The 135659-nt window shown below is 41.0% G+C and overlaps 1 protein-coding gene and 2 pseudogenes across 5 annotated transcripts; 2 read left to right on the top strand and 1 right to left on the bottom strand.

Moving 5' to 3' along the window:
• Positions 1–22481: 22481 nt before the first annotated feature.
• DCAF5 (DDB1 and CUL4 associated factor 5) lies at positions 22482–131383 on the top strand. Of its 5 annotated transcripts, none has more exons than XM_007987100.3 (9): positions 22482–22914; positions 55481–55624; positions 58872–58908; positions 60125–60261; positions 61883–62012; positions 86548–86761; positions 102982–103048; positions 119317–119444; positions 126671–131383. In XM_007987100.3, the coding sequence occupies exons 1-9, from the start codon at positions 22701–22703 to the stop codon at positions 128423–128425; spliced, it is 2826 nt and encodes a 941-aa protein (XP_007985291.2). In that variant the 5' UTR covers positions 22482–22700; the 3' UTR covers positions 128426–131383. The 5 variants fall into 5 exon arrangements, with proteins under 5 accessions (XP_007985291.2, XP_007985289.2, XP_007985294.1 ...); XM_007987098.3 differs by having other exon boundaries at positions 22547–22914; positions 60122–60261; XM_007987101.3 differs by having other exon boundaries at positions 22643–22735; positions 60122–60261; positions 126671–129764.
• LOC140710098 (protein SET pseudogene) lies at positions 29411–30480 on the top strand (annotated as a pseudogene).
• Positions 93063–95166, bottom strand: LOC103229240 (ATP-dependent RNA helicase DDX18 pseudogene; annotated as a pseudogene).
• Positions 131384–135659: the final 4276 nt, after the last annotated feature.

Below are 135659 nucleotides of genomic sequence, written 5' to 3'. Positions count from 1 at the left end.
CAGCCCAGGACAGTTTTGCAGTCATATTTATACCCACTTTCTTTTTTTCTTTTCTTTTTTTTTTTTGAGAGAGAGAGAGAGCCTCACTCTGTCACCCAGGCTGGAGTGCAGTGGTTCAAGCTCGACTCACTGCAACCTCCACCTTCCAGGTTCAAGTGATTCTCCTGCCTCAGCCTCCCGAGTAGCTGGGATTATAGGCACCCGCCACCACACCTGGCTAATTTTTGTATTTTTACAAAATTTAAAGAGACAGGGTTTTGCCATGTTGGCCAGGCTGGTCTTGAACTCCTGACCTTAGATGATCTGCCCACCTCAGCCTCCCAAAGTGCTGGGATTATGGCGCCCGGCCTATACCTACTTTTAATTGCATGCAGATTAAGGGGAGGTTTATGTAGAAATTTCTAGGGGAGGGGTAGTAATTTTCGTGTCATTGGGTCATTGCCATGGAAAAGAGTGGTAATGCCAGGGTGTTGCCATGGCAACAGTAAATTGACATGGCATACTGGTGGATGTGTCTGATTGAAAACTGCTTTCACCCTAGCCCCATTTCAGCTAGTCCTCAATCTGGCCCAGTGTCTAAGCCTTATCTCTGGAATTGAGTCCCGCCCCCTGCCTCAGAGAGACCTGGTTGGAGTCCTCAGCTCATGGCTTCCATGATCCTTGTGAAGCAGATGGGGAGGTCAAGGCTAAGAGCAAGGGCTTGGGTAGTATGCTCAATTTCTGAGGGTTTAGAAAATATGTTATGGTCCTATTAACAAAATTACTTTATGTAATCCTTGCTCAGTTCCATGAGGTGTCATTATCTCTACTTTAGAATATTATTCTACTCTACAATGTAAAAACAGAAGCACAATGATTACACAATTTGTATACGACTACTGAGCTGATGAATGATGGAGCCATTTTAGAAAGTTCTAACCCAGGCCTCTCTGACTTCAATTTACCAACCTCATTTAGGCCTCATGTTCCTCCATAATGAAGTATAAATAGTCCAGTGGCCCCGTTTTCTAACACAAGGGTCCCACAGCAGAGTGGGATGGGCATGTCCAGGGTATGCATGATGATCCATTAGGGCATTGGAAGGCAATGTTAGATTTCTATTTATAGTTTTTAAATCTAAAAGAAGTTCAGCTTTGCTAGTATTTAATATGCAGATAGATGCTGGCATCCTTATTTGGTCTGGATGCCAGCTGGTTATGAGTCATTTCGATACTTGAGAGAGACACAGGAGTTCCACAGCACAGATGGAATGATAGTAGTGCTTCCCCATATTATATTTTTTTGTGCCTAAGGGATGACATCAATATGTTAACTTTTGTAGAAATAAGACTTTTACATAGCAGAATCTTTATAATACAGTAGTCTATGATGAAATGGTGATTGATGATGAAGATGTTTGACTTCACTCAGAGGTTTGCTTGGTCTTTCTTGTCAAGAGTATTAAAAATAGAATCTATAAATAACTTGCACTTTTCTTTGACAAAAAGACAAGCATTCAAACTGTGTTGCCTTTTTCGATGATACTAAGGTGGCTGTCAGTAGTATGCTATTTATAGATACTAATAAGTAATATTTTAAAATTCCATTTCTTTAAGGTAGGGTTGATATTTTCACAAGTGGGGAAACAACTGCTTTTGGGAAAGCTATTGCAAAATTTTTCAAAATATATATTTGGAAACGTGTATTTGGAAATGTTTCCATTTTGGTGTGACTTTTTTTGCTAAAAAGTATATAAGTATGTAACTTATAGCAATGCTCATATATAAAAATATAGTGTTTTCTGATTAATCGCAAAGGCAGCTGACTATCATGGAAAATAAAAATTAGCTGAATTTCAGTAAAATTCATCACAAATTGGTGAATGAAATTGAAAAACTAATTCCATTATTGAGTAAGCCCAGACAATAATTCATCCATTTAGAGTTCATATTTTTGTCAGGTTTTATTTCCATCAAAACCAAGTAATAAGCTAAACAGATCATAGAAACAAGCCTTTGAAATTATTATTATCATCATCATCATCATCATTGAGATTGAGTCTCACTCTGTTGTCCAGGCTGGAGTGCAGTTGTGCAATCTCAGCTCATTGCAACCTCCACCTCCCTGGTTCAAGCAATTCTCCTGCCTCAGCTTCATGCGTAGCTGGGATTACAGGTGCATGCCATCACACCCAGCTAATTTTTTGTATTTTCAGTAGAGATGGGGTTTCACCATGTTGCCCAGGCTGGTCTTGAGCTCCTAACCTCAAGTGATCCGCCTGCCTTGGTCTCCCAAATTGCTGGGATTATAGGCATGAACCACTGTGCCCGGCCTCAAATTATAATATTGTAATGTGCTAAACCACAATATCAGAAATAAAGCAGGGTCAATAAAGTTGCTCTTAAAAATAAATTAGTTACAGCAAAAAAAAAAAAAAAAGGCTTTTTTTGGTTGGGCAGGTGGCTCACGCCTGTAATCCCAGCACTTTGGGAAGCTGAGGTAGGCAGATCACCTGAGGTTAGGAGTTCAAGATCAACCTGGGCAACATGGTGAAACCCCCGTCTGTACTAAAAATACAAAAAGGAGTTGGGCATCTTGGCACACACCTGTAATCCCAGTTACTCAGGGGACTGAGGCAGGAGAATTGCTTGAATCCGTTAGACGGAGGTTACAGTGAGTTGAGACCATGCCACTGCACTCCAGCCTGGGCAACAGAATGAGACTCTGTCTCAAAAAAAGAGGGTTTTTTTTGTACAGATAATAAACATAATTTTTATATGCATACATAAATGTGTATATTTTAAGTATAGAAACAGGTAACATAAATATATGTATCAACATAGAAATAAAAATTAGAATATGGATGATTTTACATACAATGTTGTAGCACTGTCTGCCAGTCTGTGGTGGTGGTTCTTCACACAGGCAAGAAGGAAACATATATATGTGTGTGTGTGTGTTTCACACATACATCTATCTATATATTCACACACACAAATATATATACTATACAATTACATATATGTGTATATAAAATAATATACATAAATATAAATATATGTATAAAATATAGCCAGGCAGGGTGGCTGGCACCTGTAATACCAGCTACTCAGGAGGCTGAGATGGAAGAATCACTTGAGGCCAGGAGTTCTGCAACAGCCTGAGCAACATAGCAAGACTCTGTCTCTTAAAAAATAGATAAGTAAATAAAATAAACATAATGCAACACACACACACACCAACACACATGCAGATGCACTTACATTTATACTAGGGGCTCTCTTGCCACATACTGGCAGGGAAGGGGAACAAAATGGCCATAGGAGTCTTCCTCTGTCAGTTCCATGTGACCCCACGCTGCTAGCAAACACGAGGCCACCGCCTTTTAACCAGAACCAGCCCAGGTGGCATCACCCTCCAGTGGGAAAGCGGTTCACTTCTCTCAGATCTGACAGTCAGTACAGGTGGTCTTCTTTGGAACGCTTCAGGTGGGGTCCATACAATGGTGTCGCAATTTGGGTGGGTAGAGAAGAGGCTTTCTGTACAGAGGAAGGAAGGCTAGGCCTGAGCCCTCAGAATGTACTGGGAGCAGAGTGAGTGTGGGTGGGGTAAAATGGTACCAGGCTGGAGAGACAGTCAGGCCAGGGTTTGACTGCCCTGACAGCCACTGGAGGATTTTGGGGGCCAGGAAAATGAACCTCTGACACTGAAGGCTACATAGTCCTTAGTAAGCCTGTTCTGGCCAGTTCCAGCTGGATCTAGAGGACTCTCCAGGGCTTCAGCAGGGCCAAAGAATACCTGGATTACAGAAACCTGAGGAGATAGGTGCCTGAGGCCTCTTCCATAAGTTTGAGAAGCACAGAAAACAGGTATTTGGCTTGACAAACACCTGTGGACTTCAAAGTAGGTGTCAGACAAAGAAAACTAGTTAGAGGCTGACCACTGGGCCCTGCCACCCCTAGTCAATGGATGACACCTGTTCCCAAAGTAGGGCCTGGCTTGTAGGGCAAGATAGGGCCATCACAAACAAAATGTTATATTTTAAAATGCTGTGTTTATTTCGGCATCATCATCATTTTGTCCTTTAACTTTAAAACATTTTTGTCATTTTAAAAGGCATACAGGCCGGGCGCGGTGGCTCAAGCCTGTAATCCCAGCACTTTGGGAGGCCGAGACGGGCGGATCACAAGGTCAGGAGATCGAGACCATCCTGGCTAACACGGTGAAACCCCGTCTCTACTAAAAAGTACAAAAAACTAGCCGGGCGAGGTGGCGGGCGCCTGTAGTCCCAGCTACTCCGGAGGCTGAGGCAGGAGAATGGCGTAAACCCGGGAGGAGGAGCTTGCGGTGAGCAGAGATCCGGCCACTGCACTCCAGCCTGGGTGACAGAGCCAGACTCCGTCTCAAAAAAAAAAAAAAAAAAAAAAAAAAAAAGGCATACAACATATTAGGACTGTATTACATGCTTCTAATGTATGAATAACTTAGGGTGCATGTTGAAAAATATTTAAAGGAAAGTTTGTGATTCAATAATGTAGAGATCATTATTCAAATGCAGGGTTTCTCAGCCTGGGCACGATGTACACTTTGGGCTGGAGAATCTTTTCTTGTGAGGAGTTTTCCAGTGCATTGTAAGATATTTAGTAGCATCTTAGGCCTCAACCCACTAGATGCCAGTAGCAGCACCCCCTCCTCTACAGTTTTGACAACCAAAAATGTCTCCAGACACTGACAAATGTTCCCTTAGGTTAGGAATGCCAGATTTAACAAAATGAAAAAGTGAAACCAAAAAATCAGAACACATTTACAAAAAATTCTTTTTTTTTTTTTAATTGAGACTGAGTCTCACCCTCTATTACCCAGGCTGGAGTGCAGTGGCGTGATCGCAGCTCACTGCAACCTCCGCCTCCTGGGTTTTAAGCAATCCTCTCTGTCTCAGCCTCCCAAGTAGTTGGGATTATAGGTGCTCACCACCACACCGGGCTAATTTTTGTATTTATAGTAGAGACGGGTTTTTCCCATGTTGGCCAGGCTGGTCTTGAACTCCTGACCTCAGGTGATCCACCTGCCCTGGCCTCCCAAAGTGCTGGGATTACAGGTGTGAGCCACCACACCTGGCCAAAAACTTCTTTATTCCAATGTAACCGGTTGGTTTATGCCTTATCTGACAACCTTAAAGGAGAGGGGAAGAGGGGCAACATCCTTCCCCAATTGAGAAGCATCATTCTTTTTTCTTTTCTTTCTTTCTTTCTTTTTTTTTTTTTGAGACAGAGTCATGCTCTGTCGCCCAGGCTGGAGTGCAGTGGCACAATCTTGGCTCACTGCAACCTCAGCCTCCCGGGTGCAAGTGATTTTCCTGCCTCAGCCTCCTGAGTAGCTGGGATTACAGGTGTGTGCCACCACACCCAGCTAATTTTTGTATTTTTAGTAGAGATGTGGTTTTACCACGTTGGCCAGGCTGGTCTCGAACTCCTGACCTCAAGTGATCCACCCACCTCAGCCTCCCAAAGTGCTAGGATTACAGGCGTAAGCCACTGCACCCAGCCTCTTTTTTCTTTTTTTAAAGCGATGAAGTCTCACTACGTTGCCCAGGTTGAAATGCAATGACTATTCACAGGTGTGGTTATAATGCATTGCAGTCTTGAACTCCTGGGCTCACACAGTTCTCCTGCCTCAGCCTCCCTAGTAGCTGGAGCTACAGGTGTGTACCACATCTGGCTCAAGAACTGCCATCTGAATGAATTATTATGCCTATAATATTCCCTACATTACTCCTCTCCCAGCCTCATCCTACGTTCCCTTCCTTCCCCTTCCAAATTCTTCCACTGTGTTCTCTGGAACTAATGATCCATAACCTGCAAAAGTCCCTGCCATTCTCAAGCATTTCCCCCAATTTCTTATCTTTATTAAAATCTGGTGCTCTCTTAAAGATATTTTCCCTTTTGCTCACCTAAATGGTAGCTTTTTGTGCTCTCAATTTTCACATACCTCAAAGATGAGAAGTGTAAGGAAATTTGGAATAAGCAAAAATGTAACTAGTATTTCCAGTGATAAACTATACATTCTTTAGAGCACACCTTTCCAAGGCACCTGATTCTACCCTTTTATTGCTTGTGAGGTATTGTACAACTCTGTAAATTGTAAATAACTGACAGCAGTGCAAGATAATTCTTAACTTTAGACATGCAAGTAAATTCTGTCCAGTGGCAGTTGAATTGACTTGCCTCTCCTACAGTGGGATGAAGCCAGTTTTACCTATATTTTCCAGTTCATTTCTGTATGCCTGATCTATAAATGTGGATTCACCTTGGACATTTAACTGTTTCTCTCATTAATAATGAGTTAACTAAAACTTTTAACACATTTCATTTTATATCTTAATGGGAGTCATAATTTTACCTTAAAAAAAGTTTTTCCTTTAACAGTAGTGGGGTTGTTATTCATTTGCTTCCCATTCCTATTTCCAGACTACTATTCTCTCCGTACTCTAAAAGGAATAGCCAACTTCTCTGAGGTCTGTGCCGCTCACCTGCCCCTCTCTCTTCCTCATCTCATTGCTTTCATCTACTGCCCTTCCTGTAACTCCCTGCTCAGTCAGGCAAAGACGGCGGCCTATGATTCCACTCCACCACAAGCCCTGCCATTATCCTGGGTGACTTCAACAATCAAAAGGATGATCCATCCACCAAGGCCCTTGAGGCTCATTCCCTTGATCTCCTCAACATCCTTCTTATTAACTCCACCTGAGCAGCCCACGCCTTTTCATCATCCTTGGACCTTGTCATCATCTGTAACCATGCCACTTCCAGAATCTCTAATTCAAGCATCTTTTTTGACCACAAACTCCTCTCCCTCCAACTTGTCTGTGATGGGGTTCAGGACGCACTACCCCAAAATATGGCACCATGGCATATTGAATATTTTAAGCTGAAGGAGTTTGAGAAAATGGCAGAAGCAGGAAAGTCACTCTCACTCCCCTACTACCCCTTCTCCCCATGAGGCAAGTAGGCCTTAAAACCTAGAAAGGGGCCAGGCACAGTGGCTTACTCCTGTAATCCCCGCACTTTGGGAGGCCATGGCGGGTGGATCATGAGGTAAGGAGATCAAGACCATCCTGGCTAACACAGTGAAGCCCCATCTCTACTAAAAATACAAAAAAAATTAGCGGGGCATGCTGGTAGGTGCCTGTAGTCCCAGCTACTTGGGAGGCTGTGGCAGGAGAATGGCATGAACCCAGGAGGTGGAGCTTGCAGTGAGCTGAGATCACGCCACTGCACTCCAGCCTGGGTGACAGAGCTAGACTCCGTCTCAAAAATAAAAATAAAAATAAAAACCTAGAAAGGATTTTCTGACCATCCCTCAAGGCAGGTCATAAGATCTTCATTGAAAGGTACCCTAACCTGGAGGAAAGGAGCATTTTTATCTCCAAAGATACAGGGTCTGAGAGAAGAATCTGAACAAACAGGCCTTTCTAAGTCCTGTTCTAGTTTATTACCATTAAATAATACTTCCTTTTTCCAATTATATTTCTCTGTGACTATTGTTCATCAAATTTAGCATAAAAATACACCAGTTTAGCCGGGCATGGTGGCTCACGCCTATAATCCCAGCACTTTGGGAGGCCGAGGCGGGCAGATCACGAGGTCAGGAGATCGAGACCATCCTGGCTAACACGGTGAAACCCTGTCTCTACTAAAAATACAAAAAATTAGCTGGGCATGGTGGTGCGTGCCTGTAGTCCCAGCTACTCGGGAGGCTGAGGCAGGAGAATGGCGTGAACCCAGGAGGTGGAGCTTGCAGTGAGCCGAGATGGTGCCACTGCACTCCAGCCTGGGTGACAAAGCGAGACTCCATTTCAAAAAACAAAAAAACAACAAAACAAAACAAAACAATACACCAGTTTAACTGTCTTCATTTCCTTATGTGTGTTTTTCTCTTGCTAATCTGTCTTTTGTTATAGGAGCCTCAGCCACGAACCTAGGATGGGTGAGGGAAATATACTTTTTCCTTCCCTACATTTGTTAACTACTCCTAAAACTTCCTTTGACCTCATTGGGACCCTCATTCATTGACCTTCATCAGTTCTTTCTATTCCTTTCTTATTTTCTCCCCTGATCTAGCTTAGATTCTGTTGTCTATAATTTCACTATTTTGCCAAGACCCTAAATTCTATTGTTCCTCAATTGTTTTTCCATTTAATCCACCTGAAAACTCCCAAACTCTAATGAACCTAATTATCTGCTTTCTATATGACCCTGGTTTTGTGCACTGTTCTAAATCATACATAGAACAGGGCAGATTGGTTCCAGGGAAACTCCAAATGAGCCCTTAAATCACCCAAGCTGGGTCACCTCACTCCCCCAGTTTTCACTGTTTATTCAAACCTTCCTTCTCTCACCAACTGTGGTTCCCCCTTCTCATCCCACACCCTCAATAGAGTATCTTGCCTTCCTTCTTCACAGACACACACACACACGGCAGGCTTCATGCTCTTAATACCTTACCATTACCTGCCCCATCCTGTCCTCCTTCCCTCCTGTTTTTTGTTTCGTTTTTTGTTTTGAGATGGAGTCTCACTGTCACCGAGGCTGGAGGGCAATGGTGCCATCTCGGCTCACTGCAATCTCTGCCTCCCAGGTTCAAGTGATTTTCCTGCCTCAGCCTCTTCAGTAGCTGGGACTACAGGCACCTGCCACCACACCCAGCTAATTTTTTGTGTTTTTAGTAGAGGCAGGGTTTCCCCATGTTGCCCAGGCTGGTTTTGAACTCCTGACCTCAAGTGATCCACCTGCCTTGGCCTCCCAAAGTGCTGGGATTACAGGCCTGAGCCACCACGCCCGGCTCCCATGTTCTTAATGCCTTTACCTGAGTCATTCTGTCCTCCTTCCCTCCTGTTTTAATGGGGGAGCTGCCCTTCCTCCTAACTGGGGCCAAATTATTTTCCTGTGCTTCAGATCCCATCTTCTTTGTCTTCTCAGAACTCCTCCCTGTAGATGACAGTCATCCTTCAGTATCTGTGGGGGACCAATTCCAAGACCCCCTCAAATAAGTCCCTTATATAGCATGGCATGGTATTTGTATATTATGTACACACATCTCCCTACATACTTTAAATCATTTTTAGATTATTTATAATAGCTAATATAATACAAATGCTATGTAAATAGTTGTAATACTGTGTTTTTTAGGGAATAATGACAAGAAAAAATACTTTGTACATGTTCAGTACAGATAAAAGCATCCTTTTTTTTTCTTTCAAGTATTTCTGATCCACAGTTGATTAAATACACAAATGTGGAACCCATGGATATGGAGGGCCAAGTGTATATGATTTGGTTTCATCTATGTATTTTCAACTTTTCCCTCTGAATGAGGTCCTTCTCAATGGTTTTAAAATAGTCTCATTTTCTTCTATTAAACAAAACCCTTCTTGGATCCTACATCCCCTTCAATTTCCTATCCTTCTACTCACTGTTCAGCCAACTCTCCCTGGGGGTCCTGCCCTATCACACTCCTGAAGGAGCTTTGGTTGATATCACTGGTATCTCACTGGTGAGATTTTGGTATAACAAATTCAATATTTTTCAGTCATCTTATTTAACTTGTCAGCAACAATTGACACACTCAACCATTCCCTCTTTCTTGAAATGCTCATTTGTCCCAGCTTCTGGGACACAAGGCTCTCCCAGTTTTTTCTTATACTTCTGGTCACTCCTTCTGACTCCTTGGTAAGTTATCTTCCTGTACCCAAGCATCAACCCTAAGCATCCCTGAAAGCTCAGTCCTAGGCCCTCTTTTTTTTTTCACTTGAGATTTTCCCTGAATATTCTCATCCATGCCTGAGGCCTCACCAACCACCTCTCTATCAACAACTGAAATGCAAGTCTCAATCTTGATTGAGACTTTATATTTGATTGAGAATTTATATTTATATTTTCTGTACCCATAAAATATAAATTTACCTATGTACAAATTTATCTCAGTACCATAGTCTTCCTACTTCTCCTTGGTCATATTTTACTTTAGAGAGGGACATTGCCCAATTTTATTATTTTAGTAGTGTTTAACACACAGAAGATGCTCAATAAATATTATATATCCATGGGACCATATCTGGAAAAGAAATCTTTGGTAAATGACTACACACCTGGTACAATAACCAATACTTTTTTTTTAACAGTTCCTTGTGCCATTCACCAGGGGTTATATGTGGAGTCCTAAAATTAAAAATAAATAAAAATAGCTGGGCACAGTGTATGCTCCTGCAGTCCTAGCTTCTTGGGAGGCTGAGGCAGGAGGATTGCTTGGAACCCAGGAGTTCAAGGTTGTAGTGCATGACCATCATGCCTGTGAATAGCAAGTGTACTCTCTAACCTGGGCAACATAGTGAGATCCCATCTCTAAAATAAAACAAATACAATTTTTAAAAGCTGGCTCATGATGATTTTGACAAGAAAACTCCAAGTATACCAAATCCAGATGGTTGGCATAGAATAGTATAAGTAAATATTGAATAAGTATCAAATGTGTAATCCTAATCGAGAATTTCTGTCCACTTTCACTCCAAAAAGATAAGTAGATTTCTTCATTCATCATGAAGAAACATGCATGACAAACTGAAACCAAATGTTTGCAAAGTAAGTTGGAATGTGATTAGACAATTCTAGTAATTAATAACTTTCTGACCTTAATAACTGAATCCAACTACTTCACAGCTTGGAAATGTACTTTAAGACTTGTGAAAAATGCCTGCTTTAAAAACTAATTAGAAATCATCAACAGAGGAAATGTGAGAAGTTCACAAACAAGAAAATCAATACACTCTTAAATAACCAAAGGGCAAAGGAAAAAAAATCACAAGGAAGATTAGCAAATACTTTGAGATGAGTGAAAACAAACACATAATATACAAAAGCTATTTGGATGCAGTTAAAACAGTGCTTATGAAGAAATTAATGGCCATGAACAGCTATTTTTTACATTTTTAATTTTTGTGGGTACACAGTAGGTATATATATATTTACAAGGTACATGAGATGTTTTTGATACAGGCATGCAATGTGAAATAATCACATAATGGAGAATGGGGTATCCATCCCCTTAACCATTTATCCTTTGTGTTATAAACAATGTAATTTTTGTATTAACTCTTTTAGTATTTTATTTTATTTTATCTTATCTTATCTTATTTTATTTTATTTTGATAGAGTCTCACTCTATAACACAGCTAGAGTGCAGTGGCGTGATCTTGGCTCACTGCCAACTTATACCTCCTGGGTTCAAGCAGTTCTCCTGCCTCACCCTCCTAGGTAGCTGGGATTACAGTCATGCGCCACCACGTCCAGCTAATTTTTATTTTTTGTTTGTTTTTGAGACCGAGTCTCACTCTGCTGTCCAGGCTGGAGTGCAGTGGCGTGCGTGATCTTGGCTCACTGCAACCTCTGCCTCCTGGGTTCAAGTGAACCCATCCTTGCATCCCAGGGATAAATCCCACTTGGTCATGATGAATGATCTTTCTAATGTATTGTTGAATTCAGTTTGCTAGTATTTTGTTGAGAATTTTTGCATCAGTATTCATCAGTGATACTGCTCTGTAGTTTTCCTTTTTTAATGTGTCTTTGTCTGGTGTTGGTATCAGGGCAATACTGGCCCTGTAGAATGAATTTGGAAGTATTCCCTCCTCCTCTATTTTTTGGAATAGTTTAAGTGGGATTGGTAATAGTTCTTCTTGAAATGTTTGGTAGAATTCAGCAGTGAAGCCATTGGGTCCTGGGCTTTTCTTTATTGGGATACTTTTTATTATGACTTTAATCTCATTACTTGTTATTGGTCTGTTTAGGTTTTGGATTTCATCATGGTTCAGACTTGGTAGGTTGTGTGTGTATAGGAATCTGTCCATTTCTTCTAGATTTTCCAATTTATTGGCATATAGTTGCTCATAGTAGCCATTAATGATCCTTTGAATTTCTGCAGCATCATTTGTAATGTCTCCTTTTTCATTTTTGAATTTATATCTTGTCTCTTTTTTTCTTGGTGTGGGTAAAGGTTTGTCAATTTTGTTCAACTTTTCAAAAAAACAATTCTTTTTCATTATCTTTTGAAATGTTTTCTTCCATTCAATTTCATTTATTTCTGTTCTGACTTTTATTATTTTTCTTCTACTAATTTTGGGTTTGGTTTGCTCTTGCCTTTCTAGTTCTTTAAGATGCATCGTTAGATTGTTTACGTTTATCCTCTTCTTTGATGTAGGAACTTATAGCTACTAACTTCCCTCTTAGTACTGTTTTTACTGTATCCCATAGGTTTTGGTATGTTGTGTTTCCATTATCGTTTGTTTCAAGAATTTTTTATATTTTATTTTTTTGAGACAGGGTCTCACTCCAATACCCAGGCTACAGTGTAGTGGCTTGATCTTGGCTCACTGCAACCTCCGCCTCCCAGGTTCAAGCAATTCTCCTGCCTCAGCCTCCCGAGTAGCTGGGATTACAGGTGCCTGCCACCATGCCTGGCTAATTTTTGTATTTTTAGTAGAGATTGGTTTTCACCATGTTGGCCAGGCTGATCTTGAACTTCTTACCTCAAGTGATCTGCTTGCCTTGGCCTCTCAAAATGCTGGGATTACAGGCCTGAACCACCATGCCCAATCCAGTTTCAAGAACTTTTTAAATTTCCTTCTTAATTTCCTCATTGACCCACAGTAATTTGGGAGCATGTTGTTTAATTTCTATGTATTTGTGTAGTTTCCAAAATTCCTCTTGTTACTAATTTCTGGTTTTATTCCAATGTGGTCAGGGAAGATGTTTGATCTTATTTCAGTTTTTCTGAATGTTTTAAGACTTGTTTTGTGATCTAACATATGGTCTATCTTTAAGAATAATACATGTGCTAAGGAAAAGAATGTGTATTCTGAAGATGTGGGATGAAATGTTCTGTAAATATCTATTAGATTTGGTTTATAGTACAGATTAAGTCCAATATTTCTCTGTTGATGTTCTGTCTGGAAGATGTGTCCAAAGCCAAAAGTGGGGTGTTGAAGTCTCCAGTTATTATTGTATTGGGGTTTATCTCTCTCTTTAGCTCTAATAATATTTATGTATATATCTGGGCACTCCAGTGTTGGGTTCATCTATATTTAAATTTGTTACATCCTCAAGCTGAATCAATCCCTTTGTCATTATATAGTGACCTTCTTTGTCTCTTCTTATAGTTTTTGTCTTGAAATCTATTTTGCCTGAGATAAGTTTGACTACTCCTGCTCTTTTCTGGTTTCTGTTGGCATGGAATATCTTTTTCCATCCCCTTAGTGTATCTTTATAGGTGAAGTGTGTTTCTTTTTTTTTTTTTTTTTTTTGAGACGGAGTCTCACTCTGTCACCCAGGCTGGAGTGCAGTGGCCGGATCTCAGCCCACTGCAAGCTCCGCCTCCCAGGTTTACGCCATTCTCCTGCCTCAGCCTCCCGAGTAGCTGGGACTACAGGCGCCCGCCACCTCGCCCGGCTATTTTTTTGTATTTTTTAGTAGAGATGGGGTTTCACCGTGTTAGCCAGGATGGTCTCGATCTCCTGACCTCGTGATCCGCCCGTCTCGGCCTCCCAAAGTGCTGGGATTACAGGCTTGAGCCACCGCGCCCGGCGAAGTGTGTTTCTTGTAGGCAACAGAACAATGGGTCTTGTTTTTTCATCCATTCAGCCACTCTGTGTCTTTTGATTGGAAAGTTTACTCCATTTACATTCAAAGTTGTCATTGATGAGTAAGGAAATACTCCTGCCATTTTGGTATTTGCTTTCTAGTTGTTTTTATTTTTTGTGTGTATGCACTGCATGTTTTTTGGTTTGAGATCACCATGAGACTTGCAAATACTATCTTATAACCCATTATTTTAACATGATAACAACTTAACACTGTTTGCATAAGCAAACAAGCAAAAAGAAAACTACTGAAAATTCTATGCCTTAACTTCATCCCCGTTTTTTAGCTTTTTGTTGTTTCTACTTATATCTTATTATACTATGAATGTCTCAAAAAGTTATTGTAGTTATTATTTTTATTGGTTCATTGTTTAATCTTTGTACTTAGGATAAGGGTAGTTTATACAACACAGTTACAGTGTTAAAATACTCTGTATTTTTCTGTGTACTTACCATTACTAGTGAGTTTTCTACCTTCAGGTGATTACTTGTTGCTAATTATCATCCTTTTCTCTCTGTGTTAAGTAACTCCTTTAGCATTTCTTTGGTTTTTATTTTTGTTTGTTTGTTTGTTTGAGACTGAATCTTGCTCTATCGCCCAGGCTGGAATGCAGGGGCATGATCTCAGCTCACTGCAACATCCATCTCCTGGGTTCAAGCAATTCTCCTACCTCAGCCTCCTGAATACCTGGGATTACAGGTGCCTGCCATCATGCCCAGCTAATTTTTGCAATTTTAGTAGAAATGGGGTTTCACCACGTTGGCCAGGCTGGTCTCCAACTCCTGACCTCAGGCAATCCGCCCACCTTGGCCTCCCAAAGTGCTGGGATTACAGGATGAGCCACCGCACCCAGCCCCCTTTAGCATTTCTTGTAGGATAGGTCTGGTGTTGATGAAATCCCTCAGCTTTTGTTTGCCTGGGAAAGTATTTCTCCTTCATGTTTGAAGGATATTTTCCATGGTTATACCACTCTAGGGTAAACATAATATTCCAATTTAAGTAATTAGAGAAAGAAGACTAAAACCAAAGCAAGGAGGAGGAAGGAAATAGTGAAGGCCAGAGCAGAAACAAATGAAATAGAGAAAAACAATAGAATCAATAAAACCAAAAGTAAGTTCTTTCAAAATATCTACAAAATTGACAAACCTTTAGCTAGACTGACCAAGAAAAGACAGAAGACTCAAATTACTAAAATTAAGAATAAAAGAGATGACACCACCACTAACCTTACAGAAATAAAAGGAATTATAAGGGAACACTGTGAACATGATAACAAATTAGATAATCTGGATAAAACGGACAAATTCCTAGAAACACACGAACTACCAAAACAGAATAAAAATAAATAAAAAATCTGAACAGAAGTATAACAAGAGATTGAATCAACTTTCCCACAAACAAAAGCCCAGGGCAGATAGTTTCCTTTGTGAATTTTACCAAATGTTTAAAAAAGAATTAACATTAATCCTTCACGAACTCATGCAAAAAATAGAGGATGGACTTCCCAACTCATTCTATGAGGCCAGTATTACCCTAATACCAAAACCACACAAAGACATCACAAGAAACAGACACTATAGACCAAAATTCCTTATAAATATAGTCACAAAAAGTCCTCAACAAAATACTAGCAAAGTGAATCCAGCAACATACAAAAAGGATTATACACCATGATCAAATAGAGTTATTTCAGGAATGAAAAATTAATATATGAAAATCAATCCACATAATATACTATATTAATAGAATAAAGGATAAAACCATATGATAATTTCATTTCAATACACAAAAACACTTGACAAAATTCAACACCGTTGCATGATAAAAATAATTCTATAGGGATTGAAGAAAACTTCTGCAACCTAATAAATGGTATCTATGTAAAATCAAAAGCTAACATAATATTTAATCGTAACTAGAAGACTAAAACTTTTCTCCTTAATATCAGAAACAAGGCAAGATGTTTGCTCTTGATACTTCTGTCCAACATTGTGCTGGAGTTTCTAGCCAAGCCAATTAGGTAAGAAAAAGAAGTAGAAGACATCCAGATCGAAAATGAAGTAAAACTGTTTCTATTAACAGATGACATGATCTAGTATATAGGAAATTTAAGGAATTCATAAAAAAATTAAAATTAATAAATGAGTTAAGCAAGTTTAAGGGTACAAGATCGATATACAAAAATTTGTTGTATTTCTATACATTTAGCAGTTCAATGGAGTAAAGAATCATCTTCTAAACAAGTGGTGCTGGGATGGCTGGGTGTCCACATGCAAAATAATGAAGTTGGACCTCTACCTCACACCATATTCAAAATTAACTGAATCATAGACATAACTGTAAGAGCTAAAAAGTATAAAACTCGTAGAAGAAATATATAAGTAAGTATTTGTAACCTTGGATTAGGCAGTGGTTTCTTCTTTAAAAAATTGACCATGGATTAGGCATATGATACCACAAGCACAAGTGACAAAATAAAACAACAGATAACTAGAGCTTATCAAAATTAAAAACTTTTGTGCTTCAATGAATACAATCAACAAAGTGAAAAGACAACCCAAAGAAGGGGAAAAAAGTATTTGCAAATCAATTATCTGATAAAGGACTTACATCTAGAATATGTAAAAAACTCTTACAACTCAGCAATAAAAAGACAATTCAATTTTTAACGTGGGCAAAAGGTCTAAAGAGACACTTCTCCAAAGAAGATACACAAATGGCAATAAGGCTGGGCTTGGTGGCTCACACCTGTAATCCAGCACTCTGGGAAGCCAAGGCAAGTGGATCACTTGAGCTTAAGAGTTCAAAACCAGCCTGGGCAATATAGTGAAACCCCATCTCTACTAAAAATATAAAAAATAGCCGAGTGTGGTGGAACACACCTATAATTCCAACTACTTGGGAGGCTGAGGCACAAGAATCTCTTGAACCTAGGAGATGGAGGTTGCAGCAAGCCGAGATTGCACCACTGTACTCCAGCCTGGGTGACACAGCGAGACTCTGACTCAAACAAACAAACAAAAACAAATGGCCAATAAGCATGAGAAAAGATGCTCAACATCAATAGACATCAGGGAATTGCAAATCAAAACAATAATAAGAAACTACTTCACCTACTAGTATGGTTATAATTTTAAAAGTTGGGCAATAACAATAATTGGCAACAATGTAAAAACACTAGAACCCTAGGCCAGGCATGGTAGCTCACGCCTATACTCCCAACACTTTGAGAGGCTGAAGCAGGGGGATCACAAGGTCAGGAGTTCAAGATCAGCCTGACCGACATGGTGAAACCCCGTCTCTACTAAAAATATAAAAATTAGCCGGACGTGGTGGCATGCACCTGTAATCCCAGCCACTCAGGAGGCTGAGGCAGGAGGATTGCTTGAACCCAGGAGGCGGAGGTTGCAGTGAGCCAAGATTGCACCACTGCACTCTAGCCTAGGGCAACAGGGTGAGACTCTGTCTCAAAAAAAAAAAAAAATTAGAACCCTCATACAACCTGTGGAATGTAAAATGGTCAGCTGATATGCAAAATAGTTTGGCACTTCCTCACAAAGTTAAACATAAAGTTACCATATAACCCCAAAATTGTCCTACTACATAAAATACCCAAGAGAAATAAAAACATATGCCCACAAAAAAGTTGTACACACGTTAATAGTTGTATTATTATTCATAATAGCCAAAAATTGGAAGCAGCCAAAAAGCCCATCAACTAATGAACAGATAAACAAAATGTGGTATATCCATATAGTGGAATACTATTTGGTGTAAAAAAATAATGGAGTACCTTGAAAATATTATGCAGGCTGGGCTCGGTGGCTCAAGCCTGTAATCCCAGCACTTTGGGAGGCCAAGACGGGCGGATCACGAGGTCAGGAGATTGAGACCATCCTGGCTAACATGGTGAAACCCCATCTCTACTAAAAAATACAAAAAAACCCCCAAAAAACTAGCTGGGTGAGATGGCGGGCGCCTGTAGTCCCAGCTACTCAGGAGGCTGAGGCAGGAGAATGGCGTAAACCCAGGAGGCGGAGCTTGCAGTGGGCTGAGATCCGGCCACTGCACTCCAGCCCAGGCTACAGAGCGAGACTCCGTCTCAAAAAAAAAAAAAAAGAAAAAAAAAAGAAAATATTATGCTAAGTGAAAGAAGCCAGATACAAAGACCACATATATTGTATGATTTCACTCCTATGAAATATGCAGAATATGCCAGGCATGGTGGCCCATGCCTGTAATCCCAGCACTTTGGGAGGCTGAGGCAAGTAGATCACTTGAGGTCAGGAGTTTGAGACTACCCTAACCAATGTGGTGAAACCCCATTTCTACCAAAAATATAAAAAAATTAGCTGGGTGTCAGTGCACGTCTGTAATCCCAGCTACTGGGGGAGGCCGAGGCAGGAGAATTGCTTGAACCTGGGAGGCGGAGGTTGCACTGAGCTGAGAGCATGCCACTGCACTCCAGCCTGGGCTACAGAGCCAGACTCTGTCTCAAAAAAAAAAAAAAAAAGAAAAAAAAAGAAAAGCAGAATAGGCAAATCCATCAAGATAGCAATTAGATTAGAGGTTGTCAGCAGCTGAGGGGAGGGAGGAATGGTGAGCGACTGCTAACGTATATGGGGTTTCTTTTTTGGAGCGGTGAAATGTTCTGGAATTAGATGGTGACGGTTATACCACTTTGTGCATACATTAACAACCACTGAATTGTACACTTTAAAAGCATGAATTTTATGATATGTCAATTGTATCTCAATAAAGTTATTAAAAAATAAAAAGATATATGTCCTATGGATCTTGTTGGAAGAATACGAATTTAAGTACATCAGTTTCTTTTCTCCCCAACATTAAAAGTGACCGTTGTCTATTTGAGATGATCAATAAATAATTTACCTTTTAAAATTTAAATGTTGGCAGGCCGAGGTGGCTCATGCCTATAGTCACAGCACTTTGGGAGGACAAGGAGGATAGCTTGAAGCCAGGAGTTCAAGATCAGCCTGGGCGACAAAATGGTAAAACATTTTTTAAAAAATTAGCCAGGCATGCTGGCATAAACGTGTAGTACCAACTACTCAGGAGGCTGAGGTGGGAGGATCACTTGAGTCCAGGAGTTCCATGCTGCTGTGAGCTATGATTGCACCACTGTACTGCAGTCTAGGCAACAGAGAGACTGTGTCTTTAAAAAGTTAAAAATAAATGTTACAGTTAAATTATATGTATATTTGAGGCATTGATCTCTGCATGAATTAACATCTCGTATTACGAATAGTTATTTTAAAGTTGAAAATATTTTGAATAAAAAATTTCTGAGCATATTAGTGTCCATATGTAGTACTTAACATGCTAAGATTTAATAAAAGTTTCAGAAGGGCTTAGTATTTTCTCAGTTAAAAAAAACAAAACAAACAAAAAAACAGCCAGGCTAGGTGGCTCATGCCTATAATCCCCATACTTTGGTAAGTGAAGGCTGGAGGATCATTTGAGCCCAGGAGTTTGAGAGCAGCCTGGGCAACATGGAGAAACCCCATCTACAAAAAATACAGAAATTAGCTGAGTGTGGCGGTGTGAGCCTGTGGTTCCAGCTACTCAGGAGGCTGAGGTAGGAGAATCACTGGAGCCTGGGAGGTCAAGGCTGCACTGAGCAAAGATCATACCACTGCACTCCAGCCTGGGTGACAGAGCCACACCCTGTTTCTAAATAAATATTAAAAACACAGTTTCTAATGTTTGAGCATTTCCTTAGCATTCAATCAGTTTTTAAAGATTCCTTACTCTTTCTTCAGCAATATTGGAGTCAAACAAAATAGAAGTCAAAGAGTAAATACATTTCTGGGAATTCTACATTTGACCAGTATTCAACCCATGGTGAAGCAATTAAGAGTTCTTGGGTTAAGCAATTTCCATATCTTTGTTTTTCCAGAATGAATTTCCAAATCAGTGTTTCAAGGCTTCCTGAGTATGAACATTAATACACATAAGTTTCTGGGTTTAGGTAAGAAAAATATGAGTTTTTCACTCTTCTCCCTCTTCCTTCACACATTCTCTGCAGTGGTTCAATTTACTCAGAAGTAATTTCATTTGCTATTTTAAAGCTAAGTACGCTGGCCTTTTCACAATAAATGCCTATATGAAAAGACAAAGCTCATGTGGTCATCAAAGATGATTAAATGTTTGTGGTATTGCAGTTTTGTTACAGGTGTGGTGGAAAAAAAAAGTTTGTGGTATGTAGTTATGTACAATATTATTAGTTTGCAATAAATGACACAAGGGACTATGTTAAATTCTTAATAAAAGCAAATTGATATCATGGAGTTCCATCTTTTGAAGTTGGTTATAAGTAGGTGGCCAGATTGAGCAAATAAAAAATTCAGGATGCCCAATTCGAGTTTCAAATAAACAATAATTAGTATATCTCAAATATTTCATGGGGTATACTTAAACATTCATTGTTTATCTGAAATTCACACCAAATTGGGTATCCTCCATTTTATCCGACAACTCTAATTACAGGAACAGGAAGATATTTCACTCAAGCTTATAAAAAGCTGGCCAGACTAGCAGTAGGATATAAACAGACTAGGTGGTCCTACCTTTCTGTCACGGTTGGTCACCCAACAGTTAAGGAAGTTTCCAGCAAAGTCCTAGATTTGGGCTGGCATGTGACCAGACACTGGTCTATTTTTATGCTGAGGTAAATGGGACAATTTTTCCAGGAATTCAGTAAAAACTGTAGAGAAGGGGGTATGTGCTTAAGAAGGCAGAGAAGGGTACATATTATATACTGCCACAGTAAAGGCCACTTCAAACAAATCTCCCCCACCCCAGGCAACTAGTGTAGGTATAAATGATGGCCTATTAACTGGAAGAAGTCAGAGAGGGTTTTGAATGTGTGGACTGAGGATGCCAAGCAAAGGAACAGTGAGCAGGGAAACTGGCCTTGGAACGAGTGGATCCCACTGGAATGAAACAAGTCAAACTCAACATATCCAAACCCGAAAGCACGACCTTTCCCTCCAAACTCTTCCCCACTCCCTAAGTTCATTCATGAATTCAGCAAGTATTAAAGTGGCCACTAGTGCCAGCAAGTGCTGGCTCCAGGCATACACCCTTGAGCAGACGTGGTCCCTGTTCCCGGAGAACTTATAGCAGAGTGGAGGAGACTCACATCGTCACAAAAATAAATGATTAATTACACATTTTGACATTTCTATGACAAAAGGATGTTTGGTGCTATACATCTTTAATAAAGCTGGTATACTGCTACTAATTTTCAGGTGGTTATTATAATGAATAAACATAAAGGATTATTAGAAGGCATCCTACATAGTTTCCTATTTAGGGGAACAATATTCCGTTAAAATTCACATTTTAGGAATTTGATTTTTCTTTAAAAATTTTTTTTTCCCTTTTCCACAAATTCTGATGGAATTTGGTTTCTGTTTAGTAATGCTTGCTAGAATATGTACTTTTATATGAAACACTTGCATATTTGTTATTAGTACGATTAATCTTATTGTCACTGAACAAAAAGTAGAAGTTAATTTTGCTTGACGGGTAAACCTCTTCCATGTTCAGCCGATCCTTTTTTTTTTTTTTTTTTTTTAATTATTATCATCTTCCCCAGATCAGAGATGTACAGCCCATCGTTCAATGATGATTCTATTCAACTGCTCCTGTGCCACCTCTGGTCCAGAGGATGTAATTCCTGCTAACTTGAAAGGGCAAAACTGACAAGTGCCTATTTCAGTAGCTTATTACCACTTAATGACAGAGGATAGCTTCCAGGAAAAGTACTATAATACATCGAAAAGGGGACTTTTAACTGTATCTGGTAGAATTCCAAAGCACTTAACACCCACTAGGGTCAACGCGGTGACTCCCATCCCACTGAAGTGCAGCCACTTCTGGCCTGGAGCGCAGCTGCTGGTTAACAGCTGTCCAACCTCAGCGCTCCCGACTCGAGACCTTTAAGAGGAGCTCACCGCACCCAATTAAATAACATATATCGTTAGTTTCAAATCACGCTTCTTGTGTCCTGCAAGTTTATCTGGAACGGAGAGAAGTACCTCGTGCTTCTCGGGACTTCAACAACTCGGTTTTGGCAATTTTCTTCCCACTTCTTTATCCCTTTCTCTCTTTCTCTTTCCCCCCATGTACCACTCTATTTAATCTGCCAGACGGAACAATTTAGCCTTTTTCAACTGAAGGACCGGAGGAAGAGAGAGTTAGAGAACTGGACTTGGGGAGGAGCGGTGGTGTTAAACATTCACCGGGAGAGGGGAAGGGCCGGGTGCGCGAACAAAACCCCCTGGCAACCTTCCTCCAAGTGTGCGGCCCTAACTCCCGGTTCCCCCGCCTCGGGCAGGGCCGGACTGCCCAAGGCAGAGGCCAGCAGACGAAGGAGGACCGGAGCCCCCATTCGCACCTTCCCCCACTCCAGCCGCATTTCCCCCGAACTCGCACGGGCGCTGGCCTCCGGGCAGCAGCCGGCCCGCGGATTCCCGCGGGAGGAGGGCGAGCCGAAGGCCGGCGGCCACCCGGATTGTTACGCGCATTCAACTCCGCGGAGTGCGAGGCGCTGGGCTGCAGCGGTGTCTCTGCCCGGCGCCACCCGGATCCCCGCGTGGGAAGCGGCTCAACGGCGAAAGCAGCAGGCGCCCGTGGTCTCCCGGCCGGCAGCCCGCGTTCTTCCGGCCAGCCCCCCGCAAGGGGGAGGGGCGCCAACGCCGCGTTCTCTGGGCCCCGCGGCCGGCGGAAGGGCCGCGCATCGCGGAAGCGCGGCAGCAGCTGAAGATCAGCTGCTGGAGGAGGCGGAGAAGCAGAGGGAGGAGCCTCGGGGGGAAGGAGAGGGAGGGGACCGTCAGGAAGCCGCGAACGCCGCCGAGTGTCTGCACACCTCGCTCTGCCTGCCATGGCTGGTTAAAGAACCATCCGGATCGCAGCGCGGGGGGAGGGCCGGGTGGGGGGAGCGGCGGCCGCGCGTGAGGCCGAGGGAGGGGCGGCGGCGCGAGCGGCGGCGGCGGCGGTTCCAGCATGAAGAGGAGAACTGGCCTGGGGGGCAGCATGAGGTCAGTGGTGGGCTTCTTGTCCCAGCGGGGCTTGCATGGGGACCCCCTGCTCACTCAGGACTTTCAGAGGAGACGCCTGCGGGGCTGCAGAAACCTCTACAAGAAGGACCTCCTCGGCCACTTCGGCTGTGTCAATGCCATTGAATTCTCCAACAATGGAGGCCAGTGGCTGGTCTCAGGTAAATCAACCCCCTTCCCCTCCCCGCACCCTCCCAGCCTCCCCCTCTCGCTCTCCCCCGTCACCCTCCTCCTGCCCTCTGTCCCCACCCCCTCCTTTCTCAACCCCCTTCTGCGGTAGGAAGGTTTGGTGTCAAATTAAAACCATTGCAGGGGGAGGGGAAGGAGAGGATGTCTTCTATAAAAAAGACCTAAAATGGTTGACAGCTCCTTAATTCGCTTTATCCCAAGTGCAAAGTGATCTCTCCTGATGCCTGCCCCGAAAGTGTGGGTCGGGGAGGGGGGCGAGGTTACCGCTCGACAAAGTTTGACGGCAAACTCTTCCTCCGCGTACTTTAAAAGGTGCTGGGGGCATTTTGGGGATGTGGAGGGGGAGGAGGCCGAGGAGCGCCGGAGGCAAGGGGGAGCTGCAGCTCCCGTCGCCGGCGTCAAGGAAAAGGGGTCTTGGGGCTGGGAGGCGGGCGGTGACAGACCCGGACGCCGAGGGGCCGGGGGCTGCGACCCGGGGGCTGGCGGGGTCTGCAGAGGGGAGGTGACTGGCGACGGTAGGGCCGAGGTGGGCCGCCCCCCTTGACGCTCTTAGGGGCCCAGCACCATCGCCTTTCGTTCGGTTGTGGCCTCTTCTGCCTCTTGTTTTTAATACGGTTTGGAGAGTGGCGAGGGCTGTGGAGGCTAAAGGGCACCAGCCTGAACTTGAATGCGCAACTTGTGAGGCAGGGGTAAGGGGGGTCTCCGGGAGACTTGTTGGCGGGAGCCCGGCGCCCCGCACCCTGTTTCCCGCGGCCGCTGTTGCAAGTGGTCTCTGCTTCTCCTCCCTGTCGCCCAGACCGGCCTGGTTGCCCCCGGGCTCTCCCTCTGGTTTGGGGAAAGTGGCGAAATCGAGGCCGGGGCTCCGGCCGGGCGGTGTAGGCCTCGCTCTCCCGGGGCTCCTAGCGACAGGCAGCTGAATCGATAGCCTATTGCTCCCGGGGAGGCCCGGGCCCCGCGGGCCGCGGCGACAGCTGCCCCCGGGGAGGTGCGCCTGCTGCCGGTGGGGGCGCTCGCCGCCGTTGTCTCCTCCTCCCTGGGGTCGCGGGCCCAGGGCAGGGGCGGGTAGGAACGGGCCTACGTGAGGGCTAGGGGGCGGCTCCCCGAAACCTGGCTCAGGGGAGGGGGGTGAAGACGACTTACTGGGCGTTCCTGCTTGGCTGCTGCCCTCTTCTGTCCCTTTTCCTATATTGGGAGGGATGAAGGGGGAGCCCAGCCCTGGACGTGGCGCTTAGCTTCACCCAGGTCGGTCCCCGAGTGGCTTTCTAATTTATGTCAGCATCTCGCCAGAAACTTCTGGGATCATGGCAAAGCATCCGTCTTCGCGAGTAACCGTCGGAAGTGACACGGGGCGTACAGTCCAATTTGGGGGTAGCAAAGAGAAAGATCTTCTGTGATCATTTTATGATAAACCTTCTGGGGTCTGTCCAGAACTGACGTGACTTTTGTACCCCAGATCGTTTTCTCCTTTACTAAGTAGATTTTGGCCCTAGATCATCTGCTGAAGAAATCTGATCTTTCAGACGAAAGCTTCCTTCCCCCACACCACTATGTAAAATTTTATCAAATAAATTTCAAGAGCAAAAGTGAGGGAAGACTTCTTCTTTAAAGACCTAGCTCCCAGTTTCCCCGCTACTGTTTTTTATGTATTCATAAAACTCCTGATGTATTCCAACAGAGAAGTTCCCAGACATAAGTAAACTTTACCTACTGAGTGAGGGAATTTAGGGGTACTCTTTTGGAGACAACTGAACTAATCATGTTAACGGAATTGTGAGTAGTCACAGGTTGCCCAGCTTGACACGCCTTTATTTATGTATTTATTTGAGACAGGGTCTCACTCTGTTGGCCAGGGTGGAGTGCAGTAGGCTATCACTGCTCACTGCAGCATTGACCTTCCAGGCTCAAGCTAACCTCCCACCTCAGCCTCCCAAGTAGCTGGGACTACAGGCAGGTGCCATCATGCCCGGCTAATTTTTAAATTTTTTTTTTTTGTAAAGGTGGAGTCTCCCTATGTTGCCCAGGCTAGTCTTGAACTCTTGGCCTCAAGTAATCCTCCTGTCTCACCCCATGAAGTGCTGAGATTACAAGCGTGAGCCACCATGCCTAGCTCAAACTTTTAAAAAAGTAACAAATTTATTGAGATGATTTCCCTGCCATATAATTTATCTATTTGAAGTTACATTTTGAAAAGCACTAAAAAGTTCCCTCCATTCGCTACCAGTTATTACTCCTTTTATCCTTGGGCAGGACGCTCCCCTATATCTTAAATGAACTCTATTTTCTCTAGTCTTGGCCAGGTCATTTCCTTTATCTTAATTTTAGCTTGTAAAAGAAGAGAGTCCTTTCCACAAGGGAGGCTCTGGCAGACCTTTCGATTCTGGGTATTTATTTCCTTACTTTTCTAGGCTTGTGGTGCCCATCTCCATCAGTACTTCCTGGGTTCCAGCCTTCTTTGCCCCTTGCTCCTCCTCCTTCCCCTCATACTCCCACTAGCTCAGTTCTTCCTGTTTCCTCTTTATCTACTCCTGTTCCTGTTCTTAATCCTATCAGCAGGCTATTCCACCACTCCTCCAGTTTGGCTGATACACCTAGCTTTTCCTATTTGTTCCTTGAACATAGAGTTTTTGTTTAAAGCCTTTTTAGCTATTTACCTTCCATTATGAGTATACAGCTGTGTTAACAGAAAGTTCCTCCTGTTTGCTTCAGATAAGGAAGCCCCCTTTGGGAGTCCTAATATACCTTAACTTGTTAAAGCTAATTACATTTTGTTCTGGGAAGTCCTTCGATAATTTTCCCAAGTTTAAAACTAGTGTCATGTTTATATTTTTTTTCTTATCTATCTTTGTCTCTCATTAGCAGTCAACACCTGAGTGGGGGAGCACAGTATTCTGAGGCTAATGCTATGTATCCCCAATGTTGTAATGTGGTGGGATGCCAGACTCTGGGATGGTAATGAGATTACTTTTATGCATTTTGTTGTTCTTGTGTCTTGTCTGGATTGGAAAGCCCTTAGAGAGCTGTGATTAAAATGATAGATTGTTCATTGTTTTCATTTCATAATTGTTTGGGCAGGCTCACATTTCTGGTAACTGACACATACTACTTGATAGAATTAACTTAGACCCAGAGCAGAAATAATATTTGCATGATTCCTGTGGCTGGGTAAAGTATTATTAGTTAATAATACGTCACTTTTCTGTTCCAACAGTATCCCCTTTTCCAGGGCACAGTGAGGCCAGCAGATATTGAGTAAACCAGAGAAAATCAGGAAGAAGAAAAGGTGCTGTGTTTGGAAGTGAAATTATGACAGCAACAAGTGGAGAAATGGTTATTTGACACTTTAAGATATTTTAACCTAAAAAGTACTTGATTTTTCTTGTTGATGACCAGAAAAAGGCATCGCTGTGATACTGTGTTAGGCAGTGTGGTATAGCAGACGTGTGGCTAACATCATCGCTGTGTCATTTGTTTATTCTGTGACCTTAGTCAAGTTTCTGAGCCTCTCTGAATGTGTTTTCTGAGGTATACAGTTGGAATATCGGCACCTACCTGAGGGGCTTGTGAGAACTGTGTTAGTCAAGGTGTAGGTTGGGTGCTGAACAGAGTACCAGGCCTATCAGAGAAAATACTGAGTTTGTTTTGTTTCCCTTTTGTATTTGTAACACGTGGTGTCATTAATAACAGATATTTGTTCTTACAGTATTGGTAATAGACCAGTGCAGATTAGGCAGACAGGATAGTTTTGTGACTTTTTGATGTGGAATGAGGAGGCGCAATGTGGTGTGGAAAGTGCTTGGGATTTGATGTCATGTGATTTGAGTTGGAGGCTCCACCAGTCACAAAGTGTTTGAATTTAGGTAAGCCCCTTCACTACTCATCTGTAAAATGAGGATAACGATTGCCCTCAAACTGGTAGATGAATGGGGATAGTGAATGGTCAATGAAATGTTATATGTGAAGGTGCTTTATGAACTTGGTTTTGAGTGAACATTACTTTTTTTTTTCTTTTTGAGATGGAGTCTTGCTGTGTCGCCCAGGCTGGAGTGCAGTGGCACGATCTTGGCTCACTACAACCTCCGCCTCCTGGGTTCAAGCAGTTCTCCTGCCTCAGCCTCCCGAGTAGCTGGGATTATAGATGCGTGCCACCACACCCGGCTAATTTTTGTATTTTTAGTAGAGACGGGGTTTCACCATATTGACCAGGCTGGTCTCAAACTCCTGACCTCGTGATTCACCTACCTAGGCCTCCCAAAGTGCTGGGATTACAGGTGTGAGCCACCCTACCCAGCCCGTGAACATTACTTTTTATAAAGACTAGCTTATACTTGATGATTGTAGTCTCTTCTTAGAATATTTATGTGTGTTAGTCCTTTGAGGGATGGAGAACAACATTGTATGTTGAAGCGACACTTACAAGAGATCCTAACAACATCAATGAGGTTACAGTAGTACACATATTTAGGGTATATCTCGGGTTTACCTTTTAGGTCTTTGGTTGCATCTAGTACTCTAAATTGCTCTCATTGCCTCCTCTTATGCTTTTCCTTTTTCCTAGAATGGGATCCTTTATATGTTTGTTTAAAGTTTTTTTTTTTTTTTTTTGCGTGAAGAAAATGAACATCTTTTAGAGCTCTAATTAGATGACCAATCAGAATGTATCTCTATGTGCATTCGACTTGGATTGTTTCTCCGCCTTTTTATATGTTGTAAAGGGTTTGTGCAGATCATCTTAGCAGTAAACAAAAACAAAGATTTGGCTCTTTGGAATGAGAGTGGCTATAATATTATTTCCCCTGAATCAAGATTTAAGGCATTGGAACTTGTAGAACCAGCAGAATAACCCGTAAGTATGAAGTTTTGAGTTATAGTGACTAAATACAGGAAAAGTGCCTTCAGAAGTTTTTCAAATAGCATGAGCAACTATGATGTTTCAAGGTATTAATTATGTAGGAGTTGTGAATGGGGAGAGGCATTTAGTTGCTTGGTCATAATACTTATAAATGGGGATAACTATTTAGCCTATTTCTAGTTCAAATGGGTTTCTGACCATATTGATCATTTTAAGGATCCATAATATATAGAGAGAGATTTTGGAGTGTGAACCCTGAAGTCAGACTGCCTGGGGTGAATACCAACCCAGCAACTTGGTCACTTATCCTCTCTTGTCTGTTTCCTCACCCATGTAATAAGGATAATAATACCCTACAAGGTTGTAGTAAGGATTGAATGAAATAACGTTTGTAAAGTTCTTAGCACAAGGGCCTAACCCATGCTGTTGCTGCTGCTGCTGCAACTGTTGTTTCCCTTGAATGTCAGGAAAGGCTTTTAGGAGATTGATACTTTCATCATCTAACATATACTGCGCATGGCACAGTACACCATGAAAAATTGAGAAAGATCTCCATGAGGTGAACTGTTCAAAATACTTTGTGAATAAGCTTAACCAGTACTGTCATCAAAGAGTATTTTTAAGCATTGAATAATAGCTATGATTATACCTATATGCTTAATTTGAACCTGTTAATTAATGGTCATTTCCTGTTTCCCAATCACTAGTTTATATCATGTTTTATGAAATCAGTTTTTTGTAAATAAATTAGTCTAAAAGCACATTATCTGCAGGTAAGGTGTTTGGCTTTAGCCAGTTAAATAAAGCCTGACTTTATTAAAGCTGTTCATTTAATTAGAATGAATTTCTTGGTTCTGTGGTTACATATCAGGAGAAATATGGCCAGTGGTAGAGCAGGTTTCTGACTTTGAAAAGCTTTCATAGTATAGACATTTTAACAAGGTAATTGAGGAATCAGTTTTCACATTTTCTTCTGGCCTTTTCTATTTACTGATAATTCATTGCTGTGAAGGTATTAAATTTTATTATTTGGTCTATTTATTAGTTCAACAAATAGTTTTTGAGTGCATACTATTTGTAAGACAGGAGCTCTGAGAGCAGGCATGATGAATCAGATATAAATTATGTTTTCAAAAAGCTGGCTTTTTAGGAGTGTTCAGTTCTCATTTGTAACCTTTCATGACCTTTTAAAATGTATCCCCTCTTCCTTATTATACTTTAATAGACATTTGTTTTTTCTCTGGTTTGCTATACTTAATACAGCAAAAATGCCCATGCCTGTGAGATTTGATGGGAAAGAAAGAAGGCCTGTGGAGATGGCCCTGAGGAACTTTGCTATGAAAAATTGTAAGGATCATGTCATAAGGATAAAGTAATGTGAATATTTATAGATACACATTATTAGTCCTACTTGTTCTTTAGTCAGCTAGTTGATACCTATCAAAGGTTGGCAAATTTAGATTTATGCCAGGGTTTGTTACTTCTGCTTTAAAATAACCTAGTAAGGTTTAGCTGATGATCATTAGTCACATTAGACATTATTATTAACACATCAAAAAGTTGTCCTTGTGTTCAGTATTGTTCAAAGGATCATTTTTAATTTGATTTATGCCAATGTGTTTTTGATCGCTAAGATTTCCTAAAGACTCAATATTCAGCCTGCTTCCGGACGGGCGAGGAGACTCGTGGTCTGGTTCTTGGACTTCCCTAACAGCATGGCCCCTAAACGCCAGTCTCCACTCCTGCCTCAAAAGAAGAAACCAAGACCACCACGTGCTCTGGGACCGGAGGAGACATCGGCCTCTGCAGGCTTGCCGAAGAAGGGAGAAATAGAACAGCAAGAGCAATTGAACACATTGATGAAGTACAAAATGAAATAGACTTAATGAACAAGCCAGTGAGGAGATTTTGAAAGTAGAACAGAAATATAACAAACTCCGCCAACCATTTTTTCAAAAGAGGTCAGAGTTGATCGCCAAAATCTTAAATTTTTGGGTAACATTTGTCAACCATCCACAAGTGTCTGCACTGCTTGGGGAGGAACACGAAGAGGCACTGCATTATTTGACCAGAGTTGAAGTGACAGAATTTGAAGATATTAAATCAGGTTACAGAACAGATTTTTATTTTGACGAAAATCCTTACTTTGAAAATAAATTTCTCTCTAAAGAATTTCATCTGAATGAGAGTGGTGGTCCATCTTCAAAGTCCACCGAAATCAAATGGAAATCTGGAAAGGATTTGACGAAATGTTCAAGTCAAATGCAGAATAAAGTCAGCAGGAAGAGGCAGCATGAGGAACCAGAGAGCTTCTTTACCTGGTTTACTGACCATTTTGATGCAGGTGCTGATGAGTTAGGAGAGGTCATCAAAGATGATATTTGGCCCAACTCATTACAGTACTACTTGGTTCCTGATATGGATGATGAAGAAGGAGAAGGAGAAGAAGAAGATGATGATGATGATGATGAAGAGGAGGAAGGATTAGAAGATATTGAAGAAGAGGATGAGGATGAAGGTGAAGGAGATGAAGATGATGATGAAGGGGAGGAAGGAGACGAGGATGAAGGAGAAGATGACTAATAGAACACTGATGGATTCCAACCTTCCTTTTTTTAAATTTTCTCCAGTCCCTGGGAGCAAGTTGCAGTCTTTTCTTTTTTTTTTGCCTCTTGTGCTCAGTCGCCCTGTTCTTGAGGTCTCTTTTCTGTACTCCATGGTTCTCAACTTATTTGGGGGGAAATACCTTGAGCAGAATACAATGGGAAAAGAGTCTCTACCTCTTTCTGTTCGAAGTTCATTTTTTCCCTTCCTGTCTGAACAAAAACTGTATGGAATCAACACCACTGAGCTCTGTGGGAAGAAAGAAAACCCTGCTCCCTTTGCTCTGCTGGAAGCTGGAGGGTGCTAGGCCCCTGTGTAGTAGTGCATAGAATTCTAGCTTTTTGGCCGGGCGCGGTGGCTCACGCCTGTAATCCCAGCACTTTGGGAGGCCGAGGCAAGCGGATCACAAGGTCAGGAGATCGAGACCATCCTGGCGAACACGGTGAAACCCTGTTTCTACTAAAAATACAAATAATTAGCCAGGCGTGGTGATGGGCCCCTGTAGTCCCAGCTACTCGAGAGGCTGAGGCAGGAGAATGGTGTGAACCTGGGAGGTGGAGGTTGCAGCGAGCTGAGATCGCGCCACTGCACTCCAGCTTGGGCGACAGAGCCAGACTTTGTCTCAAAAAAAAAAAAAAAAAAAAGAATTCTAGCTTTTTTCCTCCTTCTCTGTATGTTGGGCTCAGAGAGTACACTGTGTCTCGATATGAATGTGGACAGTTAGCATTTACCAACATGTATGTGTCTACTTTCTCTTGTTTAAAAAAAGAAAAAAAACTTTAAAAAATGGGGTTATAGAAGGTCAGCAAAGGGTGGATTTGAGATGTTTGGGTGGGTTAAGTGGGCATTTTGACAACATGGCTTTTCCTTTGGCATGTTTAATTGTGATATTTGACAGACATCCTTGCAGTTTAAGATGACATTTTTAAAAATAAATTCTCTCCTAATGATGACTTGAGCCCTGCCACTCAATGGGAGAATCAGCAGAACCTGTAGGATCTTATTTGGAATTGACATTCTTTATTGTAATTTTGTTCCTGTTTATTTTTAAATTTTCTTTTTGTTTCACTGGAAAGGAAAGATAATGCTCAGTTTTAAACGTTCAAAGTGTACAAGTTGCTTTGTTACAATAAAACTAAATGTGTACACACACACACACACACACACACACACACACACACACAAGATTTCCTAAAGAGAGCAGTAGTCCTCAGTTATGTATTCTGGCCACCACATTGAAAGGAAGTGTCAGCCCAGGTACAAGCATGTGCTTATTCACTGATTATTGATGGATTTGGTTGTAAAGTACAGTTGGAGTCATTTAGATCAGGGAAACTTTATTGACTAGTAAAACTTGTCACACAAATACCTACTGCTCTCTGAATTCCAAGTTAAGAAGTAGGTACATTTATTTTCCCATGCATTGATCAAGGCAAAGAGAGCATAAGTTTATAAGAGCACTTCCATTGCTAATAACGTGGCACTTAATTTTGATCTCTGTTCTCTTTTTATGGTCTTAAGAAGGAGGAAACTAATTGCTTTTCTTATTTTAATCTGAATTTAGATACTCAAGGGTGAAATGAAAGTCTTTTAAAGTTAAAGGAAATAAAATCCTAATTCAGATGAAGATTACCTAGGTTAAGAAGGAATCAGTTCTGTTTTCAATTTTTGTTGCCTCACATTATTTAAAAAATATTCTTACATATAAAATAACTGAATATTAATTAATTTGAATTAACCCTTACATTATTGTGGGAATATGAAATTCTATTTCTTTTCTACTCAATTCTCTGTCCTTTAAATTTTTTGATTTTCTTATGTTGCTATAGTATGGGAAAGTAAAAATTTTTTTTTTATTTTCAGTTATAAAAATTAGGTTACCGTTTGCCAAAGTTTGGGTATGTTAGATGAATTTAGGTAATCTTTGAGTGAATATTTAAAGTTTGGTAATTTAGACACATTAGAAAAATTAACTAAAACCATAAAATACTTTTAACAGTTTTATTACTTAAAGTGAGGTTAAATTTTTAAGTAAATTAAGGCCAGGTGCAGTAGCTCACACCTGTAATCCCAGCACTTTGGGAGGCAGAGGCAGGAGGATCACTTGAGCCCAGGACTTTGAGATCAGCCTGGTCAACATAGTGAGACCCTATCTCTACCAAAAATTTTAAGACTAGCTGGGTATGGTGGCGTGCGCCTTTAGTCCCAGCTATGCTGGAGGCTGAGGTAGGAGGATTGCTTGAGCCCGGAAGGTCAAGGCTGCAGTGAGCCATCATTATGCAAGTCAATTTAAAGAAAAACAATAAAGGTGTTATGTGGATATGGCAAAAATGAAAAGATGATCAAGATTGAAGCTTGTGAAATACTGCATTAGGTAACCATTTTACATCTTCTCTTTTCTGCATGGAATCAGAGAAATGGAAGGATTTTCATTTTACGGGAAAGGGAGCTGAGATCTAGACAAGGTGACTTGCCCAGAGCTGTCTGCATTGTCTCTGGCTCTCAGGACTCTAAGTAGGACTCATTGCTCCCAGGCAGGTGCTGTTTCTCTCTTTTCCCTCTGTAGGCAGGTCACATTTTCTGGATCTGTCCTAAAGAATTGAAAGCTGAATGTTAGCAATTTCTGGAGCACATGTACAACTCTGGTTGCTTCTCTTAAATGATAAATTATGTCTCTGTGTTTTGCTGTAAATAAGGTTAACTTGTTTTACTTATGTTTATTTACTCATTATTTATTGAGTACCCATTTTGTGCCCCTTTAATCTTTTTTTTTTTGTTTTTTGTTTTTGTTTGTTTGTTTGTTTTGAGAGGGAGTCCCGCTCTGTTGCCCAGGCTGGATGAAGTGCAGTGGCACGGCGAGATCTCGGCTCACTGCAAGCTCCACGTCCCGGGTTCACGCCATTCTTCTGCCTCAGCCTCCCAAGTAGCTGGGGCTACAGGCACCCGCCACCACGCCTGGCTAATTTTTTGTATTTTTAGTAGAGACAGAGTTTCACCGTGTTAGCCAGAATGGTCTCGATCTCCTGACGTCGTGATCCACCTGCCTCGGCCTCCTAAAGTGTTGGGATTACAGGCCTAAGCCACCACGCCCGGCCTTGTGCCCCTGTAATCTTAATAACAATGAAAATCATTATTTAACTTTTAGCTTGTAGCATGTGCCAGGCCTTCTGCTAAGCACTTTACATGTCTCATTTGCCACTTGGAAAATAGCCAGTGTTACCTGTAGTGTAGAAAGGCAAGGAGATTTGAAGGTTTTGTATTAATTGTCGTAAGTGAGTGCTAAAGAATCAAGAAAGGACATTGATAAATTACTGCTGAGAGTTCTATAATCCAGAGAACAAGCAATGCGTTATGGAAAAATAGATATTAGAATTCATTATTTGTGGTTAAAATGAAGTGAAATATGGCCGGTCCGAATGCAATGGTGCTTACAACTAATTGATCACAACCAGTTACAGATTTCTTTGTTCCTTCTCCACTCCTATTCCTTCACTTGACTAGTCATAAAAAAATGAAGTGAAATATAATTCTAGGGGCGAAAAAATGATTTTTTTATTACCATAATCCATTACTTTATAGAAAATTTGGTTCCGGTAACTGCTTTTCAAGTTTTTGTTTTTCAGTTTTAGTTCTTATTAGTCGCCACTGCCATTATAATATAAGCTTCCCAAAATGTAACTAATTGTTTCACATCCCCTGCTGATCTGCAGCACTCCCCAGTGCCTACCAAATTAAGGAATGCCTCGCCCAATGTTCAACTGAGACATTGCTGTATGTAAAAAAAAAAAAAAAAAAAAAAAACAAAATGTTTAACAGATTTTCTAAATAGCTAATATTTGATGTCATTTATTTATCAAATGTTATTTGGGGGCATTTCATGTGCCAGGCATATGTAACACTTAAAAGAATCTTTCGTAAGTTAGGGTAGTATTATTATCCTTATATTAAATATGAGGGAACTGAGGCTTACAGAAGTTAGGTAACTTATGAAAGTTCCGCTTTATGGTGGAGCTAGATTTCCAGGCTGGGTCTGAATATTTTCTGAGACATGCTAACTGCTTTAAAATTTTTACAATGTTATATACATTTTTAAAGGATCTGATTTTTTTCTCCTTCATTCTCCTCTCTTGATGTTATCACTCTTATATTTTGCTCTCTGCAGTTTTTCGCTTGTATATGTAAATGGAGGAAGATGGGTGGGATTGCGAAGATGGGAGTGGGCTTGGAGCCAGTAAGCAGGGTTCTCATCACAGCCACAGTACTTACTCCTCAAGCAGATCTCTCTTGGTGCTAGCACTCACCCCACCTATATTCTGATGTTTGCAGTCATCTAAACTCTCCTTCCTCACACTCTGTGTATTGCATACATAAACCATGTGAGTAACTCCTACTGGGTTTAACTCCCTACTTTAGCCTAATTAGGAGTAGGTATACTCTAGTTATCAAGTTGGTTTCTCTTGTGTACTAGCCCAACTAAAAGTAAAAACAATATATGTGTATTTACTGAGCCTGTAATTTGAGTTTAATATCTGTCCAAGCCATGCTGAATGATTACATTTGGCTGAATTTCAGTCAACAAATAGGTGTCTTTCCTCATATATAGTTATACATGGGGAAAAAATACCTGTCTGGGGCACAGATGAATACTATGCTTCAGGATAAAGTGCTTTTTGGAAGAAAGTGTAAACCTAATATGGGCTGATTTGCCCAGAGAGCGCTAGTGTGGAAGCACTTTTTCATGCACACAGTATCATAAAGGGAAGTGTAACTGCTAGATCAGATGATAAGCCTGTTTAATCCTTAATGAGCTTGAAGCATAGTGTTTTTATAAGTAAGATTTACTTCCGTCACCACAGCTTCACTCTGCTTTTGTGGAAAAGAAGGCATTTCACTTTCATGGTCATTCACTGAATGGGTGGAAAGGAAGGTTGCTCTATTGGTTCTGGTCTTGGACTCAGTTTGCTCTTCCTATCAGTTTTCTTAAATCAGAGATTTAGGGAAAGACTTGACAATAGTCGTTTGTCACTTTAGTTACCTGATCTTCCCATGCCTTCATGTTCACTTTCCCTGCCACTTTATTCATTCCTTGCAGTGTTGAATACCAGATATTTTTTCTTTTCTTTTTCTTTTTTTCTTTCTTTCTTTTTTTTTTTTTTTTTTTTTTTTTTTGAGACAGGATCATGCTCTGTTGCTCAGACCAGAGTGCAATGGCAGTTATGGCTCACTGCAACTTCGACCTTTCATGCTTAAGTGATCTTCCCACCTCAGCCTCCCAAGTAGCTGGGACTGCTGGCATGCACCATCGAGCCTAGCTAATTTTTAAATTTTTCTGTAGAGACAGGGTCTCACTATGTTGCCCAGGCTGGTCTTGAATTACTGGGCCCAAGTGATCCTCCTGCCTTAGCCTTCCAAGGTGCTGGGATTACAGATGTGAGCCACCATGCCTGGCCAGAATACCAGAAATTCTATCATATACCTCTCGGGGTACAGAGTTGATAATTCATAGATCAAGTCCATGTGCTCTAGTACTGTTTTCCTATTAGGGCCAGTTTAAAAAATGAAAGTTATATTCCAGAGGGCTGGGATTATGTAGGAGTCATTGAGAAAATGGCATCTGAGGAAATTGACAGGTTTATAATGGATCCACATAGCAGAGATAATGTTGGCAGGAGGACTGATTTCCATATTCCCTTCTGCCTCTGCTAGGGCTTCTGCCAGTTGATAAGATGAGGTAAGATTACCTTATAAGGTTCATTAGGTAACTCTACGTCCCCTGCCTGCCTTATTGACTGTTGGGATCCTTCATAACCAAGCCGATCATATATCCTGATTTACTTGGGATCATCTGAAACTCCTCCATTGTCCCAGTGTAATTATTAGTGTTCCTTTCATTTTTAAAAAGTCCTAGTTTAAAGGATAAGTTATATGGTCACCTACTTACAATCATTGAACTGTCTGGTGTGCAAGTAAAACCAAAGCCCCAGTCTCTTAGTTCCTCACATTCACCATGGGATGCCTCTAGGAGAAAAGCCTTTAAGCATCCATTCTCCCTACTTCAGGTCTTTCAGCTTCCACTTTTTTCTTTTCTTTTCTTTTTTTTTTTTTTTTTAATTTGAGATGGAGTCTCGCTCTGTGGCCCAGGCTGGAGTGCAGTAGCGTGATCTCAGCTCACTACAACCTTCACTTCCTGGGTTCAAGTGATTCTCCTGCCTCCACGCCTGGCTAATTTTTGTACTTTTAGTAAAGACAGGGTTTCCCCATGTTGGCCAGGCTGGTCTTTGATGGAGTTCAGTCTCTAGGCGGGGGTGATCCACCCGCCTCGGCCTCCCAAAGTTCTGGGATTACAGGCGTGAACCACCACTCCTGGCCTCAGTTGCCACTTTTAAGGTACCCGATAGAGGCTGAGAAGCAGAGTGGTTAGTCACTTGCCTTTTTATTAGAAAGGAGACAAAAAAGGCCAAAACCATTAAGAACATGCCAGGTCCAGAGCCTTATGTTACTCCATCCTTTCTATATACATCATTTTATAGTTCTTATTATACTGTTTACTTGTACTTTTTTTTTTTTTTTTTTTTAACAGTCTTCCAATGAGTTGTTCTTTGTAGAGCTGATTTTGAGAAAGGTATTTTGAGGAATGATTCTCCACTGAAGTTTTTTCTGAGGAGTGTTTAACTAAAAGTAGATGTGATATTGATATTAAGACCATGTTACAATTATCTGTAAAATATGAATGATAAAAAATAAGAATTAAATAAGCAAGAGAAAAATGTTATAGGCTTAATTTTTTGGGATAGCTGTCCAGCACCAGAGTATATTTGGAGTAAAAGTTGGTGCCCTCAAGTGACCTTGAGAAGAATTTTCAGGAATTGTAGTTTTTCAGGTATATGGCTGTCGAATATCTTTGTCTTCTCTCTTTCTCTCTTTATTTATTTATTTTTTTTTTAAGACAGAGTCTCATTCTGTCTCCCAGGCTGGAGTGCAGTGATGCTCTCTTGACTCACTGCATCCTCCGCCTCCCGGGTTGAAGCAATTCTGGTGCCTCAGCTTCCCAAGTAGCTGAGATTATAGGTGTGCACCACCATGCCCAGCTAATTTGTTGTAGTTTTAGTAGAGATGGGGTCTCTCTACATTGCCCAGGCTGGTCTCAAACCCCTGAGCTCGGCCTCCCAATGTGCTGGGATTACAGGCGTGAGCCACTGCACCCGGCCTCTCTGTCGCCCTCCCTCCCTTCCTGCCTCCCTTCCTTCCTTCCTTCCTTCCTTCCCTTTTTCTCCCTCCCTCTCTTCTTTCCTACCTTCTCTTTTTCCTTTGTTTCCCTTTCCCTCCCTCCCTCCTCCTTCCCTTCTTTCTCCTTTTCTCTTCTCTCTCTTTTTTTTTTTTTTTTTGAGACAGGGTCTTATTTACTCTGTCAGTGGCGCTGACAGGCTGTAGTGCAGTGGCGTGATCTCAGCTCACTGCAACCTCCACCTCCCGGGTTCAAGCCATTCTCCAGCTAATTTTTTAGTGTTTTTAGTAGAGACAGGGTTTCACCATTTTGGTCAGGCTGGTCTTGAACCCCTGGCCTCAAGTGATTCACCTGCCTCAGCCTCCCAAAGTACTGGGATTACAGACATGAGGCACTGTGCCCAAGCCGCCTTTTCTTTTTTTCTTTTCTTTCTTGTAAGACAGAGTCTTGCTTTGTTGTTCAGGATAAAGTGCAGTGGCATGATCATAGCTAATTGAAGCTTTGACCTCCTAGGCTTCATTGATCCTCCTGCCTCAGCCTCCCAAGTAGCTAGGACTATAGATGTGCATCACCACGTCCAGCTAATTTTAATCTCTCTGTTGCCCAGGCTGGTCTTGAACTCCTGGCCTCAAGCGATCTTCCCACCCTTCCTCCCAAAGTGTTGGGATTACAAGTGTGAACCACTGCACCTGGATAGAATGTCTTTCTTGTTTTTTTCTTTCTCTCTCTCTCTATTTCTGTTTCTTTCCTTTTTTGAGACAGAGTTATGCTCTGTTGCCCAGGCTGGGGTGCAGTGGTGTGATCACAGCTCACTGCAGCCTCCACCTCCTCGGCTCAAGTGATCCTCCCACCTCAACCTCTGGAGTAGCTGGGACTACAAGCATGTGCCACCACACCTGACTAATTTTTTAAGTTTATTTTTTCTAAAGACGGGGTCTTACCACGTTGCACAGGCTGATTTTGAACTCTTGGGCTCAAACAATCCACCCACCTCAGCCCCCAGGGTGCTGGGATTACAGGCATGAGCCACTGTGCCTGGCCCTAGAATGTCTTTCATGTTGTGAAATGTTTGAGTGATCTGGTTGGAGTCCTCTTTTCACCACTCTTATTTGTGATCTTATGCTTCTGATGTCTCTGTAGAATCATAGAATTTTGTTGCTGGAAAGGAGTAATAATCATCTAATAGAAGTCTTTAATTTTACATCTAAGTAAACAAAGGAGCAAAGAGGCAAAGTGATTTGCTCAGTAGGTTACAGCTGGTGAGTAGTACAATCAGGATTAAACTCTGGGTCTTCTGACCTTTTCCCTCAAAAGGGAAAGTTACAAGGTTCTGCATTTATAAAGGACTTGCTCAAGTAAAGTGTTAAACTCCTAAGTGGCTTACTCTGCCAGTACATTCTATCTGCAGTTTCATTGCCTGTGAACATGGTTTTGATTAAATTGGTGATGCCCTATTATTTTACAGATGAGTAGGTAGAGATTTTTCAGGGTGGAGGCCAACTGTCGCTCTGGTTGAGTCTCCAGTTTTAATTCTCAGCCTACTGAGCTATAGTTCCTTACTTTGGAAAGTCTTTGTTTCCTTCCAAGAACATTACTCAGAAGGAGGAATTCTTTGCAAATCCAGATGCCTGTCAAAATCATGTTACACAACTTCCCCCATTCTGAATTTCCATTCAAGTCTTGTATCTAAATTCCAGTTGTATCTTGGTGTTACAAGTTAAAGCTAAGTGACTAATTGGAACCTTTGAGGATTGCTATGTTCCTTTTTTTTAAAATAGGTGTCTTGACTATGTTGATGGCTTAGCACAGATACCTCATTTATATCACTTGCTGCCACAGATGACTCAAGTGTGTGCTTTGCCTTAGACGTACAGTAGTCCCTCCTCATCTGTGGGGGATGAGTTTCAAGCCCCGCTATGGATGCTTGCAACTGCAGATGGTACTGAACCCTATGTATACTATGTTTTTTCTTATGTATACATACCTATGATAAAATTTAATTTGTAAATTAGGCACAGTAATACATTAACAACAATAGTAATAAAGTAGAACATTTATAATATTATACTGTAATAAAAGTTATATGAATGTGGTCTCTCTCTCTCAAAATATCTTGACTGTAATATTTTCAGACCCTGGTTGACTTCCGGTAACTGAAACTAGAGAGTGAAATCATGGGCAAAGGGGGTTACTGTACTGGCGAGAAACAAGTGAAGTTTGAGTGTTTGGCAGCTAGCGCCTGATTTAGTCTCAGAGTTGACTACTTTGTTTAAATCTGCTAGTGGGTGGCTGGGTGTAGTGTGCATTCCTAGAAGTGTTAGGGCCTTCACTGATTCAGTCTTTTTAGAATTGCCAAAAAAGAGACAAGAAAGCTTTATTATGTTGTTAATTTTGTGTATACAAGGAATTTTGCAAAAGTCCAGACAGGAAATGTTCTTATGTGCAAAACTAAAAAGGAATAATCAGAAATTGCTCATAGAATGGATGAAGAGTATTTGATATAATCAGGAGAGCATAATGTCCAGGTTAGTCCTCTATGGCAGAAGAGGTAAGAATGGAGATGAAGACAATCTGTGATCTGGAAGTACCTGGCAATGCATCGTCCACTAACTTAATAACTTTCCTTCCTGGTGTTGAGGGCCTAAGAACCCGTTTTTAGTATCACCCAGCTCTATTTAAGGCACTTTTATTCTTGGACATGTCACTAATTCCATCCTTTACTATGGAGAATTGCCTGTTGAAATCATACAAGTCATCAGCATATGGTACTTATAAGATAGGCCTCCCACCCATTCCTAATTTAAACAACCGTTATGTATTAACTATAGGAAATTTGGAAAATAGATATTTAAAGGAAAAAAGAAGTAATTCCACTTAGGAAGACCATTGTTAATATTTGGAACATGTTGTAGCCTTTTTGATACACATTTAGTATACATATATTAGACATATAATTGAAAGTAGGCCACCTCTGTTATTTTGTAATATTAAGATTAATATTTTAAAACTTAATATTTTTTCATATATTGTTGAATATTCTTTTAAAGCAGGGTTTCTCAGCGTGAACATTACTGACATTTTGGGCTGGATAAGTCTTTGTTATGAGGAGCTGTCCTGTGCACTATAGGATATTTAGTAACATTCCTGGCCTCTACCCAATATATACCATTAGCAGTTGTGACAACCAAAAATGTCACATATTGTCAAGGATGATTTTCCCTGGGGGAAAAAATCACCTGGGTTGAAAACCAGTGTCCTAAAGTAACAGTTCTCAAACTGAAAAAATACTAGTTTTCATAAATGAAAAAACATTAAATAGTAAAAACAGTATATTTTCCAAAATTAAAAAAATAGCGAGGAGAGTGTCATTGTTATATTTTCCCAAATCTGTGTATCTGTCATAATAAAAGGCATTCACATTTAATCTGTTGCAAAATATTGCTTTAGCTGAAGTATATAAAGAAAATTATAGGCTGGGTGCTATGCCTCATGCCTGTAATCCTAGCAGTTTGGGAGGCTGAGGTGGGAGGATTTCTCTAGTCCAGGAATTCGAGACCAGCTTGAGTAACATAGCAAGACTCTATCTCTACAAAAAAGAAAAAAATTAGCCAGGCATGGTGATGTGCATCTGTAGTCTCTCAACTACTCTGGAGGCTGAGGTAGGAGGATCACTTAAGCCTGGGAGGTTGAGGCTGCAGTGAGCTATGACAGCCCCACTGCACTCCAGCCTGGGTGACAGTGGGACCCTGTATCCAAAAAGAAAAAGCTTTACACATCAGTATTTATAAAAGGGAAGAGCATGTTAATGACTTAGATAACTGTGTATTCTTCCTTAATACTATACCAAAACTCAACAAGTGGAAGTTTCTTAAAGATTAGTTGCAATGTAGAATATAAAACCATATCAAATAATTTGTCATAGCCTGTTACATTGTTACATTAAAATCCATTAATCTGTCTTAAACTTTGGGTCATTCCTCCCATGCATCGTTTTATAATGTCATACATTGATCATTTGGAAAATACTGGTTCACTGAGTTTTTCAGATTTTCCAAATCTTGACACATTTCATTGTATATTTTAAAAAGTCACATCTATTGACATTACCACCAGTCTCATCAGAAAATCCTGTATGTATTGGGAAGTGGTTACGTTCACCATGGTGAATACAATTTTTCCAAAATTTTTATTTTTACTTGAAAGCTTGAATTTTATCATTGGCCTCAAATACTGCCAATTATTTTCCTTGAAGTGACAGGCTCGTCTTATTCATTTTTGAGAAAATGTTACCAAATACCCAAGTCTGAATAACCATAGTTTTTCAGTAACTTCAAGTAAAATGTTATTCGTGAAAAAAGCAGCCAGTTCAGTTCACAATGCAAACTATCTCATACATACTTTTTCACAAAATAGGTATTGTTTTTCAGTGTGCAGTAGAAGTGTTTTATGTGTACTTTCCATTTTGTCATACAAAGTATTTAGATGTGTACTCTGGTTGAAATCTGATACAATTATTTTTACTGCTTCATCAAGGCACTCCTGAGTGAATGTGGCATTTGTGTCTTATTATGAATGAGTGGCAGTTAAAGAATACACTGATGAATAGTACAATTTACTGTCACTGCCCTAGTGCCAAGGCACCAGTGGTTTTACCCACCATTGCTTTTGCATTGTCAGTACAGTTTCAACACAGTGAAAAAGGCAGATAACATTGTAGTGTTGTTGCGAAAAGAGTTTTGACTTTGCAGACCTTCTGGGATCCATGGAACACACTTTGAGAACAACTGCTCTGAAGCATGATATTATGACATCGTATCCTTTTAAGTGTCTATATCAGAATTTAACCAATTCTGTCTTGTTTCTTCTATTTATTTTTTTGCTTTTATCACAATCCTTGTAGCTAAATTCAAGGGCAAAAATATTTTCCCTTAGAATAATATCTTTAGAAGTGGAATTCTGAGTCAATGGGTATTAATATTTTTTATATTTTTAAGATACATTTGATATATATCACCCAATCACCCAGTTGTCCTCCAAGATGGTTAAACCAACTTATTTACACTTGTACCAATGTATTATGAGACTGCATCGTGGCTACAGATGGGCATTATTTTATCTTAACCAATTCAGTCAGAATATTGGCATCATCTAAAAAGCGTATTATGACTTCTTATACAACTGGCCTTGATTACTAGTGAGTCTGAATATTTTAAAGTTTTGGCCATTTTGTAGTCTTCCTTTAGACCGATTACAGTGCAACTGATTCGGTTGTAACTTTCTTTGTTAAAACAATCACATTCTCCTAATTCCTTTTGAGATTATTCCCTAGTTAACCCTGTTTGCATTTGGGTGTATATCAAATTGCAGCCTCTGATTTAGAGTCCCTCTCTTAAGGAGGTCGTAAATTTGCCTTTCTCCAAATTTCAGAAGTTTGAGCCCCACATTTTTGACTTTTGTTATATTTAAGGAGTATCACCTGTGCTATTAACATTTTTTTCTAAGTTGATTTTCCTTATAAACAGTATTTGAAAGGAAACTTGATATTACTATAAAGTCTACTAAGTCACGGTTTTATGTACTAGTTGTTTTTTTCTAGTACACCTTAAAATACGTAATTATTAAAATCATTTCTGTCTAAAATCATCCAGTGGCCTTTGTTTACCACACTTTAGGAAGAGCAGGGGCTTTGGACTCAAACACCTTGGATTTGAATCCCACTCTGCTTGTAACTAGTGGTGTGCTCTTGGACAGGTGAGTCTAACCTCTTCGTGCTTCAGTTTCCTCACTGGCAAAATGGGGATGTTCAAAGATGAACTCTTAGGTGCCTTACATCTCTACTCTGTGACTCTGGTATAAGAAGAAAGGGATATTTGAATATTTGTGGATTTCTTTCTCTGTTTCTGATCAGGAATTAGAGACATTGTCTAGGATTAGTATTTCAAAACCCTAACTTGATTAAATTCCACTGCTATTAGTCATCTGATTTTGGAGAAACCATTTCATTTTGTGGGGCTCTAACTGTCTAGTTAGGGTATTACTGCTGCTTTAATACTTCCTATTTATTGTAAAGTACTTCTAGCTAGGAGCTAAGGCAAGCCAGGACCTCACTTTTAACATGTTTAAAATGGGGATAATGTTTCTGTTCTACTTACCTCATTAGAGACATGGAAAAATGAGATAATAGGCAGATAAGTGGACTCAGCTTTTAGCAGAAGGGTACTAGATAAAGATAGGGTGTCAGCAAAAGTAATGCCTGTAGATGTTATCCCTTCTATAGATACTTCTGTAGTGAAGAGCAACATACGTGTGACACCACCTCTCCTATCTCTCCAGACATGCCTATACCCCTCCCTCTTCCCTGCCTACTGGTTTCAATTTGGGAAGTGCCATTGAACAGCACTTTTGTTACCTTGGGCAAATCACTCAACCTTAACTATCCGTGGGCCAAAAATTGGGAGATCTGACAACCTTGAGTTTGTATTTCTCTATGGCAACAACTGGCTAGAGCTGAATGTTGGCTTATCTTTTAAAAATACAGATATATTCTTCAGTCTGTCACTTAATCTGGCAAGTCTGACTCATTTACTTTGCTGCCTGGCCTCTTTGCGAGGCTGGATTGCATTATGGTAAGGAGCATGGTTTCTGGAGCCACGTTACCTAGATTCAGATCCCAACAATGACTCTTGGTAGCTGTGTACCCCTTCATATTATGTAGCTTTTCTGTAGTTTCATGTGAATTCCTACTTCGTGGGGTTGTTTAAAGGATTGGAAGAGCCACTACATATAAGACCCATAGGATAGTCCCTGACCCAGAGTAAACTTAACTGATGTTAGTTGTTGTTTGAGTTCAAATAGCATAATAATTAGCTGACGTTTATCTAGCTCTTGATATGTATCAGGCACTGGTCCAAGTCTTTCACACAGATCTATCTCATTAATCCTAAAGGTAATACTGTGAAATAGGTAGTGTTGTTTTCTCAGTTTTACAGATGGAAAGACTATAATTTAGAGAAGTTAAGTAACCTATCTAAAGGCACACAGCTAGTAGGTGCCGGCAACATTGAGAGTTGAACCTGTGTTTGTGTATCCTAATCCTGTGGGTTTTTTTCTTATTATACTTTCCTGTGTCTTACTACATGGAGACTAAGCCTGTGGGTTTGAATGCTGTGCTGTGCTATGCTGCCCCACATTATATCCACCTCTAAAATAGGTCTAATCACAGAAGTGGCTGACTTGAGTAAATAGAGCTTAGCGCTCTTAATGTTTTTGTAAGTGATTTGAGGAGAGAATGAATATAAAATTTCCAAAATTTATATATGATGTTAGTTCCTTCAGGCAGTGAAATGCAAAACAATAGGAGATAAATAAACTACAGAAAACTTTTTTGGGCTGGATGGGGTGAGTGAATAGAAAATTGGTAACTGAATTTCAGGGTAGGTACTCATGAAGAAAGATAAACTGTTTGTAGAATGATGTGCTCCGAGATACTTAATAAGGACTTGAGAGTTATTTTAGGCTATTATTTGAAGGTTAAAAAGGCCAGCAAACATTTCACACCCGTTAGGATGACTATTATCCAAAAAAGCAAAGAATAAAAAGAGTTGGCAAGGATATGGAGAAATTGGAACTCTTGTACATTGTTGGTGAGAATATAAAATGGGACAGCCACTGTGGAAAACAGTATGGCAATTCCTCAGAAAGTTAAAAACAGAATTACCATATGAATCCAGCAATTTCACTTCTGGTTATATACCCAAAAGAATTTAAAGTAGGGGCTCAAACAGATATTTGTACACTAATGTTCAGAGTGGCATTATTCACAATAACTGAAAGGTAGAAGCAACCCAAGGGTCCATCAGTGGATGAATAGATAAACAAAGTGTAGTCTATACATACAATGAAATATTATCATTCAGCCTTACAAAGGAATGAAATTGACACACACACTACAACATGGATAAACCTTGAAGACATTGTGCTAAGTGAATGGTGTCTAGAGGGAGAATGGCAGTTGTCAGCGGGAAGGGGTAGTTCTGGAAATAAAGTGTGGTGATGTGAAACAACAATGTGAAAATGTGAATGTAGTTAATGCTACAAAACTCTATACTTAAAAACAGGTAAAATCATTAAAAAAAAAAAAAAAAAAAAGACTGGAAAGCGCTTTTCTTCCTTCTGTAAAGCTCCAGAACATTCCTTATTTGGAATGCTAGATGCTGTTCTGTCCTCTGCATGTTGGTAGAATGGATACAACTTAGTTTTAGGCTCCAGGCCCAGCTCTTTGGATTATTAGCAAGTCACTTTATAATCTCTGATATGTGTCTAGAAAAAGGGCCCACATAATCCTTACCTCACAAGCGAGGATAAAATGGATATGTATGTGATTGAATTTCTATACAAATGTCAATTATTTTCAACTTTGGAAAAATAACAAAACAGACTTATTTTCCATCTACTGACGTAGCTGGGCTATGTGTCACACAGACTGTGCCTCTGTAATGCGCTGCAGCTTCTTGGAGCTTAGGAGAGGTATAGTTAACACAAAAGGAGGTTTGGTCTTACACAGTACACTCACTGAAGAGGAATAAATGGGCTGAGAAGAAAGCCAGGCTGAATGATTTTCCATTAGTCTTCACAGTTAAAAAAAAAAGAAAAAACTTCAGCAATATAAAAGGGTATTAAGTAAAATTGCTATCTGCAAGAGATGACCTCTGCTAACCATTTTGCATCTGTCTTTGTATGTATAAATTTGTGTATGTTTTTGTGTAATTGTATCATGCTATTCATATTCTTAATGCTACCTAAAACAAGGTTTGAAAAATTAGGACAAATTCATGGGTGATACTTTAGGGACACAAGGACATTTTGAGAGCTGTGTGCACCTAATGTATATCACACTAGGCTAAATGCTTTTGCAGACGTTATCTCACAACACACAATAAGCCTGGGAAATATTTGGTATTTTCTCCATTTTACAATAAAAAAATTAGGGTAGAGGAGTAGAATAACCAGGACACATAAATGGTGAAACCAAGATTTGAATCAGGTACTTTTATTCCAGAGCTTGCACTTCCTGTATCCTTCTATAGCACCATCTTTGCTGCCTCTCGAAGATGAAACCCCAAGCTGTGTATCTAATCCATTGTGTTACTTGTTAAAAGAATGTTTTGAACAATTAATACAGTCACTAATACTTTATATTTTAAAAATTGTTCCATGTGAGTATAAACAGAGCTGCCTCATGCTTTTATTTATTTATTTAGGCTGCATTGTACATATATAAATAGTAAACTTTCTTGCATTTTTTTATTGTGAAATATATACAACATAAAATTTACCATTTTAACCATTTTTAAATGTACTTACTGTTCAGTAGTATTAATTACATTCATGTTGTGCAACCATCACCACATCCATCTTTAGAATTTTTCATTTTGCACAACAGAAACTACCCATTAAACTAATAACTCCCCATTCCTGTTTTCCCCCAGCCCCTGGCCACTGCCATTCTACTTTGTCTCTGATTTGAGTATTCCTCATGTAAGTGGAATCATACAATATTTGTCCTTTTGTGTCTGGCTTATTTTATTAAACAATAATTTTAACCAGACTTCTATTGATGGACATTTAAACTATTATTCTTTTGCTCTTCAAACAATTATCAGTTCCAGGAGCATTTGATCCAGAATTTCAGACTGCTTTCTCAGTCCTGTGCTTGGCGAGCTTTTGAGGAAACCCAAAGCAAGTCCTTACCTCAGCTTTTCTGAGCAATAAAATAAGAAGAATGTTAAATAATTACTTTTGTTATAGTGTGTTGTAAGGGCTTGCTTAGTTTCTGCTTATAGCTTGGGACCCTTTGGGAAAGGGTACTCTTTAAGAATGAAGGTTTTCTCTAACTACAAAGCTGCTGCCACAATGTGATTATGGTACATTTTTTGATGAATTAGTGATTTTAGTGCAGAATGAAACCAACCCGAAAAACCAAAATCAGAGTATGTAGTTGTATTTTCTTGGGGTTCTCAGATGAGTTGAAGGTAAGCAATTGTTTGTGAGAAAACCAGGCTTAGAAGGCCTGGCCTCTGCTTGTCTTTGCTTGGCACTGGCACTGAGAAGAAAGGGAAGGTCTAGCCTTCCCAAGAAGTCTCTGTGCTCCACCTCCGGTGCCCCAGAGAGGTTGGGGCCAGGCTCTCTCTCCTGAGGCTGACCCCATTCTCATCCAACTACCAGGCCCATGGGACTGGCTTAAATGGTCTGAAATGATCCTAAATATTCTTCACTTGGATTATTTGCAGGTCAGTCTCTCTCTGTGGAACTAAACAATAAATCTCTGCCTTTCTGAACTGATAAGGTGATTAAGGGAGACAACTGTAGAGCTTCTTTTGCGTCTGAACTGACTTTCCCTTGCTTCACCAGCCCTCCTTTGCTTTGTTGAGTCAGAGGCTTGGGCACAGCTGTTTGTTTAGCTCCCTCTGCTGGCTGAAAAGCAGCCTAACGGTTTCACATTATGGCTCAATTTGTACTGGTTGTTTTTTTGCCAACGCATACTTGAAAAGTGCCGTCTTTGCATAGGGATCTTAATACCTTGCCTAAAGGAATGAGAAGTTGAGTGGGGTAAGGGGGTGTGTTTAGCTTACATCTTCTGATGCTAACCTTGAGGGCAAAGTCAAGAAGCAGGCCCCATCACAGCGATAATTTTTGCCTCAGTGATTCCAATCTCCCATGGACTTTGACTGTCATCATCATGTTTGTTACTAAGGACATATCATTTAAAATGATCCCAAGACATTTAACAAATAGCCATGAATTTTAAATTACGGAGTACTTGACAAAATGAAATTATCCTATAAATGCCTAGAATGAACATCAAAGATTATTGCTGTCTGGGTGATGGGGGGAGACCTTAGGCTGAGAATGGTTATGAGTTGGGCACAAACATATAGATACTCTGGTTTCTTTTTTTTTTCTTTTAGTAGAGACAAGGTCTCACTATGTTGCCCAGGCTGATCTCCAACTCCTGAGCTCAGGTGATCCTCCCACCTCGACCTTTGAAAGTGCTGGGATTACAGATCCTCCTACCTCGACCTCCCAAAGTGCTGGCATTAGACACTGGGCCTGGCAGATATTCTGTTTTTGTTTTCATTGTTGTTGTTTGTTTGTTTTGAGATCAAGTCTTGCTCTTTCACCCAGGTTGGAGTGTCGTGGCACAATCTTTGCTCACTGCAACCTCTGCCTCCAGGGTTCAAGTGATTTTCCTGCCTCATGCTCCCCAGTAGCTGGGACTACAGGTGCACAATATTCTGCTTTTACTTAAGCTGCTTCAGTTTAGGAGAGACTGTGCTGTGGGTCGTAGTGAGCCATGAGTATCCCAGCCCATCCTGCAGAGTCTTGTTTTCTTTTGTCTTTTTCTATCATGAACATTAAACGTAATCCAAAACTCTTTATTATGGAAATGTTCAGCTGGGCTCACGCCTGTAATCCCAGCACTTTGGGAGGCCAAGGCAGGCAGATCACTTGAAGTCAGGAGTTGGAGACCAACTTGGGCAACATGGTGAAACCCTGTCTCTTGAAAAAAAACACAAAAATTAGCTGGGTGTCATGGTGCTCACCGGTAGTCCCAGCTACTCAGGAGCCGAAGCAGGATAATCAGTTGAACCTGGGAGGTGGAGGCTGCAGTGAGCTGAGATCGTGCCGCTGCACTCCAGCCTGGGCGACAGAGTGAGACTCTCTCAAAAAAAAAAAAATTTTGTTCAAGCATACACAAAAGTAGGATAGTATAGTGTATGTATCTACAGCAGTTTTCCATATTTTATTAATAATCTATCCCTCTACTTTTTTCTTCTGGAATGTTTATAGGAAATTCCAGACATATTCCATTTCACCCACCTCAGTATGCATCTCTAATTGATGAGGATTTTTTTCTTTTTTAACATAACCATAGTAGCATTAATAATACCTAAGAGATGTAACAATAGTTCCTTAATATCATGAAATATTTAAACAAAGTAGAGAGATACCAATCGGATTTGACAAAATGTTGATAATTTGTTAAATTTACTTCCAATCTATTATTATTACTGGTAGAAGGATTTACTTATGATCTTTTGTTTTTAAGACTTTATTTATTTTAGAGAAGTTTCAGGTTCACAGCAAAATTAAGAGAAAGGTACAGAGGTTTTCCATGTACCCCTTATTCCCACACCTGCATAGCCTCCCCCATTGTCAACATCTTCCACCAGAGTGGTAAATTTGTTAAAATTGATAAACATATACTGACACATCATAAACACCCAGAGTCCCAATGTTCAAAAAATGAAACTTAGGGTTCACTTTTGGTGTATATTCTATGGGTTTGGACAAATGTAATGACATGCATCCATCATTACAATATCATACAGAGAATTTTTACTGCCCTAAAAATCTTCTCTGCTCCATATATTCAACCCCTGCCTCCAAGCCCTGGCAATTACTGATCTTTTTGTTGTCTCCATGATTTTATCTTTTCCAGAGTATCATAGAGTTGAAGTCATACAGTCTGTAGCCTTTTCAGTTTGGCTTTTTTCATTTTGTAATGTGTACTTAAGGTTTCTCCATGTCTTTTCACTGCTTGATATTTCATTTCTTTTTGTCACTGAATAAGTTTCTGTTGTCTGATTGTACCACAGTTGATTTATCCATTTACCTACTGAAGGATATCTTGGTTGCTTACAAGTTTTGGCAATTGTGAATAAAGCTGTTGTAAAATAAATCCATGTACAGGTCTTTGTGTAGATATTAAGTTTCAACTCCTTTGGTTAAATACCAAGGAGCATGATTGCTGGATTGCATGATAAGAGTACATTTAGTTTTGTATGAAACTGCCAAACTATCTTCAAAGGTGGCTGTACCATTTTGCAATCCCACCAGCAATGAATGAGATTGCCTGTTGTTCCACATCGTGACCCGCGTTTGGTGTCATCTAGGTTTTCTCCTACTATCTTCTAGGAGTTTTATAGTTTTGTGTTTTACATTTAGATTTATGATCAATCTTGAGTTAGTTTTTATGAAGGGTGTAAAGTCTATCTAAATTCATTTTTATGCATGTGGATATTGAGATGTTTCAGCACCATTTGTTGAAAAGACCCTTTTTGCTCCATTGTTTTGTCTTTGCTCCGTGGTCAAAGATCAGTTGATTATACCTATGTGAGTCTATTTTTGGCCTCTCTATTTTGTTCCATTGATCTATTTGTGTATTTGTTTGACAGTATTATACTGTCTTGATTACTGTATCTTTGTAGTAACCTGAAGTCAGGTAATGTCAGCCCTCCAACTTTGTTCTTCAAAATTGTGTTGACTATTGTGGGCCTTTTGCCTCCCCTATAAATGTTAGAATCATTTTGTTGATATGCATAAAATGATTTGCTGAGAATTTGAGTGGGATTGCATTGAATCCATAGATGAAGTTGGGAAGAACTGATATCTTAAAAATATTGAGCCTTGGCCGGGCACAGTGGCCCAAGCTTGTAATCCCAGCACTTTGGGAGGCCTAGGTGGGCAGATCACCTGAGGTCAGGAGTTCGAGACCAGCCTGGCCAACATGGTGAAACCCCGTCTCTACTAAAAATACAAAATTAGCTGGGCGTGGTGGCATGCGCCTGTAATCCCAGCTACTCAGGAGGCTGAGGCAGGAGAAGTGCTTGAACCCAGAAGGCAGAAGTTGCAGTGAGCTGAGATTGCACCATTGCACTCCAGCCTGAGCAAAAAAAAAAAAAAAAAAAAGCAAAACTCCATCTTTAAAAAAAAAAAGGAATATCTGTCCATTTATTTAGTTCTTTGATTTTGTTCATCAGAGTTTTAAAATTTTTCATATATATTATAAAACTTTGTTAAATTTATACCTAAATAGTTTATATTTCAAATTCCACTTATTCATTGCTGGTATATAGGAAAGTGATGAACTTCTGTATATTAACCTTATATCTCCCAATCTTGCTAAAATCACTTCTGTAGTTTTTTTAAAGAAATACTACAGATACACTTAAAAGCCTCTTTTACTATGTGTGTTTATCCATAAACAATATGAAGTATTGTTTTTGATATTTAAAAATACATGCTTAAATATTATCCCTTTCATATCCTTTTGAAACTTGCTTTTATTACCATTAGGTTTTCAATATTTATTCATGTTTGTATACATGTTTCTTGTTCATTTTAACTGCTATATAATATTCCATTGTGTTTAGACTCCATCTATTTTATATTCCAGTGGAATTTATCCATTCCTGAATTGTTAGGTATTTATGTTGTATATAGGTTTTCTTGATATTATGACCAGTGCTTCAGTGAACTTTCTTGTGCATTCCCTTGTGCCACTTTGTGAGAATCTGTCTAAATTATAATGTACATTTCCCTGATAACATATAGAATTTGAGATCTATAAAATCTGTTTGGTATTTGGGTTTCCTTTTCTGAATGGTTATATTCTTTGCCTCTTTTCCTATTGGAGTTTTAAGAATTATTTGTAGAAATTCTTTGCATCTTCTAGATATTAAGCCATTACCAGTATTGTGCACTGCAAGAATTCTTATAAACTCAGGCAGTCCTGTCCTGGTCCTTCAGTTTACTCCACGGGCCAGTTTGCTGGAGTTAAGTCAGCTTCTGTTTTTACTCCTGGGGTCCCTTTATTCTTACTTAACAGTTGAGTTATGCTACTAAGGCGGACAATCCCTTCAACTGTCCATCAGAATGAATTTGCTTTGTCAGTTATGGTTCATTTTTTGTTCAATAAGGCAGTATAGAATAGTGGTTAAGAGTTGGGGCTACAGAGTCTTTACTGCTTGTGTTTGAATCTTAGCTCAATGACTTTATTATGTGATGTTGGCAAATTACTCTTTTGTACTTGGCTTTATCATCTATAAAACCAATGAGGGTAGAACCATTATGATGACCATTTTATGTTTGGTGAAACTGAGGCTAAGGGAGATTAGGTCAGAAACATGAGCAAGTAGAAAAAACATGTGCGCCTCTCTTTTAACTTTTTGCTTTCACTAGAGGCATGAGTATAGAGAAATATTTATTTAATTTAAAAAAATACAGTAGCAGAAGCAGTGATAAGTCCCTGACCTACAGCCTCAGTGTTGGGAGAAAACCATAGGAGTGAAGACTATGGAGAACTGAAGTGCCCATACCTAAGTCCGTTTGTAGTGTGGGAAACCATTTGTGTCATTTTTCATGAAAATAAAGTGACAGAAACCCAAACCATGATTTTCATGACCTTAGCTTGATGTTTTACAGAGTGGTAAATTTGTAAGAAATACATAATTTTGATACTATCCTAGGCCAAAGAACTCATAGTTGAAATAGGCCTGTCATAAAGAGAACACTGTGGGCCACACTTAGGGCATCAGTCTGGTATACAACTTGATTTGGACTGACAATGGAAGGAAGAAGAAACTCAAGAAACAAAGGAATTTGGCCAGGCGCAGTGGCTCAAGCCTGTAATCCCAGCACTTTGGGAGGCCGAGACGGGCAGATCACGAGGTCAGGAGATTGAGACCATCCTGGCTAACATGGTGAAACCCCGTCTCTACTAAAAAAATACAAAAAACTAGCCAGGCGAGGTGGTGGGCGCCTCTAGTCCCAGCTACTTGGGAGGCTGAGGCAGGAGAATGGCGTGAACCCGGGAGGCGGAGCTTGCAGTGAACTGAGATCACGCCACTGCACTCCAGCCTGGGCGACAGAGCGAGACTCCGTCTCAAAAAGAAAAAAAAAGAAACAAAGGAATTCAAGTAGCAAAGACAATTTCTTTCTAGGAGAAGGAGAATAAGTAGAATAAGTATGATTTGGCTTCTGTATCTTCTTCTATTTTTTATTATAAAAAGAAATCTGCTGTGGCAAAAAGTGAAGCAATATAGGAAGGTATATAGTAAAAATTAAAACATAAAAGTTTTCCAATAGTATATACCCAAATTAAAAGGAGGGATTAAAAAAGTTATTTGTACACTCGTGTTCATAGCAACATTATTCACAATAGCCAAAAGATGGAAATAACCCAAATGGTCATCAATGGATTAGTGGAGAAACAAAATATGCATACAAATATATATACGATAGAATACTATTCAGCCTTAGAAAGCAAAGAAATTCTGATACATGTCACAGCCTGGATGCACTTTGAAGACATTATGCTAAGGGAATGAACCAGACCTAGGAGGAGAAATATTGTGTGATTCAACTTATATGAGGTTCCTAGAGTAGACAAATCCTTAGAGGCAGAAAGTAGAATAGTGACTACTTGCCCGGGTGCAGTGGTTCTCACCTGTCATGCCAACACTTTGGGAGGAACGAGGTGGTGGATCACAAGGTCAGGAGTTTGAGAACAGCCTGGTTGGTCAACATAGTGAAACCCCTTCTCTATTAAAAATACAAAAAATTAGCTGGGCGTGGTGGCGGGCACCTGTAATCCCAGCTACTCGGGAGACTGAGGCAGGAGAATCACTTGAACCCGGGAGGTGGAGGTTGCAGTGAGCCAAGATCGCGCCACTGCACTCCATACTCCAGCCTGGGCAACAGTGCAAGACTCCATCTCAGAAAAAAAGAAAAGGAAAGAACAGTGACTACTAGGCGCTGGGAGGAGTTATTGTTTGTTGGGTATAGAGTTTCAGTTTGGGGTGATGAAAAAGTTCTGAAGGTGAATAATGGCAATGGCTGTACAACAGCACAAATGTACTTAAAGGCACTGAATTGTACACTTGAAAATGGGTAAAATGGTAAGTTACATGTATATATATTTTACCACCATAAAAAGTCTCCCAACACCAGCCTACCAGTTATAGTTGGCACTGTAAACAACTTCTTTTATAGCCATCTAGATAGGGCTATGCAAATACAAGCACAGATACAAGATAATAAGCATACTCTCAATGCTCATTCTTTGAAACACTCATTTATGTGCCCGGTATTTCCCAGTGAACAAAACTGACAAGGTTCCTGCTGTCATGGAGCTTTTAAAAATTTTGTTTTATGCAAATAGATATTGATGTACATACTGTTTTATACCTCATTTTCCCCCTTAACAAGTATCTTTGGACGTCTTTCTGCATTAGCTCTTATATAGATCTAACAACTTAATGGCTTCATAGTATGCCCTTGTATGGATGTGCTATCATTTGTGGCTGCATTTTTCATTGAATGGAGGAGGGGAGGCGGAGGTATAGAGCTTGCTATGGTTTGCTGCTGTTGTAAATTAAATTTTTATTAGGAAAATAGTATAGCCTTCTTATAAAAAGTGCAAGAAAAGTAAAAGTAAAAAGTAAAAGTGAGAAAAAAAAAAACAACAACCACCAATCCAGACCCAAAGTTACACAGAGTTAAGAGCTGTGCTGAGCCGTATTCTGTCTAGATCCTATTACTGTAAGAGTCAGGTGATTTCTTAGTTACCATTTGTATGGTGTCCCACAGTCAATGAGATCACATTAAGAAGATTGCTTTGAAAACCATTATGATAGAAATATTATGGAAGTCATCTCAGATTCTATTAAATAAAAAGGACTTCCATGAAGGGATTCTGGGTAGCAAATGAAGAAATATTTAAACAACTCTGGAAAGACAGGAACAGGGTGGCTTTAGGAGTCTCAATATCAGTGCTTATCCCTTTCATTTTCTGTGTCTGCTTACGATGCAGTTCCTGGGAGAAGATGAATGGCCTAGAGAACATGTACCTATTGATGGTGAAGTAGGGAGAGTTCTGAGTTTTTGTGCTCCATGTGAATCTTAGGGAGTTGGGGAGGTGCAGTTTTGGAAAGGATGGGATTCGAGGCTGGCAAAACCATCTGTCAGCCTTGCGATGTCAGCTGTTATAACCACAGATTCTTACTTCCTTCTTAAGGAGGAGATGACCGCCGGGTTCTGCTATGGCACATGGAACAAGCCATCCACTCCAGGGTCAAGCCCATACAGCTGAAAGGAGAGCACCATTCCAACATTTTTTGCCTGGCTTTCAACAGTGGGAACACTAAAGTGTTCTCTGGAGGTAAAAAGGAAGATTCTACCTTGGGAACGTCACTGTGGTTGGGATTTTAGAGAAAAGAGTGTGAAAATAACTCCTTATTTTTCTTCCTGTATTTCATTGAGCTGTGGAATTACTGGTTTCTCATAGCTTGTCTTTTCTGCATTACAGCAGTATATTAGGATAGTGTGTGTCTTTTCTCTCTCTCTCTCTTTTTTTTTTTCTTTTCTTCACCTGTCTTTTTCTTTATTTCTCTCTGGCAGAAAACTTTTCACATTGCCATCTGGTACACAGAAACACACACAGACACACACACACACACACATTTGAAACAATACTTAACCTTTCTATATGTGGCATACTCTGATTTTGTTTTTTATTCTATTCTATTTCATTTTTAAAGATTATGTTGGCCATAACTCAAATGGATGTCATAACCCACAGATGGCTTCTGTTTGAAAAGTGTTGTGTTAGGTACAATTGAAATGGCTGGTGCTCACACCAACCTCTTGGTGATGGCTTCCATCAGCCATACTCCTTCTCACCCCCACATTTCTAGTTCTGACCTCTTTTCTAAGCTGCAGATTTTCCCACTGGATATCTACCTGTGTTCCAAAAGCAACTTAAATACAATAGATCTAAAACCAAGATCATTAGTCCTCCCTTGAGGGAAAATTTCTTCTTGTCTTCTGGATTTTCTTTCTCAGTTATTACCATTCACCCAATTATATAAGCTATTAAGTTTAAGAAATTGCTGACAATTAACCATTTTCAACTTTAAAAAGTAGCAGTTTCACATGGTTCATTCTACCTATGATCTTGGAGTCATCCTCAAACCTGCCTTTCTTACATTTCCACATCTAGTCTGTCACCAAATCCTGTCAGGTCTATCTTGAAAGCCTCTCATATTCATCCTTTAGTTTGGCCTGGATTTTTGCAATGGCTTTCTGTGATTTCTGTTACCACTGTCCATCCTCCTTTGAATTCATTTCATATACAAGTTTACTTTTAAAAATAAAGACTGGACCATGTGAACCATTGAGCCTACAGTGCCTAAAAAATAAAGTCTAAACCCCCATCTGTCTGGCCTGACCTCCCTTCCCTGAGTTATATACTCTAGCCCACCAAACTATTTGTCATTTGAAGAATGCACTGCACGGTACTATTTTGTCCTGTGCCTTTTGTTCATGGTGTTCTTCCACCTTAATTGTCCAGTCCCCACCAATTCCCCTAAGCCTTTCATTGGTAGGAGTTTTGAGTTATTTGAGTTTCTCTTCAAATATCTCCTTCTCCATGTACTTTCACCCTGCTTATGAAGGAAATAATTGACCCCATAGCTAGATCATATTGCTACAAAGCAAACCCTCTTGTTGCTATTAGTTGTTTGTCCAACTGGACTGTGAGTTCTCAAGGACAGAGTAGAATCTTATTCTTTTTATATACCCAGGACCTAGCACTGTGCCTGATATCTAGAAGGCATTAGTATGGGTTTACCGATTCATTGGTTTGCACCCACAATAGAATTTACAGCCAGGCCTTTGTTTAAGATGCCCTGGGCCATATCTTTACTGCTACTTTTGCTTTCTATTTATTTATTTATTTATTTATTTATTTATTTTTATTTTTATTTTTTTTGAGGCAGAGTCTTGCTCTGTCGCCCAGGCTGGAGTGCAGTGGCACTATCTCGGCTCACTGCAAGCTCCGCCTCCTGGGTTCACGCCATTCTCCTGCCTCAGCCTCCCGAGTAGCAGGGACTACAGGCGCCTGCCACCACGCCCGGCTAATTTTTTTTTTTTGTATTTTTAGTAGAGATGGGGTTTCACCGTGTTAGCCAGGATGGTCTCGATCTCCTGACCTCGTGATCCACCCATCTCGGCCTCCCAAAGTGCTGGGATTACAGGCTTGAGCCACCGCGCCCGGCCTGCTTTCTATTTAAGTGACTGTTGGTTGTGCATTTTAGCATAGAGTGGGACTTTTTTTATGTTTTGTCTTTTTATATTCAGGTTTTAATTTTTTTGCTATACAAACCATTTGAAGGCAGGACTACACATATCATGAATATAATTTATATCCTTTGATAGCATAAGGAGAAATACAAGATTAAAACTTTCACATCATTTGGAATCACAGTCATCAAGTTTTAATGCTGTGAAAGATGATGTGGCTGGGTATGGTGGCTCACAATTGTAATAATCCCAGCACTTTGAAAGGCCAAGGCAGGAGGACTGCTTGAATCCAGGAGTTTGAGACCAGCCTGGGCAACATAGTTAGACCCAAACATGTTAGATCTCTACCAAAAAAAATTTTTTTTTTTTAATTAGCCAAGCATAGTGACACATGCCTGTAGTTCCAGCTACTGGGGAGGCTGAAGTGGGAAGATTGCTTGAGCACAGGAGGTCGAGACTGCAGTGAACCATGATTGCACCACTGCACTCCAGCCTGGGCAACAGAGCAAGATCCTGTCTCAAAAGAAAGAAAAAATTTTTTTAAAGAGCATGAGGATAGAAATATTAGCAAACATTTATTGGGGGCTTATTAAGCGCTCAGCCCTATTCTGAATGCTTTTACAGTTGTACTTTTATGCTCACAATTACTCTGTGATGTTATTATCACTATTCTGTAGGTTACAAAGCTGGGTCATAGAAATGTTAAAGATTTTATTGTGGGTCTCATAATTAGTGAGTGTTCTGCTGAAAAAAAAAAAGCTAGTGAGTTAATTTGCCAATGATCATTTAGTGTTTTCCTTGATGGCCACAGTTTTGTTTTGTGTTATTTCCCCAACATTTTTTTTTTTTTTTTTGAGACAGTCTCTCTCTCTTGCCCAGGCTGGAGTGCAATCATAGCTCACTGCAGCCTTGAACTCCTGGCCTCAAGCGATTTCCCCCACCTCAGCCTCCCTAGTAGCTGGGACTTCAAGGGTGTGTCACCACCTGGCTAATTTTTTTATTTTTATTTTCATAGCGATAGGGTCTAGCTATGTTGCCCAGGCTGTAGCCACAGTTGTTTTTTTTACATCATCCACTGGATAATACATGTTGGGAACTGTTACTATGTTATACTTGGCTGCTATTATTTTTAAAAAATTATCTGTAAGAGTGTCCTATCCTTCTTAAATGATTTCTATAAATCTTTTTTCTAGCTAACACTTCTAATTTATATTAGCATTGGATTTGTTCATATTTTTTCCCTGAAAACTTAATAATACTAAATTGTAATGTGGACAGGGACCACCTTGCAGGAATGATCAAATGTCTGCTTTTTTCTTTTGCAGGAAATGATGAGCAAGTTATCCTCCATGATGTTGAAAGGTAAATAGATTGGTGGTATGTGAAGGTGATTGACTTTGTTTTTCATATATGAAGAGGCAAATATTTCTTTAGACTAAAATTGGATTTTGTTTTTTGAAGAAAACAGCGTGAAACCAGCTGTTCTTTTCTAAAAGATATTCCTACAATAGTTTGAAATAAAGTTTTGATTTAAAAAGGAAAAAGGGATTTGAAAGTTGGTATGAAAGTATACGTTTTAGATGAAAATTTAAAACAAGAGTTTAGAAGAGAAGGAACCACAATATTTAAGAACAGTAATAGCTAATATTGATTTGAGTTCTTACTATGTGCCAGACACCATTATAAATGCTTCGTACATATTAATTTGTTTAATCCTCACACTTATTTTCTAAGGAGATACTATTGTGATCTCCATTCTAGATGAGGAAACGGAGGCACAGACATGTTAGATAACAGAAGGTCAAGTGGTACGAGAACCTGAACTTAGGCTACCTGGCGTCAGAGCCATGCTCTTCATCAGATTGCTAGGAGACCCCTCTTCCACCCTGTTGGCATCAGACTTGGCTGCTCTAAAGCTTTCCCTTGCTCTTTGAAAATCAAGTACAGGCCGGGTGCTATGGCTCACGCCTGTAATCCCAGCACTTTGGGAGGCTGAGGCAGGCGGATCACAAGATCAGGCGATCGAGACAATCCTGGCTAACATGGTGTAACCCTGTCTCTACTAAAAATACAAAAAAAAAAAATTAGCAGGGTGTGGTGGCGGGCGCCTATAGTCCCAGGTACTTGGGAGGCTGAGGCAGAGAATGGCATGAACCTGGGAGACGGAGCTTGCAGTAAGCCGAGATTGTGCCACTGCACTCCACGTTGGGTGACAGAGCAAGACTCCATCTCAAAAAAAAAAAAAAAAGGAAAATCAAGTACGACCTCCAAATCTGTACACAAGCAGAAGAATTCTGTAATAAATGAAAATACTAAACTCAGCTATTGAGTCACTTTTAAATATGCTTATTTAACACAAAAATTATAAAATCTCTAAAAAGGCTCCTTAATAGTACCTTTTCTTAAACCTGAAAGTTGACTACCTACCTTTCAGGAAATATAATATTTTTCAGGTTTAGCTGGGTTGACTTTCTCCTAGAAGTGGAGAAGATGGCACCCTCGGTACTGAAGTGCTGGGACTCTGCACTATGCTTGTGTGTATGTGTGTGCCTCTGTCTTGCTCTCTATCTCCCAGCAGTGAGACATTGGACGTGTTTGCTCATGAAGATGCGGTATATGGCTTGTCTGTGAGCCCAGTGAATGACAACATTTTTGCCAGTTCCTCAGATGATGGCCGGGTTCTCATTTGGGACATCCGGGAATCTCCCCATGGAGGTAGGGTCACTGTGCAAAAGACTGTTGGACTGTGTTGAGCAGTTTGGTGTCAGATTCATTGAAGATCCAATTTATGACCTCAGTATCTATGTGCAAGTGATGTCAAGGGAAAGGAAATGTGAAACACTCACATGGAGGCATAAGAGGTCTTTGGAGGCCTTATCCTCCACCTAAGTACTCAGGAGTGAGGCACCTTTGCCAGTCCTTCTCTACCCTCCTGTGGCTCTCCACAGACCCTTGTACCTTGCTGTTTAGTGCCCCAAGGAGCAGAAGTTGTGGTGCTGACATGTAACTATGCTTGATTATTTACAGAGAATGGGGGTGTTATGTGCTTTCCTGCATCCTAGTTTCAGGCTTGTTATTTTGTTGAACCACAGAATCTCAAATCACCTGTGTATAGGATCTTAAAATGATGGCAAGTAAACTCTATTTAAAGGGGATTGTCTGTGTGAGTGCCTCCTCTGAATGTGCCCTTTGACTCTGATGTGTAAAATGAAGAAGTTGCTTTGTTGACTTTCTCTGAAGTTCTTCAGGAAATGCATCTTCTCAGCTCATTTCCTACGGAGAGATTTCTGTAATTCTACCTGTCTTCAGAAGACCCCTTCCTCTAGTACCAGCCTTAGTGCCACTGCCATACTCACCCTGTCCTTCAGTGCAGATTGTAATGATCACAGCTGTGTACCTAAATTTACTATCCTGCCTGTTTTGTCTGGCAGCATCTGGGTCTTTTAATTTTTTTATATTCTAAACATTTTACATTAGGTTCAGGCTATAAGAGAAGCTTGTTTTTAGGGTTAGGTAGGTAAGGTAGCAGGAAGTAGCAGCTGTGGTCAAGCCACTGTGGGCTTGGTAGGTGAAATTCTCCTTAGTCTGAACTGCCTGATGGCGGAGATGACTGAGTGCTTTACCTGCTCAAAGACCTGTGAAGTACTGCATATGGAGGTCATAGACTGAGAAGTGCTTTCTTTGTATTACTCTAACAGGTCCCATAGGAGTATATCCTGCTAGGTAACTAAGTGGTTTCTTCCTCACTTGGAACCTGCTAATTTTTGTAAATTGATGCAGGGTTTCTAGGTGAAGTTGATTACAGACTGGCTAGATGTTAGGGAGCATTTTGAAGCAGAAGAGAAAAACCACACCATTATTTCACCATGTCTTAATTTTGTCGTGTTTTGTTTTATCTTCATCAAATCTGTGTGCAGTTTAAAAACCTTTAATTTCTAAAACTAATACAATTGGATTAAAAGCATAAGAATCCTACCAGTAATTGGTTGTGAATTTTTTCAGCTCCTGCGGAATTCAGTTTTACTTACTGTAAAATGGTTTACTTTCCCATTTTTAGTGACCATTTCTGTTTTGTCTCAAGATCTGATAGCTACTATATATATTTCTGGGTGTTATAGCTTAAAATGTGGTTAAATGTGTTTACCTTGCTATGTATAGGACTCATGGGGACCTCGTGAGTAGGGGTGACTGGTGAAATTATGTACTGTTTTGGGGCACCAGGTCATTGGAGTGGTTATTAAAAAGTGCTCCGACCTGCATTCACATTTCTGCTTATCTGCCTGCCAGTGGCCCAAAGATACCTGGAATGAACTGGTTGTAATTTTTCTTTCCACAGAACCCTTCTGCCTGGCAAACTATCCATCAGCCTTTCATAGTGTCATGTTTAACCCTGTGGAGCCCAGGTTGTTGGCCACAGCCAATTCAAAGGAAGGAGTGGGACTCTGGGACATTCGCAAACCTCAGAGGTGAGTCCCCTTTATTCAGAAGGTGTTAAAACTTTCCCCTGCCTCATTTCTCAGGTAATGTGACCAGCCAGTAAGTGTTGTAAGGACCTCTTTGGCAGTTATCTCTGCTGGGCATTTCTTAAGATAAATAGTGTGTCTCAAGCCAGGAGAGCCTGTTTCCAAGGAATAGACAGTGAAAAATCCATACTCCTTGCTGAGGAGGAATCATAAACAGTAATCTGGACTGTAGACAGGGTCAGTTTTAGGCAATTATCTGAAGTAGTCAGAGCATCCCTTTAATATTGCCTTCTCTCCTCAGGCCCAGTGTTCCCCAGATCCATAGGAGCTCTTGCTGTGGGGTGGGTGGAGGGGAGGAGGTGGAGGTGGAGATTTCCCAAACTTGTTGCTGCTAAGCCAGAGGTTCTTAAGCCTAGGTTGGAGGGGATCCCTAAGAGGGCTTAAAAAATACTGAACTGCCAAAATTATATGAAAATTATATATTATATTTTCAAATAAGTGCATTTTCTGTTTATCAAAAGGACTAATGACCTTTATAGTGACAACAACAAAAGGTTGAGAGCCATTGCACTGTGGTGTTCACAACCTCATGTGTTTCTCCACATGGCACTATGAAAAGAGCATACTTAAGACAATCCTGAATGATGGCATGAATCACTAATAGGGGAATCTCAGGCATCATTAAAGAATGTGGGAATGGGGGTGAGTAGCAGGCTCTTTTATGTTCCTTAAATCCCATGGGGGAGGGACTACTTTTTATGGCACCTGTACATGAAGCTGGCCATGCTTTATTTAAAAACTTCCATGCATTGCTAGCTAGCTCCTCTGGAAATTCTGCATAGATGTCATTTCCCACTTCGTAAAGCAATGTTGCAAAAGAGTATCATGGAAACTAAGTGATGTTATAATTTATTTCATGGGCCTCAGATGAAAGGAATAGTTAAGTACAGAAGATTATCTTCCTTGATGATTTTTACTCCTAGCTGATTCTCTCTATGGGGCAGTAAGAGATGGTTGGAACTATTGTAGCAGATACGTGTAGCCTGGAGGGTTGTCCCTGGCATTGAGCAGGGCTCCCTAAGCTTCCTGAGGGCAGCAGAGATTTCTCCTGCCCCCTCTGTTGCATAGGCACCTGGCTCTTGTTTTTACAGTCTATTGAAATGTGTGTAGTGGCAGGACCCCTAATGTGCTTTTGCACTGTGTACTTTAGGAGGCTTGCTGTCTGCCAAGAAGACAATTGCATTCAGCTGCAGTGTTCTCTACTACTTCAGGCTCTTTAGGAACAACTGTTGTACCTCATCCATATTACGAAAGGCAGGATTTGGACGAACTGCGCCAGTCTTCTCCCAACCTACTATCTCTCCTACTTAAAATTGCAGTGAATAGCTGGCAACTGGAGTAGGGCACTGAGCTGTTCATCTCCAGTGGAAAGCTTGAGTAATTCATGGTGTCTGCAGTGTCTTGAGAGAGGAGGAGTGTGTGGATATTTTAATTCTCCCAATTCTCTCCCATTCTCTTCCACCAGTTTCTTACTGTGCATTATATGGGCCCTCCTCTGCTTTCCACTTGTCTCCTCACTAATAAATATAGTTTCTTTCTTGTTAAAAGAATTGTAAGTGATGATGATTATTTTATTTTTACAGTGACATTTATTGGTTTTGGGTTTTTATGCAGAAAAAAATAAAAACGAAATCATCTCCAGATTATCCCTGACACTTGTATGTTTTTAAAATGTTTGTCTGTCCGTACAGTTCTACTCCTTTCTAGTGTCTGTAGTCACTCCAGAGGTAACTACAGTAAACAGTTTATCTTTCCAGAACTTAATATAATATGTATACTACTATGCATATGCATCCTTTAAAAAATTTGAGACAGAAGGAAGCATGTAGTAATACTCACTGTTCTCGATTTCTTTTTTAAATTAACAATATGTTTTGGAGCCTTTTTTCATACCAATACTAACAGATTTAGCCCCTTCTTTTAATGCCTATATGGCATTCAATTTATATGATGTACCCAACAACCAGGAGGACTTCTTGTTTCCAGTTTTTGGTCATTATAAACAATGTTACATTTAACCTGGTTGTATGTCTATCTTGGCCTACTTTTGCAAAAATATCTGTACGGACTTGCTGCATCAAAGGATGCATGTTTTTAAATTTTTGATAAAAACTGTCAACTTGTAGCCCCACCACCAAAGGCTGCACTGACTTACAAATCTACCAGCTGTGTATGAGATTGCATGTGTCTCCAGACCTTCACCAACACTTGAACTACTGCTAGTATTATGGGGGAAAATGATACCTTGTTTTGAGTTCTTCAATTATGGGTAAGGTTTTATAGTTTCTTTGATAACCTACAGTTTTCAGAGTCCATGTGGGAGAAAAGTTGCCTAGTAAGGCTAATTGGCAATCGTGACTAATTTCTTTTTGGAATAAAAGAAGGAGCATAGAGCCATGGGGACTAGGATGTTATTGCATTTATTTCAACTCTTCTAAGGTTCTACAAGGTTTTATGGGTGTCAGGCAGAAAAGGGTCATGAAATGTCTTTGGAACTCTTCTTAACTTTGCATCCACTGGAGTTTGGGGATGAAATTACAGATCTTTTCTGTTAGAATTCCTCCAGTACAAGTTGGTTTGGGGGAAGAGAGCGCCCTTTTTCTTTTCCATGTAGGACTAGTTATGCTGAGTTGCAATAGATGATTTGTCTCTTGAGCACTGCTGCCTAGAAACCCCAACCTAGATTTTGGGGCAACTCTGTATCTGTTGGGAGGACAAGCCTGGAACATGATAGAACTTTTTCAGGGATACTTCAAGTGTAGGGAGAGATTTTAAGGAATTTGTGAATCTCTTACAACTGCAGGTAAAATTGTGTGGCTTATGTATCTGAGTGAACACATGTCATATTTTCTCTAGGGATGGTAGAAAGCTTTTACCAAGTTCTCATAGAGACCCTTGACTCCAAAAGGATAAGATTGCTTGGTGACCCCAGATTTTAAACCTGTTGTGGTTCCTTATCAGGATTTTAAATGACTTCTAGCTTGTAATTGCATGGGCATGTGGGTGAATCAGGGCCTGCTGTCCTAGAAACAGATAATCTCCTTGGAGCAGTGATGAGGGTCTCACCCTGAACACCTCCTTCCTGGCTTAACCTATGTCTTAGTCAACGTTTGAATGATTTCCCTGGCTTACCCCAAGCCTACACTATACCTCTCCACTTGGTAGCCTGAAGGTATAGGAGCAGAGTCACTTTTGTCCCACTGCTGCCCTGAAATAAGCTGATTAGAGGGCTGGCTGGCAGAGAAAAAAAAAGTCAGCTCTAAAGAAGACTTTAATTATAATATGATCTGACTTCCTCATTGTACAGATTAAGAATAAGAAACTAGCCCAGCGAGGTAAGGGGAGGCAGAAGAGCTGCCTTTAGTATAGGAAGAATAGGCTCTGAAGCCATACTTCCTGGGTACAAATCCAGGTAGTACACCTTAATAGGCATGTGATCTTGAATAAGTTACTTCACCACTCGGTGTCTCATAATAATAACTAATAACTAACATTTATTAAGCATTACTTGCCCTCTGGGTATTGACCATCATATGAATAATTACCTTATTTAATCCTTACGATAACCCTATGAGGTAGCTTCTATTATTTTATGATAAGAAAATCAAGGCACAGAGAGGTGAAATAACTTGTATGTTTGTGTGTGTGTGTGTGTGTGTGTACATATATATCATCCTTCCCCTTTCCCCTGTTTTTCTTTTTCTTTTTTTAGTTTTTATTTTTAGAGACAGAATCTCACTGTCTTGCCCAGGCCTCAGGCTCCCAAGTAGCTGGGATTATAGGCATGAGCCACCACACCCAGTTCCCTCTCTTACTAAATCAGATAGGGTCCCTGTACATTCTAATTTTCTTTCATCTATGCCTCCTTACAATAGAACATTTTCAGAATTCCTCTCAAATTTTTCCAATACCGACCTGTCATATTCTGAAGTCTGAGTCCTTTAGACTTTCTGTCCCTGAAAGTTAAACCTTATTTCACTGTCTCATGGCCCAGAACCTGTTCAAACTTCTTACCTTTTATAACCCTGGAAATCTGCATATACTAGTTATTTTGCTGCAACACTTTAGATCAGAGGTTGTAAACTAGCTGCCTGTAGGCCAAATTCAACCCACAGAGATATTTTGGTCTACCTGATATGCTAGAATTTGAAAAATTATAAAGTAAAATTGCAGTTTCTTACATCTCTTGAAAAAGACGAAAGATGTGCTCTCGTTGGGCCTTTATTCTCATACAGCAAGAGTCAGCCAAAGCCTCTGTGATGTTTGTTCAGGGTCCCACCACTTCTTGATGTCTTAATACCGGTGTGTCCCTCATTTACATCACTTGCCTGGCCCTGTAGACATTGGAGTTGGAAATTTCTGCTTTAGGGATTTTAGTGGTGATGAGTGGGCACTGGGGAGGAGAGGCTTGAGTGTAAGTGATTGGATAAGAGAACATTTCACACTTGCAAGTGTACATTGCATGTTCTGTCAAGGTTTCATTTATTTCATTTAGATGATTTCTGCTGTTTTTTTCACAACCAACTTCCTTTCTTACTGCCAGTGTTGCATTTATATCTATCTTAGGCTGTTGCAGTACCTCTGAACAGTTTTCAGAACTGAGATCCTCTAATGTCCAGAGAATTCAGGAAAAGCAAAAGTTTCCCCTGCTCTCACTCTGTCATCCTTTTCATTGCCTGTTTTAGCTGTCTGCTTACTCACCACCTCTCTCCCTTCTAATCTCTTTAGTTTCTACCAGGAACTGTTAATTCTATGATAGATAACGGTGTCTTGCTTTGACAAGGATAATAAAGAGAGTGGTTTTTTTTCCCACTCAATAATAAAACTGGAGCAAGCCAAGAATTCCTATGAAGACTTGCCTTATAAGATGGTGTTTTCACTTGTGTAAATGACGCATCTGAAAATGGGCAATGAACGCAAGTTCCTACTATCAGAGGAGATTGCTCTTAGGTCCTCTCTGGGTTTGGGGACCTTTCAGTTAAACGTCTGTTTTTTGGAGCCTGTGACAATCCTACTTATAGAGACCACATTAAATGAAACTCTGCCTTCTGAACAAGCCAGACAATCTCTGCAACATTGCATTTCAGGGTTGCTCATACCATTATAGGAAAATAAAGCCTAGGGGCTTAATGTCAAAGACTGGAAAAGGCACTCATGTGCTGATGTATGTTGAAACTTCAATGAATGAGACTGACCTGAATTTAGCCTCCTTCCTTTCAGAATGCAAGGCAATCAGGGTAGACAAAGATTTCTTAAATTTATTAAAACCTCTGAAGCACTATGCATCAAAGAAAAAATTGACACATTGGATTTCATTAAAATTAAGAACTTTTGCTCAGCAGACACCACCTTTTTTTTTTTTTTTTTTTTTTTTTGAGACAGAGTCTTGGTCTGTTGCCTAGGCTGGAGTGCAGTGGCATGATCATGGCTACAGCAGCGTTGACCTCCAAGGCTCAAGCAGTCCTCCTGCTTCAGCCTCCGTAGCTGAGACCACAGGCTCATGCTATCATGCCTGGCTAATTTTAAAATGTTTTTGGTAGAGACAGGGTCTCTTTGTGTTACCCAGGCTGGTCTCGATCTCCTGGGTGCAAGCAATCCTCCTGTCTCATCCTACCAAAGTGCTAGCATTACAGGTGTGAGCCACCACACCTGGCCAAAGACACCATTAAGTAAGTAAAAAGGGCTGGGCGCAGTGGCTCATGCCTGTAATCCCAGTACTTTGGGAGGCCGAGGCAGGTGGATCACGAGGTCAGGAGTTTGAGACCAGCATGGCCAACATGGTGAAACCCTGTCTCTACTAAAAAAATGTATACGAAGATTAGTGGGGTGTGGTGTCGTGCACCTGTAATCCCAGCTACTCGGGAAGCTGAGGCAGGAGAATAGCTTGAACCCAGAAGGCGGAGGTTGCAGTGAGCCGAGGTCGCACCACTGCACTCCAGCCTGGTGACCGAGTGAGAGTCTGTCTCAAAAAAAAATAAAAGTAAGTGAAAGCGTGAGCCAAGAACAGATCTGGGGAAAAAAAAGCATAATACATATATTGAGTAAGAATATCCAGAATTTATGAAGAAGTACAAATCAGTAAGTAAAAAACAAAAAAAAAAAATCAATTTAAAAAATGAGCAGAAATGTTGAACAGGTACTTTACCAAAGAAAATATCCAAATACCCAATAAGCATTTGAAAAGTACTGAACTTTATCACTCATGAGAGCAATGCAAATTAAAACTACAGTGAGTGTCAGTATACACCTAGAGTGTTTAAAATTAAAAAGACTTATAGTATCAGGTGTTAACAAGGGTATGGACCAACTGAAACACTCATACATTTTAGGTGAGTGTTCAGGAGAAAGCAAGCTTTTTATTAAGGAGTTCAGAGGACGGAACACTAGCATGAGTATTGTAAACCTACGTATGGCAAAGATGGGTGAGTAGAAGACAGAAAGAAGGGAGTAGCTTAATAACCAGAAGGCATGCCCCCAACTAAAGCTAATCATTGTGACAAGCAAATCCCAGTGATCTCCAGCTTTTCTGTTGCAGTTTTCTATAATACCATCAAAATTTCTAGGTCCCCCTGACTCTTCTGTCTCTTTTGTCCCTTTAAGGCAGCTCTGTAAAGAGCCAGTGTACAACCATTAGGGAAACCTATTTGTCAGTATCTACTAAAACTAAACACCATAACTCTATGACACGGCAATCTCACTCTTAAGTATGTCTAAGAGAAATGAGTACCTATTTCCACCAAAGACATGTGCAAGAACATTTACAGCTGCTGTATTTGTAATAGCCAAAAGCTAGGAACAACCTAAATATCCATCAAAAGAAAATGGAAAATGGGTAAATAAACTGTGGAATAGCCATACAATAGAATATTACACAAACATAAATAAACAACAAACTATAAATATACACATTGACATGGATGAATCTCACAGTCATAGTGTTGAATAAAAGAATTCAAATACAAAAGAATCTCTACTGTGTGATTCCATTTGCATGATGCTCAAGAACAGGCAAGTTATGGAAGTCAGAATAGTGGTTACCTCTGGGTAAGGTATTGACTAAGGAAAGCATGAGGGAAACTTCTGGGGTTCTGTATCTTGATCTGGGTGGCAATTTCATGGTTGTATACCTATATACATTTTTACTGAGCAATGCCCTTAGAATTAGTGTACGTTACTATATTATGTTGTATCTTTTTATTTATTTATTTATTTATTTATTTATTTATTTATTTATTTGAGATGGAGTCTTGCTCTGTTGCCCAGACTGTAGTGCTGTGGCGCAATCTCGACTCACTGCAAGCTCCACCTCCCGGGTTCACACCATTCTCCTGCCTCAGCCTCCCAAGTAGCTGGGACTACAGGCGCCTACCACCTCTCCCGGCTAGTTTTTGTATTTTTAGCAGAGACGCGGTTTCACCGTGTTAGCCAGGATGGTCTCGATCTCCTGACCTCGTGATCCACCTGCCTTGGCCTCCCAAAGTGCTGGGATTACAGGTGTGAGCCACCATTCCTGGCCTGTATTATGTTGTATCTTAAAATTTAAAAAAAGAATCCAAGGCCACTATTGTCTTCAAATGGGTATTTATCTTCTTCCTTATGATTCCAGTGGCTGTGGCAATAACACTGGCTCTTTACAGAGCTGCCTTAAAGGGACAAAAGAGAGAGAGACAGAAGAGTCGGGGGACCTAGAAATTTTGATGGTATTATAGAAAACTGCAACAGAAAAGCTGGAGATCAGTGGGATTTGCTTGTCACAATGATTAGCTTTAGTCGGGGGCATGCCTTCTGGTTATTAAGCTACTCCCTTCTTTCTGTCTTCTACTCACCCATCTTTGCCATACGTAGGTTTACAATACTCATGCTAGTGTTCCGTCCTCTGAACTCCTTAATAAAAAGCTTGCTTTCTCCTGAGCACTGTATTCCTTTCTTAAACTTCTTTGTTTTTTATTAATGTCATCGTCTCTTTTATAATCATCCTGGCTGAAATCTCAAAATCTATTTGCCTCTTCTGTCTCTCCCTCCCTCTGCCATAAACATCTTTGCTCTGTGTTAGTGCTTGGCCACTCTTTTCATTCCTTAAACCCCTACCCCACTTCAGACCCATTTCACTCTCTCCATAAGATTCTGACTTCACTGGCTCCTTAGCTTACGTCTCTTCTCCCTTTGCACCACCCCCCAAAACACATACACATAGAGGGTACGTTCTCCTTTTTTCTTGATTTTTCTTTACATATTCATGTCATAGTTACCAAGATCAAATGGTGATCATCAGGGAAAACTTCCTTGCTAGATCTCCCTGTTACATACTCTTAAAAATGATTTTACTCACCATGTCCCCCAGCACCTGGCACTATTTTGGCACAGAGTGTATGTTGAATGAATGTAGCTGTCCCTAACTTCTAGAGGAAAGGATCTCTCCATTCAGAATTTCTGCAATGTTTATGGACCTGTTAATCCCTGAGTATAATGATATGAATCCAAATGCTGTATTTCAGGAATAAATCCTTAGAGGAGGTTGTAAGATTTCTTGCTGGGCTTTGAATGTCACCATCAGTTATGTGGCAGAGAGCCAGGTAGTCTGGTGAAGTTGCTTTGTAGCTTTTAGGCCACAGGGTGGAGTTGTAGAATCAGTTTTGCCCGCTGGAGGACACCAGGTCGCTGGTTTCCTAACCCAGTGATTCTCAAACTTTAAGGGGCATCAGAATCACCTGAGGAGCTTGTCAAAGCACTTCTTCCTGGATCCCATACCTACAGACTGAATTGTTGGTCCGGGGTGGGATCTTTGATTCTGCCATTATTTAACATACACCCAAGATGATTTAGCAATTTTGCTGATCTTACAAGATGGAAGCTGTGGTTAATCAGAGAGGTCCATGTTGAATTTGCTCAAGTTCACTCAGACCCCAGGTCTTTGGGGTTTAGGCCAGAGATTCCTTATGTCCATTCCTTCTCACCAAACACAAATGTCTTTCATGACAAGAGACTTCATTTCAGACCAGAGCATCTGGGGGAATGCCTGGTAAATGGAGGGGAGCTCTGCAAACACGTATCATTTCATATTCTTCCTTTCGTATTCCACAAGTCCAGTTATTCAGAAGTAGATGACATCAAAACCTAAATTAAATGGACTTTCTTATTTTATTTATTTATTTTTATTTATTTATTTTTTTGAGACAAAGTCTTGCTTTGTTACCCAGGCTGGAATGCAGTGGTGCGATCTCGGCTCACTGCAGCTTCCACCTCTTGGGTTCAGGCAATTCCTCTGCCTCAGCCTCCCGAGTAGCTGGGACTGCAGGCATGTGCCACCATGCCTGGCTAATTTTTTTGTACTTTTAGGAGAGATGAGGTTTCACCTTGCTGGCCAGGTTGGTCTTAAACTCCTGTCTTCAAGTGATCCACCCATCTCAGCCTCCCAATGTGCTGGGATTACAGGCATGAGCCACTGCACCTGGCCAACTTTCTTATTTTAAAATCATATGTTGACTTTTTCTTCTTAAAAATTTTTATGGTAAGGCTTTTTTTCAAATATATGTAAAAGTAGGCTGGGTGTGGTGACTCGCCTGTAGTCCCAGCAATTTGGGAGCCCCAGGCAAGAGGATTGCTTGAGGCTAGGAGTTCAAGACGAGCCTGGGTAACATACACCCTATCTCTACAAAAATATTTTTTTAAATTAGTCAGGTGGGGTAGTGGCAGAACCTGCAGTCCTAGATACTGGGGAGGCTGAGGCAGGGGGATCACTTGAGCCCAGGAGGTTGAGGCTGCAGTGAGCCATGACTGCACCACTGCGCTCCATCCTATGTGACAGAATGAGACCCTATCACTAAAAATAAAAAAAAAATTAAAAAAAACCAGATAGGGCTAGGCGCGATAGATAGCTCACACCTGTAATCCCAGCACTTTGGGAGGCCAAGGCCGGTGGACCACCTGAGGTCAGGAGTTCGAGACCAGCCTGGCCAACATGGTGAAACCCTGTCTCTACTAGAAATACAAAATTAGCCGGGCATGGTGGTGGGCGCCTGTAATTCCAGCTACTCGGGAGGCTGAGGCAGGAGAATCACTTGAACCTGGGAGGTGGAGGTTGCAGTGAGCTAAGATCATGCCATTGCACTCCATCCTGGGCAAAAAGAACGAAACTCCATCTCAAAAAAAGCAAAACAAAACAAAACAAAAAAAAAACAGATAAAAGTAGAATAGTAAAAATAAGATTTACCTATTCTCGATATTTCACACTGTGTATAATTATTCAGGGTTCTCCGGAGGAACAGAACCAATAGGATATATGTATATATAAAAGGGAGTTCATTAGGGAGAATTGGCTCATACCGTTACAAAGGTAAATGATAGGCTGTCTGCAAGGTGAAGAATGGGAAAAGCCAGTAGAGTGATCAGTTCAAGTGTGAAAGCCTCAAAAGCAGGGAAGCCGACAGTACAGGCTTCAGTCTGATGCCAAAGGCCCAAAAGCCCCCAGGAGGCCACTGGTGCAAGTCCCAGAGTCCAAAGGCAGAAGAACTTGGAGTCTTATGTCCAAGGGCAGGAGGAGAGGAAGCAAAGCCTCAGGCTTGGAAAGAGAACAATGAACGTCAACAAGCTGAATATCCCCCTTTTTCTGCTAGCTTTGTTCTAGTCACACTGGAACAATGCCTGCCCACATTAAAGGCGGGTCATCTTCTCCCTGCCCACTGACTGACATCTCAGTCTGCTCTGGAAACAGCCTCACAGACACACACAGCAACAATGCTTCAGCAGCCATGTAGGCATGCCTGAATCCAGTCAAGCTGACACCTAATATTGGCCATTACAATTTGTGACCTTCTGTCTGGCTTCTTTCACTTAGCATCATGTTTTTGAGATTCATCCACATGTATTAGTGTCTCATTCCTTTTTATGACTTAAATAATATTCTATTATATATACATTACACAGATATGGATATACACATTTTGTTTATCCATTCACCTAATGATGGCCATTTGGATTGTCCCATCTCCTGGCTATTGTGAATGATACTATCATTAACATTCATGAAAAAATTTTTTTGAGAACCTGTTTTCAATTATTTTGGGTATATTACACCTAGGAGTAGAATTACTGGATCATATGGTGATCTATATTAAACTTTTTGAGAAACTACCAAACTGCTTTCCATAAAAAGATAATTAAAAAAGAAACATAACCACAATATTATTCTACCTAAAAAATAATGGTAATTCCTTAATACCATCTCATATCTAGTTGTTACAGTGGTTTTTATGAAGCAGAACTCAAACTCCTTACAAAGCAACTAGATGATTTGACTTACAAGTCTTTCTTTGTTTGTAGGTACCCCTGTCTCTCACTTTTTTCTTTTTCTTTTTTTTCTTTAAGACAGAGTTTCACTTTTATTGCCCAGGCTGGAGTGCAATGGTGCAATCTTGGCTCTCTGCAACCTCCACCTCCCGGGTTCAAGCAATTCTCCTGCCTCAGCCGCCTGAGTAGCTGGGATTACAGGTGCCCGCCACTACACTCAGCTAATTTTTGGTATTTTTAGTAGAGATGGGGTTTCACCATGTTGGCCAGGCTGGTCTTGAACTGCTGGCCTCAGGTGATCCACCCACCTCGGCCTCCCAAAATGCTGGGATTATAGGCGTGAGCCACCCCGCCCGGCCATCTCTCACTTCCTTTGCTTGCAACTTATGTGTTGAAGAAACTGGATTATTTGTCTTAGGAATTTCTTATATTCTAGCTTATGCTGATTGCATTCTTATACTGCAATTTCGCATGTTCTTCTGACTCTGGTTTTTCCCATAATTTGATATTAGATCTAGAAGCTTGAACAAATTCAGGTTTGATTTTTTTTAAATGGGTACAAAAATATTTCATTGATGATGTGTATGTCCATAAAGAACTTAAAAATACCTAGTTATCTCTCCTTTTGTTTTGAAATACTTTGACAGACTTCTTAGTTTAGCTTTTTAAAATACAAGCAATACTGGTGAAGATGTAGAGAAACTCAGTCACTCATATATTGCTGGTGGGAATATATGATGGTACATCCTCTTTGGAAAACAGTTTGTAGTTACTTTATAAATTACAGATGAACTTATAACCCAGTAATTTCATTCTTGGATCTATATCTAGGAGAGATGAAATTTATTTCTACACAGAAACTTGTACATGAATATTCATAGCAGCTTTACTCCTTATAACCAAAAGCTGGAAACTACCCACATATCCTTCATTAGGTGAATGTGGTACATTCATACTACAGACTACGACTCAGTGATGAAAAGGAACTAAGTGTGTTGATACAACTTGGATGAACTTTAAGGAAATTTTGTTGACTGAAAAAAGCCAATCTCAAAAGAATACATGCTGCGTAATTCCACTTATGTAATCCTCATTAATGATATAATTCTCAAGATAAGTACAGATTATCGATTGCCAGGAGTTAGGGATGAGAGTAGAGGACAGAGTTGCATGAGGGAGTCTTGTGATGGTACCGGTAAATATCTTAATTGCAGTGATTGTTACATGAAGCTATGCATGATGTACATATACAAGCTATACACGTGAGTTTCCATAGCACAGTGGTTATCACATTCACCTAATACAAATGAATGCATGTGTAACTGGTAAAATCTGAATAAAGTCTGTGGATTGTACCAATGTAATTTTCCTGTTTGTGATACTGTACTATGGCTATGCAAGATGATGATAACATTGGAAGAGACTAGGTAAAGGATGCACAGGACGTTCTTGTACATTTCTTGTGTCTTGCTCTGAATCTGTAATTATTTCAAAAGGAAAAGAAAAAACCAGCAACAGGTAATAATGTTCTCCTTTTAAAACTGTCCACAAGCTAAAGCCCCCTCTGACTACCTCTTCTAGTCCTGGTCCTTCATGTTTTCTCCTGGGGATAGTGAGTATTATGAGTTTATAACATATGCTTCCAGAACTTTTTCTTGGTTTTTATATGCTTATACATGTACCTGTAGAAAAATATATGGCATTATTTCCATATGCTTGTATGTTTTTCACACAAATAATATGCTGCTATATAATCATTCTACAACTGGACTTTTTCACTCATTGGTATGTGTTGAGAATTTATCCATATACATGTGCGTTCTGCATAACGATTTTCAGTCAGATATATGACTGAAAGTCCCATATATGACAGAAGTCCCATAAGATTATAATGGAGCTGAAAACTTCCTGTCGCCTGGTGATGTAGCTGTCATAACATTGTAGCACAACACATTATTCATGTGTTTGTGGTGATGCTGGTGTAAACAAACATACTGTGCTGCCAGTCATATAAAAGTGCAGTACATACAATTTGATGTACAGTACATAACACTTGATAATAAACAGCTATGTTACTGGTTTACCTATTTACTATACTGTGTTTCTTACAGTTATTTTAGTGTATATTCCTACTTATTTAAAAAAGTTAACTCTAAAGCAGCCTCAGGCGGGTCCTTCAGGAGGTATTCCAGAAGGAAGTATTATCATAAGAGATGACAGCTCCACATGTATTATCAACCCTGAAGACATTAGTAGGACAGATGTGAAGGTAGAAGATAGCGATACTGATGATCCTGACCCTGTGTAGGTCTAGGCTAATTGTGTGTGTGTGTGTGTGTGTGTGTGTGTGTGTGTGTGTGTGTCTTAGTTTTTAACAAAAAAGAAGTTTAAAAAGTAAAAAAAAAAAAAAAAAATAGGAAAAAGCTTATAGAATAAGGATATAAAGAAGGAAAATGTTTTTGTACAACTGTACAATGTGCCTGTTTTAAGCTAAGTATTACAACAAGAGTCAAAAAGTTAAAGCAGTAAAAAAGTATTATGAAGTAGAAAAGTTATAGTAAACTAATGGCCGGGTGTGGTGGCTCACGCCCGTAATCCCAGCACTTTGGGAGGCTGAGGCAGGGATCACTTGAGGTCGAGAGTTTGAGACCAGCCTGACCAACATGGTGAAACCCTGTCTCTACTAAAAATACAAAGATTAGCTGGGCATGATGACGTTGCCTGTAATCCCAGCTACTAAGGAGGCTGAAGCAGAAGAATCACTTGAACTCAGGAGGCAGAGGTTGCAGTAAGCTGAAATCACACCACTGTACTCCAGTCCGGGTGACAGAATGAGACTTTGTCTCAAAAAAAAAAAAAGTTATAGTAAACTAAGGTTAATTATTGCAGAAAGAAAAATATTTTAAAATAAATGTAGTGTAGCCTAAGTGTGTAATATTCATATAGTCTGTGGTGGTAGTGTACAGTAATGTCCTAGGCCTTCACATTCACTCATCACTCACTCACAGACTCACCCAGAGCAACTTCCAGTCCTGCAAGCTCTGTTCATGGTGGATACCCTATATAGGTGTACCATTTTTTAAAATCTTTTATACTGTATTTTTACTGTGCCTTTTAAATGTTTAGATATGTTTAGATACACAAATACTTACCCATTGTGTTACAGTTGCCTATGGCATTCGGTGTTCTGTATAATAACATATGTTAACATGCTGTACAGGTTTGTAGCCTAGGTTATATCACATAGCTGGGGTGTATAGTAGGCTATATCATCTAGGTTTGTGTAAATACTCTCTATAATGTTTATACAACAAAATTGCCTAACAACACATTTCGTAGAACATATTCCTGTCATTAAGCTGATGCATGACTGAATATATTAACATATCCAGATTTATCTTCTTTTGCCAGTTAAGAATTTGAGTCAATCCTTTGACTCTCTGTTGCGTCAGCTCAGGTTTTTCTTCCAGGAAGTCTTTTGTGACTACTGCCACTCCTGTCTCCCCAGTAGAGGGCAGTTATTCTGCCTCTGTCTTCTCATGGCACATCTTCTCCTTATTACAGCACTGTTCATGGAAACTGTAACATCTTTGCATCCATGTGCCTGGCGCAGTGCCTAAGATAGTCAGCAGGCATTCAGTAAATATTTAAATGAATGTATGCATGAATAAATGAATTACTGAATTGTAGGGAAGGGTGTAAGGTGAATGACTTACATGAATCCCTCTGGCCCTGATGCCTTGCGCTCTGATGCTGTTCTTTTTAATGGGTGGAATAATCCATCTCCACAGCGTATTCTGTGAAATCTTGTTGAACCAAGAAGCAGAAAAAACTTGCTTCTCCTATTTTGGCTGCTTGATTGTGTGGTCAGGGCCAAGTCATATAATTGCTCAGGACCTTGGTCTTCTCCAGTGTAACATAGGTTGATGTTACCCACACTATTTTATAGGTTTATTTTAAGGATTAGATGGTATGATATACATGAAAACATTTTGGAAATTAAATTTAATGAAGAAATTGTTGCTTCTTCAGGGGTTATCTATCTTGATATAGTCCCTTCAGTGAATTCTTTGTAGTTTGAACTTTCTATTTTGTGATTCCAGGTTTGACCTTACGTTTTATGTGTTGGGAGTCACATATTTTAGATAGGGACTTCTTAGTATACTCTCAATAATAATCTTGGCTTCTTTTACCCATGAATTTGCCCATGTATAGAAGACTTTCCAAGAACACTGCTAATGTTTCTGGATTATGCATAAAATACTTGTGTGTTTTTAATCTGTTTTCTATTCTGGTCACTTAACTTTGCCATTTATTTATGGATACTTTGGAAGTGGGATGGTGGATCGGTAGAAAGAAATAAAACAGTGTAGTTTCAGACCTGACTATGTCCAATGCTAACCAAGGGGAGCTTGTTTAGTATCTAGAAACCTACCAAAGGAGGGATATTATTTTCCCTCATTGAGAAGGTGGTAAGGGACACTAAGATTTTCAGAATCCTTTGAAAATTTTCGTTTGATTTAATTAATATTTAATTAGTATTATATGGATTTAAAATAACGACTGAATTTCAAGTTTAGCATTTGTACCAGAATCCTATGGGTCAGTTTATTATGTGAAGTTTCCATCAAGAGGCTCTCTAAATTCCCTATTCTCATACTTTTCTCAAAGCTTTCTTCCATGGACCCTTTTTAAAAGAGGGAGTATATGTGAGAAGACATTTCCTTCTAATTATAGAAGAAGTTTATATTCATTGTAGAAAAACTTGGAAAATAAAATGAAAGCTATAAGGAAAATAAAAATGACCAAAGTTCTATAGTCTAGTTAATATATCTTCTTATTAATATCTGTATATCCATCAACATGTACAGTATATCACTACCTATTTTGAACATAATTGTGTAGGACATATATTTAATACTTGCTGAATTCACTGGTCACTCTCTGAAATATGATAGATGAATCTACTTTCTTTTAACTTGTAATTGACTTCCTTTTAAAGCTTAATTATTAATTTTCTTTTTGAACTTCTTTTCTGCAAATATCAGAAACTTGGTTTTGTTTTTTTTTTTAATGTTATTTTATTCTTTGAGACAGTGTCTTACTCTGTTACCCAGGCTGTAGTGCAGTGGCTCAGTTGATCCTCCCACCTCAGCCTCCTGAGTAGCTGGGACTACAGGCATGTGCCAGCATGCTCGGCTAGTTTTTGTATGATTTTTTTGTAGAGACAGGGTTTCACTTTGTTGCCCAGGCTGGCCTCGAACCCCTGAGCTCAAGCAGTTATATTGCTTGAGCCTCCCAAAGTGTTGGGATTACAGGCATGAGCCACCATGCCCAGCCAGGAACTGCTTTAAAGTCTAAGATATAATTAATATACTTGTTTACCTGTTAAATTATCTTGTTGGATCCTTACATGATTAGCACATGGATGAATTTAACTCACTTAAAGGATGTATGGTGGCATCATGGCTTCATGTGAGATGTAGAGACCTGGATGGTCATTGACAAATCACTGTGGACCACAGATCTGCACCTATGCGCCTATGTAGGAGGACTTTGACTCAGATGCTTTCCAAGCCTCCTGCTATTTATCTGATTTTATGCTGCTCTGCTGCTTGCCTCTCAAGATCAGGTTTCATGGGTAGACAAATGTCAAGAGCCATGTGAATCTCAATGGAGCCTGTTTTTACTTTGTTAGTTTGTGTGTGTGTGTGTGTGTTTGTTTGTTTGTTTTGAGACAGAATCTCACTCTGTCGCCAGCCTGGAGTGCCGTGGTGCAATCTCTACTCACTGCAACCTCTGCCTCCCAGGTTCAAGTGATTCTTCTGCCTCAGCCTCCCAAGTAGCTGATACTACAGGTGTGCACCACCACGCCCAGCTAATTTTTTAAATTTTTAGTAGAGACTGGGTTTCACCATGTTGGCCAGGATGATCTTGATCTCTTGACCTCATGATCTGTGCGCCTCAGTCTCCCAAAGTGCTGGGATTACAGGCATGAGCCACTGCACCAGGCCTATTAGTTTCATTTTAAAAATGTTTTAAGTCAGTGTTTTTCAGACTGCTGCTTATGATCTATTAGATTGTTCATTCAACAGCTGATTATCAAATGCCTATTGTCTGGCACTGTTTGAGCATGAGATACACAAAGAAAAGATATAAAAGCTAATCATCTAGTGGGAAAAGACAAACAGGAAACAAAATAAATATGTGAAAATACATGGTATATAAGATGGTGATTGATGCAGTAGAGGAAAATGAAGTGGATCAGGGAGGAAGCATTGGAGAAGTTGTATTTCTGCATAAGGTGTCAGGAAAGGCCTAACTGAGGATACTTGAATAAAGAGCTAATGAATGAACCATGCTCAGACCTAGGGAGGAACATTCTAGGCCGCAGGATCTGTAAGTACTACAGCTCTGCAGCAGAAGCATGCCTGGCATGTTCTAGGAGCAGTTAAGAGGCACCATGTGGTTGAAGTTGAATAAGGTCCTAGGAGGTGGGGTCAGAGACGTAAAGGATGAGGGTAGGGGGTATTGTCTAGGGCCTTGCTGGCATTGTAAGGAATTTGGTTTTTACTCTAGTTGAAATGGGGAGCCACTGGAGGGTTTTCAGCAAAGGAATGATAGGATTAGATTCATGGTTCAGCATCTCCTCTGCCTGCTCTGTTAAGGATAAACTGAAGCATGGGCCAAAATGAAAGCAGAGACAAGCTAGGAAGCTCTTTCAATAATCCAGTGGGTGGCCAGGCGTGGTGGCTCATGCCTGAAATCCCAGCACTTTGGGAGACTGAGGCGGGCAGATCACTTGAGGTCAGTAGAGTTCAAGACCAGCTTGGTCAACATGGCAAAATGCTGTCTTTACTAAAAATACAAAAATTAGCTAGGCATGGTGGTGCCGCTTGTTATCCCAGCTACTTGGGAGGCTGAGGCAGGACAGTCACTTGAACCCAGGAGGCAGAACTTGCAGTGAGCCAAGATTGCACCATTGCACTCCAGCCTGGGCGACAAAGTGAGACCCTGTCTCCAAAAATAATAATGATAATAATCCAGTGGGTGATGAAATCAATTTAGATGGTCACAAGTACTTCTTAAAATAAAAAGTACACAATAGAGGCCAGGCACGGTGGCTCACACCTGTAATCCCGGCACTTTGGGAGACCGAGGCAGGCAGATCACGAGGTCAGGAGATCGAGACCATCCTGACTAACACAGTGAAACCCCCTCTCTAATAAAAATACAAATCAATTATCTGGGCGTGGTGGCCGGCACCTGTAGTCCCAGCTACTCGGGAGGCTGAGGCAGGAGAATGGCGTGAACCCAGGAGGTGGAGCTTGCAGTGAGCCGAGATCGCACCACAGCACTCCAGCCTGGGCGACAGAGCAAGACTCTGTCTCAAAAAAAAAAAAAGAAAGTGCATTGCATATAGTAGCTGCTAAGTATTGTTTAATGAATTTATGCTAAATTAATGTGGGTGTAGGAGAATACAGTATAAAATGTACTTATTATGAAAGGTTACTATAAAAAATTTTTAAAGCTATTGTTCTGAGGCATTCATATTATTGCCAACTAGAGGTGATTTTGGTTTTTGGACATGTTCTCAATGAGTGGCTCCTGTATGAAACAAGCTGTTTTCCTGTAATCGTGTCTCATCAGTCAGCAGGTGGAGGGAAGGAATCTTTCCTTGACCTTTCTCTCTTCTCTTGTTTTCAATTGTTTTTATAAGAGTTCTTTTTAGAAAGTACCAAATCATAATTTTTGTTTTTAGACCCTCTTGTGCTTAGGAATTTTTTCCAGACTTTTCTTCTTTCCTCTTCAGCATTCCTGTAGCTTTGTGGCCTTGTCACCTAATACTCAGTACACCCACCCCAACTTCTTGTCTTGCCATCACAGACTGTCCGCTTACCTGCATATCTTCCCACTCCCTCCTTCTGCACTGTTACTGTTGCTGTAGCAACTGCCATCTCAGTGTCCCTCCTTCCCCTTGCTTTTTTCCTTCTTGCCAACCACTGTTCATTGAACTCTTCCCAGTTTTATGCACTGTGAGGTCAGGGCTGATACTACGTAAGATGAAGATTAAATGGCTGTTTATGAAAATCGTTATTTCACCGGCTTTTGGGTAGAGAGGGGTTTTGAATAAACCAGGCCATCTGATAAATGACGAAATGTTGAGTCCCTTACTTTGTGGAAAGTCATGATAATAAATCTGTTATTATACTGCTTCTTAATTCACTTTGAGATCTTGGTTGGTTCTGTGGGGCTTTTGGAACCTGTGGGCCAAAAAAGTTGAAACGTTCTGGGCTCTAGAACGCTTCTTCTCTGGGCACGTTCCTGTTCTGGAAGATGATGATTAGAAACACTGCAATGCCCGCCATCCATATGTGCTTCTGAAAGGGCTGGATATGCCATTTGATTATATAAAGATTTCTTTACAGAAATTTAGTCAAGCTTTTCTGCCAACTTCAGTCAAATTTCTGGAGATTCAAAAAGTATACTGAATTCATCTATATATCAAGCCAGAGAAGCCTAGCAGTGAATCATGTTCTGGGGAAAATAAATGTGTTTATTCACAGATCGCAATGTGTCTTTCTTAGGCTGGTTGTCTGACAGTTCTGGGTCTCTCTAGAGAAGTTTCAGTCTTGGGACTGAGGAGTGCATTAGGAAAACAAAAGAGAAAGCCCAGGTTTTTCATCCCCCTTCCAACTCACATAAAATAAATGGTTAAGGGATTATTGGGGCTCTAAACATACTTGAATGTGACCAGTGTGGACTGTGACTCCCTGAACTTGCTCACTTTTTACCTAGTTCTAGTATCTTCTAGGATTTATCATATTCTATGGGTTGTGTTATAGGAAATACAAAACATCCCATATTCCTTATAGGTCATCCTGTCTTAAATCAGAAACTGTGGTAGGGAGAGACTTTCTCCCATAGAAAGTACCTTGCTTTTCCCTCTTTGCTTGTGGTATGACATCACCTCTGATGTCTGTGAGTTAGGACAGTAGTGCCTTGACTCCAAGCATTCCACCGGTCTTATAGAACTTTTACATGCAAACAATGAGGAAATTCATGCCAGTGGCCTTTGGAAAATCTTGTTGGCACCGCCAGGTGTACCGTATGGATTAATCATGGATTTATAGTAATCTAGGTCCACAGAGCCTGATCTTGGAAGCTTTTTCAATTCCCTGTGTTGTGCTAGAAGTGATACTCTCAATCACTTTCCCTGGAAACAGCCTTGGCCTGTTTCTCTTGTGTTCCAAGTCTTGCCTTGGTCAAGGACTTTTTTAAATGTTCTTTTTACCCCACCAGAGCAATAGAGAAGTCCAATTGAGTGGACTTAAAAAAAAAAAAAAAAAAATCCAACCCCGCAGGAGAGAGCTTGTGAGGAACGTTTTCCTGATGTTCTGAGGTGTTCTTGCTTTTCGCCCTGGGTCTTTTGGATCACCTTGGATCACCTTCTACCCTGTTCTTGTTGTGTTTTATAGCAAATCCTTGGATGAAGATAGGTTGGGATAGATGTATTTCATTAATTTTTCTTATAAAGATATTTTTATTTGAACTCATTGTTAACATGTTTTGCTAGTTCTTGCAATATATTGCTCATCTCATTTGAATGCATTGGTAGCCACTTCTCTGAAGGAGTAGAGACAGTGGCATTTTCATTATCAAGGTAAGTGTCCAGAAAGCAAGTCAGGATTGAGGCATTCTTGTTTGTATAGAGGCACCCCTATTTCTTTAAGAGAAAATGAGAAATTAATTCTTCAGGGAATGTGTTGAGGACAGGAATAGAACTCCGATCTGAAAAGGAATTGGAGATCCTTCTGCAAACAGACATGATAATAATCCAGTGGGTGATGAAATCAATTTAGATGGTCACAAGTACTTCTTAAATAAAAAGTACACAATAGAGGCCAGGCACGGTGGCTCACACCTGTAATCCCGGCACTTTGGGAGACCGAGGCAGGCAGATCATGAGGTCAGGAGATCGAGACCATCCTGACTAACATGGTGAAAAAGTGACTTATGGTATGGTTAGCTTTTCATTGACTTTGATAATTTATCTTTTGTCCACCTCGTTTTCTCTCCACCCCCAACCCCACAAATTCCAAACTGGAATCATGTTTCTCACAGTGTGGTTTGAAAGTCACCTGTATTACAGTTAACTGGTGTTGCTGATAAAATTCAGATACCTGGGCCCACTTTCCAGATTGAATTAGAATATTGTGGGGGGCAGGGGGTGGGAATCCTGAGAATCTACGTTTTTTAAAGTCCTTGATGATTTTTCATGCATCTTACACTTGAAGCCAGAATCTTTGACATCATCTTTGTATCTTGACTATGAGGGCAAACTGCTTCCAAGCTCTGCCTTTCTAGCAAACCAAATCATCCTTATCATTCTCACCAGGAGTGGCCAGCTGCAGACCCCTGCTGATAAATTACAGCAGGTATTGTATGATAATGTAATGATAATGTAACTTACTTTCTGGATTTCAGGTGTCATTCCATCCCTCTGGAAGGAATGGAATTTTGTGACAAAACATGAAGTTTTCAGTGTTGGTGGCTGCTGCTCTTTAAATAGCACCCCTGAACAATCTAGGAGCAAGATTCCTCTGTACTTTCTTTGTGTGAGAGGTTAGAGTTCCCTGCCCAGAAGCATAGGCAAGAGAAAAGTTAGTTACTATCCTGGAGCCCACAACCTAACTCCTGTAGTGTAATCAGACTGCAGATGGTGGGTCAGGGAGCTTGGGTGGGGTTGGGATGGTCCATATGCCATCCTGGGCAGACTCCTCTACAGGCCTGACTAGACTGGGCAGAGGAAGTTCCTGATAACAGATGGAATGGGTGTTTGCCAGAGGCTCTAGCTTTCCTCTCAAGAATGCCTGGGCTGCTGCAAACCCCTGCTGCTATGGCTGGTGAGGCTGGCCAAGTCTCTTTCTGTTAACTCTTGTTTCCACCCCCAACTCCTAGTCAGTCCTACAAATGCTGGTTTATTTGCACACTCCATGCTGATTTTGGATTGAAAGCCTCTCATTGTTTTTGAGTTCAGTGTTTAGATAACACCACATGCCTATCGCAGCCAGGGCACCCTGTAAAGGAAATGCCTGGTCTCTAACAGTCCTGTCATTCATTTTATGTATGCGAGTGAGTGTGGTCTGTGTTTCGGACCATTATAAGAGCATTTCTCTGCAGGGATTACTACTTGGGGCCTGCAGGGATACCAGGCCCCTCCTTGATGTCTGGAATTCTAGGAGTGGTTTTCTAAGTCTTCCCTCTTTCCTTTCATTCCAATCCTAAAAGGATTACAGGTTGTTTTGCCCAAGGCTTGTTTCCACACATAGCTGCAGTACCAGAGCATTCCTTCCTTTGGTGAGAAGACTGCTTTGGGGGACACAGGACTGGCTGGGGCTGGTGTTGGTACAGGCTGTTTTTGTGACCAAGCTAGGTTGGCAGCTGCCTCTGTACTGTGGTTTCAGGGCTTCCCTTCCCATAGGATAGGATAGCTCTTTTCTTGTCCACTTAATTTTCCCCACCATTCTCTTGGCAAAAAAAGAAAATGTGTTATCTTCATTCAGTATTAACTTTCTTCTGGTAATATATAGCTCTTTTTTCATTTGGTACAATGCGATTAAAACTTCTTTAAAATGTTTCAAATAAATCTGTTAGGCTCTAATTTAGTTGTCTTGAGGCCCTTTTCAGGTCTGTGATTCTCTAGAATTTATAAACTTTTTTCTCTAAATCTACTGGGATCTACTACCTGTCCATGACAGTAATGTCTGCATGAGACAGAGTGAGTTCTAATGTGGCACTTGTTCTACAGTGTCCCCAACATATGTACTTAACTTCACTTTCCTGCCAGTAATTCAGTGCTCCAAAAATTAACCCAAAATACAAAAGAAAACTTGGTTTTGACATGGACTATGAGCATTCATCCCTCTGTAATAAAATAGTGATCCTGACTGCCTGAAAGATCACACTTACCACTCCCCACAACCTTTAAAAGTTAGTACTGTATATACTTTTTAATGTTCATGGCCATCCTGGTTCACTGTAATATTGAAAGTACATTCTGAGTCATCAAAAGAAATTATTTAGAACCATACTGTGTGAAACTTTTTAAAAAATGTGAATCTTATGAAACTATGGAAGAATATTAGGTGAACCAGAACATAGTACTCTTTAGTGAAGCTAGATAAATGAAGTTCTATGTATTAACCAAAGTATGTTTTAACGCTACATATCAATTTGTGGGGAATTGTAAGGAAAACAAGTCATTTTCCTTTTCTAATTGTTGCACTCCTTGCTCTGCATTTAAATTTAAGAATTGTCTTTAATACTTATTCTCTAATCATGCTATATAGAATATAAAAATTCTCCGTGAACAGATTAAAAATTCAAAATAAAGTAATAAAATGATTATGATTGAAAAATTATCCATTATAAACAATAAAGTTTCTATTGTTCATTTTTTTTTGACAGGGTCTTGTTCTCTCACCCAGGCTGGAGTGCAGTGGCGTGACCATGGCTCACTGCAGCTTCAGCCCCCTAGGCTCAAGTGACACTCCCTCCTCAGCCTCCTGAGCAGCTGGGACTACAGGCACATGCCACCATGCCTGGCTAATTTTTTTATTTTTTTGTAGAGACAAAGTCTCATTATGTTGCCAGGGCTGGTCTCAAACTCTTGGGCTCAAGTGATCCTCCTGCCTCAGACTCCCAAAGTGCTGGGATTATAGGCATGAACCACTGTACCCAGCCTATTGTTTTTGCTGATGGTTCTTGTATCTCTAATATGAAGGATGAATATATTGCTTAAACACCGTCCGTGACTACCCAGTTAGAGTGGATGCAACCCACTTCTCAGGGTCTTGATGAGTATGTTTTCAGTTGTGCAGTTAGCTTGGGTAAACAAAATCATTATTTTAATATGTCTCTTCTTTCAAGATGTTTTTGTTATCCTTTTCTTGTAAATTTACTGGTAATTCATCTTTTGGAGACTGAGAAAGAGAACTGACAATTGAAGTAAATTGTTTTAAAGTAACCAAGGAAGCGTTGCTACCCTCATTTTTCTAGCCACTGCATAGAAATATCCTTTTGCTGAAATTCAGCTGTACAAGCTTGACAGGAGGTCCTAGGCAAATGTGTTTTTCAGACTCTTGTCTGGTCTATCTCTTGCCTGATTTCTGTGCCTTGTGCCTTCCAGTTCTCTCCTGCGCTATGGTGGAAACCTGTCCCTCCAAAGTGCCATGAGTGTACGATTCAACAGCAACGGGACCCAGCTCTTGGCCCTGAGGCGGCGCCTGCCCCCTGTGCTCTATGACATCCATTCCCGCCTGCCTGTGTTTCAGTTTGACAATCAGGGTTACTTCAATTCATGCACCATGAAAAGCTGCTGTTTTGCAGGAGATCGTGACCAGGTAAGTGCTGTCTGCCTCCTGCATCTCATACTCATGCTTTTCTCTCTGATTGTTCTTTCTATACTAGTCTTTATTTCTCATTAGCATTATGTCAGGTAAAAACAATTAAGGGGAAATAGTGAGTGCCTGACTTAATAATAGTGAGGTGTTCTGACTTAATAATAGTGAGTTTCTTCATCAAGGCTGCCACTGGGTATATACAAGGCACACACCATAAACCAAGGCTGGCCACAATATGGTTCTGAGCCACCTAGCTCTGCCAAGTTTGTGAACAGATTTTAAGATTCTAAGAATGTGCCATTTTAGAAGAAAGGAGGGAATCCATGGAAAATTAGCCTGCTGGGGAGAGAGACATTAAAAAAAAGAAACCAATAAAACACAATGATGAATGAAACACCCTAAGTACCATCCAAAAGACATGTATCTTGAATGGCCTCTTGGGATGGCATCTTTTTGTTGGATGAAATGGGGTAAGCAGCTTTGTTTGAGAGGGAGCCAGATGCTGACTCTTTTTCTTTTTACTGCCAGCATCACAACTGGAAATGGAGAGCCCAAGCTGTGAGTTTCCAGCCTTTTCTCAGTCTCACTAGGAATGGAGATGCTGATGTTGACTTAAAGCTGGCAGTTTAAGAATACACTTGGCATTCTTGCACCTTTCTGTCTTGGCCATAGAAGTTCTGAATTGTCAGTGACCAGTTGGGCTGGTCTGGGTAACAAGCCAAGGAAAGACAAATGCGAAGAAAGACAAATCTAAGGAAAGGTTGATCAAATAAACAAACAGGATTTTTTATTCTCAAGCACAACAAATCTTATTGCTACTTCATGTATAGATTGGGAAAAAGAAAAACCTTAGTCTCTTGCTAATGCTTAGTGTTCTTATCTTTGGGTCAATGAACTATGTCAAATTTTGAGTTAACAATTCTTATATGTTGTACCCCACCTCTTCAGAGCTATTTTTGGCATAAAAGAAATATAAAAGAGGCATAAAAGAAAAATGTCTTTGAGAAACTGGCAAGACCTTGCTTTTTGAAGTAAAAGCTAGGATTTTTCTCCCTAGATGGGGGTTGCTGGAGTTTTCCTAATGTCATAGTTTAAGGATTAGTAGATGTAGTAGGAACCGAATAAATGCCTGTTGAATTGTCTTGTGTGTAGATAGATGAGAATGTTCCTTTAAGTTTTCTGAACTAGAGATTTCCCCTCTTTATATAAATATCCAAATTCAGAATTTATACTCATGTTGGAGTCTTAGGGCCTACTTAGCTGAGATCCATCCTGGAGACCACTAGGTGGCCTCAGTGATGTCTCCTTGGGGAGGCCACAGTACCTGAATGACTTAATTTGTATATGCCTGTATGGCACTGCAGGGAATTTGTTTCTTGGGTGGGAAGAAACAGTTTCTAGAGGCGATCAGACTCACGATAGAACAGATATGCAGAATGGTTGATTTAGCTTTGTCTGGCTGTGGAAATGACAATCACATCTCTCCCTCTCTTCCTTTTTTCCTTCCTCCTTCTTTGCTTTTGTTGATTTTCCATATTTTATCAACTTCTTATGCATGTAATTCTTGTTTTATTGAATAATAGAGCATGCAGTGAAGATGATATTCATAGTTTATTAGGCTTTATTTCCGAAAACTAGAGGCTGAGGGAAAGGTGATTTTCTTCAGGTTGTATTTAGCAGCCAAAGCCTGTCTTCATGGACCTTAGAAGACCCAGAACAAAGACCTCTAGCCAACATGTAAGCACCTAGACCATGGTTTCCCATCCTTATCATTGTTAACATTTTGGCTAGATAGTTCTTTGTTGTGTGGGGCTGTCCTATGCATTATGAGATGGTTAGCAGTATCCCTAGCCTGTCTCTACTAGATGCCAGTAATATCATCCTAAGTTATCCTCCAGGCAACCAAAAATGTCTCCTGACATTGTCCCCTGGGGGGAAAATTGCCCCTGGTTGAGAACCTGTGATCTGGATTATAATTACCCATTTTGCTCAGAGGCATTGGGGCAGGTATTGTCATAGGCAGAGCCACAGAAGGTATTTTGTGATAGTCCTAGGTATATACATCAAATATATCATTGTTTCTGCCTTTCAGTTTATATATAATTATAAAAATATTGAATGGCTTTTGATTTTTCTCTATTTAGATTTGACTATTATTTGTGACTTATGTCCTGTGGGAAGAGTTTATGGGTATTTTATTCTCTCTGACAAATAAGACTTCTTTTTGGCTGGGGTAAGTGGTTTCTCTTGAAAGAAGATGCAAAGTCATTGAATCTAACTTTGGATCAGTTAACAGAGTTAAAGTCTTAAAAGTCTGTTCATATTCCCGAAATAGTTAGAGGTATATAAAATACAGAGATTTATGCTTGGCTTTTTTGTTGACTCCTTAGGGACTAAGAAATGTGGCTAATTCATCATTGTATTGTCTCCAAATCCTGGCACACAGTGAGAACACAATAAAAATTTGTTGAAGTAAATCTTGAATACTTTTGTCAATGTGTGGTATTTAGCGTCGTGGGCCTAAGTCTTCTCTAACTGTAAATCAGGATTGATAAGTATGATTTTTCCTGTTCAACTTCCAGGGGCCTGGAAAGATGGATGAATTAAATAATTCATCCAATTAGGAGGATGAATTAAATAATGGATTTATAGTGAAACTAATCTGCTGAACTTATAGTTTTTTCAAGTGTTGAACAAGAGGTCAGTCTTACTGTCCCAGTACTAGAACATGTCTCAAAGGTGATTTTTAGACTCTGACTTTCCACACTCAGGGATAAGGCAGCAGTTGTCACAGTTACAGTATGACCTGCAGGACTGACATGTATATTGTTTGATGAGTCTAGACAGAATCTTGTTTTCTGCTTTCAATTTCCAAAGCCTGCCTTTTCCTTATATTGGGCTTTATATTTGACCTCATTCCTGTATGCTCTGAGAACACTCACAGCCTGAGGCTCTGTGTTCTGGAACTCTTCATTTAGTCATAGGCTGGGTAACCATCCCAGACAGGAATCTGAGAATTTCCATAATAGGAATGAACGTGGATAAGAAAAGCAGTAAGAGATCCTATTTATCTGAGACAGTCATCTGGCTTTTAATTATGAGATTATTCAGTCCATACAGATGGACCCAGATATTGTTCGGAGTACGTGTACTTCTTTTTAAACTATCATTAGTCTCAAAATAAAATTAATGTTTCAAGAAATTAGACTTGTGGAATAAAGTGTGAAATATCTGGGCCTCCTTTGTGTCTCCCTAATGCTCACTGCCACCCCTGTAGATGAATTCTAATTATAGAGCTATTAGAGATCATTTTGTACAAACCTTTTCTTTTACAGATGAGTAAACTGAGTCTCAGAGAGGTCACAAGTCACAACACATGCAAGTTTGTAGGCAAACCAGGGCTAGAACCCAGATTTTTGGGCTCTCAGTAGAGACCCCTTTTCGCTGTACAAATGATCACAACTTGTTGCAGACAGGAGCAAGACAGGCAGCAAAAAATAAGTGGATTGGGCTGGGAGTAAACATTAAAGAGTGGCGGGGACTATGGAGAGCCCACATCCCATCTAAATGGGTCAACTTCTCCATAGCTTTAGCCCATTGTTGCCAGGGTTTCTGATTTTTTTCAAGAGAAGACAGAAATAAGGATTTTTATGTGAGGTCTCTTGGTTTAAAAATATTACAACAAATTCATACTTTATTGTATAGATGAAACAAATCTGTACACCATACCTATTCTGCTGTAGATCCACCAGTTTGAAACCTTTGTGCTTCATTCAGCAAGATGTTTTTTCTCATGTTTAGTGCCATGGACTGTCACTAACTCACCGAGACAAGTTCCTTTTTCCTGCTTCCTACCGAAGGCTTTCTAACTTCATGTCTTTTTTCTCGCTCCATCTTTTAAATTATGAGAGCTTATTTACTGAGCATTTACTGTGTGCCTGATGCTCTGATAGATACATTCACATAGCATTGCCAGATGGTACCCTCTTTGAGATTTGCACTCAAAGCCCTGTATACAATCTGTCTTCCCCCGCTTTTGGCTACAAATACATAGTTTGTTTCTTTCTAGTGTATTATAATTATTCAAGTTTGATAACTTCTAGCATCAGATCAGGTGACCATAGTGACATCAGGTTGGCTGGGTATCAACAGAAGCAATTAGCCTTAACTAAAGGCTTACATTTTTTTATTTTATTTCATTTTATTTTATTTTTTTAAAGCAAGCCTACCTTCTAGTCTTGCAATATAGTGGGGAATCTTGCAGTAAAACAACATTCCTTTCCTTGGAGGCTGCCTGAGCCCAAAGGTGGTTCTTGCTTTCACTTCCTACTTGGATTTTTGTTTTGTTTTCTCCTGGAAGCCTGACTGGGTACATTCTGTCTTCTAAGCTTCATACACTTCTCTACATACTGAGTGAGCCAGTCTCTTAATAGGGTTAAAAAAGAATGCCAGTGTTCTACCTGCTGGCTTTTCTGGCATGCACGTATAAGACAGCACTTGGCTCTTGTTCCTTCTGTTTCACAATTCCTTAAATGGCTCTTGTCCTAGATTGTGAGTCCAGTAGAATGGCTGAGGCTTCTGGTAAGAAAGTCTTTCAGGCTAGCAGGCTTGTTTGCCTGGAAATGGACTGTTTGATCATTTAAAATATTTCTTGCTTTAGTCTCATATGATGCCTGGTCTAATAGTCCCTACATCTTGCTGAAAGTAGGATGTACACGAAAGGAGAAAGTATAGTAAGATTTTCTTGAAACGACTGAGCACTGGAGTAGCTGAGCACTAGGATCTCTTATACTGGTCTTTTGAACTTGATAGATGGCAAGGCCCCAAAAATCGTGATCATGAAATCATCTTGTCCCGTCCCCTGGAGGAAAGAGCTGACTTGTACCCTATGAGTCCAACAAAACGGCCTTGGATAAATGGCCTCCCTCAGACATTACATCACCACTCAACCTCTCTGTGTTGATATTATATGGGTATAGCCGAGGTGTGGAATGCACCAGTAAGTACTCTCTAGGCCAGAGAGGCCCTCTAAAGTTATAACTTTGCCTTTTTTTTTTTTTTTTTTTTTAAATAACTCCATGCACCCCTGATTAAGCCCACTTTTGGGCCTGGCATGCCATATGTTCTCCTTTATCTGAGATAAAGATATACTTTTAATGAGGGAAATTCAACCCTTGGTTTCTATCCTTTGATTTGTTGTGATTTTAGGCTACTCTTTTTTTTTTTTTCATCTCCTTGCCGTTTATATCTTACATATTTTTAGCCCTTTAACTTGTAAAGCATGTTCACATCCACTGTTATATTTTTTTTTGTTGTTGTTTGTTTGTTTGTTTTTAGACGGAATCTTGCTCTGTCACCCAGACTGGAGTGCAGTGGCTCCATCTAGGCTCACCGCAACCTCCGCCTCCCAGGTTCAAGCGATTCTCATGCCTCAGCCTCCGGAGTAAATGGAATTACAGGCATGCGCCACCACGCCTGGCTAATTTTTTGTGTTTTTAGTAGAAACGGGGTTTCACCATGTTGGCCAGGCTGGTCTCGAACTCCTGACCTCAAGTGATCCACCCGCCTCAGCCTCCCAAAGTGCTGGGACTACAGGCGTGAACCACAACGCCCGGCCCACTATTATATTTGAATGCTCCCAGCAACCTTTGGGTGCAATTGGACAGGTTTTATCCTCACATGAAACTGAGGCCAACAGTAGTGTGAAACGGCAAATTGAATTGTTAGCAAAACCAGGACTAGACTCAGTTTCTTGTTTTTGACTGTACCCTCTTGCTCATAGGCATGCTGCCCGCTGTGTTATAGAGATCAAGCAATGATATGATCTGGTGAGGAAGAACTGAACACAGAATGTGGCAGAAGAATTCCTTGTATGTCTTGTTTAGAGAGTGAATGTTCTAGGAAACTTTTTTTGAGGAAGAGGGCAGACTTTCTGTTTTGTAAAGAGAAGGTAGAGGGAATATAACTTTTTTTTAAAAGGTACAAAAATAATTAAAACAGTAACATACATTTGTGTGTATGAGGGAGGGATATTTAAAATTAAAATATTATATCATCACAAGAAAGACCAGATATTCCTTACTCTGCCCTTGGGCAACCAAGAAAATTAAAGCCTGTTTTATATCCCAAAAATAAAAGAGAAACTTGATAGAAGTAACAGTGCTCAGTGCTTGCAACTGAAGTCAATTTATACTCTTGTTAGATAAGTCCAAATTCTAAAGGCTACAAAAATCCTATTAAATCAAGGGGGGAAAGGAATCATTTTAGGACAAAGTATTCAAGATGAAAGAAAGGCATATCTTCAGTGAGAGAACTGCCTACTGTTGGATACTTTCTTGCTAATGTGTTTAAAGATTTTGGACTTCTCAACTTTCTTGGTTTTCTGGTAGCCAAATCCACCACTGCCTACTTGCTTTTTCTGCTCGCCTTCATTGCTGTTGACATTCAGATCAGCAAAGGGAGGCACCTTGAAAGCAAATGATAGAGTAACTTGAGGCAAATTGAAGTTATTAACATTAAAGATCTGTTTCAGAGAATGGGAATCATAGGCTTGTATGTATGATTTATGTGTTTCCTGGGCTGACTTATGAAGAAAGTAGTTCTTTTCAAGCTGAGACTGAATGTCAGAAATTTTAGACCAGGAAAAGTCAAATTCACTTGACGGAACCTTGGATTGTTTTAAGTAGTGAAGAAAACCCAATTCTTCTGGGTGCAAAATGAGCAAAGCATGCCCTCTCCCATTTAGGCCTCTGGCTGTTCTACCCACATGGTGAATATTATTCCTTAGGGTCATCCAGAGGGTCATACTGAACAATCCAATTGACTTCAGTAATGTCCAGTCCTCTTGCTGTCACATCTGTACACAATAGTGTTCCCGAATCTGCATTGCAGAACTGGAAGAATGTGGTTGTATGCTTATTTTGCTTTTGCTTTCCATGAATGGCCAAGATGGGCAAATCAATGTAGTTCAGCAACTCATAGTGGTATTTCACGGACATACAAGATGAAAAGAAGACCATCAGCTTATATTTTTTGGTTCTTCTTAAGGAATGTAAAGAGCAGAAGGAATCTCTTTTCAGAAGGACAAACAACATATACCCTGCTCAAGACCATCCACTGTTGCATTAGCTGTGTTATCAACACCAACATACAATGGCTCCTTTTTCAGAGAAATCCTTGCCAGGCATTCAACTTTTTGAGTTTGGGTGGCAGAAATGAGCATCGTCTGTCTACGTGTTGGCAAAAGTTTAATAATTTGCTTTAATTCCTCTTCAAACTCAACATCCAAGATACGATCAGCTTCATCGATGACCAGACACTTCAGATTTTTATACATAAACCCTGGGATATTCTGCATATGGTCCAGCAGATGGCCTGGTGTGACCACAATGATGTTGATCCCATTAGCAAGTTTCTATGTTTCAGCAGGTCTGTTACTGCCACCCATTATCAACCCATAGGTATGCACGTGGTGAGTCATTAGCTCCTTAAGAACACCAAAAGTTTGCATGGCTAGTTCTCTAGTAGATGAGAGAATAAGGACCCCCGTTCCATTCCTGGGCATGAACTTAAATTTAACAACGAGTTCAGCTGCAGGGATGAGAAAAGCCGGGGGTTTACCACTGACGGTTTTTGTAGCTGCAAGAAGATCCATGCCTTCCAGAAGTGGTCTGATACTTTTATGCTGAATTTCAGTCATGTTTGTAAAACCCATTTCTTTTATTGCCTTCAGAGTATTTTCATTGACAAGATTACATAGAGAAGCAAATGAAGTATCCTCAAAAGCTCCTGTCAGTCCCAGGGGCAGACTGGGCACCTCACTGTCATCTTCATCATTATCTGGCTTCTCCACATTATTTTCTGTTTCTTTAGGAGTCTTGGCACTTTCTTCTTCAGATTCCCCTTTGTTTTCAGTTTTTGCTTTTTTTGTATCAGGTCCAGCATCATTCACCATTTTTCTCTTTTTCTTTTTTGATTCTGAATTAGGAGACTGCATTGCTGCTTATCCATTGGTTAATACAGTGGATTTCAGGGGAGATGTTTTAACTTTTATATTTTCCACTGCTTCTTGAGACACGTCTCCATTTTGAGCATCTGATAAGCCCACGTTCACAGAATGTTTTGATTTTTTAACCTTTCCGCCTCCCATTGTTTCTTCAGACACATCTCTATTTTGAGTTTCTGACAGGGTCAGATTTGAGGCCCCCTGAAACTTTAGGTTCCGCTGCCGCAATTTGAAGTTCCGCTTCTCAATCTTCTTGCGTAGGAGTTTCATCGGCAGGTGAGACATGCTGTCCAAGTAGTGTCTAGACCATGGTGCTACACAGTACAGCTACTCAGTTCCAGACTACAACTTTATTAAATCAGCCATTTATAACTCTTTTTGAATCCTGTACCTTTTTGAAACTCTAAAAACTATAAACAGTCATCTCTGAAAAATGTACACATCTACATTGTTTTCCATATAATAATAAAGTGTTTATGGAACTCTTGAAACCTAGAGGCTCAGGTATTATCAATCCTGGATTAAGATTTTACCTTTGGGTTATGTTGTCTTTTAGTCCGTTTACTGATGCAACTTCAGAACTTAGAAGCTTAAAAGGTTTTGGAGTATGTGAGGCCTGCTAGGTATGGTCTGGTTTATAATCGTTCAGGAACACAAGGTCACCTGGATTCTTCTTAGGAACAAGTGGAATTGATGTGATCTGGTGACAGGACATGGCAGTTCTTTAATGCATGGCTCCTGGCTAAGAGTCTGGGCCCCACTAGGAAATCCTTGGTAGATGTTAATGAAAAGGAACAGAGTATAACCTGTCTCATCCTCCTTAGAGATTTTACTTTTAGTAGAAGAGCTTTGCCTCTTTTTGAGGTATCTTCAAGCTTTGGAGAAAAAAGAAAATAATGTTACTTCCTCAGAATGCTGGGACACCTTTTCTTGAATGAAGAGTATAAATACTCATATATGGACTGAAGTGAGTGCTACTATCTCCTCACTCCCCAGTCCTCACATACAAAAACTGAAGCCCATGGAATGGGGCTAATGGTTAATGGCCCCTCATCTTGCTCAGGTTTCCAAAATGGTTGGCCAGATAAAGATTCATGTTTCTGGCCACTTTGTTATAACCACCTGTTGGTAATTTACAGCATTTTTTTCCTTTTCTGTTGATTATTTGACTGTTATTGGCTGCCTTTATGGAATATTCCTTTATTAATTGAATTTTTTCTACACAGAACCCATAAAGGTTGGTTATTTTAATAAACTGAAAGATTCCAGAAGCCTAATGGAGCTGAAATGGCAAATGGCTCAAAGCAGCAAGAATAATGTAACTAACTTCACATGCAAAAATAGTGTTAGGCTTATGGGTATGCATATTTGTATGCTTTTATTGGGAGGCAATGAAATTTCTCTTACCACAAATAAAATAAATCTATGGCTTTGCCCATTTCCAAAGAAAATTTGCTCTGATTGCTTTGTATTTGTGGCAAGCACTGGTTATAAATGGTATGATCAAAGGTATATTATATGCCAATTAGCAAACCTTTTTCTGGAAATAGTCATCTAGAGAGCATATCACAGAGTTTTCAATCACATTGTTTTTCCCCTTCTGACAGAAGGTCAGGGGAAAATAAGAACTATGTTTGATTTAAATTTAAATAGCAGTCTCTGTGATGTTACTGATCCAGGCTAGCGAGCCATCTGGTTTTTCTGTCCTAGTCAATACAGCTAATTAGACAGGCATGCCATTTACTGGAGAATAATTAATTACTATGGAAGGAGCCTTTGGAGAGAACTGGGTAAATTGATCAGTACTCAATGAATAGTAACTGATTGATATGTTTCCTTCGTCATCAACAGATGTTGGAGAAGATCAAATCCTGTGTAAGCATGCACCACAAACACACACCTACACACAAATACACACACACACACATTTTCTATAAAGGTCAATGGATTGACAGAGGACATTTGGGTCAGTGAGACAGTGACAGATACCAATCAGTAATCTTTTTCAATGTTGTTCTTGGTGGTGGTCATGATGGTGGTTCCTTCCTGAAATCTGTTGAGAGGGAGTTGTTGATCTGTTCCTATGCTTGAGCAAGTTAGTATCTCCATACTGACAGTGGATTGGATGAAACCCCACCATGCACTGGCCTCAGGTTAACCCTACTTAAAATGTCTAGATCAGTAAACATTCAGATCGGTAAATAGCTTGCCCTCTTGGACCACAGAATGAATGAAAAGTGAGGTGAATCAGAATGTGGCCAACTTTTAACCTTTGTGGCCAGCTGGGAAGGATTAGGGATAATGTGTGTCCACACAACAACTCACGTTCATTTTAGCATTGATATTTCCCACCTTACCCACAAAACCAAACAAAAATTAAGTATATCTTCCACTCCGATCTAATTGTAGTCTATGGATCTCCTACTTCCCCCTCAACTCAGGGTGTTTTGGGAAATGGAGACTTTATTGCCTAGATAATGAAGTATCTAAAACATTCTTTCTTCCTCTTGGAGCCCCGCCCTGTTCTTAATAGAATATAAGATAAAAGGCTCTGTGAAGTGAGTTTCGTTTTTTTGTTTTTTATTTTCTCTTATATTCTTTTAAATCTTATTATTTATTTTTTCCTCTTACATTTGTTATTGCCTTTTTTTTTTTTTTTTTTTTAAGCACAGAAGCAGAATATGAAGTGAGTTTTTAATTTGTGGTTTCCCTCTCAATGTTTAGAATGATGTTAAAAAAAAAACTTAGAGAAGGCAATGAATTCTTCATATTCATGTCCCCATTTGGCCACAAACTTCTTATCACCTTATTTAGTTTTTGCCTTTCCAAAGTTGAATAGTAATTTTTAGTTTTTTTCACAGTAGTGTATGAAATATGAACGTTGGTTGTGAAGTCATAAAAAATATGAAACATAGGAATTTGGGGTAACCAATTTTTCTATTAAGTTTCTATAGCTTGCCTATTTATATAGGCTCTGCTGCTGAGCCTTTCTGTTATCTAGGCCAGAAGCACTTTACTCCAGGTCAGCTTCAGACCCCAAACACCAGATTTCCTGGGTGAGAATGAGCAGGTACTGTTTGAAATTAGATCATCAAGATAAAGAAAAGACAGAGAGAAAAACCTATGCCTCCAATTTCACCTCTTGAGGTGAAGTCCAGTTTTCTGGTTAATTGAAATAATTACTGTGTTTCTTAAGTTTTAATATAATGAAGTACTTTGGGTTTGTTTCTTTTGGTAGTGAAACAGTACCATGGGCACTGTTTGATCTTTGTTTTCTTGCTTATATTTCCTTGTATCCTTCAGCAAATATTTGTAAGATGGCCCACCTAGACCTGCAGTGTCCTGGTGATCCTTTTAAGCACTAACCATCAGCAAGGCCCCACTCGGTGGCCCTAGCCAGCCTGAGTCCGGGAGGGAATGACCCTTTCAACATAGCTTTAGAAGACAGGAATGTTTCTAGCTGCTCTTATGATAGTAAATGTATCTCTGTACCCAGCTCACTTGAAATAATCTTTATTTCCACAAAACTTAAAAAAAAAAAAGACAAAAGAGCTCTTAATGACTACCTTATATTTTAAAATAGCCAGAACTCTGTCCGCTCTCCTGGAATACTCTTCTCCTAGATATTCACATAACTTGCTCCCTCATTTCCTTCAAGGCTCTATTCAAAATACCATTTTATCAAAGAGGCCTTCTGTGACCACCCTCTGTAAAACGGAAACTAACATGCCAACCCCCAGCACCCTCTATATGCGCTAACCTGCTGTTTAATTTTTCTCTATAATACTTGTCACCACTGGATACATTATATTTTTTTTTGTTGTTTAACTTTTTTTGCTCTCCCCATATTATTTATGTCTATAATATTTTCCCCCTCCCATCAATAGAATGTAAGCTTCATGAGACAGGAACAGGGTCTCTTTTGATCAACTCTGCCTTCCCTTCCCTGGAACAATGCCTAACATGTATTAGACATTCAATAAATATTTGTTTAATGAATAAAGGAATGACCTCACTTTTATTTCTATCCTTATAGTCAGCAGTACCCAGGCAGCCAACTTTTAATGCTAGAAGGCATCCAACAGACAACCGTGAAATGCCATAATGAATTCCGCAGGACAGTTTTGTGATTCCAGAGTGTGTGAACACTTAAATGCCCTCACTAGATGGCAGTGAGGCAAGACGCGCCCCCTTAAAAATCATCCCGAGCTGTTCTCTTGTGGTGGGTGGAAGAACAATTCCAAGAGGAAGAGAGGTCAGGAGTTGCCTTTATCCCTAAGAGGAAGCCTGTACATTTTATGCGTTTTCTGCATATTTTAGGAGCTGTCATATTAAACCCAACAGGCCTTAACTCTGGAAGAGTTTTCTTCCTTCTAAGGCAGTCTTCTGAGTCAGCATTCTGTCTGGGAATCCCGTTTTCCCTTCTCATAGCTTTGTCCTGGTGAATAGCTGAACAAATAGGAAAGTGCTGATGCTTCACAATGAAATAGTAAAACCCCTGATAAGCCCACTGGGCTCAATCTTTTTAAATATTATTTTTTGTTTGTTTAGTTTGCAGTGGTATGGGGGACAGGGTAGCAGGAATTCCACATGAAGTTCATAGCCTCTTTTAAACACGTAACAGGTAACAGGAAATGGTGGCGCCTGCCTGTAGTCCCAGCTGCTGGGGAGGCTGAGGCATGAGAATCGCTTGAATCCGGGAGGTGAAGGTTGCAGTGAGCTGAGGTTGCACCACTGTACTCCAGCCTGGGCAGCAGAAACTCTGTCTCAAAAAAAAAAAGTGTACATTAAATATATACATTTACATTGTTGTGTAACCATCACCACCATCCATCTCTAGAACTTCTTCTTCATCTCAAACTGAAACTCTGTGCCCACTAAACATCAACTCCCCATTTCCCCTCCCACTAGGCCCTGTCAACTACCATTCTACTTTGTGTCTGAATTTTCATGACTACTGTAGTAGGATCATATAGTATTTGTCTTTTTGTGACTGGCTTATTTCGGTTAGCATGATGTGATATCCTCAGAGTTGATCCATGTTGTAGCATGTGTCTGAATATCCTTCCTTGTTAAGGCTGAATGATGTTGATGGACACACAGGGGATGATTCCACCTCTTGGCCATTGTAAACAGTGCTGCTATGAACATAGGTTGCAAGTATCTCTAATCTTGTTTTCAGTACTTTTGGATGTATACCCAGAATTGGAATTGCTGAATCATATGATAATTCTATCTTTAATTCTGAGGGGAATTATTTTGTGGGTTTTTGTTTTGTTTTTGATAGTAACCATTCTAATGGGTATGAGGTGGTATCTCATTGTTTTGATTTGCATTTCCCTAATGATCGGTGATGTTGAACATCTTTTCATGTGCTTATTGGCCATTTGTATATGGCCATGTTCTACTTCTTTGGAGAAATGTCTATTCAAGTCCTTGGCCCATTTTTTAAATCATGTTTTTTCGTTGTTGTTGTTGTTTAGGAAACTTTTAAATTAAAGTTTAACAAGATGAGCCTTATGAGTTTCCTTGTCTTGAGCATGTTTGTGGAGTGACTTATCACATCACTTGGGCTGGCAGCTTAGGGATTTTTTGGGTCTAATCCAGCTTCCAACATTCCTTCACAGAGTAATCATAGAATCCTAGAATTAAATGAGCCTCACAGAGCCACCAGTCCAGTTCTCTCATTTTGCAGATAAAAAAACTGAGCCTACTGCTTTTTCCACTGTGCCCTTATTACCTAATCCCTATAGACAGCATTTTCTTCATCTTTAAACCTACCTGTCTTTGCCTTTTTTCTCATGTTCCTACAAGTGTTTTGAAGGCTAGAAAATTGATTTTAAATGATTGCACAGTATTTAGTAATTTATGTTAGGCAGGAGGTTGTATGTATGTTGGACTTATACTTTTTGGGGATTGTTCGATGTCGTTTTCAAGTATGACATTTTCTTTAGAAAACTCTAGACCTGGCCAAGCACTGTAGCCTATGCCTATAATCCCGACACATTGGGAGGCTGAGGCAGGAGGATCAGTTGAGCCCAGAAGTTTGAGACCAGCCTGGGCAATGAAAGTGAGACCCCTGTCTCCACAAAATATTAGCTGGGTGTGGTGGTGCCTGCCTGTAGTCCCATCTACTCAGGAGGCTAAGGCAGGACAATCATTTGAGCCTAGGAGGTCGAGGCTGCAATGAGCAATGATTGTGCCACTGCACTCCAGCCTGGGTGACAGAGCGAGACCCTGTCTCATAAATAAATAAATGAATAAATAGGCTACGTGTCATGGTGCGTGCCTGTTATCCATCTACTGGGGAGGCTGAGGCGGGAGGATCACTTGAGCCCAGGAAGTGGAGATTGCAGTGAGCCATGATCATGCCACTGCACTCTAGCATGGGCAGCACAGCAAGACGCTGTCACATACACACACACACACACAAAAGGAAAACAGTAGGCCTTTCTTTTTCAGGGAAATGAGCAGATGGGGGCAAAAGACAGGAAGAAGTAATGCTGACCTCAACTTAAAGTAAAACACTTATGTTAATCTTTGGAAATAAATGAACTCTCAGAATTACTCTCTGGTTGCTATTAGACAATGTTAGAGAATGCTTTTATGAGTTCACATTAGAGTAGATCTGGTACAGTGTCCTTTTTGAGATCAAGCAGTTTGGAGCTGCCACATAAAAGACCACTGCTTATGCTCAGGCACTAATTCATGGCTATGTTGGTGATGGCTTCCTGCTCAAAGGTATCAGCTGGCAGTAGAGAAGTTCAGGATACTTGGCCTTATGTAAAAGATCTCTGGGAAGCTCTTAGTTTTTACATTCTGCATTAAAATTTTTTTTAAATTGTGGTAAAATATACATAACATGAGATTTACCATTTTAACCCTTTAGAAATCCACAGTTCAGTGGCATTAAGTACAATCACGTTGCTGTGCAGCCATCACCACTATCCACCTTCAGAACTTCTTCATCATCCCAGACTGAAACTCCCCAACAAACAATAACTCTTTATTCTCCCTCCTCCCAGCCCCTGGCAACCACTTGCTCTTTCTGTGAATTTTACTACTCTCAGTGCCTCATATAAGTGGAGTCATACAGTATCTGTCTTTTTGTTTCTGCCTTATTTCATTTAGTATGATGTCATGGTTTATTGCTGTTGTAGCATGTGTCAAAATGTCCTTCCTTTTAAAGGCTGAATAATATTCTATTGTATGTATTACCACATTTTGTTTATCCATTCGTCTGTCAGTAGACCCTTGGGTTGTTTCCACCTTTTGGCTATTACGAATAATGCTGCTATGAAAATGGGTATACAGATATCTCTTAGAGTCCCGGCTTTCAATTCTTGGATATATACCTAGGATTGTAATTGCTGCATCGTATGGTAGTTCTATATTTAACTTGTTGAGGAATTGCCATATTGTTTTCTACAGTAGCTGCACTTACTCATTCCCACCAGCAATGCACAAGAGTTCCCACTTTCTCCACATCCTTGCCAATACTTGTCTTTTTTTTTTTTTTTTTTTGGTAATAGTCATCCTAATGGGTGTGAAATAGTATTTCATTGTGGTTTTGATTTGCATTTTTCTAATTATTAGTGATGTTGAGCATCTTTTCATGTACTTACTAGCCATTTGTATATTTCTTTGGAGAATTGTCTAATTTGCACCTTTTTGAATTAGGTCATTTTTTTGTTGTTGCTGAGTTTAGCTAACATGCCTTTTGATTTGCAGGTATTTTTAAGAGGGTGTTTACTGTGTGGTGCCTTATAAATATATGCCCATTTATGTTGTTTATTTAAAGGAAATCTCTGTACAGATAGATATATTAAAAATCAATATGTTTAAGCCAATTGTAGTGACTCACACCTGTAATCCCAGCACTTTGGGAGGCTGAGGGGGGGATCATCTGAGGTCAGGAGTTTGAGACCAGCCTGGCCAACATGGTGAAACCCCATCTTTACTGAAAAATACAAAAAATTAGCTGGGCATGGTGGCACGCACCTGTAGTCCCAGCTACTCAGGCGGTTGAGGCAGGAGAATCACTTGAGCCCAGGAGTCAGAGGTTGCAGTGAGCTGAGATTGCACCACTGCATTCCAGTCTGGACAACAGAGCAAGACTCCATCTCAAAAAAAATTAATATGTTTATTAGTATATATTGTATTTATTCTATGTTATAATATATAATGTTATCTATATATTTTTTTGTTCCAACAGTATATCCTTTCAGGCTCTGATGACTTCAACCTGTACATGTGGAGAATTCCTGCAGATCCAGAAGCAGGTGAGTATATCCGTCACATGAACATACTGCTATTGCTGGCTCTGTTGACCTTTGGTATGCTGTGCCCTGAGGGGACAGATCTTTAGCAGTAGAGGACAACACTTCTCTTCTGACATAAGCTGTGACCAAAGGAAATTTAAAAATAAAAATTATAAACCAGATTAAACTATATCCCTCAGACATAGCTTTATCTGACATAAATAATGCTTAGATTTTTTTTTCCTCCTAAGAACCTTTCTTCAGACTTCATAGATCTCCTTTATGTCCTTTATTTCCAATCTCCTCCTATTTCAAACCTGGATTTTTTTTTTTTTTTTTTTGAGATGGAGTTTCTCTCTTGTTGCCCAAGCTGGAGTGCATTGGTGGTATCTCGGCTCACTGCAACCTCTGCCTCCCAGGTTCAAGTGATTCTCCTGCCTCAGCCTCCTGAGCAGCTGGGATTACAGGCGCACGCCACCACACTGGCTAATTTTTTGTATTTTTAGTAGAAACAGGGTTTCACCATGTTGGCCAGGCTGGTCTCGAACTCCTGACCTCAGATCATCTCCCCTCCTCAGCCTCCCAAAGTGTTGGAATTACAGGCGTGAGCCGCCACGCCCAGCCCACACCTGGAATGTTTTTGTCTTGCTTTTACGTGCTTTGCTTTTATTACCCATCTTCATATTCTTGCTTATTACTCTACAAACAGTTGGTAAGGCTCTTTCTTTCCTTTGTCTTCCCTGGTCATGTTAACTAAAGGGAGGCTTTCTCTGTTGATGGACAGGTATGTTCCCTGGGGCTTTGTTGACCCAGGGTGTCAGAGAAATTAGGAAGAAATATTTCTACATTTTTTTGTAGTTGTATTCTGAAAAAAGCCTACAGCTTTCCATAAATTTGTATTTAAGCCATCTGAGCTTTCAAAAGTGTGGATCATACCTCTTCGTTCTTTTTACTTACTGTTTTTTTCTTTTTTTTACCTTTTTTTTCTTAGGATGGTTTGTTTCTTAATCTTCATTCTTGATAATAGTGTCTTCATGTGCTCAATGAGTGTTACCTAATGGTAGAAAAATGTCTGTTTTTAATACTCAAACAGCTCAATATAGCCATCTGTTCCAGGTGATACATGACATTAAGCTGAAAAATGGCCTTTAGGAAAATTAGAGGACTATGCCCAGTATATTACACAAAACATGTCTATAGTAGTGCGCAGAGTTTAGGGAACTTCTTGGCTGTTGCTGAATTAACAATATTCTTACCAAATATCTGCCTTTCAAAACCTGTTGAGGCCCACTTTTGGCATAACTCAACATTTGCTGCGGTCTAGTTACTAAACAAGTTGCAAAAGGGCTTTTTCCCTTCTAGAATTTAGAAAGCATGAGTGAAACAGCTTACCTTTTAAGCACAAGCAAATGGAACAGTCAGTAGTCTACCTGAACAAAAAGTGAAGTTCTAGCACTTGAGGTGGTTGTAGATACAAGTCTCTCACCCCTGTAAATCCTAGCTTGATTCGTTGAGAAGTAATCTTTGGGTTTAATTGTATCTTTTACCTGATCTTGGAAAGCTTTTAATTATTAAATTAGTATGACTTTAAAAATAGAATGTGGATAATCCTTCTTCTCCCCAGGACTATTCTCTGGAATCTTTTTCAAGTTTGAATAGAGACAATAGGAAAGAATTAGCAATAGTATCGTAGGTTTTCTTCTTCTCCCTGCTGCTTTTTCTTTTTTTTAATTTTTTTTTTGGTAAGAGATAGGGTCTCACTCTCTTGCCCAGGCTGGAGTGGAGTGGCATGACCTTGGTTCACTGTAGCCTCAAACTCTGGGCTTAAGTGATAATCCCACCTTGGCCTCCCAAAGTGCTGCAAGTATAGGCATGAGCCACTGTGGCTGGCCCCCTGCTGCTTTCTTTACTGATTTAGGATATGGACCATCTAGTCTGCCAGAGCTGCAGTAGCAAAGTATCACAGACTGGGTGGCTTAACAGAAATTTATTTTCTCACAGTTCTGCAGGCTAGAAGTCCACGATCAAGGTGCTGGCAGGTTTGATTTCTCTCGATGTCTCTCTCCTTGGCCACCTTCTCACTATGTTCTCACTTTTCTCTGTGCACATGCATCCCTAGTGTCCCTTGCCCTTCTTATAAGGAAGTTCTCATGTCACCTTCTAGATGTTCTCCAGAGATAGTACCCCTAAGTTTAGTTAGTAGTTCCTTAAAAAATATTTATGTCAATTCCTCTGCTGTACTGATTTTCTCTCCTGAATTTGTTCTACCTCTGTTTATGGATTAATGGAATACATCTAGCAGATTTAGTCTGACCAGGCCAGATAAGAATCTTTGGCTGCTTTATTCTAAAGTGCACTATGCAGTGTTTCAGAAAGTACACCCAGTGTCACATAAGCTTTTTTAGAGGCCACAGAACCCATGATCTATTAACACTTTCCACATGGGCTGTGGTTGGTTCTGCATCCCCATCCTTTACTTGGTACTTGGGCTTCTTTGTGCACAAGGACCAGACCTTATGACTATCCCTGTTGTTGGATTCACTAACTGTAATTGAGGGTTTGTTTTCTCTGTATCGCTCTTCAGCTCACATTGTCAATCACAGCAAGTCTGTCCCTTTGATCATCATCTTGCTCTGTATGTATCTAAAGTATCTTTTAAGATTATTTTTTGCATGTCTTGACTCATTTGGGGATTCAGCCCTTCTGCCACTATTCTGACAGATCCCACCCACGTTTTTTTTTCTTTTCTCTCTCTTTAAAAAAGAAAAAAGTCGGCCGGGCGCGGTGGCTCAAGCCTGTAATCCCAGCACTTTGGGAGGCCGAGACGGGCGGATCACGAGGTCAGGAGATCGAGACCATCCTGGCTAACACGGTGAAACCCCGTCTCTACTAAAAATACAAAAAACTAGCCGGGCGAGGTGGCGGGCGCCTGTAGTCCCAGCTACTCGGGAGGCTGAGGCAGGAGAATGGCGTAAACCCGGGAGGCGGAGCTTGCAGTGAGCTGAGATCCGGCCACTGCAGTCCAGCCCGGGCTACAGCGCAAGACTCCGTCTCAAAAAAAAAAAAAAAGAAAAAAGTCAGGGTCTCGCTATGTTGCCCAGGCTGGAGTGCAGTGGCTATTCACAGGCACAATCATAGCATACTACATACAGCCTTGAGCTCCTGGGCTGAAGCAATCCTCCTGCCTAAGCCTCCCAAGTATCTGGGACTACAGGTGCGCATCACCGTGCCTGGTCTCTTTTATTTTTTCATATTCATGGATCTTCTCTTTTTCTTTCTATTCTTCCTTCTTGTTCTTTTTTATTACCTCTACTATTTTTGTAATTAAATACTTTTTTAATCAAAGTAATAGAGCTATATAATTTTTAAATCAAATATTATAAAGCTTATTTTTTAAAAGCACAGCAGTCCCTTTCTCTACCTTTGCCTATAACATGCTTATATTTTTGGATTTTCAATATTAGACATTCTGTGTTGACTTTCTACTATTGAAATCAATCAGTTTCCCAAGAGAGGAATCTTCATTCTCCTACCTAGAGAGTATTTCCCTGGTAATTAAACTATGGCTCTAAGAGCCAAATAGGGAAATGAGGCTGTGGGTGTTACAGATCTATATGAAGACTTTTGTTTAATCCTACCCCCCAACTGTACCTTGTATCCCCAGTCTAAAACCTCCTTTGGGTCAGTGTCAGTTGGCAACCCCTAGACTTCTCCTTATGTGGGGAAAGGATGGTTTCCTGGCCATGTGGACTCAAGGGAAGAGTTTTACCCATGCTTTATACATGGTTTTAACTTCTCCTGTTTTCAGCCCTACTCTTCAACCTGGCTTCAGCAATATTGGTACCTCTCATTTTTATATGTAATACCTCAATTTTTAAATGTTGGCAATTAATGCATAGCTATAAAAAATATTTAGCAAAGTTCAGTAAGCCTAACAAGGTATCTGTGGGCTGGATGCATCCCTTGAGTTTTAACTTTGAATGCTTAGATGAGGAAAATCTTGTCAGAAACTCTTAATCCAATCTAATGTATTTTTGACTTAAATAATCATGGGCCAAGGATAAGTGTGTACACATTCATTCATTCATTCATTTTCTCTCTTTCTCTTTCCCTCTTTCTCTCACCTATTGGATATATGATTCTAAGACAGGCTAGTAAGGGAAAGCTGACTTGCCATTGTATACCTAATGACATAATCAGAACTAGACTCTAGATGACAAGCAGTCAGCATTTATTTGATGCCTGCTGTGTGTTTCATGTGCGTGCCAAGTGCTGAGAGAACGAGATGGAGAGCAGTCCTGAGTGTTAGCCAAAGTCAAGGCCATCTTTTTCTTCTGCACGCTCCTGCTCAGGAAGACTGTTAATCAGTCTTTGTTTTTTTGCTATACAAACTCCAAAGAGATTAAATTTATTTGCAGTGGGCTGAGGAGATCATTTCAGCATATGAGACTTATATCTACTATAAAACTTGCTACCAGGGAAGATCAGGTCCAATTTTTTAGTTGATTTTAAATAACTCATTCTAAAAATCCCTTTAAAAATTAGAGGAAGGGGCCAGGTGCAAGTGACTCATGCCTATAATCCTGGCACTTTGGGAGGCTGAGGGGGGCGGATCACTTGAGGTCAGGAGTTTGAGACCAACCTGGCCGACATAGTGAAACACTGTCTTTACTAAAAATTCAAAAATTAGCCAGGCATAGTGGTGCACACCCATCATCCCAGCTACTTGGGAGGCTGTGGCAGGAGAATTGCTTGAACCCGGGAGGGAGAGGTTGCAATAAGCCGAGATCGCACCACTGCACTCCAGCCTGGGTGACAGAGGAGACTCCAGCTCAAAAAATAAAAACAAAAAAATAAAAATAAAAATAAGAATTAGAGGAAGGAATAGAACTAGAACTGGGAACTTTGCTGTGGCAAAGAAAAAGTCCATTGGAATATGTCTGTGACCTCTAAAGTAGGTAGGAAGGGCATCTGTTTTTATGTGGCAATTCTGAAAATAAAATAAATAGACTAGCAGTTACATATAGAGCCAGTGTTACATATTGAAAGGAGCATTAGACTTAAAATCATACGTGGATTCAAGTCCTCTAACTTGAACTTAACTACCACTAACTACATGACTGATTTTTAGCAAGTTACATGATAGTATTTGTCTGAGCCTCAGTTTCTTATATAAAATGTCTCCCTCCCCTGCCTTATATTGTGTGATGATTTAATAATCTTGGAAGCTTTCTGAAAACAATGCATATTCAAATATAAGACATTGTTACTGCTATGTATAGTAAGATCAGTGTAGATCCATCATTTCCAAAGCATTTTTTCCCTAGTAAGTTAGGTATGGAAGTAATGGATTTGGCAATGTGGGGGGAAGGTTGGTATGTGTCTCTTAAAAATATTTATTTTGCCTTTCCCTTCTCTTTCCCTGAATTCTTGTTAGAAAGGGCTTTAGGGTTTTCACAGGTCAAGTTGCTTTTCTTGAGCTACCTCTTACTCTTAAGACCTTCTTATTTATGGAAAGAAGCATAATGTGATAGAGTTGTTAGGACTGGCTTTAAATTCCTGATCCATTTATCTTCCAACTGGGGGCTTTGGAAAAATTTCCTAGTCTTACCAAACTCCTGTGAAATAAGGATTTTAACACCACCACCAATAATAGTACTTTCTTAGGATTATTGTGAGAGTATTTAATAGCTACTGAATGACTGTTATTCCTCACTAAGAAAACCTTCTCGGCTGGACACAGTGGCACATGCCTGTAATCCCAGCACTTTGGGAGGCTGAGGTGGGAGGATCGCTTGATGCCTCAGGATTTTGAGACCATCCTGAGCAACATAGTGGAACCCTGTCTTCACAAAATTTTTTTTTAAAACTAACTGCTACAGGGCACAATGGCTCGTACCTGTAATCCTGGCACTTTGGGAGGCTGAGGCAGGAAGTTGAGCCCATTGAGTTTGAGACCAGCCTGAGCAACACAGCAAGACTGCATTTCTAATAATAAAAAGAAAGAAAGAAAGAAAACTGGGCATGGTGGCATATGCCTGTAGTCCCAGTTGCTCAGGAGGCTGAGGCAGGAGTATTGCTTGAGCCCAGGAGTTTGAGGCTGCACACTTCAACAACAGAATGAAAGAATGAGACTCCGTGTCTACACTCTCACCTTTTAATAACTCCTTAGAGATCAAGACATTGTCCTTCCTTGCTGCCCTCCTGGAATGGCTGACTGAGTTGTTCTTGCATGAAGGCTGCCCTTGACTCATCAGTAGTTCAAGAGGGTTCTCTTATGTGACAAATTTTTCCCTGAATGGAAGGGAAAGACATGTATTTTTACTGCCAAGTCACTGCAACCGCCCCCACTGGCAGTAGGCTGATGAAGTAGGCTGGAAACAGCTGTAAATGCATTTTTATGGGCCTACATATGTTTGTGTGCTCTGTCCTCTTTTTCTAGACATGTATTTACTCTCAGTGACTTAGGCCTAGGTATCTGCTTTTTCCTCCCATGTAATTGAAAAAAACAGCTGTTTTTAATTGGTTGCAAGTAGTTGGTTATAAACACATGTGAGGCACATATGATGAAAGAAGAACTCAGGATAACTGACTTTTTTGTGCAACTAAGCATTGATGCCTGTAGAGCTCTTTGAGCTGTACTGACAGCATTAGCTATCCCCATCTGGCTTTTCTCATCTCTTAAGTGGTTATGTGGTCTCCAGGAGGCAGTCACTGCTCTGTCTGTATTGTCAGTATCCTTGGTTGTCCTTCTCTTTATGGTTTGAGACTAGAAGACCCTGCAACTGTTAACTTGGGCCTTTTTGAAATGCTAAGAGGCTTGGTTACCTTTTCTCTATGTACCAGGAAAAGAAGTAGTCTCTTGTCTTGCTATAAACTTTTTTTTTTTTTTTGAGATGGAGTTTCGTTCTTGTTGCCCAGGCTGGAGTGCAATGGTATGATCTCGGTTCACTGCAACCTCTGCCTCCCGGGTTCAAGCGATTCTCCTGCCTTAGCCTCCTGAGTAGCTGGGTTTACAGGCATGTGCCACCACACCCAGCTAATTTTGTATTTTTAATAGAGACGGGGTTTCTTCATGTTGGTCAGGCTGATCTCGAACTCCCGACCTCAGGTGATCCACCTGTCTTGGCCTCCCAAAGTGTTGGGATTACAGGCATGAGCTACCATGTCCGGCCCTTGCAGTAAACTCTTAATTCTGCCAGTGGAGTCAAGAATGAAACAGATTGTCTTAAATCTGCTTACCAAACCCCTTTTTTGCAGATAGCTTTAAGCTTCAAGCTTTATTCCAGAGAGGATGATGAGGGCTTTAATTTCAGTTTGTTCACTTACTGAGTATCCTTAGATAAGACATCATGTAAAGCTCTATGGGCCACTGAAAAATGAACATTTTTTTGCCTTCAAAGAGCTTCCAGTATAACAGAGACGACAAAAAGGATGTGCATGAGCACACACACAGACACATACACTCAATGTAAAAGTGGCTTCTGAGCCTTATAAAAAAGATAATGAAGGAGGTCTTGAAGAGACTTGGGGAGACTGGTAAAGTTTTCATGCAGTTAGCATTTCAGAGGACCCTGAAGGATAGGTAGGATTTCAGCCCCTTTATTTCTCTGCTCCTACTTACTACATTATAGTAAAAATGCTGTAAAAGAATATCTGGGCCAGGCGCAGTGGCTCCATGCCTGTAATCCCAGCACTTTGGGAGGCCAAGGCGGGCAGATCACGAGGTTGAGAGATTGAGACCATGCTGGCCAAGATAGCGAAACCCCATCTCTACTAAAAATACAAAAATTAGCTGGGCATGGTGGTGCGTGCCAGTAGTCCCAGCTACTTGGGAGGCTGAGGCAGGAGAATCGCTTGAACCCCCGGTAGGCAGAGGTTGCAGTGAGCCGAGATCGCACCACTGCACTCCAGCCTGGTGAGACTCCATCTTAAAAAAAAAAAAGAAAAAAAAGAATATCTGCGCTGGATTAGGTGGCTCACACCTGTAATCCCAACATTTCTGGGGGCCAAGGCAGGAGGATTGTTTGAACCCAAGAGTTTGAGACCAGCCTGAGCAACATGGCGAAACCCCATCTCTACAAAAAGTACAAAACATTAGCCAGGCGTGGCGCCATGTCCCTATAGTCCCAGCTACTAGGGAGGCTGAGGTAGGAAGATTGCTTGAGCCTGGGAGGTGGGATTACTGTGAGCCAAAATCATGCCTCTGCACTCCAGCCTGGGGAACAAAATGAGACCCTGTCTCAAAAAAAAAAAAAAAAAGATATGAAATCGGCTGCAGGAAGATTGGAAAAAAAGAAACACTTATTGGGTGATGGAACCCATATGTGGATATTTTTTTTTCCTGCATGCTTGTGTTCCACAATCTAATACACTCACATCTTTTCATTTCATCGTATATTTATTAAAAACCTTACTCTGTGCTAGGCACAGTTCTAGAGACTAGGGATACAGTGGAGACAGAAGCCCTGCTATCGTGGAGCTTATGTTCTAGCAGGGGAAACAATGAACAATCAACATAGTAAATTATGTAGTATGTTTATAAGGTGAGAAGTGCTATAGAAAAAGTAGAACAGAGTAAGGAAGATAGGAAGTGGTATTGGGTGGCCTGGGGTGGTATTGGGGGCCCACGGTGTTGCGGTTGTATACAGAATATTTAGTATAGGCCTTATTGAGAAGTTCATATCTGAGTAAAAGCCTCAAAGTGCTTAAGGAGCTGGCCATGCAGAAATTTGGTAGAAGAGCATTTCAGGGAGAGCCAGCATGAAGGTCCTGAAGTAAGAGTATACCTGGTGTATTTGATAAACAGCAAGGAAGTCAAGGTGTTAAGGCAGAGTGGGGGATGGGGATAATAGTGGGAGATGAAGTCAGTGATGAGTGAAGCAAGGCGGGTGTGCAATCATGTAAGCTCTTACTGAGGAAATGGGGTGACATTAGAGGATTTCAAGCAGAGGAATGGTATGATCTGACTTGTTTTAAAAGGATCACTCTGGCTGCTGAGTTGAGGATAGATGGTAGGAATGGGGCTGCCAAGAATAGAAATGAGAACTAGTAGGGGTCTCATTTGATACAGGTGAATGGTGATGATGGCTTGAACCAGGGTAATAGAGGTTGGATTCTAGATATATTTTGAAGGTAAAACCATCAGGATTTTCTCAAAGATCAGGGAAGAGGGTAGTGCAGGTAGTTCAAGATGTTTCTTAAACATCCAGGTAGAAATGTTGAATGGTTTGAAGGTCTAGAGTTCAAGAGAAAGGTCTGGACTAGAAATAACAGTTTTAAGTTTGGATAGCATGTAGATAGTATAAAGCCATAAGACTGGGTGAGCTTACCAAATAAGTGTGTATAGTTAGTCAGGATTGAGCCCTTAAGATATTCCAATCTTTAGAAGTCAAGGGGAGGAAGCTGGGTATGGTGGCATGCACCTGTAGTCCAGCTACTTGAGAGACTGAGGTGGGAGGATCACTTGAACCTATTAGTTCAGGGCTGTAATGTGCTGTGATTCCAACTGTGAATAGCCACTGCACTCTAGCCTGGGCAGCATAGCAAGAAAACAAAAAGGAATCAAGGAGAGTATCCAAAAAGGAGATCAAGAAGGAGTGACCAATTGAGGTAGAAGGAAAACCAAGAGAGGGTGATCCTAGGAAATCAAGTGAAGAAGCAACTAACTATGTTGAATGTTGCTGATAAATCAAATAAGAAGAGTTCAGATGAAGACTGAATTAACCATTGGATTTTTTGGTGAATAGCATATGCTGTCATATACTAAATTTTCCCAAGTCCAAATCATTCATATTGCTCAGGGAAGGACTAGGTAATCAACAGAGATTTGATGTCCATTTTATCATTTGAATAACTACTGTTACCTGGTTTTCAACTTCTCCCCTACAAAGTACTACTACCCTTTTAGGTATCTGTTCACAGTCTTGCCTTATCAGTATGTTGTTCAGGATGGTTTGATAACCCCAGCCTAGAGCTGCCAGATAAGGTTCTTCATGAAGTACTGAAAGCATTTCCTATACCATAATCTGTCTTTTTAGCCTGATGATAGAGTTGTTGTTTGTTTGTTTGTTTGTTTTTTGAGACGGAGTCTCCCTCTGTTGCCAGGCTGGAGTGCAATGGCACAATGTCGGCTCATTGCAACCTCTGCCTCCCGGGTTCAAGTGATTCTCCTGCCTCAGCCTCCCACATAGCTGGAACTACAGGCATGCGCCACCACGCCCCACTAATTTTTGTATTGTTATTAACGTAGAGATGGGGTTTCACCATATTGGCCAGGATGGTCTTGATCTCTTGACCTCATGATCCGCCTGCCGTGGCCTCCCAAAGTATTGGGATTAGAGGCATGAGCCACTGGATGATAGAGTTTTTTAAATAGCACTCTTAACAGTGTTCTTTACTAATTTCCATTTAGCAATCATTTATCATGTTTCCTTCTTACATACCTTGCTCTATTCTTACTATCTTGTATATATCAACATCTAAATCTCAGAAGACCAAGGTTCTTTACTTCTTCATGAAGGTCATTGCTCTATTGTTTACAAATGCAAGCTTTATCTCCTGCTGTCATAAGTTTTTGTTTCCTGTCAGCCCCTTCCAGTCTTTTGGCCCCTGTTCTAAGTTCCTCACTATTGCCTGCACACTTAATTTCTTCCCACTCTTACAAAGGTATTTGTTCCACCTATTATAGTCATTAGGCACTTAACAATGAGGATGCATTCTGAGAAATGTGTCATTAGGTGATTTGTTGTGCAAAATTCATAGGGTGTATTTACACAAATCTAGATGGTAAAGCATATACACACCTAGGCTGTGTGGTATAGCCTATTGCTTCTAGGCTACAAACCTGTATAGCATGTGACTATACTGAATACTGTAGGCAATTGGACACAATGGTGTTTGTGTATCTAAACATAACTAAACATAGAAAAGATACAGTGAAGATACAGGGTTGTTTTTTGGATTTTTGTTGTTGTTTCTGTGGTCTTTGTGTGTGTGTGTGTGTGTTTGAGACAGTCTTGCTCTGTCACCTAGGCTGGAGTACAGTGGTGTGATCTAAGCTCACTGCAACCTCCAACTTCCGGATTCAAACGATTCTCATGCTTCAGCCTCCCAAGTAGCTGGGATTACAGACGTGCACCACCACACCTGGCTAATTTTTGTATGTTTAGTAAAGACAGGGTTTTGCCATGTTGACCAGGCTGGTCTCAACCTCCTGGCCTCTGAAGTGATATGCCCACTTTGGCCTCCGAAAGTGCTGGGATTACAGGCGTGAGCCACTGCTTCTGGCCAGTATATAGTATTATAATCTTATGGGACCACTGTCATTGACTGAAACATCATTATGCAGTACATGACCATAATGGGGTTGCAAGGAAAGGGCAAAAAGTCCAAGGACTCTGGCAAGAAAATTAATCCTGGTGTTTTGTCCAGGTTGCATTTGGGATTGATTTCAGTACAGAGTACTTAAGTGGTCTCTTTTATAGCCCAAAGTGCCATGATTGATAAGTTGCTATTAGACCAAGACATCAAGAAATCTTGACCACATTGCTTTCAGCGTTTGAGTCAAAAACATACTCATTCTTGGAGGACTTCATGAAGCAAATGAACTTGACACTAAACAAAAGCAACTGAAATTGGCTAGAAATGGGAATAGTATTCTGACTCTTCAAAGGCCTGAGGCAGTAAACCCCTGGCTGAATGTGATGAAAGTGGGCCATAAGTAGAGAAGGGAGGGAAATTAGGACATACACATTTCCCTTGGTCTTCTCTAAGGAGACATTTGGCCTTGGCATTTAGAAAGATCTTTATCTGAATTTTGAGCAAGTTGTTTTCCCCTGGGATCCTGGGGTCTCCTAAGGTAGTAAGTGGATCACTGATACTGAAATTCTGTGAGATACCTTGTTCTAATTTTCTTTTCTGACATCTTGCAATAGATATGCTTATAGTCTTCCCCACCCCCCTACCACCTCTTCTAAATCAAAGAAAGATTAATATATGGGGACTTTGACCTCAGCTTAGGAACTAAACTTAAAAAGGGGTGTCAGCTGGTTGAGCGCAGTGGCTCATGCCTGTAATCCCAGCACTTTGGGAGGCCAAGGTGGACAGATTATGAGGTCAGGAGTTGGAGACCAGCCTGACCAACATGGTGAAACCGCACCTCTACCAAAAATACAAAAAAATTAGCTGAGCATGGTGGCATGCGCCTGTAATCCTAGCTATTCAGGAGGCTGAGGCAGGAGAATTGCTTGAACCCAGAAGGTGGAGGTTGCAGAGAACCAAGATTGTGCCACTGCACTCCAGCCTGGGCAACAGAGCAAGAGTCCATCTCAAAAAAAAAAAAAAAAAAAAAAAAAGTGTCAGCACATTTGGCTAAGCCTACCAAAGCAGATGGCCCAGAGAAATGACTATTGGTTTATACAGAATTTTATAAACAAATGGAAGCTCAGGAATGAGTCAGATCCTTTTTCCTGGGTATGTGGTATTTTATTTATTGGTACCCATTATTAGCGATTCGGTCAGGACAGTTCAACAACCAAGGGGGTGAGGTTGATCCTTACCTGGGCCCTTACCCACAGTCTTAAGAGATGACCCTGAAGGGAGATTATGTGGGTTATATAGTTCTTGGATAAAAATATGCCCTTCCTAACTCCTTCCAATTTGATCCTACTATCGACCAGCACAGTCTGGTTAGATGACAGAGGAAAGGAGACCCTAGACTCTTTCTGATATTGGCATTTTGACTTTAGCTATTTCAGATTAAAGGAGAAGCTATCTGGCTTATACAGATTTCTAGGATGAATCTCAAAAAATTATTGTATGTCAACTGTTCAGTAGCAGTTGTATTCAATCATCTCAAACCTGGGAACCAGGAAAGAAACTATGAAAAACCTCTCTGAAGCCATTTATTGCTATGATTGTACACAGTCTTGGTTACCTTAAACAAATGGCCACTATAATTCTGCCTGTACCTGTTTTCACCATCAGTCTCTGGGTTTATTGATTTCCTCTTCTTTTTCAGATTTCCTAGGTACCAGCGTGGGTGGAAAGAAGGGAAAAAAAGACCTTGTGTTAAAATTGCTACCAAGAAGAGAAATCAGGGCTGGGCGTGGTGGCTCACACCTGTAATCCCAGCACTTTGGGAGGCCGAGGCGGGTAGATCACGAGGTCAGGAGTTCAAGGCCAGCCTGGCCAAGATGGTGAAACCCCGTCTCTACTGAAAATACAAAAATTAGCCAGGCATGGTGGTGGGCGCCTGTAATCCCCGCTACTCAGGAGGCTGAGGCAGAGAATTGCTTGAACCTGGGAGGTGGAGGTTGCAGTGAGCCCTGATTGAGCCACTGCACTCCAGCCTGGGCAACAGAGCGAGACTCCATCAAAAAAAAAAAAAAAAAAAAAAGAGGTCATATTGCCTGAAAGTGCAATAGAACCAGTTTTTCCATGGTCTGAATTTTCAGACATTGATACCCTTCAACTATTCTTTAGATCTGAAAGTTACTTTAATTGTGTTCCAAGTCAGAAAGATTGTTTTGGTTGATGCACTTTAGTTCTATGATAGCTAATTCTTTATGAGACCTTCCATCTGTCCTCTTTTGACATACTTACTCTAAAATTGCTCTCTTTTCAAACACTATTCATTCAGCAAGTATTTATGCACCTGGTGGACTTTGGACATTGCACAGGTTCTAGGTACACAAGAGTAAGTAAGACAGATCCAGTTCTACTCTCATCGTGTACTCAGTGTCAGTGACGTGATGAAATGGCTTATGGTAATGCTATAGAGCTTGTGCTTGGGATACCATTGAATACAGTGCCCCTTCTTTTAATTTAGGACTTCAGAAGAAAACCACCTATCTAATAACTGCCAGAAAGATTTAGTAATCTAAATCTTCTGAATGTAAACTTCTGACTCCATTCCTGTTCAAACTTTAACATCTTCCAAAGGCAGCTGATATGGTGGAAAGCATATAAGGCACTGTAGCCAGACTTTGGTTGAAATCTCGGCTCTGCCATTTTCTAGCTTTGTGACTTGGGATAAGTCACTTAAATCCCCCTACATCCCCCCCCCCTTTTTTTTTTTTTGAGATAGAGTCTTGCTCTGTCGCCTGGGCTGGAGTGCAGTGGCTGGATCTCAGCTCACTGCAAGCTCTGCCTCCCGGGTTTACGCCATTCTCTTGCCTCAGCCTCCCGAGTAGCTGGGACTACAGGCACCCGCCACCTCGCCCGGCTAGTTTTTTTGTATTTTTCAGTAGAGACAGGGTTTCACCGTGTTAGCCAGGATGGTCTCGATCTCCTGACCTCGTGATCCGCCCGTCTCGGCCTCCCAAAGTGCTGGGATTACAGGCTTGAGCCACCGTCCCCGGCCCATCCCCCCTTTTTATGAGGCAGTAGGATTAAACAAGAGACTGTTGCTAGATTTAAATCAAAGTTTCTTTGCTAACCACCCTAGTGGGAGTAGAGGTAGAAGTAGGATGTTAAAAAAGTAAAATTCAGAGGAGACCCATGAGCAGAAACGCTACTTGTCATAATTAACCTTATCTAGAAATAGACCCAAAGGAACTTTTGGGGGATGGTAGGATCTCTGTCAAGACAACTATTTTGGGGTTCTTTAGATTCCTGTTTATCCCTCTTCCCTAATTCTCTCTAGTTTGTTTTCATTTTGACTAGGCCCAGCTTCCCTTTCATCCCACCTTAGGAACCCAGTGCACTCAGACTGCCTAGAGGTTCCCACAATGGCAGTGTACGTCAGTGCCTAACTTTTCCTCATCCTCTTTCTCCATGAAAAATACGCTAATCCTGTGTCCTAGTCCCTTTCTTTTTTTATGGTTTATTAGCAAACTTGATGTTGGGCTGAGATATGAATATGATAAATATATTTTCCATTCTGGACAACTCAAATATTATTAATGTCAAATATGGAGAAAAGTTTTGTCACCCACCAAATAGATTGAGCACCTAAAGCTGGCTGAGTGAGCAGATGGGTGCAGTCTGGAACCTTTTGCTGTCATAAAAAAGATACGTACATGGCAGTAAGGAGGTATCTCTTCCATGAGAAAAAGGAGAGTTGTGTTAGGGGACCAAAAGCAGAAAGTACCCCTAGAGTCATATTATTTTTGGGGAAGGGATATTGTTGTAGTCTTTTTCCCTCTAAACACAGACATTGAGAAATATTTGGAATGAGTATTTGTATAAGGTGGAGTTGGGAGTGGAGGGAGGCAGTTGGAGCACAGACTGTCTAATGATACTTTGTGGCCTAGTGGAGCCATGCTCCTGGTAGGGACTAAGAGGTGATTTCTTGAGTAGATAAATGAACACTCATTTGTTTGTGTCTGGATGCATCACATTTTGCCAGTTAGCCAAGGGCACGTGTTTTTCTGTGTGTACTGAGTTGTCTCATTGCTCAGAAGGAACTTGATCAGAATGTATGTGCATGTGTTCTGGATGGGTATGATATCATTATCAGTGCAGTGGAACCTTTGAATTTATCCCAAGTTCATAAATGATAACATGTTTATCTGTTATAAGTTCCAGGCCTCTGGCACTTTTCTCATTCACTGAAGAAGGAAGCCTACGGGATGGTCCTTAAAATGCAGCTTCTATCGATGTCCTCTTGACTTTAATCTATACATGGTATCTTTAAGGTCCACTCTCTAATTCTAATTTTCAGTACTTGGACCCTGCTTATTATGAAAGTGATCCAAATCTTCTTTCTTTCTGTATCCTTAGTTCTCCCTGCTATTGGCGGGGTAGGGGGGAAGTATTCTCTCTATTATTTCCCCCAGTGGTTTTGGTTTTTTGTTTTGTTTTGTTTGCTGTCTTCATCATAGAAACTGAGGGCAAATGGATTAGCGATGTTTTTTGTACGTTTAAGTCATTATATGCTTCTGGTTCTGCATGTCCCTGGTTCAGCTGCCTACCTATTCCCAAGCAGTTCAGTCTCGTTTTGCTCGTGATTGGCCTTTTCTAAGGCAGCACTTGGATTCTATCTTGGGGATCAAAAATTTGAGAAATGTTTTAAGTGGCTTTGCTTTCATTGACAATGGAATTGTGGTGGGTGGGTGTGGGCAATGCTTAAAGGCTAAATAAAGGCTCTTCATAAGAGCACATATGCTGAGAGGTGTTTCATCTTCTCTCTTTCCATAGCAACTTATCTGTAAGATTAAGCATTCTGCTGGTGGTATAATAAAAAAATCTTAGCTCCCATTCAGAGCTGTTTATCTGCCGTTACTGGAACCTATTTACTTTCATTCATTTCATCATCTGATTTTTGTTTCCTTCTGTTTTCCCAGGTGGCATTGGTAGGGTGGTCAACGGAGCCTTCATGGTGCTGAAAGGGCATCGATCTATTGTTAACCAAGTCCGATTTAATCCCCACACCTACATGATCTGTTCTTCTGGTGTAGAAAAGATTATCAAGGTGAGGCACCTTCCCCTTCTGTCCTTTTAGAGAAATTCTCGCAATTTATAATTAGAAGAAACTAGAACAATATATGTAGGACCTCATATCTAAACATATTAAAGGTCTATCAGAATTATCAGATTTTGACATATTACAAAATATTAGAAAGTTGATATTAAAAAAGTGATGCCAGGCATACTGACAGTACCTGTAGTCCCAGCTACTTGGGAGGCTGAGGCAGGAGGATCACTTCGACCTAAGAGTTTGAGGCCAGCCTGGGAAGCATAGCAAGACACCATCTTAAAAAATAAAAAATAAAATAAAAAATAAAAAAAGAAGAAGAAAGAAAGGTGATTTAAAGTGCTCTTTTCAGAACCATTTAGTTTTTCATTTTAAAAAGTTTTTTTAGAGACAGGGTGTTGCTATGTTGCCCAGGCTGGACTTAAACTTCTGGGCTCAACCAGTCCTTCTGCCTGAGCCCCCCAAAGTAGCTGGAACTACAGGCATACACCACTGTACCTGGCTTGGAACCATTTTTTTTTTTAAACTAATCACTAGGCTTTGAAACAGACATTGTCTTCTAGACACTACCTTGTATGCTGCAACATTTTTAAAGGCGTTTGGCCTTGAGTATAATGAATTCTGTTTTCCAGACCTCATCTGGAGGTTAGGAGAGCCACTCTCCCCTCAGTTACTTTGTATGTACTTTGCATTAATTGCTGTCCTAATATGGCATGGATAAAACTAATGATTGCCAGAATCATAATTAAATTGTCTCAGAAGATATCAAAAAAAGTACTGCATGTGGTTGTAATTGAGGTTACTTGGGTCTGAATACTGAATACTTGCATCATTTGCACATTGGCTGAATGAACTCACCTCTGCTAAGAAATGTTTTTATAGCTGCAAAAGTGGGTCCTAGCCTGGCCTGTGTCCACAGAAGGATGACCCACTGCCCATCACTTGTGTTCAAGTTGCTAGTACCATTTTTTCCACATCTGAGAAAATGAGAATTCAGGGTAAATGATTAATTCTGGAGGTCCCTGAGATAATGACTTTTAAGTAAGGATAGGTGATGTTTCTGCCAAAAGCTAAAACACTTCGATTTTGGCTGGGTGTAGTGCATCACACCTGTAATCCCAGTACTTTGGGAGGCTGAGGCAGGAGGATCACTTGAGCCCAGGAGTTTGAGACCAGCCTGGGCAATATAGTGGGACCCAGTCTCTACAAAAAATTTAAAAATTAGTGTATACCTGTAGTCTTAGCTACTCGGGAGGCTGAGGCTAAGGGATTGCTTGAACCTAGGAGGTCGTGCTATAGTGAACCATATTCCCACCACTGCACTCCAGCCTAGGCAACAGAGTGAGACCCTATTTCAAAAAAAAAAAAAAAAAAATTCCTCAATTTTTTTATTAAAATGACTTTGAAAACCTGAGAGTTTTCAGAGAAAAACATAAAAATTGACTTGTGATTATTTTATTTCATAATTTTCATTTTCTTTTGTTCTTAAAAAATAATAACTATCCAGAGCTAAATCAAGTTGTACTTGATGGCAGGGGGCAGCTGTCAGAAATAAAATATTGAGGCCAGGTGTGGTGGCTCATGCCTGTAATCCCAACACTTTGGGAGGCCGAGGCAAGTGGATCACCTGAGGCCAGGAGTTCGAGACCAGCCTGGCCCAAACAGTGAACCTCTGTCTCTACTAAAAGTACAAAAATTAGTCAGGTATAGTGGTGTGTGCCTGTAGTCTCAGGTACTCAGGAGGATGAGGCAGGAGGATTGCTTGAACCCAGGAGGCGGAGGTTGTAGTGAGCCAAGATTGTGCCACTGCACTCCAGCCTGAGTGACAAAGCGAGACTCTGTCTCCAAAAAAATATATATATACACACACATACACACACACACACACACACACACACACACACATATATATATAAAATATTGGCATGTAGGTCAGTATTTTTATTTGCCCTTAGTCCAACTTCTTCGATTTAGGCTTTGCTGGTCCTGTGGATCAGAGCTGACTTTCATGGCAGCACACATTTCCCTGTGGGGCTAGAATGAGGAAATCATTTTTACTGACTTTTTCTTTTTACAGATGATGAGATTTAAATTATAAATTAACTGTCCAAGATCACACAGCTAATTGGTGGCAAAGCTAGGATAGAGCCCCCTGCCCTTTGTTCTTCCCAGTATACCACCACATTTGCCATGCTGGTGGGAAGGCAGCAAGCAGCCCAATTCCCCTGCTGGATTCGATCTTTTCAACAGGGCAGTCATTGAAATGGCCCAGTTCCTTGCATTGCTTTCCCCTTTCCTTTGGCTGATGACTGATAGGTTGTAATGTGTCCTCTCCGGGCCTGTTGATGTCATTCTCTTTCTCAGAGAGCTTTCTGCTTGGCCATCTCCTTTACAAGAGGAATTCCTGTTTGAATGTGCACTCTGGGATGCTTCTATGATAAGTCTCCCTATTTATTGTTTAGTCAACTGAAGTCCTTACCCTAAATGTCGTATGTCGCAAACTAGCCAGGTTCTCAGAGGAAAAAGAAAAAAGTGTTTTCTCTGTGAGGTTATCCAGACTGAACTATGGAGCTCACCGCTCCCTGGTTTGCATGGGATCTGAACCCTGTACCACCAGGAGGCACATTTAGCCCTTTGAAACGTTAAGTATGTACAGATGATCATAGTGAGAAGGAAAGCAGAAAGCTCTGGAGTCCTCAGCTTTGCTGTCTCATAGGTGTCATCCCCATTCACAGTCTGGCTGGGAATGACATAGCACTAAGCACTGCAGGAAGGGAGGTGGTAAGGAGAAGGATGAGACCAACAGCCATGCCGGCCTCATCTCAGTTGGAATTACTGCCTCACCCTGCACTTACATTATCCTGAAAGGCCACTGAGTCTCAACCCTTGGTTCTGTCTCCCATCTGGAAAATGAGGGTGCTGACAGTGACTTGCCACCCAGGAATGCCTTGTGAATTACCTGTGCCTAACTCCTATTTTAATAAATGTCACTTTCCTGCCTGCTGTTTCTGAGAGGATCAGTGGCTCACAGAGCATTAGCCAACACGTTCTGGTCCAGCCTGAGACCTGCTTTTCTCTCTCTACTCACCCTTCTGTCTGTCCTTGTCCTTTACTGCCACCTTCCTGGCTAGGAGAAGAGTCCCATTGTCAGGAACGACACAGGGAAACCCCATCTCTACGAAAAATTTAAAACTTAGCCAGGTGTGGTGGTGCCTGCTATGGTCCCAGTTACTCGGGAGGCTGAGGTGGGAGGATCACTTGGGCCCAGGATTGAAGCTGCAGTGAGCCATGTTCATGCAGTGCACTCCAGTGTGGGTGACAGAACGAGACCCTTTCCCAAAAATAAAAGTGTGTCATGATCACTTGTGTAACTCAAACATTTGTCACTTAATTGTTTTCCATGTTTATGATGTTTGAATAAGAATTGAACTGCATCCTTTTTCTCAGCAGCCCCTTAAGCTAAACTTCACTGTGCATGGAGAGGAAAATATTTGCCTCATCTCTCCTCTTGCCTCTTCACTTCTTTCTTTCTTTTCCTTCTTTTCTTTTCTTTTCCTTTCTTTTCTTTTCGTTTCTTTTCTTTCTTTCTTTTTTTTATTGAGACAGGATCTTACTGTGTTGCCCAGCAGGCTGGAGTACAGTGGCACGGTCATGGGTCACTGCAGCCTCAACCTCCCCAGGCTTAGGTGATCCTCCCACCTCAGGCTCCTGAGTAGCTGGGACTTCAGGTGCACACCACCACTCCTGGCTAATTTTTGTATTCTTGTGTAGAGACGGGGTTTTGCTATGTTGCGCAGGTTGGTCTCAAATTCCTGGGCTCAAGCGATCCTCCTGCCTTGGCTTCCCAAAGTGCTGGGATTACAGGTGTGAGCCACCACGCCTGGCTCTTTTTTTTTTTTTTTTTTTTTTTTTTGCGACGGAGTCTCTCTCTGTCGCCCAGGCTGAAGTGCAGTGGCGCGATCTCGGCTCACTGCAAGCTCCGCCGGGTTCACGTCATTCTCCTGCCTCAGCCTCCAGAGTAGCTGGGACTACAGGTGCCCACCACCATGCCCGGCTAATTTTTTGTATTTTTAGTAGAGACGGGGTTTCACTGAGTTAGCCAGGATGGTCTCGATCTCCTGACCTTGTGATCTGCGTGCCTCGGCCTCCCAAAGTTCTGGGATTACAGGTGTGAGCCACTGCGCCTGGCCAACGCCTGGCTCTTTCTCATGAACTTTGCCCCATGATGAGACATGTCTAGCCATATATATATATATATATATTTTTTTTTTTTTTTTTTTTTTTTTTAAGACAGGGTTTTGCTCTTGTCGCCCAGGCTGGAGTACAGTGGCGCGATCTTGGCTCACTGCAACCTCCTCCTCCCGGGTTCAAGCAATTCTCCTGCCTCAGCCTCCCGAGGAGCTGGAACTACAGGGACCTGTCATCACACCCAGCTAATTTTTGTGTTTTTGGTAGAGACAGGGTTTTACCATGTTGGCCAGGCTGATCTTGAACTCCTGACCTCAAGTGATCCACCCACCTCAGCCTCCCAAAGTGCTGGGATTATAAGTTTGAGCCACCGCGCCTGACTGCCACATTTAACATGTAACGGGAAGTTGATTTTTTCATTGATTCCCTTCTGAGTTGTTAACTTTCCAGTGTAAAGAAATTACCAATTTCACAAATGGTTGGAATTGATATATTAATATTAAGCATTAGAGCCAAGATAATAGGGACGGTCAGTACTTATAATGTTCAGAAGCCTCCCTGAGGGTGGATTTTAACATTCTGGTTGAGGCGTTCAATTGCCAAATGAAAGAGAAGACATCACATTTATTGGTGTTGGGTATAGGCTTTGGTATCATTCTCATTTACACATATGAGAAACAGGCTTTCAAGTGTGAGGTCATTTGCTCAGAGCCACAGGAAATGACAGGGCTGGGGTTCCTACCTGCTCCCCTTACTCCTGAAGCGCTGTGAGTCCCTTGAGGATTGAAGACTGGCAGTCTGGAGTGAAGGTTTTGTTTTGCTCTGAATCTTAGGATTGCATGAGACCCATCTAATCTACTGTTTAGAGGGAGGAGCTGAGCATCACCCACTAACTAGGAGTGAGTGGGAATCCACACTCAAGACTCCTGCCTCTTAATCCTGCGTTTCACTCCATTACTCCAGGCTTCAGGAATGAACAGTCTACCTCAGCTTAACACATTCCAGAGCCCAAACACAAACTAACTTTCAGTGTTAAGACTTCCATTCCTGAAGGGAAAAATGTGGAGCTGGGGTAATAATACATTGGAACTTAAAAATGGGCTTGGTGAGGAGTTAAGCCAGCATCTCACTGTTGTTATTTTGTACTTTTGTTAACAAATTCTGAGTTTCTGTGAGGTACAAATAGATTTATCTTTATATTAGAGAACATGGTTAATGACATTTTACCACTTTTAAACTGGAGAGGTGAGAGATTTGGCTCAGAATTACGAATAAGATGCAAAAAAAAAAAAAAAAAAAAAAAATCCTAAGAGCTTTCCCTTTTGGACCCCTCAGCTTCCTTTCTAAGCCACCAATCTCTTTTATTCCCTTAGACATCTGTTTGCAGAGATAGTAATAATAGCTTAAGCCACATGCTGGAGGCCGTGTATAAACCTTCAGATAAACCCTTTATTTTATTCTACTTGTTTTATGGTAACTGTAGTCTAGTGTTTCTCAAAAGTTGGTCTTCCTACTTATTCATCTCTTGAGTGGTTAAAAATGCATGGTCCTGATACCTGTTCATGACTTACTGAATCAGAACTTCTAAGAGTAGGACTCAGGAATCAACATTATAATTGCTCTTCTGGTGATTCTTGTGTACTCCAAAGTGAAAACCAATCCCTTAAAATTCTCTAGGGTGAGATTATGAAGCTGGAGAGGAGAGAACATCTGAGCAACATCTAGAGTTATGGGTAGGGAAAAAAGTTGAAGGAGGAATGAATCTGAGTTGGGAACTGGTGGAGAGATGCTAATCTAGAAGGTTTCTTCGGCCTCTTTGGAACTGGGGGGTCCTCTGCAGAGACACTGCCTCTCAAGAATTGCCAAGTAAAGCATGGCAGGAATGGGACTCAGGAGAATTCCCACAGGGAGGTGCATTTGTCCTTAGATAGCATTTGGGGAAACGAAGTCTTGGTCTAGATGAAGGATGGGGAATGAGGGGCCACTGTTTTCTGGGTTGGATGCCATCTAAAGATAGACACCAGCCTGTCAGGCAAGAAGATTGCCTGGGATTTCATCTGAGTTGCCATGACTACAGGCTGATGTAACTGGGCTGCTTTGTGCTGCTGTGAACCAGTCTGGCAGTCAGGTGGAGCTAATCGTTCTCATTTGCAGTGACAGCTTAATTACCTTGCACTTGAATTTTGCATAACAGTAAAGTTGAGCCTTTAAGTCAGGCAGACCTGAGTTTGAGTCCTAGCTCTGCTGCCTTTTATCGATGAGTCCATGTCCCTGGAGTAGAGGGGTATTATGAGTGGGGCTGCAGTTACCTGTCCTTGGGGCATGTGTCCTACCTACTCCTATAGCTAACAGACTTGTTGGGGAGCAAGCCAGCAGCTCCCTGGTTAAGAGAACCCAGTTTCCTGGGTAACTGGTGCCTGTATATCCAAGAGGGAACTGCAGTGTAGGCAGTTGGCTATTCTTATCAAGCTCCAGTGAGCAATTCCCATCAGTTAAAAATAGGAATGTTGCAGTTGGGCAGAAGTGGAGCCATAGGCTCAGATATTAACTACCATAGAGGGCTGAGTGCTGGGTCTGTTTACATTTCGGAAAAGTGGTACCTCTCTGTGCACAGCTTCGGTCTTCTGAAAGTCTTTAACACCTTGGCCAGTCTTCAAGTCATCCTCTATCCTCCAGGATTGTTATTATAATGTCCAACTACTAATAGATGAAACTAAAAGGGAGGAAGATTCTGGTGGAGAAAGTATGTGATTACCCTGGGCCTAGAGACAGGTTTAGGTAGGTCTCTTGACACTGGACTAATACTGTGTTCTAGACCATGCTTTTCCCCACATCTGATTCTAAAAGCCTCAGTTTTCATACACAGCCCACATGATCCAGTCTAGTAAAGAACGTATTTTTAAGTTGGTTAGCAAGTCCTAGCTAAATTACAGGGAGGGTCTGGGGAAGTTCTGCCTTGGTGTTCTTTATTACCACCAGTGAAAGAATACTTTCCAGTTACTCCTTGTTGCTTTTGGTTTTCATTTTCTGTACAGATCTGGAGCCCATACAAGCAGCCAGGATGTACTGGAGACCTCGATGGTCGGATTGAGGACGATTCCCGCTGCCTCTATACCCATGAAGAGTACATCAGCCTTGTTCTGAACAGTGGGAGTGGCCTGTCACATGACTACGCCAACCAGTCGGTCCAGGAAGACCCGCGGATGATGGCCTTCTTTGACTCTCTGGTACGCCGAGAGATTGAGGGCTGGAGCTCTGACTCAGACAGTGACCTCAGTGAGAGTACTATCCTGCAACTGCACGCAGGGGTCAGCGAGCGCTCAGGCTACACTGACTCAGAGTCTTCAGCCTCACTGCCTCGCTCCCCGCCTCCCACAGTAGATGAGTCTGCTGACAACGCCTTCCACCTGGGGCCCCTGCGGGTCACCACCACAAACGCAGTAGCCTCAACTCCACCAACACCCACGTGTGAGGACGCAGCCTCTCGCCAGCAGCGTCTGTCTGCTCTGCGGCGCTACCAAGACAAACGCCTCCTGGCCCTTTCCAATGAGTCCGATTCTGAGGAGAATGTCTGTGAGGTGGAACTAGACACAGATCTCTTTCCCCGGCCACGGTCACCCAGCCCCGAAGATGAATCCAGCAGTTCCAGCAGCTCTAGCAGCTCCGAGGATGAGGAGGAGCTGAATGAACGCCGAGCCTCTACCTGGCAGCGGAATGCCATGCGGCGTCGACAGAAGACAACCCGAGAAGACAGGCCCAGTGCCCCAGTCAAGCCCACCAACACTTACATTGGAGAAGACAACTATGATTACCCCCAGATCAAAGTGGATGACCTCTCCTCCTCCCCCACCTCATCTCCTGAGCGGAGCACTTCCACACTAGAGATTCAGCCAAGCCGGGCCTCACCGACTTCTGACATAGAATCAGTTGAGCGAAAAATTTATAAAGCTTACAAGTGGCTCCGCTACTCTTATATCTCCTACTCCAATAACAAAGATGGAGAGACCTCCTTGGTGACCGGGGAGGCAGATGAAGGGAGAGCAGGAACCAGCCACAAAGACAACCCAGCCCCTTCTTCCAGTAAGGAAGCCTGTCTAAACTTAGCAATGGCCCAGAGGAAACAGGACCTGCCCCCTGAAGGCTGCAGCAAGGACGCTTTTAAAGAAGAGACTCCTAGAAATCCCAGCAATGGCCCAGGCCATGAGCACAGCAGCCATGCTTGGGCAGAGGTGCCAGAAGGTACCTCTCAGGACACTGGCAATAGCGGCTCTGTAGAGCACCCTTTTGAAACCAAGAAGCTCAATGGAAAGGCCCTAAGTAGTCGGGCTGAGGAGCCGCCTTCTCCTTCTGTCCCCAAGGCATCTGGCTCCACTCTCATCAGCGGGTCTGGCAACTGTCCCAGGACCCAGTCTGATGACAGTGAGGAGAGGAGCCTCGAAACCATCTGTGCCAACCACAACAATGGACGCTTACACCCTCGTCCCATTCACCCTCACAATAACGGGCAGAACTTGGGGGAGCTGGAGGCGGTGGCCTACTCTTCCCCAGGACACTCAGACACTGACCGTGATAACTTGTCCCTGACAGGGACACTCCTACACAAAGATTGTTGCGGGTCTGAAATGGCCTGTGAGACCCCCAATGCTGGAACAAGAGAGGACCCCACTGACACCCCAGCCATAGATAGCAGCAGGGCTGTTCATGGCCACAGTGGCCTCAAAAGGCACCGAATTGAATTGGAAGATACAGATTCAGAGAATTCCTCCTCAGAGAAGAAATTAAAAACATGATAAATACAAAGGGAAAACAAAAAGCTACAAAAGTAGCCTTACCAAAAAAAAAAAAAAAAAAAAAAAAAAAAAAAAAATCTGTTTAGTGAATACAGAGGAAAGGAAACAAAGTATTAAAGGCACATGAAACCAGGGCCTGAAATTTTGTGTCTGATGCTGCTCCCTTCTATCCAACATTCAACAATGGGTCTGAATGTCTAGCTGGCCGTTGGCTTGTGCTGTGTTAAGAAAGGGAAAAAAAAAACACCCCAAGTGATTCCTTTCTAGTGAGGCGTGAGCATAGTGTGCCGCGCAAGGCTCTGTGGAAGTAATTCTTTGTTGAGACGTTCGACTTGTTCTTGTGTACGCACACTGGCATGTGTGCGCTCATTGTCTCATAAGACCTTTCTTTCAGTTCTCCATCAGAAAGGACTTTGTGAATTTGTACTTTTTGCCATCTCACCCTGTTTACATGCCATAGGTGTTCTGTTCTGGATGATGGGTGCCTGTTAAATCAGGTTGTGCTGCCAGTGAGTTGTAGATTTATGCTGGAAGAATGGAGAATGGAAACAGGCCTTCAGCCCATTGGCTGCACTGGAGAGGAAAGCATGGTTCCTTTCTTAAAGAAATCTTCCATGTTTTCTCTAAGTAACACTTCTTTATTGAGCATTTAATGTGGACATACTATAAAAAAGGAGAAATTTTAATGCTAATGAGAGGTTTAGCACTTCAGATTCAAGAGAATATAGATTCCTGATAAATTTCACTGTTTGCAAATTTTGAGCAGTGCTGCAACATGTACTGTATGAAGGCCATAAAATAGAGCTAGTCATGGATAACAGACTTTAACCAGTTAGGTGCTAGATCCTAAGAGGCACTCACAAGGCCAGCAGGTGCTTCCTTGGCTCCCGTGATGGATCGAGGCATAGTGAAAGAAGGGCAAAGACAGCTTTCCAGAGCTTTGTGCTCAGACTACTAAAGTAGTTGTTATAGGTGTGTTAATGAAGAAGCTTAGTGAGGAGCAGAATGTGGTACTATATTCATTTAACTCAACCCAGAACTATTGGTCAGAAGTGATGGGACTGGCATCTTCCCTCAGACTTGCAGTTGATAGAGGCTGTGGTGTTCTCACTAGACTTTGCAGAGCAGTAGGTGTCTCAAGGTAACAGATTCTTATTGAGTAGGTCTATTAAGAGTCAGAGGGTAAGGGAGAGGAGTCTCCGGCTTATGACTGCTGGTTCCCATGAGTCTTAAGTCTTCTGGTTCCCATAAAAGACTCCGTTTTATTGAGGTAGATACAGGTTTAGAAGAGAAAAGAGCAACAGATTTTCAGCGTTGCAGTCACTCGGTTATCTGTGAAGGGTTGTGCAAAACAGGAAGGTCTAGGAATGACTAGATATCTTGTTGGCATAAATGTTATGAAAAGGCAGAATACTGGCAAGAAATGAGGAAGAGAGAGAAAAACAATATAACTTTCTTGAGTGCAAAGGTGCTAGACAATTAGGAGCCCAGCTGGGACTGGTGCAGGGAGGGCCGAACGCTGACTAGTGTGGCCTCACTGCCCCAGCCTTCCTTTTAGAGGAAGGCCTGTCCTGCTGGAACTGGGGCCAAGGGGAGGCTGCCTATGAAGGCAGAAGACGTGGATGAATTCAGGCACTGGGGGTGGGGGGGTTATTTATAAACACAAGGTGGTTGATTTAAGCCAAAAGGAAATACCATCCTGATAAGCTCTGTGAAAGAGAAGATGTGCCTGGTGTGTGTGATGCGGCTGGGGTATGAAAACACTGAGAAGGAGATGAAGGAGTGTGCGTAGCATGGGGGTGTGTACAACTTAACACCTGGACTTTTACTGGGGGAGTGGGAAAGTGATTCTGTAACCAACATTAGAATTGCTTTGGATTTGTAATCAAATTGGTTCTATGATTTGTCTTTGACTATTCACAGATAATTGTAAATGCTGGTTTTATAAGCCCAAGTCATTTTACATTTGCTTTTCCAAAATGTATTAAATTTGAATTTTTTAATCCTTTATATACAAAAAAAATATGTATGATCACTCAGTGTGTGTTTCTCTTCCCCTTCTTAGTCAGCACACCCAGTCCTTCATTTTATTCTATTCTATTTTATTTTCATCAGCACATAGCCTCTTCTGACTTCTCAAAGGACAATCCACAAATCTTCCTGAAGAGAAGTAGTTAAAGTTCCCTTAGGAACTAGCTGCTTGGTAGTTACAATTCCCAAATGCAGAATTTGGTCTTTTCATGTTAAAAGCCTTAATCTCATTTGGGTACTCAAAAGAGAAGTCAGAGTTTATTCTGGTTAACTTGAGAAGCCAAGAAAGATCATTTTTAGTAAGTATGCCTTCCATCCTTGGCAAAGGCTTCCCAGCATCCTAGGCTCAGCTCACCAGGTGATAGGCCCCATAAAACACATACATGAGCAGGGTGAGAAATGCTTGCTTTATAGCTGCTACACCCTCATCTCCAGAGATTTTTTTGTCTGTGGTTGTGGGTCTGGATACCTGGCAGGAACCACTTTTAGAGTACCTTTGCCTAAACTCTTTTAGAATTGAGGCCCCAACTTTGACAGCGCATTTAATACTTAATTTCTTCCATAATATTTTTAATAGCAGAATAGATGGCACTGATTAGATCAAGAACTATTTGGAAGTGCCTCTTAAGTTTTTTTCCTGCATCCTGTACATAAAGTTTTAAGTGGCAGGTCCAGATATGTAAAATCATTTCTCTCTATTTTCCAGCTGGTTGTGTTAGTGATTCTCTAGGACAGCAGGTAAATGAGGTAAATAAGTTGTTGGCTTGGGGCAAGTGAAGTTTGTGACTATGCTTGATTTAATAAGCTGAGAGTCTCTTGTTTGTCTGTCAAGGTGCCTTCCTCTGCTGAAGCCTTACCTCCTTCTCACCCAGCAACAGTTAACTCTTCTCTTGTGTATATGCAAATAAACCTATTATTCACTTCTCACGTCTTCCTCTTCTCTTCCAGGGAAGACTTGGTTGCTTAGACACCTCTCCTTTATTTCTTTTCTGTTTTAATTCTTACCTAGTTGGAAACTTGATTGAAAGCTATGCTGAAAACTAGAAGGAAAACTGCAGTGTTCCACATCCATGACAATGGTCATTGTCACTTTTAGGTATTGGGACAAAGGTCACATCTGGACAACAAAATGCAGGGTAGGAGGAGGTATTTATTTGGTCTCCTTTACCGTGTTTAAAGGGACGTAAGATAGCGAGACCCTGGAATTGATAATTTTATTAGTTGGAACAGAGGGAACAATGCAGTGAAGTGACATTACAAACGGCTTCCAGAGAAATATTTTCTGATGTTTCCAAATACCAAATTGCATTTCCTGCCTTGCCCCAGGCATGCACTGCAAACTTTTTCAAAAAAAAAAAAAAAAAAAAAGAAGCTCATATCTCCTGCCTGTAAAGCTGCCTGCTACAGTTAACTGAAAAATTCTTGTCAACCAAGGCTTGTCAGGAAAACATGCTTCCAAAGGAAGACTGTCCTTCCCCCATGACCTAAGCAAGACAGCATGCCACGATTGAAACACTAAGGTGAAGTAAGGCTCAGTGAGTCCCAGCCTTGCAGCAGCAGGATAGTGGTTTTGAACGAACTGTGTGGTTCTCAGGTGGGATATTCAGAACTGAGTGCTCATTTGTCCTTGAGCACTCATACTGGAATGAAATTACATGAATTCAAATAGTTAAAAGTAATTTTGAATTTCTTAATGATGCTTCTCACATGCAATAGTGCACGTGGATCGAAAACCTGTCTGAATCCTAACTGCATTTCATTGTTAGAACAATGGTGGTAAGATGCTTCTCAGAATGGAGGCTTAGAGGCAAAACTTAAACTTTCCTGTGCCCTGCACTAACATGGCCCCGATAAGCAAGAGCAGTTACTCTGTTCAGTTCACAACAGGATTTACTCGAATGTGCAGAGGATCTAGCAGTGCTTATCTGCAAGACAGTTACGTTGTAAGAAAATAGGATATCTAATGTTTCAAAGTACTGAAGTTGGGAAATGACTTCTTTGGGCTTATGGAGTCTCTACTTAAATCCGATTCCTTCTGTTCCAGCTCCTCTGTGTGTCCCTCCTAGGGATCAGAAGGCTCTCTAGCTCTCACTCTGATAAGCTCTCATTTTTAAAACGTCTCTGTAGTGCCCACCAGAACCAGTGAGCCAAGATCTTTGGCAAGTGTACAGCTGCTCAGAGCCTCAAGCTTTACCTCTGTAAAATGGGTTCAGCACATTGTCAAGAGATCAAATGAGCAGATATGTATATATATGCTATCTATATGTTATATAATATACAAACTATGATAGAATAATATACAATGATTAATTATATAATAATTATATAATATATATAAGCTATACATAGCTTGGAACAATGTCTGTTTAGAAAGGACTGAAATGTTTCCTATCATTAGTACATTCTCTCTTTTTTGCTTTCATTGCTTGTTGATACCAGTGTGCACACCATGTAGAAGACTTTTTTGGATGGAGTCTGCTGAGAAAGTAACCTCTCCTTCCGAGAAAGAATGTACTGTACCTCAGTAAGTCTTAACCTGAAAACACACAAAAAAGAGTAAATTATTCCCATTATAGTGGACCTGACTAAAGCAGAGTTTGGGGCCTTGGACACCACCTCCAACTTGGGAAGCCAACTGTCTAGAGGCTCCACCTGAAATCTGGGAGCTTAAAGCGAGGCCTGGCTGACAGAGACCTCTCAGCTCCTTGCTTATGACCACCCTTACCATGAGTGCCTGACCTCCTGACAGCCTCATTGATTCCTGGAATTTGGTACCAGCTCTCCACTTTCTGCAAGTCTGCAGGGGTTGGGGTGAGTAGTGGGAGATTTTATTAAACTATAGTCTTAATATGGTGGTGCTGAAGATGACAGGCCTCGGGAGCTGGGACAGCAAGCTTCTCTCCGGCCTTCAGAGCTAAAAGTTTCCTATCTGGCATTGGGCCAGCCCTAAGAGAATCAGGAAAGTGGCAAGCCATGGAAATGCTCTGCGTCTCTGCCAAAGAAAAGTTTTGACCAGAGTTTTCCATGCAGGATTGGTGTGTGGGTGTGCATGCACATGTATGCATTCGGTAACATCTGATTCAAGAAGAAGCCAAACCGTAAAACAAAAACAAGAGAAGTCTGACTAGTCCAAGGGGAAGGAGGGTCAGAGTGCAATCCTGGCCCACTAAACCCTCAGGACAGATCTAGATGGAACCTGGATCCCAGGAGCACATGCGTGGCACTTGGAAAGGCAGTGGAGTGAGAGAGGAAGGTTTTGAATTGCTGGTGGAAAAGAGGCGATGGAATTATACTTAGGGAAAAAAGCTTTTCAAATAAGACACATCTGCCAGAAGAGAAGCCAGAGCAAGGGTGGGGATATGGGGAGGGCAGAGAAGAGTCCAGGCCGAAGTAAACATTTCTGAGCTTATCCTGAAGGAGAGGGAGTGGTTAGCTGCATCACCCAGTTCAGCTCCCTCATTTTAGAGGTTGAGAGGCAAGGCCAGTGAGAGGCTGGGCTTGACTTTTGAGGCTATGCTCTCTGCATGTCTTGCTGCTTCCTTCACTAAGATGTGGTTCTTGGTTGGGGAAGTGCTTACCTTGACCTCCCCACCCTCACCCAGCACGACTCCAGTGGGGACTCTGATGACAACATGCAGCAGTAGCAAGGAACTGAATATGGTCTGTGAGGAGGCAGGGTGAGGATGGAGCCTTTGGCAAAGGAAAACACAGGGTCAGCTGTGCTTGGATCACCGTCACCGCTAGAAGATCATCACTCAGACTAACGTGACTTGTCTCTGCACCTGGCTTAGCAACTCTAACCACTCCCAGGTTACTGAATGCTGTCCTGGTGTTTCAGCCCCCTGGAGATGTAAATGAATCCTTTGGATGACTTTTAGAGAAGAGCAATAAACATGTTAGGGTACTGGAAGAAAAGCAAAAGGGACCAGAGGGGTGGGAGCTGAATCATTAGGTTGTGGGTATGCAGAGGCTTTAGAATGGGAGAAGAGCTTTCAGGTTGTAAGCACCCAAGGGCCAGAAGAGGAAAGGACAAGTTTTAAATGGAATATGCCCAGTTGCAGGCCCAAGAAGACTGGCTCAAATTGCTGTTCTCTTCTTGACTGTTGGGTCCTGGTATGGTCTTTTTCCTAAACTGGCTGTGATAAGCAGCTTATAGCTCATATCTTGTTATCTTTATCCTAGTTTTAAACATCCCTGCTCAAAGCAAACTCAAGCACTTTGTTTCTCAAGCAGTTGCCTAGGTTGGAATTCTGTGGGCCGGAGCTGCCAAGTTCAGCCTCAGTGGGGAAGGCTGGTCAGCGCCAATAGATGGAACAACTGGCCATTCTACCCAGCTGTTCCACCCCACAGTCCCAGACTGTCTCATTCCAGGTCTTGCTGACTGTGGGGGCGAGAGTTGGCACAAAGATGAATTTTTCCTTCTGCTCAGGCCGGTGTCCAAATCCTGCAACTCCCCCAACTTGTCCTTTGGAGAGACCCGCGGAGATGTCCCAGGCTTGGGGCCCCGCTGAACCAGGGTGTGTGGCGTAATTTCTCATGAGGCTGGCTGAGTCAGCAGTTACATTTGATCTACTGACCCTCCCTCTCCTCTCCTGACTTGGGATCCAGTAGGCAACCTCACTCCCTACTAAGACCAGCAGACATGCTTGAGGGATCACTGAGTGGTAGGAGTGTGGACCCTCTCTCTTGTTACACACGACACTGTTTCTGCCGCTTCATCCCTTGGGTCAATATGAGTGGCTTAAAGAATTCAGGAAAAGGTGAGTTCTTGGATTTCACTTGGAAGGAAGGAAAGAGTTGACTGGACTGATTCTAATGCTGGTGCACTAGGGAGAAGGGGAGCCAGGAAGGAGGCTGGGGGCCCTGAAAAGGTGGAGGACCAAAGGCGAACGTGCCTCTAGGGTCTGCTTGGAAAAGAAGTCAAACTTACTGGATAAACTGGAATTGCCAGGACAGCAGGTCTAAGAGGCCAAGCTAGGTCTTCATTCAAGAGGATTAACTCATTTGTGTCAAATCAGATAATTTAGGCTCTCTATTCTAATTGGAATTGACTCTTGTGATTACTAATCCAGGAATGGATCAAGGACTCTGCACTTCAGCCGTGGGTGCCTACAGGGCCAGGGACAAGTCCTTGACAGGCAGAAGGAAGATCTGTTGGCCAGGCCCTTACCATGAGGACCTGACCTCACGGCAGGTGACAGCC

This window comes from Chlorocebus sabaeus, chromosome 24 (genome assembly GCF_047675955.1).
Source record: "Chlorocebus sabaeus isolate Y175 chromosome 24, mChlSab1.0.hap1, whole genome shotgun sequence".
NCBI lineage: Eukaryota > Metazoa > Chordata > Mammalia > Primates > Cercopithecidae > Chlorocebus > Chlorocebus sabaeus.
The sequence above is the reverse complement of the archived record's forward strand: the minus strand, read 5'-3'. Positions and strand labels throughout refer to the sequence as shown.

What these genes read in the sequence shown, in the direction of transcription:
- DCAF5 (XM_007987098.3), top strand. Translation starts at nt 22,701, where the DNA reads ATGAAGAGGAGAACTGGCCTGGGGGGCAGCATGAGGTCAGTGGTGGGC. An exon ending in AGGCCAGTGGCTGGTCTCAG is followed by an intron (nt 22,915 to 55,480) that starts GTAAATCAACCC and finishes TTCCTTCTTAAG; the next exon opens with GAGGAGATGACCGCCGGGTT. An exon ending in TCCTGCAGATCCAGAAGCAG is followed by an intron (nt 103,049 to 119,316) that starts GTGAGTATATCC and finishes CTGTTTTCCCAG; the next exon opens with GTGGCATTGGTAGGGTGGTC.